Below are 104241 nucleotides of genomic sequence, written 5' to 3' on the forward strand. Positions count from 1 at the left end.
TATAGTGGTCACCAATGTGTTGGGAATATTAGCATATCACAGTCCATTACCCCTCCGTAACCAGTGAGTACTCTCTGTTTTAGGGCAACTTAAGATATGCTTTGTCTGCATAACCTCAAATTAGTGGTGGCATGTTGGTAGACCCTCAGTTAATCTTATATTATCTATGCTAGATAGCTCTGCACTGAGCAGCTTTAATTATTCATTAATCAGGGGCGATGGGTTGGGAGTAGGCCTATAATTGATTCTTTCAGACATTTGTCTCTCATGGTTGAGCCCAGAGAAAGGCTGGGACCCTCTCCAAACCCTTTACTCCTCCACCCTTGATTCATTCCTTCCTTAATTCCTTCCCATCTGCTATCTTTCTGTGCTTGCTCATTTGTTCATTTCCTGTATCCTTTAACGAACCCACCTCACAAGGCCTATTATTTTACACCCAGAAGAACATGCTGTCCTATACAAACTCCGGTTTAACTCTTGGCGTTTCTTTGAACTGCCTCCAAATGGAATCTTTTGACCATTTGAGGTGGGAGGAAGGAAGAACTAAAGGAAGGAAGGTCGGACGGAGCCTAGCCAGGACTCTCAGACACTGGTTCTGGAATTTAGCTCTCCATGTCATGTTAGCAGCAGTGGCGCCGCTCTAAAGCCATTCAGTGACATGTGATATTTATAGATCTGTGCTAACAAATATTTAATGAACATTAGCAAGCTGCTCTAACATGGCACTACTGCTCTGATGAAACTCTCATTGCCATTAAAAGGAAATTTAAATTTTTGCATCTACTGCTGCGCTTAGGAATTAGCTGCAGTTGTAAAACAGCCTAATTTTCAGCTTTATGTAGTGGAACAAATACTTGGACTTTAATTTTGTTGGTTTAGCGTCATTATTTTAGGATTTAAAATCTACTGCATAGCAAACTGATGCATGTAAAAAGAACGGAATCTAGTTTAATTTTATAGTTTATTATTTGTTCACTCACCTCAGAAGTTCTATGGATAACAGGCAAGGTGTCATACTGTACTCGACCACACGGTGGTGGTAATGCGTCAGCCGGGGCGTAACAACCAAATGCAGAATGCGTCTTACGTCACTGGCTACGTGCCCTGTAGCCCCTCCTGCAGCGTCAGCAGTCCACGCGCTGTTGTTTTGATTGACGTACCGAGCGGAGTCATGTTGCTCCAACTTTCATTTTTCTTTTTGTGGCTACAAACGAACTCTAAGTAATTGAACAACGATGTCCGAAATATTGATGAAGGAAATGGAGAAGATTTCAATCAGCCCATTGAAGCCCGAGGAGCGTCCGGACCTTGGCCGAAGCTTTCTGCTGGTGGATCAAGATGAAAACCTGCAGGTAAAGTTACGATGGCTAACGTGAGCTAACGCTAACTGCTAACAATTAAATGCTAGGCTAGGCTAAGGAAGGCAGCATGAAGAAGACCCTATAATAACCGTAGCAACCGATACTAACGGTGACACCGTTGAAACCTGAGTCTAGCCAATCTTAAAGACACCTGGCGTTAGCTCGAAGTCAGAATATATAACAAATCGGGCATGTTTGCTAATGTGACTGTTAACAGCAAGTCTTAAAGCCGTAACGCCGTGTAAATTGCTAATAGGCTAATCACGTGTTTTCGCTATCAAGGACTCATTAATCCCCAAAAACGTATAAACTAAATCTGAGCGAGGCTGAGCAGCGAATGCGTTTCCCATGGGGAAAATCCCTGGTGAGTCATGCAGCCCAGCTGATCCGCGGGGAGGAAGTCATATTGTCGTTACAGCTGTACAAACTGCAGCCGATAATGGTTTTCGTGCTCGACGGTGCAACCTCGGACATAAACACAATCATTTGTTTTGACATGACTAAAGTGGTCTTAGTGGAACTTTGTTAAGGAAGACGCGCTGACGAGGCTCATATAGGTTTCATTTTTTTTCTTTGTTTATATATCACTGTTATTATCTTGGTGTGAGAACTTAGTGGAAGGGCGAACTGAATAAATAATACAGTATTCCGTATTTCACATTTTAATCTAGTTTTCTGTTCATCCTTAAAGTTTATTTAACTTTAAATAAATAAGTTTATTTTATATTTAAAGGTTCTTACCGTGGAAAAAGGAATTACACATCATTATTAAATTTTCTTCATTCAGTGACATCAATGCGGAAGAAAATGATGTTAAGACAGTCTAGCAATTCATCTTTTTTGTACTTAATTATATATGAACTTGTTGTCCTCACTTTCTCATCAGATCCGTACCGAGTCTGAGTTTGTTGAAAGACTTGGCTGCGGGGACGTGTCAGGCGTCAAGGTTCTCTCCATCTTTGGCAACACTGGTGATGGCAAGTCCCACACCCTCAACCACATCCTCTTCAATGGTGAGACTGTTTTCTACACTTCCAAGTCCCCCAGCTCCTGTACTGTGGGTGTGTGGGCCGCCTACGACCCCAACCTTAGCTTGGTTGCTCTGGATACTGAGGGTCTTTTGGGAGCTGCTTCCAGTCAGAACCAGAGGATGCGACTGCTGCTGAAGGTAATTTTTCTGTCGACTGCTCAATTGTATTGAAATTAACTCGTTGCCGGCAGATCACACCTTTAGAGATTGAGTGGCGCCCCTTGAAATGACCTGGTTTTCTTAAAGTGGAGTGTTGTGCTCTCTGACTTACTCTAGTGTTTTTCTGGGAACACGATCTTGCTATATATTGCTATAAAGTATCTTTAGATGCCTAGTTTTTGGTCTCAGCTCAGTGTTGCTTCAGGTCCCAGTACAGTATGAACACAGAGGTTCAAGATGTGATCTTGTTTTAAATTAGTTGGTTTCTGCCACCTTCTCATTTCTTCTTTGCAGTTTGACATTCATATACATACTAGCGGTGTCTTATTTCTTTGTACACCTGCTCTTCTCTCTCCAGGTGCTGGCAGTGTCTGATATAGTAGTCTATCGCACACGAGCCGAACGCCTTCACAACGACATGTTCCACTTCCTGAGTAATGCCTCAGGGGCCTACCTGAAACATTTTACCCCAGAGCTCAGAGCGCTCTCCAGTCGCTGTGGTCTGGATGTGCCCCTGTCTTCTCTTGGGCCTGCTGTCATTGTTTTCCAAGAGACAACACACACTCAGTTGCTCGGCCAAGGTTAGGGAACAGAAATGTATTAAATGACATACTGTGTTATTAATAATAAGTACATTGTTATTGTTGTTGTTATTGTTACTATTATTTCAGTGTATATTTGTATCTAAATCTTTTCTATTGTAGACTCTAAGGTGGCTGGTCATGCGGACACATTGCTCCAGAAGCGATTTCATGACCTGAGCCTGGGTACAGAAGCCTTCAGCTCTGTGCAATATGTGGGCACCCAGACCATCACACCTCCAACTGACTACAATAGGCTGCTCGAAACTGTCAAGCATCAAGTGAAGAACACTCACACACGTTCTCCTCGCCAACCTGGGATTGTGTTTCATGCCATTGAAGTAAGAAGTGGTCTGTTAAATAAATGCCATGTTGAGATTTTTTTCTTATCTTTTAAGGTACCTAGATTTAGTTGCACTTAACCTCAACCCTAATTTTGAATCTTTTCATAACTCCAGGCCCTTAGCGAGCGTTTCTGTGGGGAACTCTCAGACGACAAAATGACCATGTACTCGTTTTTCCCTGACGAGTACTTCACATGCTCCTCTGTCTGTCTCAGCTGCAAGTAAGTCAACTGTTTTCAGCAGCTACTCACTCTTCAGCTGTTTTCCTTTCTACAAATTGAGCTGAAGCTAAACTGTTCTGTATTACTTATTTAAAGATTGTGATCTTTTTATAAAATATTCATTTTATTTAATTTCCAAATCACTTTTTATACTCTCCGAAAGGTTTTGTACCTCACTCTTAACTCGTCTCACTCCTGATGGTCAAATCTTGGCATTAATGGAGTATTTTGTATTTATGTGTTTATTTAAAACGTTTAAAAAATGTAGGAAAACAAATAATGTTGAGAGGAACATTTGTGTTATTCTGAGTCTTCATACAGCTGTTAAAGGCTTTAATTTCCAGGTGGGAACATGAAGAAATCTTTCAGACATTCCTGGCTGAATTACAATAGGAATTTATCTGGAAATGTTGTAGTTGCTCTTAGATATCAACTCTCCCCACCATTGGGACCGATAAAACCTGATGTCTTTTCCTTGTTTTTTGGATGATGAAATGAAAGTCCCCACCATTTGTATTCCTCATTTTGGAATGTTAGGACGAGAGATGTGATATAGTCCTGGATTAATAGCTATAAAACATGCCTGACTGACCTTTGTGTGTTTGTTTTGTTTTTCTGTCTAACTTCCAGCATTCGCTGTAAAAATGGAATGAACCATTTAAGAGACAGGGTCCCTCACATGGCAGATGGGCTGTGTCAGTATTCCCACCAGTTCAACAACAAAGTCCTCATCTGTAAGGTAATACTGGATTCTGATACGAGGTTCGTCGTATCATAATCTGTTCCGGTGTTTGTAGTTTATCAATTGTTAAATGCGAGGATAGTCTGCTATGAGTGATGTTTTTGCAGAGGTGCTATGAAGGAGGCAGAGAGGTGATTGTTGTACCCAAGACGTCAGCTTCCAATGACAACCCGTGGTTTGGGCTGGCCAAGTATGCTTGGTCAGGGTAGGTGAATACACACACACACACACATACACATACACACAAACACATACATTTATTTGCCTTTTAGCCACTCATCTCATGCTGGCTGACTTTTAACCTGACTTCCTACCCTGCCCTCCCTCAGTTATGTGTTGGAGTGCAATAGCTGTGGTGTAATTTACCGCAGTAGACAGTACTGGATGGGAAACCAGGACCCTGAGAGCGGCGTGGTGCGATCTGAGGTCAAGCACGTCTGGGAAGGGGTGAGTGCTCCAGACGTTTTTTATACTCGTTTTCTAACCAGCACAGTATTTACACAGACGTTTACACACTTTAAACTTCCATAGTCATTAGAGATAAATATATTCCCTGTAATAGTAGTAAAGAGTAATTTGTAATAACATTATGTCCAGACCTTCTAAACTGAGGTTCCACAAATAACTATATAATCTATATTTAACCACTTACTTTTCCAGATCGTTTCTCACCCCCTTCTTTTCTTTCAGTCGGACACATTCCTGACCACTCACCAGAACGCTGCCCAGAGGGTCTTGGATGGGATGAACTTCGTCATCCAGTCGGTGTCTGAGTACAGCACTGGCCCCACCAAAGCTGTCACTGCTTGGCTCACTGATCAGGTGGCGCCACCCTACTGGAGACCCAACACAGAGATTATTGTGAGTAGGAAGAACAGGAGCTCAGACACGCAACAAAAATAGCAAAAAGTACCATTTATTCTGCATTAATAATGTTTAATTGCATTCTTTCATCGTTGCCTCCTTGTCCGCCTCAGACCTGTCATGGCTGTCAGAAGGTTTTTGAAGAAGCGGAGAGAAAACATCACTGTAGGTCTTGTGGTGAAGGTTTCTGTCATCCGTGCTCCAGCCACAGGATGCCGGTACCAGAAAGGGGCTGGGGCAGTGGTCCTGTTAGAGTGTGTAAGGTCTGTTACCGACAGGGAGGGCCGACCGACACCAACAGCGAGGGTACGCACATGTTCCTAGTTAGTGGATCATAATCAAGCCCCTCTTCTTTTTTTATCTAAATGCTCTTTACATACTTTAGTTTAAAACTGCATCATTTTCATGCATTTTTGTTCTATAGTGTGCAAACTGGAACCTCGGGGCCTCATTGCTCGCAGAGTGACGGAGGTGGCTCAGTCTACACTGGACATGGTCACCACAGTGGTGGACTACCCTCTGTGTGAGTGCTGCTTCATTCATCCGCCATTCTGCAAATGTTAAAGTCTGGAACTTACATACCACTGTGTACAGGTTCATATACATGTTCATGTTCTGACCATTCCTTAAATTGTGTAATGTCGGTTCCCTCCAGGTTTTGTGAAGGATGTGGCACGACCGGACTACTGGGTGCCAGACCATGACATCACCCAGTGTCACGTGTGCTCCAAAACCTTCATCCCAGTCATGTCCAAACACCACTGCAGGGCCTGTGGACAGGGCGTGTGCGGCCCCTGTTCTGCACACATCAAACCTGTGCCCTCTCGAGGCTGGGACCACCCTGTTAGAGTGTGTGACAGCTGCTACGCGAGCAAAGACAGTCTGTGACTGTTCCTATCAGGAGAACTTTTGAAAAAAGTGCACTTTGTGTTCCTCAGATGATCCTCAAACATTTTGTGGATCCTGACATTGGTACTGCAGTGAAACAGGACTTAACAGCAAGAAATGGCAACCCTGGAATCGGCTTTGTGACATAACAAGCTGCTCAGATAGTGATCTCCATGTGTTGTTAAGTGGATCTGCACTCTACCTGTAAGCCTTCTATAAGCAACTGATTTTGTGTCAGCAGCCTAAGTTTAAGCTGATCAAATAGAGCAAAACAAGGGAGATTCAACAGGAACACTGAGCAGATCTAGACGCCTGGTCTCATTTTATGTAAATTTGAGTTTTGAAAGGGTTCCAGAAAATCTGAGAGCTAGTTTTATCGCCCTGGTAATGTTCCACTGATCTATCACTCGTTGACTTGGTAGAACTCAGTCTTAGCATTTCTTGATCTTTGAAGGGGAAAATAGAATCTTGTGTACATCACTCAGGGCAGAGTGTAGAAACACGAGCTACAGCAGCATGTGCCTTAATGGAAAACCTGACTCCCATTTCTGCAGCCCCTAAGCTTTGTTTATGGAGATTCATCTACAAAGAGTGAAGAGCTTTTTTGTGCCTGCTTACAGACAAATGCAATTTAGTACTATGTTATGACTTTACAGACATTCCACTGTATGGATATACCATATAATATGGATCTACCAGTGTACTGATGTAGATCCTTTCTTTCTGAGATTATCATACAAGGTGGGTACAGTTGTTAATATTATAAATACTTTTAGACTGGATATCGTTATTATATTTTAAAAGTGCTCCTAATAAATCACCTGCAGTGAAAAATGCAGATAAAAACACACTGGTAGAAACATACCTTATTTCAAAGGGAATTTGTTTGTGTAAAATTTGAGGCTGTCTAGGAATAACAAATTCCATTTAAACTATTGAAAGTTTCACACACTTTATCTTTTTCCTTTTTTTTCATTAGTTTTTAATTAAAATGCAGCTGGGATATAGCATAAACAACCTTCTCTGCTCATTCACCTCCTTAACAATGGTTTTTCTTTTTTTATATTTTCAACCTGCAGAGATACAATCAGCAGCTCTGCAATATGATAGTAGAGCATGATGGGAAATCCAATGTCATAATAAAGCTAGTGGAATGAAGAGACTTGAAATGCATCCACTCAGTCCAGACTTCCTCTCAGTGCTCTGCCACGCCCCAGCCAGCCCCACACATGAAATGTTAACTTTTAAAGCACAAGCCTAACAACAAGGTTTTTAAAATGGTAGCTTTAGGTTTATATTTACAAAAGGAAGTGAAATAAAATCTAAGAAACAGTTGCATAATATTTAAAGAAACTTAATTCTATGCATCTTGGGGTCAAACCTTCCCTAATAGGTTATTTGTGTAATCATAAACCATTTTATGATAAGTTGTTACAGGTGAGCATCTTCTCTTTCTGTCTTCTATAGTAAAACTACCGTTAGCACTACCATCTGTCTGTGGGCTTTGTCTAACAGCTCATGAGCGTGTGCAGCAGATGGTGTGTGTGTGTGTTTTTCTTATTTAACAGTCCTCTTACCTAAGAGTTGCTTCATCACACTATTACCCTGATCCGCTTGTACGCACCAACAAATTTGTCACAGTCGCCAATAATGTTGCCTTTTACTATTAATGGGTGACGGGTGCATCCTTGCAGAGGCGTTCCTTTCTTTCTCTCCAGTTGAAGGTTATCTGAAGGTCAACGTACTAATGCATTACTGACAAATTTCCATGGACGGGGGCTTGTTTCCTTCACAAACCAATTATACAACACTAACTAGATTTTAGCCTCACAGTTAAACTCTACTGTTCACATGGAGACAATAGGACTTCTACCTTAGTTCTGCCTTCTACCATGTTAATAAGCCTGTCAATAAAATGAAAATAATTTCAAACTAACCAAATTAATTTAGTGTAAAGGTTATAGAAAGAGATTTCAGCTACTTTAATGTAATAGGAAGATATTGTTCATGTTTGTGGTGCAGTGGGTCATGAATGCTTTACTTAATATTCAATAGTATAATTGAGTTGTTTGACTTTGTCTATTTTTATATTAAATCACAAAAATAAACAGCTATGTTACAAATCGTGCTGCAACTTTTAGAGCAGCTTTTAGATTATATATATATTAATTCATGCCTGAATACTAATAATTCATAGATTATGTGAAGACAGTGAATGGATATTGGTAATACTGCAACCACATGTGCAGTTTAACCCTAAATGAACCCAGAGCTGAACCACTGACTTCTACTGAACGTGAAGCAGCGCATCGTGGGTTATTAGGTTCATAGTGTGATGCTCCAGTTCTACACCGGGAGGCGCTAGATGAGCAGAAATACCACAGCTGCGCCACTGTAAATTTTACATGAGACCACCTACTGCTAAATGTCCTGGGTGAGGACTAGCTGGGGATTTTACTGACGCTGTCCTATTTTAAAGTCAGACGTCTGCATCCTCTCTAAAGAGTTTGTTTGACAACTGTTAACGACCAGGGGGTCGGAGCAGTGTGTCCAGGCCAAAACCAGTACATGAGTCATTTCTTATTGGACAGAGGTGATGGGATCTATATGTAATGGTATTTATGTTTGCGTTTTATAGGTATAATACATCATCAACATAGTGATATAGAGGTGCATCACAGTATTTGACCGTAACAGAGCAGAGCACTGAGAGCCTCGCTGTGAAGCACGATAAGAGAACACATAAATATTACAGTATTTACTCGTACTATTGCTAATCTGTCAAGCTCACGATGCCAAACCGAGAGCGCATGAATGATTAAGCTCGTGACTAAGCACCCCAATGAAAAGGCTGACTTCATTTCCAAGCCTCGTCACCTCTGTCTCCTTCACTTTTTTGTTTTATATCAAACAGTGTGGAGGAAAGCCCCCTCTGGTTCAGTGGCACAGTAAATAGATGATTTGCATCATCGCTTGGATGATTTGAGGAGCGCAAACAATGGCCGAGTGAGGACAGTTTGGCTGTGCCGTCTCTGGCACCCAGCGCTGATAAATGACAGCTGCTGGCGGGGGGTGATAGGAGCTGACACTGGGTCTGTGTGTGTGTGTGTGTGTGTGTGTGTGTGTGTGTGTGTGTGTGTGTGTGTGTGTGTGTGTGTGTGTGTGTGTGTGTGTGTGTGTGTGTGTGTGTGTGTGAGAGGACTGCAGTTGAAGGCAGAGACGGATATGTCGGCAATTACATTGATGGCAAAACACACAAGGCGTAATCAACCATCTGTCAGCTTCACCTGAACAAATATTGTATTCTTTAAACCTAAATATGTCCAACCATGTTAAATAAACATGCCGAAATCAGGCTGCAGCCGTACAGTCATACAGGGGGGACATGTCGCTGATGATGGGATTTCTAATTGTGCATCGATTCTACAGTGACATGAGGGACAGAAATGGTGCCAAATGTTTGCCTTCCAGAAATGCCAGGAGCAGCCACAGTAAAATCTGTGTGCAGATGGAGGCCTCTGTGTGTGTGTGTGTGTGTGTGTGTGTGTGTGTGTGTGTGTGTGTGTGTGTGTGTGTGTGTGTGTGTGTGTGTGTGTGTGTGTGTGCGCGCGCGCGCGCACGCTCTTGCCTTGGCATTGGAGGTTGCGTCGCACCCTGAGGACCAAGTGTTGATGCTCTACACACACACACACACACACACACACACGTGTGACAGCCATGTGGAGACTCAGCCCACGTCCTGTTTACTTGGCGCATGCATTAATACGCATCACTCCCGCACTCAGCGTCCTCCCTCACATTTATATTAGTGCCGTGACATGGGAACCAGCTGTGTGCTTAACAATAGGCACGCTGCCGCGCTAATCGATAGCAAAGACATGTAATTAATCAATGTAATTACTTCCTCTTCGCTCCAAGAACGGCAAGGTCACATTATAGCCATTGTAATTTGCAGACCAGCAGCTATATGCATGTGTGCGTGTGTATTAGAAGGAGTTATGAAAACAGGTCTGATATGATGAAAGACCGATACGGCAATGCAGCATCTAGAGTTTGTGCGTTTTAGTGATAAGGATGAATGTGTGTGTGAGTGTGTATAGCATGAATGCATTATCCGCGGCTGACAAACATCGAGGCACAGCCCATTACGCAGACACCATCACTGTGTCTGCCTTCAAACCGCTATCAGGCGCTGCCATCGCACAGACAGATGCACACGCACGCACACACACACATACACATACAATGCTGCCAAATCTTTTCTTTCCATCGCTTCTTAATTACATACACATTTACAGTACACAGCGATGCAGAGAGAGAGAGAGAGAGAGAGAGAGAGAGATCAGAATAACATGTCTATCCACACACTCAAGAATCTCTGCCTATGTCTCATAGCAGTGTCTATGTCTTTGTGTAGTACCACTGCACAATAACCATACACAACAATGAAATTCTATTGTGTGATCACAATAACTGTGCACTTCAATTTCAATCCCTAGTTATGACTTTTGTCTTTTGTATTCTACATAAACTGTTGACGAACGTGTTAAATCAGACTTGAATCCAGTTTGAATATGAACCACTGGATCATTTATATATATTTCTACTTACTGTATTATTCATTTGAATCCTGGGCCAAAGCAACCTGCAGAGGACGTTTAACAAAGGGTTTGAAAGCTGCAGACTGTGGTTTTGGAATCGGTTTACCATCAGCAATTGTGCCAAAGCAGCTGTAATGAAAAGCTGTAATCAAAAAATAAAAGCACAGATCGAGCTACATGAAATAATGACAGCAACAACTGGAGAAACAATGACGCTTCCAGCTTCACAACTGCAGTGTTGCTGCACCTCCAGGGCTCTGCTTCCCTCCTTGACTTCTCAGAAACACACACTCACTGACTCTGTTCTCAGATCAGACAAGACAATGGCTGGGTGAGAGTTACTGCTACGTGTGTGTGTGTGTGTGTGTGTGTGTGTGTGTGTGTGTGTGTGTGTGTGTGTGTGTGTGTGTGTGTGTGTGTGTGTGTGTGTGTGTGTGTGTGTCCGTGCATGCGCAAGCGCGAATTCTGCTGGTTTCTCACGGCCCCTTAAGAAGAAAAGAGGCCCTGTCTCGTTCCATTAGTGACCTGAGCTACAGCAGCGGCAGCACAGCTCAGTCTGGCTGACTGGAGAACAGCTCCGGTTGGAGACCAGTACGTCACAGAGCCGGGACAGAGTACAGCCAATAAAAGAGACCACCAAAGATAACAAATAGGTTTTTTTCAGTTTTTGACTGAATGTTACATGGTCTAGATATCGAGTAACTGAAATTATTATTATTTCATTTAACTGTTTTAAGCTTTCATTTTAATTAAGTTTCCCAGTTATGGCAAACTTAAGAGGCAAAATTGAGTCTAGTATCAAATTAAACTAATGAGCCTTCATTGTGTTTCACATACGTATGTCCCTAAAAGTCCATCAGGTTTATAAAAAGTAAAACATTAAAGAGCTTAATTTAGTCCGTTGTTAAGTGATCTCTAAACAGCTATAAAGTAAACAGCTATAAAACATGCACGTGTGTAATATTATATTACTTTATTTATCTTTTGTACAGTGTAATTACAATACAAATATGTAGGTTTAAATACAAAAATTCTGTAAATAAAGATTAAAAATAAACTCCACTGGTTTGCTTTGTTACCATCACTAAACTATGGTTTTACAATCAAGTTTATGAGGTCATTTAGTTTGCTTCAACGCAGAACACAATTAACCTACATTTATAATTTGGAGGACGTGCAAACAAGAGTCAAGCGCTAAAATATATTCCCCATAAAATAAAAGCATCAATTTCATGTGACTCAGTCTTGCGTTACAGAGAGAGAGAGCAGTTTGCATTTGTTTGGTGGGAAAGAGAGACTGATTCGTCTGGAAACAAAGGACAGAACCTCGGGTGGAACTAACGTGGTGTAAATTAGACCAGCGGCACATAAATTTAGACTCTGTGAGAAGGCAGCCTATCCGAGGCCACAGGAAGAGACCCCATAAGCTAATTAAACTGCGACGGGTTAATGAGCAGGAAACCTAATCTGCGGCAGGCTGCGTCCAAACAATTCAATTCCCATGGAACATAACAGGAGCATCTCTGCTCAGACGCAGTTTATGTAACGCACAGACGCAACCTGTGGGAAAACGTCCATTTTGCAATGTGGCATCTTTTTGGAACGGAACCTGAACAGAAAGCTCATTGACATGATGGATATAACTGTATAGGGTGTCGAGCATTAGCAGAAGAAACGGTGTTATGAGAGCGCGTGTACACGTTAAGCGACCGTTTTTAAAAATATGATCAAAAAGCTTTGAGGAGAGTTGAGGAACAGTGCTCTGTTTGTGGGCTGCGTGATGAATGCGCCTTTGTCCACTCCGTCTCCGTCTCTTTGTTATTTCAACCACATCCATCTAATTTTACTTCCAGCAGACTTCCTCCATCTTATTTCGTAAAGGTACAAGTCCGTTTTAGCCCTCGGCCTCTCACATGCAGGTTAACCTTCTCATCCAGTTCGGAATTTTTGCGTTTGCGTATCAAGCAATGTCCTTAAAACATGTGCATAATATTCTGCTATGTCATTTTCCATGCCTCAGTTCCTCTTCCCTTTTCAGCCCAAATCATTTCTCCCAACATCTGAGCAACACAACTGCAACCCACTCAGTAGTAAAATAGAGGTGATCACACAATCATACCGTATGTGATGACACTACCCTGTGTTTGAACATGTTCAATGACCAATGTTGGAATGTAGTGCAATATTCATTCTCGACCAGTTGCACAGTGCTGTAGAGTGTTTTTGTTCTTATTTCCACTGAGTTGTTGTTTGTCTGGAGAAGATGAAGACCAGCGGACTGTTGTGCAGCTGAAGATCCTGAAACGTTTTTTTTTTTCATGTCCCAGCGCCCCTGAAGTTACTGTAGGCGAGCGACGGCAACGGGCTGTAGAGGCGAAGCGAAGCCTCAGCAGCAGCACAGTGTGTGCGAGTGAGCGCCGAAGGAAGAAACAAGCCACCATGTACAGGCCCACGTCGCACTCAGCCTCACTATCGGCCCCGGTCATTTGGTTCCTGTTACGTGACAGTGCTTTCTGCATCTACTGCTGCTGCTCTCGTCCGCCTCCTCCTTATGGTTCCACAAAAATAAATACAGGGGATAAAACAAGACACTCCCGAAATACTGCTTTAAAATTCAAATTTTTAAGAATATATAATGTTAAAATAAAAAATAAAGTACAATAAATAAAATCATTTTGGCCATAAATCTCTACTATTGGTCAGTTAGTCCTTTTGGGTTGGTCGTGTTGGATCTTAAACCACTGACTCCTTTCAGGTATCCAAACCAGTGCTGTGCTTGGCTAAATACAGCATCCATCTGCTCCATCTGTGCACTTTTGGTGATGTAGCCACAGCCACAAATTCTCCAACCAGACCCCCCCAGAACCCGAACGACTAAAGACTTTAATGGGATTGGAATGCCTCTGAGTGGTGCCCCCTTTGAAAGAAAGAAACCAATGAACTGCGTCCCCCGTGGTGTTCTCACAGAGGCACAGCACAGTACATCCAGGGACTCACTGCAGGCAACATAAAGCCCGAGTGGAGGAGCGAAAGCGGGGAAGAGAGGCAGTAACGGGTGGCGTGGAAGGATTCAGTCCATCAAGTCTAAGGAGATGGAGACCTCGTCCTTTGGTGGCAGTCCAGCAATCTGCCACTTTCCTCCCGAACTCTCATGGGAGTGTAAAGAATGCAATTATAATCATTATGGTACTGGGTCTCTTGAGAGCGTTTAAAAAGCTGCTAGGCTGCCACGGGTCAGATGATAGATGGGTAGCTTTATGGAGCAGAGATGCTGGAATTAGTGGCTTCCTCGGGCTTAGCCTCAGAGTTAGCGCTACAACTTTGGGAGGAGGAGTCCGGCTTAGAGCTCAATCTCGAACGTTTTTTGCAGATTGCTGGAGAATGGATTGGCTGCTGATGCTGGCGCCTTGTTCCCAGGCTGCTGTGTTGCCGGTTTGGACTCCAGAGCCGCCCACTTAGCTTCGAAGCGGTCGTCGTCGTGGGAGATGCAGGACGGCGGAGCTGTGAGCTGGCTGCCCTCCGGCGGCCAGCAGCTGCTGCCGCCTCCGCTGCCGCCAGTGTTGGAGGTCCCATTCTGGAGAGCAGACGTGGTTCCGCTGTGGGGCGGCAGGCCGTTTATGGATGTCGATAGCGGAGGAGTGGAGGAGAACGGCGGCGTGGAGAACCCAACTGAACCAGGTGCTCCTGAATAAGTGTGGTGTGGCCCGACTGCTCCAAGTGACCCCACTTTATGTCCTCCTGTCGCTGAACCCATAGCACTCCCGGCGCCTGACGAGCCTGTGGCGGTGCAGAAGACATTGGCCACCATTTGGGATGGTGTAATGCCTACCACAGGCACGCTGGCATTGGGGTAGGTCATACTGCTGGCCAGACCTGGCATGTATGTCTGCATGGGGACAAAAGCGGGTTGGACAGGCTGGCTGGCAAACATTCCCACGGGGGCTGGTGTGGTGTCAAAAGCCAAGGGGAAGGGCTGCATGGAGCTTGGAAGGGAGCCTGGGGGCCCAGGAAGAGAGGGCTGGATCATTGGTGCTCCAGACATGCTTGGACCGGACATCGTAGGGATAGACATGGAAGGTAGAGACATAGGGGGGCCTGTCACTGGAGGGCCCGGTATTAGAGGAACCGATGACAATGGCATAGGTGGAAGGGGCACTGGGGCCTGACCTGAGAGAGCAGAGGGCCTAGAGATTAACGGTTTGGTCATGGAGATAGTGGACACTTGGGCAGCTGATATGGCTGCCTGACTGGACATTTGATGACTTGACATAGAGGGTGGCCCCGGAATGGTGGGAATGGAGGGACCGGGGGGAGGGGTCTGTTGAGCCTTGACCGCCTTGGAGACCTCCTCCAGCCATCTTTCAGCCTCAGAGGGCGTGCGCCTGTGCCCACTCTGCATCTGCATCTGCATTTGCATCTGCATCGCCACGGAAATTCCAGGAGGAGAGTGGAGCGCCGGCTCTGGCTGCACCCAGGTAGAAGTGGCTAGAGGGATACAGTGAAATGATAGGAAGTCTAATTATTTTCTTCTAGGATAAAGAAAAATCAATGTTACTGTTGATGCATTCTTTCTTACCCTGCATTGGTGCAGGCGGTGGTGGCAGTACAGGAACAGTGCAGGCTGCAGGGCCATTAGCAGCCATAGAAGCGTTAGAGAAGAGCTCGTCTGAAGGTTTGGTGAAGGAGCTGTTGATTTGGCTACAAAGAGCATTAATACTACTGTCCCCCTCGTCTGGAAAGCCCATGTCCATCTCTGGTACGAGTGAAAAGGGAAGTCACAGAGAGGAACGGAAGGGAAGCGTAGAAAATGAGTTAAATAGGATGGATGAGAGATTAAGTAGAAGGACAAACAGAGAGAGAAGGAAAAACAAACAGGACATCTGGTTAGCATCAAACACAAAGGCCCATTTTTCTGGAAACAGAAAGAAGAATTATTCTTTTGCACAGACAAAATGTGTGAGGGTCCAAACTTCTCAGTCTGGTTTGTCATTATGTATTTTTATTGGTTTTTAAACTGTAACTGATCCGACCAAGGGCTTAAGTGACATAATGTTCGGCCCTAACGGTAGATATAAATAGATGTAATTTCTAACTCCTTCTTACTTTCCCCCCGATCCATCAGATCACAAACAGGCATCTTAGAGGTGTTTATTTCCTCTCTTCATCCGTGTCTTATACGCGCATGTTCCTAAGGCTTTAATGGCTTCACTGAGGTAGCGTTAGAACATGTGGAATAAATGAATGGATGTTTACTACAGATGGGCCTATTGTCGGTCAAAGTCCAGGCCCCCTGCTGTGCCATTCAGGCCTACTCGTCTTATATGTGTCTCCCTCACATCTGGGTGCATTGTGCAGCTCCAGGCTTTGATTTATATTGCAGGGCGGAGAGGCCGCTGCAGGCATGTGTAAGGTCTCCCATTAACGATGACTCTGTGCTTTGTTCTGCAAAGACCGGCCCTGTGATCTTTCACGGCTCTTATTCTTGTCAATACCCCACAGAGTTAAGAATCCATGTGTGTGTATGTTTTTGCGTGTTTGTCTGTGCGTGTGTTTTGCTTTCAGGTCCAGGGGGCCGGTGCAGGGCTCGCTGAAGGCTGGCCAGGACAACTGATTGACCGCACAAATCAATACGCGCATTGTTCAAAGGGAGTCACAAGGGAGCAGTGGGAATTGGCTGCTACCACTTAGCGTGTGCATCCGTGTGTTTGTCCGTGAAAAAGGGGGAGAGAGAGAAAGAAAGCAGCGAGCAGATACAATTCAAAACCACCAAAACTAATAGATGAATGTACTAATATAAAGAGAGAAGTGGGAGTGAATCTGGTGCTTTCATATTCCAGTCAGCCAGTCAACTCTCTCATCACCCGTAATGACTGTAATCAGCCTAAGGCCCAAACTGTGTAGGTATGTAGGTGTGTGTGTGTGGGGGGGGGGGCATTCTGAGTTTCTTATCAGGTCTGGATCCGCTGATGCTAAGAAGCGTTACAGGTTTCAGAAGGTCCTTCATCAGCCCGTCGACGGCTCAACTCACCAGGGTTCTTGTCCTGGAAGTCGGTCTTGCGTTGCAGTGTGGATGGCAGGTCATTGAGGCGCAGCGACAGCTGCCTCTTGAAGGGCGAGTTCTTCTGGCTGAGCGCTGGGAATCCCCGGAACGAGCCCTGGCGCACCAGCTGCTCAATGGGCGCATGGCGGCGAGGGATGGCGTGAGGCCCGCCTGGTTCTGGACGCTCCATGGGGGACGCGGCGCCCTCCGGTGGGGAGGCGGTGCCGGGCGGGAGCGCCGGGATGGCAGGAGGTTGGTCTGGAGCAGGAAGCGGGGGGGGGGGGGGGGGTCAGCGCTGTGCGGGACACATCCTGCGGCTGTAGTCTGTCACGCACTCACCTTTCTTCTTGTCCGGCAGCTTGTCGTCCCGCTCGCTGCCGCTGCCCTGTTGGCTGCAGGAGGAGTTGGCCCGGAAGGAACCCTCGCGGACGAACGAGGTGCGGCTGGCGTCAAAGGAGGCCGTCACGCCACACTCCTTCTCCCGGCGCTGCTTCCTCTCCAAGCAGGCAGCGAAGGCACAGCCGACTGCGTGGCTGAGTCGTTCTCCCTGGATGAATGGGACAGGAGGTAAAACAGGCGAAATCACACCCACCCTCAACTCAGAACCCCTGAAATGAAAAACCCTGGGTTGCCGCGTGGCCTATGGCTCTGATACAATCTGTTTTAACAAATAACGTCAGCCATGACAGCTAGAGGAGAGACAGCTCAGTTCAGCACGGACATAGTGGGAATGTGTGGTGGAGACAGAGACAGACCAATGGACAGATAGCTCCACAGGCTTCTGTCTAATCCTCCCTCCTAATCCTGCAGCTCTGCGCCACACTCCCCTCCATCCACACAAGTAATCCAACCCACAGTATAAGCTGGTGAATCCACCCTGGACTTGGAGCCACAGTGCACCATGACAGCGCCGGTTGATACGGTAAATGTCTCCTCTTACGGAAGTAGAACGATTAAAAATCACTTACAAGCGCTGTTAACGGTTTATTTCTGTGCTTCTGGTTTTATCTAACTGCATTTTGATTTTTTATAAATATTTTTTACTATTAATGACTAAACATGTTTTCAGTCCATACTCATATGGCGTCGTTTACACCGCATGATCTCACAGACACCTTTATTTGCTCAGTGAAGTGAAAGCACCAGTGAAAGCACCAGTGAATCGTTGTTTAAATCTGTTGAAATTACAAATTCAAGGTTGAATTGTCAAGTCCTTTACTGGACGACGAAGCCTTCGACTATAAAAAATTCAGTTCAGTGCCAAGTGAGAGCTTTAGAGTTCCACAAGGCAGAGCAGCACAGAGCAGCCCACACGTCTGACCCCCACTGTTCATATGGAGAAAACCCCTGAACAGTAGAAGGGAGGTTAATTGCGTCCTCACCGAGTCTTTGAGAGCCATGAAGCAGTGGCACATCCAGCGCCTGGTGGTCCCGTCGCGGCAGATGTAGGAGAAGGCCTTGTCATAGTTACGATCAGGAGCGCAGAACGAAACCTTCTCTATGGTCTGGTCCACGATCAGGTCCTGAGAGGGGAGCGGATGAGAATCAGACTTAACAGCGCACACAGGACTGGACTCCATCAGATCAGGCGCTGCAGCGAGTCGCGTCTCACACGCTTTATGTGGTGTAACAGCAGCTCTACAGAAGACACAGCTGCAGCGGTGGGTTGCACCAGTTTGCAGACTGATCTAATAGCTGACACGCTGCTTTCAGCGCCAGTTAACCCCGTGAAACCTGCCTCATTACGACCTATTTAACCGCCCGCCATGGACAGAAAACGGCGACTACGGCCTAATGACATTGAACCCGCTTTTAATCCGTGGGATGTTTCCACTACTTGCCCTCTCTGCTACAAAAGGGTTATTCAGCTTCCTCCAGTGTCTATAGTCGATGTAGAGGAAACTAAGAGGGGCCCTTCTCTTTCTCCTGTGTACATTAGGGGGCCCCTGGTTCACCTCTGTGACTCACAAAGAACAGAAAGAGCAGGAAAACAAGAGGAGAGAGAGAGAGAGAGAGAGAGAGGGAGAGAGACAGAGAGAGAAAGGGAGGAAGGAAAGAGGGTTCACACACTCTACCGTGCACTTGCTTCATCTCCTCCAGTGGCGAGAAAGACAAAAGAGGGCGAGGAGAGAAAAGGAGGGAGGACGAGGGCAGGAAAGGAGAAGAGGAGAAAAGGAGGAGGGGGTGCGAGGAGAAAGAGTTGGAAGCACAGTGCATTCATTGTAGGCCAATTAGCGAATGCAGGCCGGTGCTGGTACAGAGGTGAAAGGGCCGAGCACAGTGTGTGTGTGTGTGTGTGTGTGTGTGTGTGTGTGTGTGTGTGTGTGTGTGTGTGTGTGTGTGTGTGTGTGTGTGTGTGTGTGTGTGCGTGTGTGCGTGTGTGTTCATGATGGCTACACTGCAGCTCTGGGGTTTACCAGAATATTATATATACACTTAATAATGTATGCATCGCTAGGTTCATGAGGATTTAATATTTTAATTGCTCCCATGAGGTGTTTTTGATTCAATCTGCAGGACGTGTGCGCGAAGGTGACTCCGATTGTCTGCATCCAAAGCAACAACACAGCGGCTTGTGACGCGACGTGTCATCTGTGCAGGGAAGCACAAAGAACAGCAGTGACTTAAGGTCGTGGTGAGCTGCATCACACACACTGAAGCTCATATACTGTACGGAGTGTGGGAAAGACTGTGAATAACCAGCGTGTGGGAGTCAGTGAGCATGTGTTCGCTGATTCATAGTTGGAGGCTGCAGGCTTGTGTTTTAGAAATTCTGAATTTCTTTTGCCTCTTCGCAACTTTTGCTAAAACTGGTGGATTATTACCCTGTTTCATATACATATATCAAATTAATCAGCTGTAACCTTTGTTAAACTGAGATGGGAAATGTTAAGCAGTGAGGAGAGAAGCAGGTCGCGCGTGTGGGCTCTCGACATCAAAAAGGAGCGAGTGCCCGGTCTCTGCGGATCTATTCTCTCCTGCTTTTCATTCCGTGCCGCTTTCAATGGCGTCAGAGCTAAATGTACACACTCTGTAGGAGGCCCCCAGCTGACAGACGAATCTCCTCAAGTGCCTCTTTCACTGCTTGTGTGTGCGATCACGTGGTCTTTGCCTCATTCAGGAAGCCTCCTTGAGTCACGTATGTCAGAAAACCGCACATCATATACTCATCCATATAAACGAAGACACTATGAAGAAGAGGGTCTCGTGTTTTTAACAAGCTGAAGACAAATCAATTATCTGTTTACTGGACAAACTCCCTGTGCTTGTTGCCAAGTGAGCGATGAAGTAAACAAAGAGGAGGATGGAGGAAGGTGACAGACGGGAGCTTACCTTAGTTTTGTCATCTACCACCCTGAGTCCATCGGCTGAAACCCACAGCACCGCCTTCACTGTCTTTTTCCCACTCTGTAATAGCAGACAAACGGAGCAATTAATGGAGAGCAGAGGTCGCACACTGCAGCAAACGCACCGGGCGTTTCAGCGACGCCGTTCTTCCCAGTGCAACATGTTCCTGCGCGTCAACAGGCTGTTATGACAAAAAGCCACTTTTGCAACGATCTGCGGTTACGCGAAGTGACCCACATCCTCCCAGCAAACGAGGCAGTGCGCGGCAGCGAAAGGGAGAGGTGAAAACCGTGCCAGCTGGCACCGGGAAGCGATCCTGCCGAGCAGGGCGCCGGGCGGAGCTAATAACGCTCGGCGCGTGCCAGGCTAAGAATACGCGGGCTAAAAATGCATCGGCTCCAGAGCGCGTGCGTGTTCGCGTTGTGAGAAAGAGTCGGCGTGAGGAAGGGAAACGCAGAGCCGGAGCAGCAGAAATGGCTTTGAGACCCACAGGGAAGCAATGAGGAGCCTCCGGCGGTGCATGATCCCACTGACGAGAGGAAAGGGGGGAGAGAGGGGAGGTGAAGAAAGTGAGAGAGGGAGAGACTTCAAGGCGGATGAGAAGAATGAAGTACCGCTGGAAGAAAGGCTTTGGCACAAGTGAGTAGAGAAGGAGCAGGATGCTGATGGAGAAAGGTGCTGATAAAGGGCGATTCAGCAGCGAGAAAGAACAGGAACGAAACGGCGCTGAATGAAACTGAGGGTGCGTGTTTGCGTTTGTGTTTGCGTTTGCGTTTGAGTCGTTGCACAGCGGGGCCTTGTATTCGCAGTCGACGTGCGTGAGTGACACTTACAACTTTGAGCTTCTTCACCGCCTCCTCGCACACGTGCATCCCTCTCGACTCCTCCACCTCCACCAGCCCCAGATACTGCAGAGAACGGAGGGCAGAGAATTCAACAAACACACACTGCACATCTGCACAAAGACCAGGCAGAGAGGAGCGGAGGAGTCATTTACGGCCTCACAGCCTCTCGTTCCGCCCTGAGGGGCGTCATTAAAGCTCCGGCAGGAGGACGACTTTCCGTGCGCTGTGGGGAGATTTGACCTCTTGATTTGGAAATATTGACCTCCTGAACGAGTCGCCTGCAGCCTGTTGTGAGCCAGAAGGGTGAAGAAGTTTGTACTGAACCAATGACATCACTCACATCACTCCTGAGTTACGGGACACTCAGTGGAGAATCATCACCTGTACTGTTTTCCATTAGCCTACTGTGTTCTTCCGTCTTCCTCTCTCTCCTCTTTGCGTTCTCCCCTTTTCACTTTTCAGTTCATCTCCCTCTGCTTTTCTCACGTCTCGCCTCATATTGTCCCACCGTCCCCCGTGCCCTCATCCCTCACCCTGTCACCGCCGGTGGTCTCTGTGATGTATAACGCCCCCCCCGCCCTCCCTCCCTGTCCTTCATCGCTTACAGTCTCGCCGGCGCGTCGACAAACCCCTCCGCCTCTCAATCACACGCACACATGCCGTTGACAAACGCGTGCGAAGGCATTCGATGAATCCAAATTGAGCCCGGGCTCTGCTGGAAGCTAGAATTCCCTCGCCGTGCTCACGAGGCTCATGCACTTGGTCTCTTAACGATAATCTATTTCATTTTTGCAGCTACGTACCCGCACAGGGAAGTTGCATTTGCCCTTGCGCACGGCCTCCTCGTCCGCCTGCCACTGGTGAGGTCTGCTGGCCTCGGGCACGTACGTGGGCTTCTTCCTCCTCAGGCTCTGGCGAAGCTTGTTCATCTCCGGGGTCACGTGCTCCCTGTTGCTGTGGGCACAGGCGGAGACAGCGGTTTAGTTCAGCGCCGCCTGGCACAGATACGAGCCATAAACACTGACGGCGGCACTCGTTTACTGCCAGATTAACAATGAAACCCTTAAAAACCAATCACAATAATTCCCACGACACGCAGCCGTTTAAAGCGAAGCCGCTCGAGAGCCGCTCCGCGCGACCGTGCCGGATTATGAATGGAGTGGGATGGATTTCATTGATTAGCTCGAGCTCATATGCAGTAATCGCCCCTAATAAGGCAGCCAGTGCATTAGCATCATAAACGCTTCCCACTGTGACGCTCCATTGATCCTGGGTCCAAACACGCAGCTCAAATCACAGGTAGCGTCAACACAATAACAACTGCAACATGTTTCATCTCATACAAGAAACATTGAGAATGCAGAATAAATGAATCAGCACACACACACACACACACACACACACACACACACACACACACACACACACACACACACACACACACACACACACACACACACACACACACACACTGCAGCCTAATTAGACCATTCAGCCCCCTGGCCTGCTTAGTGATGTTAATTTCCCAGCATACTCAAAACACGGCCTGCTTAAAAAATGATAATTACTGTTTTCATTGCTCCACAGTCACATCCCCCCTCAGCAGATCTGGGCTACAATGAAAACATCTCTCCTCGTGTGCATCCTCTGTATTTATGGAGGTTGACATTACCTGAGCCCTACCGTCCATCTTTTTCATATTCCGCCGTCCTAAATGTCGACAGTCTCCTCACATTCAAAGCGCTGAACGTCTTTGATGTGATGTGAGAGGTAACCTTCAAATCCTGAATCCGCAGCATTAAAGCCAGCCAGTAAGTGCACTAAGGACCTCAAAGTCCCTTCACAATCCCTGTAAACACATTAAACTCAAGCGCATGGTAAAAAAGAAAATCTTTGTCCCTGACTGTGTTTGTCCTTTTATATCTCTGCTTAATCTGAGCAAAGAGGGAATTCGTGATCGTTTTTCTTACCGTCCTGCTCCTCCATTAAACGGCCTCCTGGCTTTTACAGGGAATGAAAGACAACAAATGTCACAGCGAAGGCCGGTAACGTCCATTTATGAAGCTCTGATCTGAGTACGGTGGAGAAGAACTATCTTATCCTATCTGCTCCTCCACACACAGCTCAGGGTGAACACATAACACACACATATATTTATACACACACACACACACACACGCCCGTCACTTCTCGTAATCGCTGCCACAGTGCGGCATGCTGCCGGTAACGGGTGCCAGGGCCGGTTGGCTGAAAGCATGTGCAATAGGACGCCCTCATCTGTCCGGCTCATACCCAGACGCGTGCGCAATGCGGAGTATCCCATCGGCTCGAGTGGCCACGGACGCACGCCATCGTTCCTGAGCTGAACGATGAAGTAAGGTGACAAAACGCTGCAAATGATCCACTTCAGTCATTCAGTCTAATAAAAGAGGAAGATATGCCTGAAAGCACTAACTAACTGCAAATAGTAAAAAAAATTTATAAATGCTTCTATTACTCTACACTCAATCACCATGACATATGGTGAAATGACATAAAACTAGAAGCAGAGCTTTGAATCATGAGGAATGCAGTAGTAGAAGCTTGTTGATGGCGTCTGTGGGGAGACACTGGGGTGGAGACATCATCCAGCGTGCAACATGCGACGGCTCAGCGAAGCCGTGACCTCACTCCGCTCAACTAGAACCATGTGAACGGGGAGCGAGACCAACGAGAGGCAGACGGAGGGGGCGACGCTGCGAAAACACCACAATAAATCTATGAATCAACGATTATGAAAGTGAAATGCCACTATCGCCGTAAACCAGCGCTTCAGCGCAGACTACACAAACAGGAGGCGCGCTGCCAGAAAACACAGCGCTGCTCCCCATCTGGAATGCAGTGCTGCAAGAGAGGAAAAGGCCGCTTCACACGTGTTGATGTGCGTTTGCTCCATTTGTGGCAGCTGCTTATGCTCCTTATGCTCTTCAATTCCAGTCTTGTCCGAGAGAATCGGGCCCGGAGCGAAACGTCTGCAGCTCCGCTGAACGTAAGGAAGTAGGTTTCACAGGGAGGAATTCAGCGTGAAGCGGTCGCCTGCGTGTGCAGACTAATAAAGCGTGAGGGGGAAAATGTGTTGCTCAAGCTTGTTAAGTTGGAATTTTAACTGTTCTGGAGTCAGGACAACTATCATGAACAGTGTGTGTGCAGGTGTGTTTAGTGGGTTTTAAATGGTACATTCAAAGGTCACGTCCATGCGTGAACTCTTATGTCCAGCTGAGTCCTGTAACGTCCAGATGTGGACACACACACACACACACACACACACACACACACACACACACACACACACACACACACACACACACACACACACACACACACACACACATTGTTCCTCCCTGATCCAGATGTTCTGTGTTCAACAGTGGCTCAGGAACTTTGGCAAAATGGGACGCGCTCCTCCCTCACACACATCCTCCCATCCAGATGCTTGCAGAACACACCTCATATAAGGAGGAGACGTAGGTGGACATTAAAGCTCCGTAGGAGGACACACACACACACACACACACACACACACACACACACACACACACACACACACACACACACACACACACACACAAAAACACACACTCAGTGAGTCATTGCCACCTTGCTTTAGACCATATGTTTGGAAACCTCCAGAGAGACAAGGAGGAGACACTGAAAAGCGAAGCAGGCTAACGTGCATGTGTGTGTGTGTGTGTGTGTGTGTGTGTGTGTGTGTGTGTGTGTGTGTTGGCTTAGTCATCACTGAGCTGACCACTTTATATGGACATAGTGTACCGCGCTCTGTTCCCAGCGCTCACTTCCTTTGACTTCAGCTGGGTCTCATTGGCTAAACAACCTCAAAAGACTTGGTTACAAGTTAGTTACAATTGAAAAACTCCTCAGTGGTCAGTGTTACTACAGATACATATGAAGATAAATTTTCTTTGGAACTTCTTCTTCTTCATAAAATACTCATCTAAACAAGCTGTAGGAGATGACGATTCATGTAGTATGAATATTTATGGAGCTGAACAGACGTACTTTGTTTCCGCTTTAATTATCGCCTGACTCTGATGTTTTACCATATTTTCCTTTATTCTAACTGCAGCTTTACTGCTTTGGTTCATTCTCATTTGTGTCATTTTGGAAGCACAGTGGGCATCTGTCTGTACAGACATGCAATAACAAAACACATTCAGACACGTTGGATTCGGGCCCAGATCCAAAAACCTGTGACTGTCACCACCACACACTACTGCATATTTATTTTTTCTTGAGAAAAGTCTGTGGGCTATATTAAGAATATATAGTTATTTTTAGCATAAGGAAATCAAAAACACATTAGACACAGGCACATTATGCTGACACCACATGCATAACCACCACATGCACAAAAAACTGACCCAGTTCTTGGGCCCGGCAGACTTCAGCTGACAGAGTGACCCGAATAGAGACATCGACACTTACTACCATCCCCAACTCCCTGTCTGTCTCTCTCACATGCACAAAAAGCGACAGGTGGTCCGCGCGCGCGTGTGTGTGTGTGTGTGTGTGTGTGTGTGTGTGTGTGTGTGTGTGTGTGTGTGTGTGTGTGTGTGTGTGTGTGTGTGTGATTAAAAAAATAAAAGGACCGTGACGTAGCAGAGATAAACCAGGGCACTTGTGTTTAGACTGAAGCCTGACCCAGGACAGGATGGCCTTATTCAACGCGATGGTTTATGAGGCTGTGTCAGAGCGCGTATGAAAGCGACACAGAGCCTCAGAGGGAGCGAAGCAGACAGAGACAGAGAGCGCGCTCCGTTCTTTTGTGAGGTCAGCGCTCGTTCAAACCAGCATATGGAGCATACAGTACATTAGACAGACAGAATGAACCACGGCCGCCATGCAGACTTCTACAGTGCACATTTATCGGCTGATGCTTATTTTGCATCCTATATCAGCCCCAGCAAGAAGAGAAAGCTGTGTACTGATACAGGAACCAAACCAACCAGAACTCAACTCCACAATCCTCCCCAAAAACTTCATTATCAGTATAAAATCAACAACAACTGAGGACTGGTAACAGATGTGATGAAGAGTTAAATGCTTTCTATGCACCCGAGAGTCCGAAGCAAACACTCCGGTGCATTAGATGCCATGAGTAAATACCGGAAGCAGAACCTCTCTAGCAGCTACACGGATCTGCAGCTGTGTATAGTAAAAGGTGTGCGTGGCTTTAACGCAGGTAAGTGAGCAGGCAAACACAACCGGGCCGCTTCCGTTCTGAGTTTAGAAAGTGTTCTCTCTCTTTACTCTCATTTTTACTCCAGCTCCGCTCATGTGGCTGATGAGCTGAGTCGTTGGGACTCGGGACCAGTCTGCAGCTCTCCACTCCACACGCTCTGGATCATTATGGTTAGTCCTTGAATGATTTTCCATATCAGTAAATGCATTATTTATTACTGAACTCGGTCTGACTTCGTCCCATAAACGTCCCAGTCCTTTTGGTTGGACTGTTAATATTTTTCCCATGAAGCCAAAGTGACTCCAGACTCAGTTCCTTCACTGACGGTGCCTCGGTTTACTGGAGTAAAGAGCAGAAGGAAGTGAGACCGTGCATATACGTGTGCAAACAGGACGGAAATAAATCCTAACTTTTCATCTTCCATTCATCCCGGGCAAAGGCGAGTAGTTTATTTCATGAAATCAATGGCAACTGTGCTGAAGCAGACACACCGGTAATATGTTGGGGTGGCAGCTGACACCGGTGATTAATAGTCTCTTTTACTGCCGTTTTGCCCATGCGAGCCACCGTGATGGTCATTGATGACTGTGAATCTGAGAAGAGCAATATAGATGATTTAGACGGAAGATGAAGGATGAAGTACGTAGGTGTACAACATCAATTAGCCTGGCACGGACACACACACGGACACACACACGGACACACACTGTCCTTCCGGTGACCCTCTAATGCAATGTGATCTGCCCGGGGAGGTTGTGGGCAGGTGGAGCAGCACAGAGAGCTGTCCTAATGCAATTAGACTCAGGGTGTGTTTGTGTGAGTCTGCGTGTGGGCCCGGTGGTGGTCCTCCTGCATAATGAGATTGAATGTCTCCTCTGTGACTGTGCGCTGCAGCATGGGAATCCAGTGCATTATCACAGTAACGGGTGAACAAAGGCCCAGACAGATGTTGTCACCGTGATGCTAGCTGATAATGGGACGAAGAGGTGATCCAGGGTCCACTCTGTACAGTCACTCAGAACTAGGGCCGCTACTGTGTTTTCTTACAGCTGTGTTTCATCTGGATTTGGACTTTTCCTGATCCCAGCTATTTAAACAATGTGCGCCATGACATTACTTGCAATAAGAATTATGTTTATATAAAACCACAAACGCCAGAACCATCACACACTAAGGTCCACTGTAAACAAGTATAAAAAGGCAGATAGACGTTGGAGTATAAAGGAGACACTTGGAATGAAATTTAATGTCAACACGGTGAAGATGAACCAAAACTGGAAGCAACAACATATACAGTCCTCAGGGCTGAAGTGAGAAATATGCGCAGCCGAGCGGGAGACGTCCAACAGCAGTTGGTGGCCGGACAGTTTGGAGTCTGAGGTAGCATCCTGCAATTAAACTTTTTCTTTACTGGGGGAGCTTTGCAGATACGCAGTGTGCTGCTGCGCTCACACACTCATACACACACACATGCAGCGTCACCCCAGCGGAGACGTACGCGTTCACACGCGGCTCCCACACCTATTATCTCCTTCCTCCAGGCTTATCACGCTGCTGTGTCACTGCCCCCCCCCGCTGCTGTTTCAATTCCCACCCACTCGAGTTAAGCCTGGAGAAGATTGTCTGAGTCTGTGTGTGTGTGTGTGTGTGTGTGTGTGTGTGTGTGTGTGTGTGTGTGTGTGTGTGTGTGTGTGTGTGTGTGGCTGCAGTGGGGTTTAATTCCTCAATGCTTATAAATGCAATACATCCAGATCCATGAATGCATGCATTGCTGTGTGCATCTGTGCATGGTTGAATGTGATCATGCTGTGTGTGTGTGTGTGTGTGTGTGTGTGTGTGTGTGTGTGTGTGTGTGTGTGTGTGTGTGTGTGTGTGTGTGTGTTGTGTGTGTGTGTGTGTGTGTGTGTGTGTGTGTGTGTGTGTGTGTGTGTGTGTGTGTGTGTGTGTGTGTGTTGTGTGTCGATGGCATCCAAGCCACAAAAGAAGCAGATTAACATAACAATATCCAAATCCCCCTCTGCCCTTGAAACAGCAGGCGGCGATAGTACAGACCACGCCGGGGCTCCACGTGTGTGTCTCTGCATTCATATCTGTATGTATCTGTGTTGAAGCAGGCTCGTGCCAGTGTGTCTGTAACTGTGACACGTGTGTGTGTGTGTGTGTGTGTGTGTGTGTGTGTGTGTGTGTGTGTGTGTGTGTGTGTGTAGCAAGCTAATCTAAACACAGTGCAGCCAGGCGTGAAGTGGAGCAGTCTAGTCAATATGGTCCAGTATAAAATTGTTGTGTTGTGTATCCTAATAATAAGTCTAGACTGGAGCTCCAGGACGTCTCATCATCTGTGTGTTTACTTGATGGTGAGATGATGTGTGTGGCGCACTTTTAATCTTCAGGGCCAGAGGTGAGACCCACAGAGCAGGTAAATCATAGAATGACCTGCTCCATATTTATCAGTAAGTCACATCATCGGTCTACTTTAAAACAGAATTCACAAAACTAACGTGAGACACCACAAACTCCGTAAGGTTTGTGACATTTAGGACTGCGCCAAGTCAACTTCATTAAATTCATCTCAGCTCCATTCTTGAGCTAAAATTATACAGACTTGAAAATAGACTCTTGTGCCAGAGCAGGAAGCCAAGTGACCCACAGTCAGACAGCGGAGGATGAGGCTGTGTGTGTTCATTTGTAGTCCTGTATGCAGGTATAAAAGCAACACAATGGACATGCATCACTTAGATTGTTTTACTTGCAAACATTCCCTCATCATCTTTTCACCCCTCGTCTCCTCCTCTCTTCAGACTTTCACACCTCTCCTCTCATCCTCTCTCTCCTGTTGAGTCCCCGCGTGCTGTCCTCATTTCCCTCCACGCTTTAACACATGTGAAAGCTGCAGTGTTTAATTTCCTAAGCGTGATCTCAAACCGAGACGCGAGTGCACGAAGAACAGGGGAAGTGTTGAACTGGGAAAGGGAATTTAATCAAATCAGTCCCTCCCTTCATCACAGCCAGGCTTAGAAAAAAAAACACATTTCTGCTTTGTTAAAAGGGTGCATGTCACTGTCACACGCACAAATGCTAAATGTAATACGTGCACACACAAAAATGTGCATACGCAAATGTTATGCAAGGCAAACGTTGGGTGTTTGTATCAATTTAGCAAGTTTAATCTCTTCCATATGGTCATGCAGGCTAATGCATCTGCTAAGGCTATTAGCTGCTATGAGCCCTGCGGATTCAGCCTAGACTAGACCTATTATCAGTTTGGCAGGGACGGAGGATACCACCGTAGCCAATAAGCTGACAACAACAAATCTCACCCGCACATCAGCCACAACTGATTGTATGCTGACCTCTATAAAGCTCACGGATCCCTGCGCTGGTAAACCGGGTCAACTTCATGGACAGAAATGAGGTGAGGCTGAGGAAAAGGACCCAAGGTGCAATTTGCTACAGTGACGGTCGACCCAGTTCAAATCCAACATAAAGCATGTGCTCGCACATAGAAATGCATGGCTGCACATAAAAGGAAGATTCGTCCTTGTATCAAACGTCATCTCTCATGTCCTGAAGGGAAGCCCGAAGTTCCCACACTCCACTCTGTCCTTAACTTACCTGAGTTCGATGGCCTCCCCCATCTCACCGAGCGAGCTCATCTCCCACGGGGACGACGGCCGATGACAGGAGATGCGGAGATGACAAGCGGCGAGGAAGAACTCCCTCAGACGAGCAGCCGCGGCAATGACAACAGCATGAGCGCAGGGATGAGAGGAGGAGAGACGCGAGCGGGCGAGCGAGCATGTGATGATACTGCGCTCATAGCGAGGGACAGAGAGGAGAGAGAGTGCAGCGTGCGCGCGAGAGAGAACCACACCTCTTCTTAAGGGATTAACTTGGAAAAACCAGCCCTGACACGTTCACCAATGCGCGCACGGGGATGCACCCAAACACAATCAAACTGCCCACGGCCCAGGACGGCCGAGCATCTGGTCCACAGACACACAAACAACACACACGACACGCGCACGCGCTTACAGCTGCTCTAAAAATACTGGCAAATCCATGTTTGATGCTCCGAATTCTCTAAGTGAGAAAAGAAGGCAGTGGGAGGATGAAGGAGAGAAAGGGCGACAGAGAGGAGGAGGAGGAGGAACGGGGGGAGGAGTGAGTGAGCCAGTCATGGCGGGTGGCGACACAGTTCCCTCTGCTCTCCATCTGCTGTGGGCGCACTGGTCAAGAGTGCACTGGGGGAGAGGGCGAGAACTGGGGCTGGAGTCCGGGGACGGCCGCCGGAGCTGGAAGTGGGGAACGGGGCCAGAGCCGGAGGACGTGTTTAACATGTCGGCTGGACATGGGCCAGATGCTCCGTTTCCAGGAGGGCGTTGCTGGACCAGAGGCACACTGATGCTGCCAGGTGACGCCGGCCTTAAAAATACAGCCAGCACTGTTTAATCATCTGGTTCCAGCAAAACTCCCCAGGTATTAGTCCCACGCCTTATTTGACGTCTGCTAAAACTGGGTTTAAGGAGTGGTGAGTGATGACTGGGCTGATTTATCTCCAGGTCACTTTCTGTTGTCCCTGTGATGATCCGACGTGTTTCCGACAGGGAAGAGCTGCGGCCGTGATGCTGAGCCTGGAGGAACTCGCTGATGCGATCGCTCCCTTCTCACTTGTTCCTAACCTAACGCGATGCCAGGTTATCCCCTAAGCTGTTCATCCACCGATACAGAGCCAGAAATCAACAGCGGATGAGACTGAGCGGGATCAAAGCATCCTTGTTGTTCTCCGGCTTTGTTCGTGGCACTCTGGGTATTTACAGCTGACTGGCAACATCACCTTCTTTCATGCTTATTACCATTTGTTTTCATGTCTGTTAACAGAGGTCACAATAAATGCTGACAGGCCTGATGTCGCTGTGATTCAGCGCGCTCACATATCCCCACGGGGACCTAGCGTTCATTGTTTTAGACTTAGCCTAATTACAAAAAGCTGTATGAATAAACACGCAGCACGGACAAATAAGTGCATGATCCCATCAAACAATTACAAACTTTTACACATTCAGATGTAATCCCAAACATGTGTACGTGGCAGACACTGGGCCTGTTTAAAGCAGACTCTGCAGGGGCTAAGCTAAGGTCTAAAGCATGTTATTCTATGGTTGAACGGTGCAGAGCAGCAGCAACTATGACATTTTCAAAACCAGATCAAATCCTGCACAAATGTCATCGTGGCATTAAAGTTGTCAGGTTTATTGTTTATGAAGCTGTGGCGAGTAATCATGCAAGCATTGTGTGCATCAAAATGAAAACTTTTTGTTATAAAATCTGATTAACAAGCTGCTATAAAGTCGACCTGCGAACATTATGAGCAAAGCGGGATCCGTTCCTCTGCTTCGTTTGGAACCTCCACTTACTCCCAGCGTTGTTCTTTGTTTCATGGAGACTTTTCATCACAATTATTATTAACGCGTCCTCATCCCTCGTCCTCGCTTCTCCTTCTCTCAGCGGGAGACACACAGGACAAAAAGGAGCGGAGGACGAGGGAGAGAGGAATCTAAAAATAAGCTAGTGAGCGAGGAAGACAAACGAGGCAGGGTTCTGAAGCAGTCAGAGGACGGTGCAGCGTGGCTGCGCTTTGCATACGTGTACAGACATCTGCCTGCGCATCTGTCTGAGTGCGCGTCTCTGTCTACCGTGCACACTCCAACGTAAGCCCATTAACGCGGCTGTGTCGCTACGAAACGCGGCGGCGACGCCAGTCAGGAGGAGCAGACACACACTTTGTGCTCACACTTGTGTTAAATAAGGCCTGAGGCACACGCTTCAGCTGAGCCACCGGTTCACGCCGTGTGTGTGTGTGTGTGTGTGTGTGTGTGTGTGTGTGTGTGTGTGTGTGTGTGTGTGTGTGTGTGTGTGTGTGTGTGTGTGTGTGTGTGTAATATACGCTTGTCTTTTTACGTTGTGGTTTTACAACCGCCGAGCCTCAGTGGCTTTGGAACAGCCTGTTATTTTAACCAACGCTGTGTGAATGTAAATTAGGCCCCTGCTAAAATACACACACGAGAACACGCACGTAACCACAACTCAATAATTTGACCCTGTGTACAAATAATGATTTCCCAGTGTTCCAAGAATGCCATGTTTTATTCTTACTCTACTGTAGTTCACAGAGGGATTTTAAGCCACACCAATTTATCATCATCTTATTTTGAGAAAGCTTAATTTTAAAATAAAGAATATGTGTTGATGGGACACAAATCCACCAAAATGCTCTTTAAAATCCAGTCACACTGTGTAATACTGCACTCTCATGGACGCGCTGCCCAACAGTGAGCCATGGGAGCCAAATCCACTGACAAGCTGCCTCTGGTCAATACCACTTTCTTTCTCTCCCATCCCTCACCTGTCTGCTCTCTCCTCTGTGACTTCCATCACCATGTCTCCATCTTCCATCTTGCCAGCACAAAAACACAAAATCAGTGAAACAGTGTGTGTGTGTGTGTGTGTGTGTGTGTGTGTGTGTGTGTGTGTGTGTGTGTGTGTGTGTGTGTGTGTGTGTGTGTGTGTGTGTGTGTGTGTGTGTGTGGGTCAGGTAGTTTCCCGTTCCAGCACCTCTTAAGCTATTCCCAATCAACACTGCACCCAAACTCACGCTACAGCAGACATGAATACACGCGAGGACCATGTGAAAACCTTGGTGCTGCATGGCAACCAGATCCCATAGCAACCGCTGGTATGGGTTATTGTGGGTTGGTAGTGAAAGAGAGAGAGAGCGAGAGAGAGGGAGAGAGAAGGGGAAGGGGAGGATCAGGAAGTGACAGATATTTGGGAGAAAAGCAGTAACTCTGGAAAAGAACAAAAATAGAAGGAGAGAGGAAAGCGGAGGAAGTAGCGGCGCAGCATGAATACACAAGCACACACACGTTTCATTCTTGGTGCTGGGATCAGATGAGGGTGAGGAGAGAGGCAGAGAGTGACAACGCTCAGGGTGAAAGGAGGCCTCCATCTACAGAGATCACAACGCAGTCTCCCTGTAGAGTGGCAGGGGGACGAGAGATGGAGAAAAAGCAATAGGGATGAGATGGAAAGTGATGCTAACAGTCATTTCCGGTGATGTCTGAGATTAGAGGAGAGGAGAGGAGAGAGACAGATGTTTTCTGCCTGTGTAACGGCGCCCCTGCTGGCCTGTATGGGTACAACATGCAGTCACGGCAACAGACCAGCTGCCTGCGTGTGCCATTATCCAGGTCGCGTTCTCTGACCCCTCACCTTTGACCTCCTGTCAGGTCCGCGCAGACAGGAAGAGTCTTCCTTTTTGTCCACTCTGCTGACACGCCTGAATGTGCGCGCTGAACGTCTTAATGTGGGCACCATGTAAACTCACATTTTCTTGGACTTGAAGCGTTGACCGTCAATACACAGCTGCATGCATAATGCATGTTTATGCATGTAAAGCAGCCAGCTACACGAGCAGAAGCCGAGAATCAATAAGGCTTTTAAAGCTTTTAACATCTGCCCCAACACTCCCTGCTTGTCTCCGCTTGTCTAGTTTCTCTCTGTACATTCCTCAACTCCTGTTCAGCTCACTGTCTGCATATGTACATATATGTTTATATAAGCATCTATTATCTATCAATCTGTTGAGCCATCTGCGTGTCAATCAGTCTATTTGCCTGTGTGACACCAACCATCTGTCCCCGCGCCCTAAAATCTGTCCTCAGAGAACAACAAGCCTCCGCGCATCATCTAGTGACACAGACATTTACTGAATGAAAGAAAATACAGCACAGAGGCAGGAAGTTACACTTTGCGTTACCATCGCAAAAATCAACAACCGCAGTGGTTAGAATTTATTGGGAAATTTGGGCGCTGAGACTGAATGACCTTCACGGGGTGGTCGTGTCTCATCGATCAACTCTAAAAGCCGGGCAGAAACACAGACAGAGGAGAATGTCAGACACGCACTGCAGTGATGCTGCAACTATGTCTGACAGATGACACTGAGCAAATATTAATAATCTGTGTACAGATGTGTTTGACCTTTGACCTTTCTTATTTCATACATAATTCATTCGTTTCTAAAGAACATTGCATAAGCTGGCGAGTATGGAGTGGAAAAGTGAAGTTATAGGGACAAACAGGAAGTAATGAAAAAATTCTCGAGCCACAGTGGAAAACTAGAGGAAGTGGAAAGGGTGAAAAGGGCCGAATGGAGGAGCTCAGAAGGCAACAAGACATCCATGTTGGGACTGTCATCTCACATTCGCTTCGATAAAACACCCAGCAGTGACTCTCAGTAATGTGTTGAAGCCTTCTGTCCAGATAAAATGGAACTTAAGAGGAAGAAGCAAAGTCAGTGCTTCAAAGGTTAAGAAAAACAGACTGGGCCAAAGAGAAAGACGAGAGGCCTGGTGTTTGGGCCCGTCTCTAGAAAGCAGAGGGTCAACAACAGCCTCTTTGTCATAGGGAGGAAATACAAGAGTTCGCTAGGAAAGTAGCAGCTTCAACCGTATCGGTTGCATTGACACACACTCTCCTCTTTTCCCACAGAGGAGCAAAAATACACGCAATCAAAAGTGAAGAGAAGCCACTTCAATGGACATCATTCCTCTGGAAAAGTGTGGCGAGACAAAGGGTAGGAATTCTTTTACAAACAGAGAAGTGTGTGTGTGTGTGTGTGTGTGTGTGTGTGTGTGTGTGTGTGTGTGTGTCACTACAGATTACAGACACGCACCACAGATGGCCAGCGCGTCTCGTCTTTTCACCGCCACCGTCGGCGAGAATAATGGCGGGCGGCGGCCCCTCCTCCCCCTGCTCCGCTCCCTTTCTCTTTTGTCAGCACGTGTGTCTGTCAAATGGAAGCGTGCGTCTGGGACAATGGCAGCCAGACAAAGGGCCCGCCTACCCCCCACCAGGACACTGAATAGGGGGGCACGTGGGCCTTGTCATGGAGGGAACAATGGCGCTGGAGGAGAGGGAGAGCGAGGGTGTGGCACCCACTGCAGCCGCTCCGGCCTGGGTGGCCCCGGCTTCACATCTGAACTTGTAACGTTGATTTATTTTAATGGCGTCTGGGGCCAAATAGAGACGCATCACTAAATAGTCACATGGAAGACATCAGTAATCCACCCCACTTAATTATTAAGCCCACTTCAGGCTACGAGCGAAAAATCGCAACTTCTCTTGATGACAGACCTGTAAAGCTGCGCAGCGCAACACGCGGTTGGACGCATTCCAGCTGTAATAACTTCATCCAACTTCACATCTAGCAGCATTCGTTTACCACTAATTGCCAAATAGCTGCTAAATTAATTACACTGGCATCTAATTACAAAACGAATCAACAACAGTAGCAGCTGTTTGCGCTAATGAGAGGATTTTAGCTTGCTGACGGTTATTCTATATGTCTGTACCTTACAGGTTACATGTTGAACTATTTGATGCAATATACAGTAGGGAGCCCACGATTTGTTAAGCCATTAGTGTAGCTGTTGACTGTAGGTGGCATTCAAGATTCCGCAAGCAACACCCTTTGGGAGCCCAGACCCAGCTGGAGGATGTGCTCCAGCCTCAGGCCTCAGTTCAGTGAATACTGCCACTGACGTGACTGACTGGATTACAAGTGGACGTCTACAGATGCTCACGGGCGCGTGTGTGTGCTGAGGCAGCTCTGCTCGCGCAGAAAGGGCACGTTTTCCTAGAGGTCACGGTGCATAGTAGCGGCGAAGGCGAGTGGAAAGCGTGGAACAGCTGGGTCGGAGTCTGCGTTGGGGGGTGGGCGCACAACAGAGGGAGAGCTGGAGGAGGGGGCTGATGGGACGGGGAGAGAGAAAGAGGAGAAGGAGAGAGGCAGGGACACACGGGCGAGCTGCTGACGAGCTCTTTGGAGGCAGCAGCTGGTTGAAGTGGGGGTCTCACCAGCTGTGCCTCCATTGACCTCTCCCCAATCTTCCACAGCAAACGCCACCTCCCTTCCCCCCACTCGCCAGAAACCTCATGCGAGTAGGTAGGAATACACACACACACACACACACACACACACACACACACACACACACACACACACAACCATCTGTCAGTAGGAGGAGAGTTGTCGCTCTGATTGCTTCATAATTGTGTTGAGACAGTCTGGGTAAAACACAGCCCCACACCCCAAACAAGCCCTGGAGATATAACATTACTTTAACCTGACGATTTCCAGTAAGAACCCTCCAACTTCTGCAGCCCAGACACGTGTTCATGGATGGATCGCTTCAGCTCCAAGGCTGTGACTCACAATTATGAAGCAATGCAGAGAAGCAAAATCATCAACCACAAAAGTCGGGCATCCGTGGCATAAATATGACAAGAGCAACGCCGCTGCCTTTCATTTTGCTTTTTTTTTCTAACGAGATGCTGTTTTTCCTCAAGTGCATTTCTCAAATCGAGCCTCTTGGAAGACGGAGGCTGCCGGGATGGTTTCACCACCTCCATTCGCCGCCTCCTACATGGTGATCTCCATCCAGGCTGACAACTCGACTCAAAAAAACAGGGAAACGAGTCCTCGCCCGATTCAGCCAGCATCACTTCAGAAGTGCTTATTCACGGCGCCACCAAATCGAGCACATCCATGGACTAATTGATTCAAGCTCCGCTCTTGTTTTTTGCACTTCTTCGCGTGTAGCTGCCGTGCTGGTGGAGAGCAGCGCAGAAGGACAGAATGTGGAGAGATGAGACAGAGATCCAAGGCCAAAGCACTGATAAAAAATGCATATCAGGCAGAGGAACGAAACATTGGCAAAGTCAGGAAAGTCGCTTCAGAGCTGCAGTAAATCTCCCCTGACTAGTTATTTAGCGATTTTAATTTAAAATGGGTCCACTTGCATTAATCCAACTGGGTTTGGATTAATACAGACGACAACTTCATTTACATTCTCACTAAGAGATAAGAAATGACAGGACAAACGTACGGTGGATGGAGGGATAGAGTGTGAGGGATACAGTCGCTGTCCAAGGATGACAGAGGAGCTAACAGCTAACAGCTAACTCCTCTCTGCTCGTCAAGTGTTAACAGTGTGAATATTAAATAGGAACAGATTGCATTACATAACACAGGCCTACATAGAACCATGCGCAGATTCACCCAATGGAGCAGACTTTTACATTGTCTAAAGTATAAACATAAACCCAAAATTTATAATTGATTTGAATGTGGTTGTGTTCTAATGTCTTCATGGGTTTAAGGAGGATACATTATATCACCATAACACTAATTGAACCCTGTGTCGCTTTTCGTCATCGTTTCCATAATAACGCACATTTTCCTGTTTACCGTCTTGTAGGACACACGCGTTCTGCAATATTCAGATGCACGTGTGAGGGCGGGGCCCACACACACACACTGGGGGGTCTGACCAAATCTTTCCAACTTTGCTTTGTAAAGCTGGAGCCTCAGGCAAACAGTTACATTAGACGATGTTTTTGTGCGAACTAGGCAAGATTAAAACTTGTAGATATCCACTGGGGGATTTATGGATAAAATTGAGGGTGAGAGAAATGAGGATAGAGTGATGCATAATTCAGCATGAATGGGATATGAACGTGCATGCATATTGTATGAATATGATAATTTCTTTAATGTGGTTCATCAGAGCGCTGAACATCTTGTCAGTCACCGACGACATGAAAGCAAACACACGACACGTGAAATCGCTTCTCGCGTAGTCACATTAACGGTGAGGTGATGTGGTGATTGAGTCGTTTTGCTGTTCAGCTGGAAGTGCTCTTCGCTGTCACACTGAGGGATGAGGTTTAATATGAGGAACAGGCTCGTGTAGTAATAGGATACTGTGATATTGTGATGAATTCCCTGAGATTCATGAAGATTCATGAATTTATAAAGGTATATTTAAACTTGCTGACTCAACAAACATATGATCATCATCTTTAAACTTTTACAAGTATATATGTATATATATATGTATGTATGTATGTATATCCACGTGAGGAGAGAAGCTGCACCGAGTGTGTGAGAGCGAGACACAAGGAAGCGCACTTCAAAGCTGGCCCACAGCTGAGATGAGAGTGTGTGTGTGTGTGTGTGTGTGTGTGTGTGTGTGTGTGTGTGTGTGTGTGTGTGTGTGCGTGCGTGCGTGCGTGCGTGCGTGCGCGCGCGCGCGTGCGTGCGTGCGTGCGTGTGTGTGTGTGTGTGTGTGTGTGTTTGGAGGTGGCAGTGGGGGGGGGGGGGGGGGGGTTAAGAGGGGCTGTGATCCCCCTCTATCTCTCAGGAACGTGGAGGCTGTACGTGGTCATCACAACCCGCTAAGCATCGGCCCTGCTTTTTAACCCTTGTGTTAAAGACAATGAGTGCACCATTAGAGTCAAAGCATTTCTGTGCCGGATGGGTGTCACCTACACATCGCCGCAATATTCCTCCGAGGCAGGAGGAGGCAACTAATGGGAAGACAGTCCACTGTATATACTTCCTATTGATCTCCTTATTAAGGCTTGTTGAGACCTGAGGTGCCCGGAGCCGCAACCATTAAAACGCACCTGAAGGAAAACACGATCGCACTCTGGCTTCATCCTGAGTTTAATCACGCCTGCAGAATCGTTTCTGCCGTCAAGGCTGTGAAAATGGTGTCAAAAAGAGCGACGTCGGGAGTATTCATGTAGAAGTACTTTAAGATTTGAAAGATAATAATGAAAGATAATACAAAATCAATGTGAGCGGATGTGTGTGGGTTTGTTTCGTTCGGGATGTGGTCGGGAAAGCAACTGTTCAGACATGAACTTGTTCAGACACATAAGCAGAGCGGCTGCCGGGAGGACGGAGTCGTCCTTTCATGCTTTTGCGTGTCTGTTCCCTCTCACTTGCTTCCATTAGGTTTATTTATCCAGTTAATTTGGAATGTCGCTGGGAATTCTCACAGCGGCGGGGGCGACGCCGGCTGCTGCGCTGTTATTTCAGTCAAACTAAACACACGGAGCTGGAATCTAAAAGGAATACTTGCAATTCAACCGCTCTCGTTCTTATAGGTCGAGATCAGATTTGACTCATCTTTGTCATGTTAGGCCATTTTCAGGATTTTATACAAGTCCACTGAACAAGTAAAAGCAAATACAGTCTTGCCTGAGTGACATAATGTCATGTAGCGTTGTAACTCATCTGACGGCACTGTTAGCTCCCATTCCCCCGTGTGCTGCTTTAAATTATGCATTTCACTCTTTGGACTTTGCCCAAACAAGTAGAAGGCATTCAGAATGACATCGTCTCATTTCACGTTTGGAACTCTGGCTCTCTGCCTCCGTTTCCAGCATGCGCTTCCATTCAGGCCTCCCAGTCACGGGGGCCTGAGAGCGGGAAGGCCCTGGGCTGAGTGGCTGTCTGATTTACAGGCATTCTGGATGGTTGGCTCACCATGAATTCCTACTGGGCTTGCTAAGGCTTACTGGGCGCACTGGCTACTCATCTTTCTACAGTGCGGACAGACAAAGGCAGGTCTGTTCCTCTGAGAGCGAGCGACCGGAGCCACTTCCGACGCGGGCGAGTGAGATGGATGAAGAAACTTATGCTTTAGTGGGATACGGAGAGAAAGAGCTGAAAGCAAAAGGCACCAAGCTTGATGATAAGTGAGGGGTTCAATGAAAAAGGCAGAGAATGATACGAAAGGCGAGAAAACGACGTAGCATTGATGAAATGTTGCTTCCTATTGTCCTATTCAAGAAGTATTTGATTGCACAACAGCAACGGTCTGGTCCGAATGCCAACAGCAGCGTCCATCTCTGACACGGTGTTTCAGTGGAGGAGGTATTTTACTACAGCTCGTCTGCAGAACGACACCTCGCTCGGCTCCATCTTGCCCTGATTTCATCTCGTCCGCCGCTCCATCCAACACTTACAGCGGGTCCTCGTCTCCTCTCCTCTTGGCCTCCAGCCCCGTCCATCTGGCTCCGAAGCATCTACATTTTGTGTAAATACCGAGCAGCTTCAGTGGGAACCTAGAAAGAGGCGTTTCGAGCGTCTATGGCTGCTGACATCCCAACGTGGGCTTAAAGTAAAGTCACTCTGTGGTACTTAACAGTGACCTTACTCTACCTAACAGCCTTTTTATCTCCACTGTGGATTTACAGTGTGTCTGTGGTACTTGCTGGAGGTCTGTGATGTATTCCTTTTAACTCTTTTAACGGATTTAAGCCTAATCCGTTATTTTAGTCTGACATTCCTTCGCTTCCTTGCGTTTGATATTTGTCTTGCATTTATCCTTTGTCGCATTTATTTAGAGGATTATTATGGGCTATTTTTAAGAAGGATCGCTTTCATCCCTTTCCTCCCTCTTCGTCACGATCATGATGTCAACAGCTGGGGGAGTGGACCGCATCTGGCGCACAGCTGTCTATTATGGGAATACATGCAGCCTGAATGGACTGAGAGGACAGCAGGAGGAATGAGGGGGAGTATAGTGGAGGGTGGCTCAGCAGTAAGAAATGCCATGAAGAATGTTAAAAAAAACACAAGTAAATATGGAGTGAAGGGATAGATGAGAAAAAGTAGAAGAGAGTGAGAAAAACACAATAAAATAGGCAGAAATCAGAAGCAGGGAGGACTGATGGAGGCAGAGAGATGAAGGGATAGTCATGTGGAGTCAGATGCTCCTAATCAGCTGTGATGCTGTCAGAGCTCCTCGCCATAGCAACCATGAGTCATAGCACCGGTAAATAGAGGAAAGCGAAAGCCTCGCTCACACGTTCGCCGTGGCATCGCTCCGCGTCTTACAAGCGTAGCGGGAGGTGAGCCACAATCTGGCCTGTGAGCAAACAACGCCTTCTTCCTGAGTCCACCCGTTTTCTGTGGCGCTATTACCGGGTTTACCGCGGTTCACTAAATTAGGAATAAAAACACAGTATTACATAAGCATTTCGCAAACGACTGTGGATGAAAGAATCCTGCAAGAAGCTGCAAGTGAGTCCAGCTAAAAATAACTAGTGATTATTCTATTTATAAAACTGTAGTAACACACTGATGCAAAATTATACATATAAAGACTACGCAAACAATACAATGGCTTGATTGTGTAACAAGGGGAATGAAAATAAAAACAGTCTTTTCAGATGCCGGAATAAGCTTCTCTGGTGCATTTTCTACTCATTTGATGAGGTTCCCGTAAATTTGATTATTGCAGATTGTAACAAACTTGTTGAAGCAAATCTGGCACAACCTCCACTCCCTACTTTGACCCCCAGTGTAAATGTTCAGTTTCTTCCAACAATCATGTACCTGACATCATGTACCTCGTGTTCCTCCTGTCACACACGCACATCAACAACTAAGCCCTCCACCGTTTCCTACGTCAGCCTTCCAGCATCAGAAGCCTGAAATCAGCTGTCGTCCATTCGCCACCGCGTCTCTGATTGCCTCAGACAGCTCCATGCAACGCTCAGCGCACAGACGCACGCCGTCAAGCGTAACAAACGCCCGCCCGCTCTTATATTCCGGCCCCTGCCTCGCCCGCTGCCACCTCTGCACACAGCACAGTGAATAGGCGCCTCTGTGCTGGAAGGTTTAACTTGGGGTCTCGCTAACAACCTTCTCCTCCTCGGTGTCAGTCTGAAATAGGGCGGCGTAAGAGCCGTCGACGTATTTAACGCTGGGCTGAAAGCAAAGCTGAGCTGGGCGCACAATGAAGCAGAGCAGTGTGAGAAGACTGTCACCAAAAGTGGGCTGTAGCAGCAAATAATGAAAGATTAGACACTAAAAAAATGCCAGCGCTGACCATCACGGCTCGCTTGCTTCACGTACTCTGGATTTTCTTTTTGAACATTGAGCAGCGTAAAGAAGAGGGGGATGATTAATTACGCTTCTTGGAAGTACTGTGATCCTGATTCTACCCGAAGCCTCTGCATCACTGGTACAAAAACCACCAATACTGACCACTGTGGCCACACTGCAAATGGAGAAATGGGTTAAAAGCGCTCTGTATCGGACACTCACAGTAGGCGCTAGATGCAATTTGGGACAAACTGCGCGGATGCGATCGACGTGCACAAAGCAAAGCAGCTGTTAAAAGCTTGGAGGAGGATAAAGATCAGATCGGGCCCCGGGGGCGAGCGGTGGCGTTCCAGCGGCCTGTTTTGGGGCTTTCCAGATGTGCGTCCGTCGCCGAGCTGTTATGAGCCCCGAACAGGCTGAAACATCGCCAAGTAAATAAGTCAAAACTCCAGTGAGACAAAAATAAACGCAGGCCTTGACAGTTATTAGTTGTGCTGAGCGCCCCACTTTGAGTTGCGGCTGCTGAAAAACACCAATTTCTACTTTCCTTGTTATCTGCAACGAAAAACGCCAGTGAAGCAAAGAAATAAACTGCTGATCGCCAGAGAAACAGGCACACGCACACACACACACACACACACACACACACACTTGATCAAACACAGAGGAAAGCGCGCATCAACGAATTCACACGAGTGTCCACTAGCAGTCAAATCCACCGCTCTGATCATTCATCAATCTGCCTAAACATAACAGCGAAGAATACAGCAGCACCAAACGCAGAGGCTGCATTCAACTGGCCTGGAGAAATCAAAAGGCTCCTCGCAATCAGACAGTAGTGTGACAGTGTATCTTCTGTGTACACTGACATAATCATATCCAATGGATGGTTTCAGTCTCAAATTAAAGGCAGCATCCAGTTGTCAAATGTGGGCCATAAGTCTTGTTACTATTTGAGACTGTCCATTTTTATTCATTAACACCCACCAAAATACAGCATTTTATTAACTATCTGTCAATGTGATATCATATCATACCCCAGAGCAGTACCTAAACCAATGTTATAATTTCAGTCTCTACTTTTCTGCAGCAGCTGTTCACAAACCTATAAATTCATAAAGTCATAAATGAGTAAAGGAAATTCCTTAAACTGGAGAAGCTGATGACCTTTAACCCAATATAGTGTTCAGACGCCCGGTGCCCGGCTTTGAGGAAGCACAACGTGGCTACCGGCAGTAGCAGGTCCGGCGCTGGAAGTGGAGTCGCTTGTTTAGCAGACCCACCCTGATCAGCACAAAGGGGGGGGCAACGCCCTCCTCCGTCAACAGCCAACCCAGACAGCACCCTGATTGGCCAGCTGGTTGACCTTTGATCCCCCATGCATTGTGGTCTCAGCCGACAGCCCTTCCCCCTGTGTGTGTGTGTGTGCGTGTGTGTGTGTGTGTGTGTGTGTGTGTGTGTGTGTGTGTGTGTGTGTGTGTGTGTGTGTGTGTGTGTGTGTGTGTGTGTGTGCGTGTGTGTGTAATAACAAAAGACAAGTACTAATGCACAAATCACTGTGGTGGACAATGGTCTAAGAGGAAACTGAGACATTCCGTCTGCATGTGTGTGTATACGTCAGATGAATTCATGTGTGCAGTGCTGTGTGGAGGCTGGCGTAGTGATGACTAAGTTGCAATCGTTTAGGTACTGTAGCTTTTTTAATCCAGCACAGTTTTATTACTAACACTAGAGCAAATAGTCTTCCTTAAGGCCAAGCATTAGACTAAACCTAAGCTTTTGCCTTAGAGTTCCTGTGAAATCAACTACTGACCAAAACTAACTTCATAGCAAACCTGGACTCTCTAGTTTAGAAGAAGTGATCAATCTCACAGTCTCATAAACCCATAGCACTGAAGTAACCACAGTCATTCTTCGACCCTAAATCTGGCCTTCCTATATGACCTGCCAGGCACCAGATCTTAACACCCTTAACGGCCTTCACCCAATTCCAGACCAACGATCAGCTCCAACTCCACGCATCCCGTGATCCAAACCCAAAACTATCCCTCCACCTGACCCAGTAGTTGTCATAGCGCCGGTGTGGACTCAGCAGGCGGAGAGGCTCTGCCCCTACTTTCTTAATGGACCCTAATGGACCCCCCCCTCTCTCTCTCTCTCTCTGAGGCACTGGGTCAGGGTAGACCACCCCCTAACAGCATGAGCGGCTGTCTGAGGAATGCCATGTCATGCAACAGATGGAGCTGCACGGACAATAGAGCCGCATGCGTTTACCAGACCCATATATGAAGGCATGTGCCAAGTGCGTGTGTGCGTAATGATGCCACCCCTTCCCTCAAGAAAGAACGAGCCCCGAAGACGGAAGAAGACACGTCCAGACACACGGACGCGGAGACGCGCTTATTTATGGTCTCACATTAGCCTGTTTAAACTCAAGGCGCGTGTGCGGGGGCCACGCTGTCCTGGAGCAAATACCTAGAAAGAGCGCCACCAAAGCAAACGTAAAGTAATTATTGGCCCATAATCAATGGGACTTTTCAGCGCTTCGTTGATACCTGATCAATTCCAAGCGGATGGAGATGTAATTAACTCTAATTCCTCGCCGAATCGTTACAATACGTCCAGACAATTTGCCGCAGGCTACTTCAGTAAGTTACATCTATTTATTACACGTTGGTTCAGTTGGGTTCAGCATCTACACGATGGGGACCTCTGCGCCGGTAGTTTGGTGTAAGAGGCATCAGAGGGATATTTACAAGAATATAGTTTTTGTTTGTGGGTTGGAAATGAGCTAAACCGGTGTCATCAGAGCTCTGGGCACATTTCATTCATTTCACACGCACGGGCCCACGGCGAGTCAAAAGCGTTGCAGGTGGATCCATTCCCCGCTAAACTCTCGATTCAGGACTTTATAATGGTCACGAGTAGGTCCTCGCTTCTTAACAAGGCATTCTTAAATTACAGGGACGTGGTCGGGTCTTCGTATGAGCCCGTAAGTGTCGGTAAATAGGCATGCCGAATGGGACGGAAATCCAGGGAACTCACCCAAGAGGACGACGGATGATCGGCTCCGCGCTGCTCCTCTGTGTAAATCCAGGACCCCGGGCAGAAATAGAGGAGACCGAGGAGGAATAATTTCTAGCCCGAGTCGTAATTTCACCAAATCTTCTTCATCCGCACGGGGAAGGCGATGCGTGGAGGCGATGTGGAGCCGCGGATCAGCCCGGTCGGTGCGCACACGCATACACACGGATAGAAAAGACGCACAACAGCAATCCAAGATCACTCTTTGGCGAAGAAAAACAAAAAAGCCCCGACGCCGCGTTTCGAGGGGGGATTTCGTCCAGGCTGGTGCGTGTCCGTAGTATTCTCGGATGCTTTAGTTGTTGACTGTGCACTTAATGGGCTGCTGCTTCCCCCGACTCCACCCGCTAACCCAGCCTTCCCAGTGCGCCCATTGGCACACACGGCCGGACATGCAAATTCCCTCTTCCCATTGATGTTTTCCAGCAAAGAAGGGGGGAAAGCGTGGCGCTCCGTTGCTGGCGCTCCACTGCGCCATCGCGTGGTGCTGCGCTGTGACGGCGCAAATTACGCGCATCATCCCGACAGAGTTTGAGCCCAGGTCCAAAACTAGAGCGTTTTCGTCCAGTGAATTGAAGTCGGCTGCTTCGTACGTGCTAAAACAACTCCACAATGCGTGAAACTGCATGAAGCAGTGCTTCTCCTTCACTGTACATTTGCTGCAAACTGTGGTTTTTCATGCACCGCATCAGAGCTCACTGCAGTTGTGCTGTGAGACGGGCTCAATAAAAGGAGGCTAAAAGCAAGTACTAATGGAGACACAGTAAAAGGCATCCTTCTCCATCGGGTTTTTATGATGTTAGTGAAAGCCTTCAATCCCAGTGCCTGTGCTGTGAATAATAATGGTTTGCGAGCATCCTGTAGCATCAGTGGTGCTTTAATGGACTGAATAAAGACAAAAAACGAAAAAAAGAGCATTGCTTTGAAATATAAATAGATGCTGACAGTGCAGACCAAATCAATGCCACCATAAGCTTATGCCGTCATATTTTTGGAGCCCAAAGTAACGTGACGCTCAAAAGGTCAGTGCAAGCACAAAGTAGGAGAACGACCTCAAGTCAATGCCATTTCTAAAAGGTCTAAAATGAAAATGGAAAGATCAATACAGGATGGAGGAAATCCTTGGCTTCCAGCTCGACACCTGCCAGTAAAGTTAAATGTGTGATGCTTTCACATTTACATTTACAAAAACAGCACACATTACCGTCCTCAGATGTGTTTAAAATATGATAAGGATGGGCAATATTTTACAATATGTAGCTTTCTATTTAATATACTGTATAATGCAGAGCCGTTTCTCATCAGGCTCCCTTAGACCGTGGACTTTAATACCTCTCCTGATCTTACCCGTCTAGTCTGCCAGCCATCACTTTTAGGAGAAATCTTTATTCGTCAATTCATCAGGATGCACACAAAGACCTTTGAACGAGACAGAGCACTTGGCAGCATCTGCTTTGCGATGCAGCACCCTTATCTCCCCTAGATCGTACGTTATAAAAATATATGGTGAACACTGAAGCCAAATGAGGAGGAGAATCAAATCATCTTCACTATTAAAAACATTAAGGACCACGTTGTTTGCTGAGGAACTGTAGGCTCGTGTTTGTGTGTTTGTTATGGCAACAGCATCATGCACATATAATAACATAACAACCTAAACAAATTCAATTATCGTGTCGACTAAATCCACAGATGTAATAGAAAATTAAACCATTTAACACATAGTTGTTACATGAGAATACACGTGTCTTTCACAGCATTTCAATTCTTTCGATTCGATTTCAATTCGATACGGTCATAGATAAATCTGCTGATTCTGCTGAAGACCTTGTTTTCTCTGTGTCTTCACTTTGGTGCCCACTCTGAAACAGTCTATGTCATACATATATACACGCACACAGTAACATACTGTAGCTGCTGGACTTCTAAGCACTGGCCCGCGCCACCTGCTCGCCCTGCCTCCTCCGATTGTAAGCATCGTACACGTCCATGAACATGTCCCTGCAGGATATGCGAGCCTTCAATTTGGAGCAGATGAGGAAGGAGCCGGCCATTTTGCGGTGGAGGGAGTACGTCTCCTCGGGTGGAGGGGTAAGGCGGTGGCGCAGCATGACGGGGATGAGGCTCTGAATGCGCTGGGTGGTGCTCTGGGTGCCGAAGTCAAACGGCTCAGAGGACGCAAAGGCTTCACCGAGAATCATAACTGCCTCCACATGGGCATCCTCAAAGGCCTGATGAGAAGCAAGAAGAGACATTAAACTGACAGTATTTAGGTCTTTCACTGTGCATCACAATCAGCTGGATTAAAAAGTTCAATTGTAAGAGCAAGTATTAGAACTAAAAAGAATATGGAAGCCGACAGTGGTACAAACTGGCTGTGCCACAAGTCGGTTTTGCAATCTAGAAAGTCTTTTTTTTTACCTCTTTTAACAAAGACAAGAAACAGAAATAAGAACAGAGGAGGAGGTGGAGTCATGCACTTTAACTGAAGGGAAAGGGTAGTGAGAGATACAAATAAATCAAAACATAAGAGACCAAGCAGGATAAACCAAATCAAAAATAGATGAGCCCAGCAACAAAGACAAAAATACCTCACCTTGGCCTCGAAGCCAGTCAGAAACTTCAGGTCCTTCGATTTGCGAAGTACAGTGGCTCTATCGCCCACAGAAGCCGCATGCACCACCTTAGTACGAAAGCACAGATGAAAATGTTGTCATAATCAAATGCATTTTACAAAGACCCACTTACACTTAAGTATACAATAATCATGATCATGTTGGAGTATTTACTGGCTGCTTTATCATACCTGTATGTACTCGTCTGTGAATGACTCTGGGTAGCTTCTGCAGGCCCCAAAGTCCAACAGAATCACCTAAAAAAATAGAGTTTTAAGCTTGCAATTACGCATAAATAGTTATGACAAACTCTTCAGACATGGACTTCTTGTCCTTACCTTATTTGTGTCTGAGTTGTAGAAGAAATTTGCCCAGTTTGGATCCGTTTGCATGAACCTGAACTCAAACAGCTCTCTGAGACACAGCTGGAGGATGTTGAAACAAATCTGAGAGGACAAGGCAGGTTTGCATTTACTGACATATTCTTCTTATTAATGATAATTTCATTCTGTATCTCCTAAATCAAGGACATAAAGCAGGAGATATGTGGCCTATAGATCACATATCGTGCCATCCATTCGTCTCTCATTGTCTGGTACCATGTACTCCTGCAAGCTCTCACAACCTAAAGACGTCGTCTCACTGTTTCGCATACAACTGCATAATCTGCAACGGTTGTAACACATAATTACTGTGACAGTAATTCTCATTGTCCCTTTTACATCTATGTTTAAGATCCTGCTGTGTAATTTTCCTGCACACACGTCTCCTCAGTACTGGCCATATCATTTTATGGCACATGTTGAGCTATAATAAAAGTGATTTAAATTATAATTCTGATTACCAAAAAGGAGTGACTGTCCTACATTTGCGCTATACTTTAATTTAATCTTAAAGAAATGATGACACGACCAATGAAACAAAGTAACGCAATACATGGAACACATTTTAAAACCAGAGCTACTTCATCTAGTCCTGGTTCTGTGTGAACAACATTAGCCGCCTACCAACTGTTATTCCTTTCTGATGGAATATGTTGTAGCTGTAGCTTAGTGAAGAGAAAGGACAGCTGGACATTACCACATAATGTAATAAAACAGCAATTAAAATGTCACCTGAAAAGAAAATTGTGTAAAGATATATTAATGAAAACATCTGTAAAGTCCTCTGCAATACTTAAAATGGCCAGAGAACCTTCAAAGTCTATTTACTATCGACAATGAGGAAATTCCAGATGGCTGTTATAACCTATACTGTACCTGGTTTCTGGTCTCTTGTGGCAGGTCTACACAGCGGTCCAGTGGGACGCCTTGTACAAGCTCCATGGCCAGCACTCTCTTTCCTGACAGCTCATCAATCACCTCAGGGACTTGGAAAAACTCATCTGCCTCCAGCAGGGAACTGGGATCACATGTAAAAAAAAATTAAAAACAGGCACACATTTCATATTAGGGGCTTATATATTTGCATATTATACGCTCAGTAATAAACACAGGAGACTTCTCACCTTTATGACAGCTTCAACTTGACAACCAAGAAGTTATAACCTTGTAAAAAATGTTCTGGCAGGGTTCCTTTATTGGTTTGAATTATACTGTACAGGTGGTCCTAGTAAAGTGGCCAGTGAGTCTATAAAGAATATGTATTTGGAAGGAAAGCCACCAGGCCTCAGAGGAGAGTTCTGCTACATGCACTGCAACATGTGCAGTCTGTAGAAGTAGCAACCATTTAGTGAAACCTAATTACAGAGTAACCATGCTTAAACTTGAAATTCTGTGTGGTTTCTAGTCTGAAGTTATTGGGCTTCAGTGGGAGGCTTTATAGTTCATCACACGACATAAACCTACCTGAACTTCTTGGCACACTCTGCTTCGCGTTTATAGTCGCATTCCCATGCCAGCTCCTTCTGAAGAACCTCTAAGCTGCTGTCTGCAAATAAACCTATGGGGAAAATACGCAAATCTCAACATAAGAAGCCAAAAACACATGACTGTTAGATTCAACTATATCTCTTAAAAAATTCAACGTGTGGCAATCAAATCACTAGCGCACGGCCATAACACCCAGGGAGCTGGATGTACTCTCTCTTATACAAAACTAATCAGGTCTGCCAGCTTCTGATGCATCCATCATCAGTTCTTACCTTCTGGTAGAACAACACTCATTTTTAGTACAGACATAAGATTGTTTATGTCACTGTGGATGCTTTCTGCCACTCCAGGATACTGAGGAGATATATGGAAAGAACAGTCAAGCAAAGGATTAAGAAAAAGGAGACATAAGTTACAAGTATATTGCCATCCTACCTGGACCTTCATTGCTATTTCTCTGCCATCTTTTAGAACCCCATGATGAACTTGGCCAATGGAAGCTGCTGCAAATGGTTTATCTTCAAAGGACATTAACTTCTCTTGCCAGTGTGGACCCAGTTCTTCCTCTAGAACTTTCTGCAAAAATCAGACACACATAGTCAAGAATTTTAAAAATGTACAATAAACCTATCATTTGTGTCATGTCATATCACCAGAACAAAAACATTGCATAACTGCATCTTTACCTTCATTTGCCATGTAGGCATGAAGTCTGCACTCTGTCGGACCCGCTCAAAGATCTTCTGCAGCTGGGGATTGATGAAAGAGTTGTCTGACAGAATGGATTGAGAAAACATTAGATAGCAACTGTGACTAGCCAACAATATTCATTGATGCTGTTGCTATACGCCATACCTTGAATGCTGAGCATCTGTCCTATCTTGAGTGCAGCTCCGCGTACTTTACACAGTGTGTCGACTATTCTCTCAGCATTAGCCTCAGACAGAAGACGAGAATCTAGCAAGGCACTCGTTTCTAGTACAACAGCATAAACAGGTAATTTGTCTAAGGAGTAATGTTCGTTTAAACTGACAAAACTGTAGCTATGGCACATCATTAAAATACCTGTTTTTTGTTTGCCTCCTAGTGACTGTTTTGCCACTTCTGCAATGGCTCCGATCCCCAGTCCTACTGCGAGTCCTGCAGAGACAAATTACTTTAAATAAACTGCACCTTATAAGTTGTTGATGAGAATATAAGTTAACAAAATAAATATAAATATCAAAAATTAAATTGTCAACACTTTTCCCAATAGAAATGATTTAAATCAGTACTATATTTACAGTGCATCAGAAACTAAATGTGACATGTTCTTCCACTCCACTTTTCTCCTTGTGTCTTTAGAGCCAAGAAAGCATGTCTTGATAAATATTGTCAATTCAAAATGAATAACTAATAAAAACACATGTTGTACGTACCACCAAAATTTACCAGCCTGCTGATTCTTGAAGCAGGAACTTTCCTTTCTTTGGCACGATCACTCAGCTGAAAGGAGACATATCATCACGAAAGCAGTCAACACAAATGATATCTGAAATGATATATAAAATTATATCTAGAACTGATGAACTCAACTTGAGAAACAAAGGACAGAACTCTTACATAAAACATAAGATACATAAAGTGTCTACACAAAATTTGGTTAAACTCCTCATCTGTGTGCATGAACCAATAATGTCATCGATATGAAAGTATATTTATTAGAATTTTTTGTTTACAACTGAAATAAATTAATTCATCATAAAGGAAGACAAAACATTTGACTACATTACTCTGAGGTAAGTAAGATTTGTTTAGAATAAAATATAGGTATTCCTAGTGTGCTTCAGAACTATTACAAATGTTATAAATGTATACTGTTCACAATATAAAACAACAAACCTTCTGCCTGGTGGGTTTTACTAGGGCCTGCTTTGTTTCCCTAGCCTTCTTAATGTCCTCTGGAGTAAGTCTGGCAACCACAGTGTCATGGAGAGACCTGGTCTGATAATAGCACTGGTGGCGGGCAGCAGTAGTGTGGAGAAGGCGAGTATTCTGCCCCACCCAGCCAGTCCCCCCTCCTGCTGATCCAGGGGGAGCAGACAAAAACAGTGATAACCTGAATATGTTGAAACTATAGTGTGACTTCCTATGATCTTACTGTGTTTTGTACATTTTAAATAAGTAATATAAATAATACCTTTGGGGATCTCTGTTGCAGTTTCACCTTCTATGTGGCTTTGGTCCACTGTATGAGTGGCAAACTCAGACCCCATGGACCACTTTGCTACTTCATCTGGATCCATGTTCTCCCAACCCTCAGCATCGGGAAATACATCCTCTTTTATTGGTTGCTTCTACAAACACAAAAGGGTTGAACAATAACATAAATGGAAATGATCTAGACTGCATTTAATCACTTTAAATGTCACTTACAGTTATCCTCACCTCATTGCTGCTGCCCATAACGGCGCTAACCATTCCTTCCACCACATTCTGGGCAGCTTTGACTACTGGTGCCAAGGATGAGTTGCAGGTGATTAAACTGAGCTGTTCTCCCTGGGTGGCGATCAGAGCAGAACCCACTTTACTGGCCCCTCGAAGCACCTGCAGGACTTCTGACAGCATCACTAAAAAAGGAGGTGAAATGGCAGAAGATACATTAGACGTAAAATGAGTGACAATAAAGTAGAACGACGGAATTCACAAAATATCAGACACACCTAAAACCCTATGTTTGTTAATTAACGTATTTGAACATTTAATTGGACATAACAGTGTTTAGGGAGAGAAATTGTATGTAGCTGTCTAGTACATTATTTAACCTTGAATGTGATTAGCAGTCCATGTTTCCATATGTGCTAACCTCAACTAAAACGTGTTGCCCATTGTAACAATGTAAAGTATGTAATGAAGTAATTCATGATATATCTACAGAATTAAAGAAACACGGTTATATAGTCTTTACTCTTTTCCAGTAGCTAGCTCCTACATCAGCAACTGCTAACTGGCCATTTAAATAACAAGCTATGTCACATCAAAAACATTATTTTTAACGTGTGCAATGTACTTGCAGAATTAACGATTCTGTTAATAATATATGAATTAACCAACTTTTATTAGAGGTGTGTTATCCACGTTTTCCTCTGCGTCCGTCCTTTTCCACGAGTATCTTGCTGTACGGTCTGTTTTGCAACGACTCGACACCAGGAAGTTTGCAGTTAATTGGCTTGACTGGGATCCAATCATGAGTCCAAATGGTAAAAAGTAGGCGGAAGCCAGCGAGGAAAAGTTCTGTCTTTAACCAATGGCATTGCGAAGCAGCAGAAGATTGACGCGTACAAAGCAATGGTTGGTCCAATTGAAATAGACTTGAGGCGGACCTAAAGGATCCATATCAGTGAGACCGGAGGGGGTAATAAAGAGGACGTACAAAAGCCGTGATTTAACCCCATGCCCCTAACAAGTGCAGTATTGTAATATAATGTAGGATAACACTGTGCAAAAATTTGAGTTGTCGAAAATAAATAGATATTATGTTATCATTTGAATTATCTCAACTAATTACAGCCAACAATTATTACACAATACCTCCTTAATATTGATAGGAAAGACATTCTTGATAAAAAATTCTAAAAGTATAAAGCAAAGAAATATTCCACCTCAACTCAAATACAAGAATTTGGGCAGAACAGTAGAACAATTTGTGTATAATAACACAATTCCAGGCACGGGCCAAATATATAATTAAGAAACTGTCTATCCTGCCCTGTAGAATGAAACAGAAAATCAACACTATAAATACCTGGGACGTGAGATGACTTATCAGTTATACACATTTGCTTAATGATTATAATTTCGGCAGGGGGAGGGAGCTGTGCGGACGCCATATATGGGCACACCACCGACTCTGTATCGCTATTGGCTGTGGGCCTTATGCAGCTGCTTGTCAACAAGATGGCCTTCCTGCTCCTGTCGTTTTGACACTGATTATTTTGGTATCCCCGAGAACATACCGTAAAAGCTTGTGTCACTTCTAAATAGACAGTGGGAGAGCGACTGCCGGGAGTCCCATCAAGGCGTGTAGTCAGCTAGACTGTGTTCAGACAGCTGACAGGCACACTAGTCTCGACAGCAGCCACCACTAGTCAAGGTTGGTAATAGAAAGTAGCTGCTGGCTAATGTCGACGCTAGCTTAGCTACGTGGACACGGATAGTTAAACTGGTTTGGTCAGAGCGAAATCCATCGAGGAAACAATTGTCAGCTACCGTTTACACGTCACCAGCGCTGTCACTCAAGTCTGCCCAGGTAAGTTGGTTACCAAAATATATCCTCGAGCATTTTTACTGTGTTAGCTTGCTAGCAAACGCTGTAATGTTATTAGGCAGGTAACTTGTGCTATCCAGTAGCAAGCTCGTTAGCTAATGACGGGTTTGGATAATCTGTAACTACCAATTAATTAAGCGGATAACGTATTTCTGCCTTGAAGCCTTGTTAATGTGGCTGTATTTGACTGCAGTTGTTAAAAACGGGATCACATAATAGCTACATGGCCATTAAAGTGCAGAACATTTTAGTAGTTGCGACGCTACGTATGCTAGCTGTTGGCTAGTTCAGTTAACCAGCTAGTGGCTGATCAAGAACCTTGAGTCAGGCGTTCAATGGCGATTGCTGCAATTAAAATCAACGATCCGAAGAATATGGTCGATGTTATTTATGCTGTTTATGAGACGCAAGGCTTGGTGTTGCAATGCAATTTAGAATTATTTCCCATACTGTTAACCTTTCATTCGGGACCAGGCAAAATAATAGAACGCTGGTACTGTGGGGATTTAAATAGAAGAGATGAATTACAAATGTTCTGATCTCCAGTGACGTTTGCTGTAATGTTACAGTATAGGTCGTTTGTGTGGAATATGAGAATCAACAAGAAACAAAACTGGTTGTATGACAAAGCTTTGTAGGTGTAAAAGGAAATACAGGTTAAACAGAAGATGAATGCTATTTTAGACAGAGCTCATACATAGTTACTGTTATAGGGTTTTATAATGATGAGCTTTTCTCTGTACAGTATAATAATTAACTATGTCGACACAGTGCTTTTAGTGCAGTATGCATGCTTAACTTATGAAGATGCTCTCTCAGACACACCGGCAGACCTGCATGCCAGTCAGAGAGCCTTCCTAGGTGTCCTGACAGAAAGGCTGCTCTTGATGTAATGTTCCTGGGCAAATTGTTAAAGTGATACACTCAGCTCTATTGTTCTGGTGACAGTTTGCAGCATAACTGGTCGGGCTTCTGTTGTATTGTCTTCAGGCGTGCATGCAGAGAGGGAGATTGAGTTTTTGACATGTGTTGTTTTATCATTTGTCAGCTTTTGGCCATCCAAATGTTGTGAAAATGAGTGTGGTAGATACTGTGAGGTGGCTGAGGAGGACTGTTTTGTGTTAATCTACAGACTTTTTTTGCAAGAGTAGCTCAAGCTTGACAGACCCATCGGTCAATAGGAAGTTGATTTTAGGTTTTTGGGGGAGAAACAAAATTTAGGCCACAACATTTGTGAAGTGCATACACGTACAGTAGTAAAAACCAATAATTATGCTGCACAACTTGTATGGGGAAATCATTTGTTCATCAGAGTTTACTGAAAGAAACATGTCAGTCTCTTAGTAGCCAAGCACAAAGCTATATTGATATTTGAAAAATATAATTCAAATTGGAATGAACTGTTGTTGTTGTTCATTTTTTTGACACACATTTTAGACAAAATGGGTACCTAAAGATGGAGGCTTTGACACTGTATCCTTGCCATGGACTGGATTTGAAGGATTAGATTGATGCAGAAAGCTTGAATCCGACCCCAAGCATTCATTTACAGGGACTTTTTCAAATGAAGATAGCTCCGTACTAGCTTAAAGAAATTGGGCACTGAAGTAATAAACACAGAATAAGTGACAACTCCTTTAACTGGAAGTGAGATACTGAATATAACAATAAATCTTTGACTGCAGAAACCATAACCTTGTGGGTGGACTGGATTGTTACCTAGACAAAATATTTCTTTTTAAGTGCTTTTTTTTGATTGTACATTAAATGGTGATGATCTAAAATCACTTGAGGTATTGACATTTATGTCCACTTAAAACTTGCTTCAGATATTTCTCAGAAGAAGCAGAAATAGATTGTCACTTAAGCTGCATTAAAGAAAACTAATGAAGTGATTGTGTAGAACTGGAGATGACAGAATAGAGTTTAAAGCTGCAGATATTAGCAGGAGTAACATACCATTAGTGTCCACTGTTGAATTGTGGACAATAGAAGGCAAAGAAGAGCTTTTTTTTAACTTGCATTATGGCTGAAGAACAGTCCAGAAATTTGACAGAAAAGGGAAGAATGTTTTTTTTAAGCAATTTAGGAGTTTAAAATGACACAATCTTAGTGTGGTGTGTATGTACAGTATGCATGCATGTGTAGATGTCACTACAGACTAGAGCTCCTCAGTGTGTCCTTATTCTGGTCTCTCCTCTTAAACCGTCCAGTCTGTTGAGAGTGATGAATTGCGTGGTGCAGTGAGAGGAAGGGGCGAAGAGGAGTTGATAAATGTGGGTAAAGAGATGGACAATCAGATTGTGGAGAGAGCAATAAAAAGGTTCACTAGCTTTTTTTCCCCCCATGATGGTATAATCTGCCTGCTCTTAGCTGAGTTGTTACTGGGTGATTATAGAGAATACATTTGAATTGGTTCACCACACTGTGTGGGTGGTGTTTGCTTTTTGCACCTCTCTGAGCCATTCCATTAGTCCAAATGTACAAAGCACCACCCATTCAGCATGTCAGAGAAGCATAACAATGACCCGTTTTTAAGTCTGTGGATTGAGAGTCCAGTGACTGAAAGAGAAAGCAAGCGATTGTCTCCAATCTTTTAACCATAAAAAAATCCATAATTAAAATACTATATTATTTGCAATATTATATGCAATATTAACCCATGGATTAAAGATGAGCTATGCCTGATAATGATGCATGAGACTGACTATATAACACAATAAAACATTTAGTAGACAATATAAAACAATGTTTTTTTTATAAGAAAAATTAAGATGTTCTACCAAAAAGACTGACTGAAATAAAGATATTATGGTACATAAACATCTTACCTAGGTTTGTGAACATTTGTTGTATGAACTAAACAAATTGATGGCAAAAAATATGTTACAGCACACACAAGTCACAAGAAAGCTGGATACTGATGTAAATATGCACATAATAAACCCATATCAGATTAAAGCTAGGATTGACTAGAAGACTCAGTCAGAATGCTTATACCCATTGACAAAGGACAGATACACAACACATGTAAGCATGCCCACATGATCATTTCCCGCTACATGACATGCTCTCGCATCCATAGTAGGACTTTTGAGCGTCTGGTCAGTTCTGATGTATCTGTCTGTGGTTATAAAAGATATGATGGGGAGCAAGTTTTTTCTTGTATAGGAATTTTAACTGTTTAGATTTTAAAAGTTACAAGTTAAATCAATGCAGGTTTAATTTGTCATGTATAAAGGCTAATAGGAGCAGCTCAACAAAGATTGACACATGAAGTGTAATTGTGGGTTCAAGATCAGCAGTCACCCCCACGTGTTGCTCCACTGCCGCTTGTTCTTCTTAAGCATGCCGGCACGTTCCTGGCAGGCCCTACAGCTGGCATAGCTGCAGAAGCAAAGCACATTGGATGGACTAAAGGCTTTTCCCTCCTAGCCCGTGGCATAGGCTCTTTGGCAGGGAGAAAGGGGTTAGGACAACGGCTATAGCAGTTTCAGGACTACCCCACCCCCTCCTGCTGTTTCCTAAAAATAGATCCAACATATGCCTGCATGCTCCTCCTTGTGTTGCCTCCCATTAAGCAAGTCCTCTTTGAAGCACTGAGATGCAGGACAGGAGAGCGGGAGAAAAAAGGGGGTCCATTTGGTGCTTTTGTGTTCCATCTTTCATCCCTTTCATCTGCTGGCCACAGACACCAATCCTGAAATGGAATCCCTTTTAATATGATTTAGAGTCTCTGAGGCCAAGGAGCTGATCTTGGTACACTGAGGCAGACGTAATTGCTTATTGAGTTTGGCCAAAGTACAGGGTAGGCCTGTTGTAATAAGTTAGTTGTATTATGATAATTCTACTATTTCATTGTAATGGCTGGGCTACTGTTTTGCAGTGCTAATTTTGCCTGAATTGTGCCTCAAGGTAACAATATAATACAGCCTTAGCTTGGTCATTGATTATCTAAATTGCATGTGGTACTGAATAGTATTGTTTCTCTAGTCATAATGTATTACTCTAATGTCACTGACCTTTGTTTTTTTCTCTTTCCTACTTTCTTTTCTTTCACCCTTCCTGCCTGTACTCCACCTTGTGGTCTTGCCTTTCCTTTCCTGTAACTCTAGGTTGTATGTCCAGCTTGGTGGCAGGTAGTGCCACTTGGTTTGGCACTGGTCAAGGGAGCCCACAATGAGAGGTCTGGCTCTGGGTGCTTGCTGGCCAGTATAGGTGCAGATATGCCCCGGTGGTCTGCGTCCTGATGGACCGAGACACCTTCTCCCACATCCGTCTCTGGTGCCCACGTCCCTTTGGAACCTACTCCCAAAACAAAGCAAGGAGCCCAGGCTCAGGGGGCAGTGGTGGAGGTGGTAGTGGGGCAGGTTCCCCCTCCCTCTGCAAGGCCGAGCCGTCTCCAGGTGCCAGGAGGACAGTGGATGGAGGTGAAGATGGGGGTATGATAGTCGGGGTGCAGGAAGACAATGGAAGAGAAGAAGATGTGGGCTCTGAGAACACACCACCTGAACAGGAGCTTGATTCTAGCTCTATGACACAAGCCCAGGCTCTTCCAGCATCTTCGACCCCTCCCTCACCGCCCTCTTCCGGGCCCCAGGCAGAGGATGGCCGCGTGTTGTTAGACACCTGGTATGTCATTAAGCCCGGCAACACGAAGGAGAAGATTGCCTTTTTTGTTGCACACCAGTTCAGTGGAGCAGGTCAGCCTAGACCCAGCGCCATGAAGGTGAGGAATTAAAACACAGACAGCACATTGAATGTGAAAATTTAGTTTGGTTCTAAAAATAAATGTTTTTCACAGGTTAAGGGTAACTGGGCAACTGACTGCAGTAAAGCCAAAAGAAGACGGCGATGTTCCTCTTATGACCCTCCAACACGTTCCCAAGTGTTGCAGCCACACCTGAGCCAAGACTCCTCCTTTGTACCGTCTAGCACTGATGAGCCACCACTAGGAGGGGTTAATGAAACAGACCTTTTGTCTGTTGCGGAAATGGTTGCCTTGGTTGAGCAGAGGACCGCCATGGCCCTCCAAGGCATTGTGGCTGTTCATGGGAACCAACACCACCACCACCAGCCCCACACAACCACTCCTAGTCAGGTCCTTGCCCCTCACCAGCACACTTTGCTCCGAGGCACAGTGTCAGACCCTGCAAGTATGGCGTTTGTGTCAGACAGTTCAAATAGCCAACCCTCTAAAGAAGCGCAGGAATCATCATCTCCAATACAGACAGACCAGGAATTGGAGGAGCAGCAGGAGTCTTGCAGAGTAGCCCAGGCCATTGCACACTTTGAGTCCCAGAATCTGGAAAATCGGCTTCATCTTGGTTCGAGAACAGATTCATCCAGTCGAGATAGAGAAAAGGAGTGTAGAAGAGGGGAGCCTGGCATCGTTACCCCTCCTCCACCCCCGAGTCACAGTCATGGTGAGGTTAGGATAGCTTTCAGAGTGTCAAATCTCGACCCACGGTCTCAACTGGAGCCAGCTGGTAGGTCCCGCTGTATGTTTATGAGCTGTGGTGGTGGAGGTAACCAGGCAGCAGCCAGGGCCAAAGAGAAAATAACCTGTGACCTGTATCAGCTCGTCAGCCCCTCATCAAGGGACCCCAGTAGTCTGCTGCTTGCTGCCACAACTGCTGCTCCCAAACCAGATGGAGACCACCACCACCCAGACAGACCGGCCTGTGGCAGCCCAGACCCAACCCATGAGCTTTCCTCAGGGGAGAAGAAATCTGTGGGTGTAGGGAGGGAGCGAGTGACTGGCTTCCATGTGGAGGTAGTGGTGACCGGTGCTGTGGATCAGTGTGTGTTTTATGGCAAGGACAGTACAGAGAATGTTCAGGAGGAGACCGTGTGCTTTGCAATGCCCAGTGGGGGAGGTGGTGGTGTGAGTGTAGGCAGCTCCAAAGACCCTTCATCAGATGATCCTCCTCCTGGACAGCTCTTCTTTCTTCAGCCCCCTCGGGGTCCAGAGGAAGATGTAAAGGCAACAGGCCCTGGCAGTGGGTCAGGAATGTGCTCTTTGGACTGTGCCAACAATAATGGCCCTGGGCCGGGGGTGGCAGTGGGTTCAGGAGAGCGAGCAATTCGACCCGACTCTCCTGGTGTCGGGGAAGACTGTTCAGACCCTTCTCTGTGTCGCCTCTACCGTCACGTGTCCCATGACTTCCTGGAGATCCGGTTTCAGATTCAACGGCTCCTGGAACCCCGTCAGTACATGCTGCTGCTGCCGGACCACATCATGGTCAACATCTTCAGCTATCTGCCAACACGCTCACTGGCAGCGCTCAAGTGTACCTGCCACTACTTCAAGGCGTTGATCGAAACCTACGGGGTGCGGGCGGTAGATTCACGCTGGAACCAAGACCCGCTCTACAGGGATGACCCATGCAAACAGTGTAAGCGGCAGTATGAGCGCGGGGACGTTTCTTTGTGCCGTTGGCACCCCAAACCTTACCACCATGACCTGCCTTATGGACGTTCCTACTGGATGTGCTGCCGGCGTACAGACAAAGACACACCAGGCTGTCGTGTTGGGCTCCATGACAACAACTGGGTCCAACAACCAGCTGATGGCTCTCAGCCTATCCGCACCAAGAGGGAGGACAGGAGGGAGGAGGCCAGGTAGAGAGGAAATGGTACACCTCACACATACCAACTCATCTCCTCCTGTGTATCTCCTTTCTCCCTCTTACTTCTGTTCAAGGGACAAACAGGAGAAAAGTATAGATCAAGGAGAAAGCACTCCTGTTTTGTTTTTTTTTGTTTGTTTCTTTCCTCCAGCACTCCTTTCTCACACTTGCCCTCAGTGGAGGGAGGTTGAGAGGTAAAGAAGGAAGAGAGGTGTGTCGCTCTCCTTGCCTTTTGATCAAGTCCTCTGAAATCCCTCTCTCCCTGCACTGTGTTCCAGAGTGGCACCTTTTAAAGTTTGCATACCAGGGTTGGGGTCCCCTCCTGCTGCTGTCAGCCCTCTTTCTGCCTCTTAATCATTTGGGTTCATGTCTAACTCTAAACATGGTTGTTGGTAAATTCATGTGAGAGCTTTGCAGTGTGTTCGATTGAGATTAGCATTCATACAGAGAAGCATAGAAATGTAATACCCTAGCGCCTGCTTGGTGTTTTCCAGTACTATGTTCTGTGTTGTATCACAAACTTCTAGTTACGCTGTAATATGGTGCTTCAAGGAATGAGATGTACAGAGTCAGATGTATAGCTTTCTAGTGGTGGAATGTTGAGCATTGCTTTAGAAATGTGATTGTATGAAGCAAACTTGATTTTCCTTTGTACAAGATTGACATTTGTACCTGTCCTGCACCACAGTTTGTAATTCTCTGAATGTGATGTAACGTACTATATTGATCAGTCCCCTGATAATGCTGCTGAAATCATTGCCTGTTTCTGATGTTAATTCTGAAATAGCCATACCTTTGGTTAATGACAGGCACAGTCTCTGAATAAGCCAGTCTCACTGGCTGCTGAGACCTGTTCTTGTCATTGTTTTAGAGTGGACCCTAACCTTGCTGACCAGCCATAAAAAGGAGCCACTGAGTACTTCCTGGTTTACAGAGAATTATGGGAGCTGGACTTTATAAGAGCAGTGGGATTTAATGGGATTAAAAGAGAAATTTGATGTCACTTTGGAAAGGCCTGATGTCACTTTGTATGGTTTGATTGACTTGTTTGCCATTTTGTTTGTTTGTTTGTTTGTTTTTTTGACAGATTTTATTGGGGTGTGTGTTAGAGAATGTTTGCTGTTTTTGCTTTTATTCTTGAGGACTGTGTTCTCCTTGCATCAGTCTGTCACCCTACTCTACCTGCAAAGATGTATTTTTTAAATACTCCATCTGTATTTTTACTCCTAGCTCTCTTCCTGTCTTCTTTTCCCCATCTTTCCGTCCTCCGATTTGGCAGAGAGCAGTATTTGCCAAAGCATCATTCATGCTGCGAAGCAGGTGAAACGTACCACCGACCGCAGAAACTCTACACCAGCTTCCAGCCTTAAAAGCCCCTACCTCCTACCCACCCTGCAGGAGCCTGAGGCCCCAGATACCTCTAAGAGCGTTGGGAGTTGCACATGATCCTGTAAGCTAGGTTTGAGATACTTGTTAGACTCTGTCCAGCTCTTCTGGAAGAAGAGCCAACAACTGTAAGATGAACAGTCAGACTCTTCGTACTTGGGGAAACGAATCCTCTCTCTCCTTCACCCTTTGCCTTGCTTTTACTCTCTGCCCCCCATCCCCCCGCCTCCCTTCTGCAAGCTGACAGACTGGACGTTAAAGAACTGATGACATGAATGATTCTAAAACTGCATGGAGGTGGAAAGATGATTGAGTAGTCATGGGAGAACTCTGTAGGTTCCAGACATGTACAATGCTAATGGGAAATATCTACTTAAATAAAAAGAAGTGATGATTTAAACTGGAAAACACTGCTTTGTGTGTGCACGCGTGTGCGTACTTGTACTTGCATCGAAGTGAGGATACTTTGGCTGGTCCTCACAACTTTGAAGGCCTGGTTGTGATGTGAATTTAAGTTAGGTTAGGTCTGCCTTAAGTTGTGACGTTAGTTAGGTTAAGGGACTAGGGAAGGCATTATGTTAATGGAAGTCCTCACTTAGACGTAAGTACAAGGATGTGTGTATGTATGTGTGATGATTAAATACCAGGTTTCAAATATGCTTATGGTTCATGATTTCATTTGTCCAAAACACTGACATTACTTGATTACCACAGCTACATTAGCAATTTCCCCGCTGTGGGACTAATAAAGGCATTCTCATTCATTCAGCATAAGAAGTAATCTCCGTAAGGGATATTTATAATTGCATGAAACATTATACTTCACTGATCACAATGTAACTACTGTGTGTATATATAATATAACATCTGACCAAAGAGCATTTACTTCTTGAACTAAGCTTTAATCCAAACCTAATGCAATATATTCTATTAGGTTTTACCTGTTTTTCAAATGTGTAATTTTGTCTTCTCACTTCTATTATTTCAGTGATGGAAGCAAACGAAGATTGACTTGTAACCGTATACATTAATGGTTTCTGTAATATGATAAAACATTTCAGGATCTGCACTACTCTGCTCGTTAGAAGAGATGCAGTGCTGGATCACAATCTCCTGCACCTTTTAAAACAAAGACCTTGTCGGTAGTAGATTTGCATGACTATTTTGAATATTTTGTAAAGTAAAAACAGGTTATTTGCACTGTAGTGGCGTCTTATGACCAATAAAAAGGAACCGAATTGTTAGAAAGGTGAAGACATCCATTTCCATGTACCCCGGACTTTTAGGCGTAGTAACCCCACATAAAAACTGCTACGGTCATCATGACCAGAGCATTAACATTAACAGCATACTTCCACACTGGGTGCTCACTAATGTCAGGCATTTTGTCCATCGCTTCAGGTTCGTCTTGCTCAGTGTCTTGCGAGCTGCTGGTACCTCCACACAAACGGCCAAGCAGGTGGCAGATACCAGACTTTTCTTCCACTTCTGTTTCTGTTTCTGAAAGGGACTGGGAGTTAGCACCTTGTATACAGTTGCTTCATTTGTGGCCATTCTCATACCTGCATCGTCATCCTGCCTCCTCTTTTCCTCAGCCTCTCTTTGGGCTCTTCTTCCTTTCTCGCCTTGCTCCCAGTCCAAATCCTTCCTTTCCTCTCTAGAATGACGCAGACTGAAGACCAGACGATGGAGCTAAAAATTAATGACAGCTCAGTGTAGTCACTATGGAAAAACTGCATTAAACCAGTCACGCCCTGCTGGTTGTTTGTTGCTGTTCTGTTTATTTGTTAGACAAAGTTATCTTTGGTCTGGTGTGGAATGAAGAAGTGACTTACATGCACATCCTCAATGGGATCAGTGCAGTAGCTGACTAGCAGCACCAGTGCTGACGTGCAGAAGAAGAGGATGATTCCAAAGTGAAGGTAATGGATCCCACACACCAAGAAGGGGCAGTTAGAAGGGAAAATACAGCTGCCGGTGCCAAACCAGAACTCGGGCAACAACCGACACAGACCCATCGCTAGACCACCTATCAGGCCCCAGAATGCACCCTGACAGACAGGAAATGAAATATTCCATGGTGAGCGCAGTGAATGCACATGTTGCAGCGTGATCATGTGTTGCCACGCGATACCATTTCATTGACCCTCTTCACGAACACAGCCAGCAGGAAGACAGCGGCGATGGGCGGAGCCAGGTAGCTGGAGACTGACTGGATGTAATCGAAGAGCTGACCGCTCTGAGCCGCCTGGACGACTGGGATCCAACAGATGCTGATGGCTACGATGCAAAGCACCCAGACTCTGAGGAGCAGTGAGAAGAAGATGGTGAGTGGAGGCTTATTGGATCCCTGTAACAAAGCTAAAGAGTGACTGTCTATGATTTACCTGCCAACAATAATGAGTTCTCGCTCTGTGGCCAGGGGTCGGAAGCGAGTCCAGATGTCCATGGTGAACAGCGTGCTGCTGCTGTTAAAGATGGAGGCCAACGAAGACATGAGGGCCGCTAGCATCACAGCCAGCATGAGGCCTCGCAGCCCTGCCAAGAGCAAGAGCAGCAGTGAAAATGGATGAGGGGTTGTGGTGACAGTATGACGGTATGAAGTGGTGAAACCTGATGGATAAAGCTCATATTTACCATTGGGCATGACTGACACCACCAGTTTGGGATAAGCAATGTTGGAGCAGCCCACCTCAGTCCCACACACCTGCTTACACACCTCAGGCACCACGCAGCCGACCTCGTCTGCAGGTGGATACAAACCAGCAAACGCACATTTGCTCCTCGGCTTTTATTCATGACATTAAATAAAACCGCATATCTGGCTGCAGACCTGGGTAGAGGACCCTGCTGATCATGCCGGGGAACACCATGAGGAACATGGGCAGCAGTTTGAGGTAGCCGCACATGATGCAGCCAGCCTTCACGTGGGTGAGACTGCGAGCGGCGAGGCACCGCTGCACAATCACCTACAGACGCACCGGCAGGATGAAGAAGTGGAGGCCAGGTTGGGTTACGTGTAGGACAGCACATAATAAAGACCACGACTGAGGGGAATTTCACCTGGTCTGTGCACCAGTACCAGCCTCCCACTATAGCGATACCAAACAACACCCCCGGCCAGGGCAGGTCCCCGGTTGTGGCGTCCCGCAGCAGGTTGAAGGCGTCTGGCCTGGGCCTGTAGCAGTGCTCAGAGATGTTGTAGCGCTGGGGCTCCATGGAGGACACGTTGTGTGGAACGGCAGAGCTGTACCTCTGCAGCAGAGACTCGTAGCCTCCCACTTCAACGAAGGCTAGAGATGGAGAGGAGAGTGGGTAAAGACGTCTAAAGGACCAATTAAAGTGAATTATTAGTCCCTGCTGGCCTTTTAAGTAGTTTTAGTCCCTGTATGGAGCCTCAGCCCATGTTTGTTCTGTCTGCGTCGGTTCAATAGTCCAGTGTTCTCTTGTTGTCTGATACTGTTCTAACCGAAGATATGAGTCAGCTGCTGAGTCTGCAGTCTTAATCCCATCACTGCTTGACAATAGGACATGCCTGTCCTTCCTCTTCCACTGGGTAAGTCCTGCTTTTATCTAGTCTGCTTCCTACTCTGACTTTACACACAAATGAAAATCTGATACACATTGAATTTCTATAAAATAAATAATTCACATAGTTGCAGAGGGCAGTTGGTGTCTGACTAGAGGTGGCTCTGCAACATCAACACTGCTGCTGTGAAATTAATGATTGGTGACGTTAGTTAATGTCTCCTGTTGTCACACTGTTGTGCGAGGGGATAAAAATGTTCTTTCATAAGCCAAACATGTGTATTAGCAGAATAAACATGATTAAATTTTCACTTACAGAAGCCGGTGAGGACAAAGGCTCCAGCAATGATGACAAAAGTCTGAAATGTGTCAGTGTACATCAGCGCAGCCAGGCCACCTGGTAACACACACACACACCAAAGATCTCACCTTGAAGCCTTAAGGATCCCTCGACTGAGGACTGCATTTCCAAACACACACACACACACACACACACACACACACACACACACACACACACACACACACACACACACACACACACCTGTGACTGTATACAAGGCTGTAATGAACAGAAGTGCGATGACGGCAACGTAGATGTTCCACCCCAGAGCCTGCTGGATGAACACGGCTCCTGAGAACATGTCCACCTGAACAGAGACCAGCAGTGGAGGAGTGAGGGAGGAAAGACGCTCAGTGCCCCGGGTCCGCGCGGATGCGACGACTCACAGAGATCTTGGTGAAAATGTAGAGGAACAGAGAGATAACGGAGAGGTAGAGGCTGATCCTGGATCCTCCAAACCTCTTCTTCAAGTACTGGGGCATGGTGATGACCTAACACAACACATTCCAGTCAGGGTGGAACCATACAGTCATCACATCAGGGTGATCAGGGGTCCTTTATCATAGAGCCAGAGGTACTCACCCCAGCTGTGAGATAAACGGGTACGAACAGCCAGCCCAGCAGCAGCACAATGAACAGAGCCTGACGCATTGTTAGACAATCAAACCACAACATGTAACACGTTAGACACCGGCTCTGTCACATACAGCACGTGGCAATTCAACATTTATAGCGGTGATGGATGTTATCTGTGTACAGTCAACGCGGCCGGGGCATTCAGTGAGCTGTTAATGCGCGTAGTGCCTCACATTCCACTCAAACCCCCCCACAGCGATGCCGCTGGCTGCTCCGGTGCCTGCCAGGCCCACAAAGTGGCCACTGCCGATGTTGCTGGCAAACAAAGACGCACCGACCTTTGAAAAGAGCACACACATGCACAGATGGGACATTAAACCCTGGCACGATGTCCACTGGAGCGTCAGTGTGTAGAACATGTGTAGAGGAGGATTTGGGGGAGTTTTCTTTTTTTGTTTGCTTCCGCAGAATGACTTGTAATTTTTATTTAATATGTACACTCACACAGAGAGGCTTTCATTTAGCCCCCTCTAGTGGACAGACTATAAAATGTTAATATTAAGTTCTCGTTTAAATCTTAAAAAGAACAACAACACATGATCCTTTAAAGTTATTTTGGACTCACTGGCCACCAGGTCATGGTCCGTCCTGCCAGGAAATATCCTCCAACCGTCCCACGATTGATCCGAAACATTGACTATAACATAAGACAGACTTTGTAGTGTTCCACTGTTCCTGTTCAAACACAGGCCACATATTAAAATTGTGTATAGATGCACTTACCCAAATTCCAACACCGATGACCATGATGAAATATCCAACAATAATGATGATGTCAGCTGGGTTGTTGACCATCGCTTTGTCTGCAGGACTCTCCATTGTTCAAGTTATAAATTGTGACTTAGAAACAAGAATCTCATATCAAAAATGCCTAAACTACCTGTATGCTGGTACCAATAAGGCCAACGAATGTAAAGGCTGTGGTGGCCAGTCTAAGTCAGAACTTTGGCCACTAGTGACACAAGCAGATTCAGCAGTTTTATTAATTGTAGTAATTATTAACACCAAACCGGGGCTGAAGTATCTTTTTGTGCTCTTACAAATGCTGTGTCCACAAATTAAACAATAATTGGTAAAAGTGAAACATTTGTTATGATTTTTAAAAATAGAATATTTTCAATATTCTCTAAATTGAGTGTGTTGTTTCATATTGTACAGTTTGAACAAATAAAATCACGTTAGCAATTGTTGAAAAAAAATGACCTCCAGATCTTTACAGGTTTATGAAGTAAGTAAAGCAGACTGGCCCTTTTATGTTAATATTTTCAATATTCTCGGCTGTAATGGAAATTTCTACTTTGTGAAGGTATTTTCTATTAGATACATATATACTGTAATCCAGTAAGCAGTGTTATGTGTTATTAAACATTGCATTAAACATAAAGTGATCAAATTAATCAACATCTCGCTTCGTTAGCAACAGCAGTTATTTAAAGAAGGCACAAAGGTAGAGATTTTGTGCTGTCTCTGTGTCCTTCTCGCCTCTTGATTGATTCATTGGGTCCCAACATTTTTTGCCTGTACAGTGGCTTTTATCAAAACATCCATTCACCTTTCAGCTCCCAAACTTCATTACATTGTACAAATAAGGCAGATTTTAAGGCAGAGACACAGCACATGGGTGCGTGGGTGTGGATGTGTGTGAAGAGCTGAAGAGTCAGTTCTCAGCATAAAGAGGCTGAAGCGCACACAGTCGTTTGTCACATCATACAAGCTTTAAGTGACACGGGAAAAGTAAATTCAACTGATCTATGTAAATCTGTTGTTGATCTTTGTTTAACCATAGGGGGAAACAGAGCCTCTCAACCTAAACCTGCAGGGCATTGTATTGTGGAATATATATTAATGGAGTTTATTGTGTGCTGTAAAAATACTTTAAGGAAACTCTAAATCTTACCAAATAAACTAATAACTGAACATTTTGAGGCTAACTGCGAATAATCTTTCTGGTGTGTATAACATCTGCTGTTGGCTGGAAAATACGGGAATTTCCACAGATTTGTTCGGAAAGATGAATCACCGTAAATGATGAAATTGTTCTAATTCTTTTAGTTGGCTGATTCAGGGGGAAGTGAGTTTTAGCACTGTAGTGTATGTCTTTTTTTAAGCAAGATATGTGTACGCCTTCTACAAAAAAACTACATCAATGTTAACTAACATGAGGCCAAAAATAATTATCTGATGTGGAGTTAAATATGAAAAATAAGATAGGAAACACCAAAAATAACTTCACTGCATTTCATAATTTGAAACCCACTTACTTTAATGTCATAGACATTATCTTCAGATTCAGACACAGCTGGCAGTGCGTGGCAGTACACACAGATCTCCTCCGTTTGACAACTTGTATAAATTAAAGAAATAAAGGTAAAGAAAACAGCGTTGTACAACTACACTACCGTTCCAGGATTGGGAATTAAACCTTCAGTCGCATGTGATGTCTGTAGTAGAGGCTCAGGCTTCTTACTTTGCTGTCAGAGCAAATAATACCAACAACAAAATCTTTGAAAATACATTTCAATAAATAATATGCACTGCTCATGTGTTCAGACACATAGTGTAACCTCCATGCCAAGCACATTCAGGTCCACTGGCTGGAGCCATAAAAAAAGAAGACGTGCCTGCTGAATCAGAGTAAAACCAACGCTTCACCTGGCACGAAGGTTTAGAAAAGTTGCTGAACAGAGCCATAATCCAGACACAAAAATAAATCATGGCTAATGGCTGCACGCCACCAGTTCATATACACCAGCTATGTCCATTATTGTACACCAAGTATTCAAGGATGTACAATCAGGTTATTAGAGATCAGTTTTCACTAGAGCCGACTTCTAGTTGCGATTCCTGCTTTTAGTCACTCTGCAAAACAGTGTCATGATGATCTAACAAATCGCTGACCGTCACTTTCCATTGCTATAACACTATATTGCTATATATTGACATAGGAAGGCATCCTGGCTGATGTTTTGGTTTTTCCTTCTTTAATGCTATGTTCCACTTCTTTGACTGACTCCAGTATTATTTTGTGCTTAAAAAGTCATATTCTGCAGCAGGGTGGGGTCTGAATAAGTTAATTTAAGATGAACATAACTCTCAGTCTCAGATACAAAAAAAAAATAACTCCAGATCTTTACAGGTTTATGAAGTAAGTAAAGCAGACTGGCCATTTATGTTCAATTATGATTTAACGTAAAAAATACATGTTTTAATTTTATCACAGTTGAATAAAAATGGCCAAACTTTAAGCAGTTTAGTTAAAACAATGTTGTGATGCATTTCCTCAGGGTTCAGTCTTTGTTGTTTGGCCCCTAATTGCACTGGTAACTTTAGCATGGTTTAAAACCAGCAGCACGAAAGGCAAAGAAAATGTGGACTAACAGCGGGTCAAATAAAAGCCCATTCTGCTCAAAATAATTTACTGATTATTTCTGATGAAATGTCTCAAAAAAAAAAAATAAAAAACACCAAAAGAAAGAAAAGAGGGGAATCGGAAAATCAGCAGAGCAATGTTGTTAGACGGCATTAGAAAAAGTAGGTGACAGTTTCAGATAGCGCCGTGCGAGTTTCTGTTGTAGCCAAAGCACAATGGTGCACTGCAAAACCCGTTTCCTGAGAATTAACAGGACAGAATTTAGATCGTTTACAGGAACAGCTAAAATTAACAAGTTGCAACATGTTACTAAAGGCAACACTGTTTCCTGAATGCAACCCAGGTGTGCTGCAAACAAGAAGAATGGAAATCTTAAATGTCTTTGTTTCAGTCTTTAATAGAAGTTTCAAGTTCAGGCAAATCAGTGGAACATAGCATTGTCAGACATGTATGAGCATCCTTGTGTCTAAACTAAACTAAACAAAAAAGAAAATAAAACTTCACAGCATTAAAATACTTTCCAAACAGCCTTACAAGTATTACCCCAGTAAAAAAGCTGACAATACACTTAGATAAAACAAATAAAAGGCCCTTTCTTCTCTAAGTCCTGACAACTACTGGAGTAAGTTACATTCAGGTGCTTGTTGCATCTTTTTATCCAGTTTTTTAGCTCCACTTGTTCTTTGCCTGTACATTTGACAATGCATAATAGATCTCATCAGATGTTATAGGCCTGCTCTGTGCCCCATCTCAAATTGTATAAAAAGGCATTCTTCTGAATCAAGCTAATTCCGCCTGAAGCTCATCCCTCCCTCTCATTAACGGCTACTGTCGTACTATTCCCCATCAACGGTCCTACTTGCAGTTTTCTTTGGCTAGTCTCAGTCTGGACAGGATGTGTTTCTTAGGGAATTTTAGAGTGGTACACCCAAACTGGCTCACCCCTCCAGTGTCTCCGGGGAGTTTTTCACGTCTCTGGACCCAGCTGCGCCAGCCAGGCTTCCAACAATATACGCTGTCGTAGAACCGTGAGCCGTTTTCCCCACCCAGAACATAAATCCGCCTCTTCCACCTGGCCACGCCCCCAGAGGCGATCCGTCGCGGCAGGCCAGGAAAGACCACAGGACTCGGGGCTCGGTCACTTCCACCACCTGCGCCGCCCCTCTGCTCTGCCGTAACCAGCACCCCTCCCCCAGTCACCTCCCGCTCTAACCCAGACCCTCTTCCCTCTCTGAAAAACAGCACACGTCCTGTGGCGTCCAAAGTCTCTAGATTGGTGTAGTTTCCATCCAGGAACTTGGTGGTGTCCCTCATGTATCCCCCTATTGCACAGACTCCGCCTCGCACTGCTACTCCTCCAGCAAGGCAGGTAGCACCAGAGTCCAGTGCCACACGCGTCCAGCAGTCTGTCAGAGTGTGATAAATAAGCACGCCCGAGTGGACCACGGCTCGGTTCTGTTCGAGCGTGGTGCCACCCAGAAGGTAAAGTCGTCCGCGTAGAGCTGCGCAGGCAAAGGCGCGCAGAGGGAGCGGCAGTCGAGGTCCGGGAGTCCACTGTAGTGTAGTGAGCTCCAGAGTCTCGCTGGAGTCCAACAGGGCTGAGCGGTTACAGCCACCTAAGGCATAGAGTGACTCTCCACAGCCCAACAGACCTAGCATAGCCCTGGACTGGACCATTGAAGGCCGCTCTATCCAGCGGTCCAGCACTGCATCATATTCATGGACGGTTGCAGACACAGACCCTGTTCGCAGGATCCCTCCAGCTACAAACAGCCTGTCGCCTACAGCCGTGCAGCCAGGACTGACAAGTGAACTCAGTGCTGCTAACTTTTCCCACTTTCCTGTCCGAGGGTCAAAACAATCCACTGTATTTTCTCTTGCCGCTAAGTTTTCATCTTCCCGAGGTGTCAGGTCCACACAGACGATCTTCTTCTCAAACATGCCCTCCCGTGGCCGGAGGGGCCCCCCGAGCCCCTCACCTGCTGCAGCTGGCCCCAGCTCCTGGCTCAGTCTTCGGCTCTCTTCTTGTGACAGAAGCCCTGGACGCAGGTGGTGAAGCAATGCAGGCATGTGAGCGTAGCGATCTAGGGGCTGGTGCTCTGCCCAGCGGCGAGCTGCATCATAAACCTCTGCCTCTGAGTCCACCCCTAGCCGGTCTGAGCTCAGGAGGCTGCCTAAGGTACCGTGATCCAGCAGGAGGAAATCTTTCTGTCGGGCCACTCGGGGGAAGTGCTGGGCTACCAGTCGTAGGGAGGCGCGCAGCAGCAGCTGGTCGTGATGAGAACGAGCCAGAGAGTACATCCCCAGACAGTTATCCACCGAAAGGTGCTCAAACAGAAACCTGGGGACGTTAGAGAAAGACAGGGGTGTTAAAGTAAAAATAAAAACAATGCTCTGCAAAACAATTTGACCTCATACAGCAGGTTTACCTGGAGCACAGGTCTTGAAGAGGCATGACTTGAAGCCGGTTGGCAGCCACAAACAGATCCTCAGCCGTGTCCAGGGAGAGCCCTGCCTCACCAGTGTACACAAACTGTATGACGGTCTCCATGACGGATGGCGTCACTTCCTCCAGGCGGATTTCAGTGAGGCGGGACTCCACCAGAGGGCTGGTGAACATGGCCCGGAAGTAGGGGCTCACAGCTGCTAAGAGAACCCTGATGGAAGACAAGGTACAAATGTGAAATAATAATCTTCTTTAACATCAAAAAAACGTTTTTAACATATCTTTATTTTCATATCACAGCAAATTTGTTTAAAATGAACAATTCCTATTTGCTTCCCATCTTCTTTTAGATTCTTTCCACTATATATTCAGGAAAGTGTTAAATGTGTGTAGATTGACCGTATATTGTCTTAGACTATGTCAGACTTACGGTACCTGTGACACATGAACTTCTTTCCTTCAACTAGGAGAGTAACATCACACAACTGCTGAGCATCCAGGAGCTGCTTCAGTCCTACAATCACGTCAGAAACACGAGACATGAGAAGGATCAGAAGTTCAGACGACCCGAAAAAGGGAGAAATATAAAGAGAGGAAAACCAGCATTTCTGTCTCACCATGTGTGATGTAGTCTCCCAGCGGGGTGGTGCTGTCATCAGGGAAGTCCTCCTCCTCTGAGTCGCTGTCGGACAGAGGCTCCCCTCCTCCTCCGTCCCCATCCTGCCATGGCTGGGGACGCCAAGTGACTGTGCCCCCACGCACAGCATTCATCTAAAATACAATGCACACACACACACACACACACACACACACACACACACACTGCTGATGATGCATTTCTGATCAGTCTGTAATCAGCTCACAGATACTACACAACATGTCAACAAACGTGCTGTAGATAAAGGCCTGACACATTTGACCCAGACAACACATCTCACTGCGAAATAACAACAAGGCTGTTGGTACCATCATTTTAGTGTATTTTTTTACTGGCCACGTGATTATCCCACCCCATTGTTAGAGCACGTCTGCCTAAATATTTTACCAAAAGCAAAACAAAAACATCTGCATATACAGCGGACTGTAACAACAACAACAGTTGTAGCGTCGGTGTCCACATTACCTTTGCTCTTCTTCTCGTTTCCACCGTGAAAGCTGTTCTGGTCTCACTTTTCGCAGGAATTGGTGGTGCAGTTTGCAGCAGGCTAACCGTGTCCAGGTAGCGGTTAATACCGGAGGCTTGCAGGCGCTTTCCTGCCTTCCATGTGGCTCCCTCAGACCTCTGGGCTTTGCTGCAGGACTGGTCCCGGCCTGCGGTGAAGACGCGTCAGGCTACTCGTTGCTCATCCAGCCCCTCGTACAACATCACCACACACTGTCGAACCAAAACTAGCTCACAAAGGAACAGTTCCCCTCCTCCGCAGAGGCTTCACGTCGTAGCACAAAGCACTCCGGCATGGTAGCCAGCACAGGGCTCCGGCTCGGTGGCGAAACAGTGCACAGTGTGCTTTTTGAAACCTTATGAGCCCAAATTTCGGACTGAGTTCAGCTTCCGTCGGCCGCACTTGTCATGTCTGAACCGGATTAAGGCAACGTTAAACTTCCGCCCTTCCCATTGGATGACCTTTGGCCGGTGACGCTTTCTGGGGATTTTTCTTGGTAAATTTGTTATATTTTTTGCTCGTTTATTCTTTCCACTGTTTTGACGAAATTTAATTGAAATTCTTGCTGGCAAAAATAAAATGAATAATTTATAAAATCTTATTTTTATTCTTGTATCAGAGTACTAATTTCCGCATCGTGGTGCATTCACGGTATATATATACAAAGGGCTTACTAGTTACAAAATGTAGATACAATTAGCTGAGTACCTTATTGTGAGTAAAAGTATAATTTATAATTATTAAATCGTTTAGAAGATATACTTTAAAATGTTTTTACTGAAGTATAAACTCTAGATATATTGCTGTATAACATAATATATCTTTGCAAATATAAGTCACGTACTTTTTAAGACTAATAATTGAAAAAATTAATAAAGTCTGACACACTAATCCTAATATAGCATTTATGTATTATTCTGAAGATAAGAAGTCTGCATACTGAATCCATGAAATCATCTTTCCGGAGTTGAAAATCTATTTTTTTTAGTGAGCGTGTTTGCAACAATAAAAAACATGTTACACTTTGATCTAAATGGTGACATACATAATCTAAAATGCACATGTTGAGCACATAAAAACCAGGAGACCTCCCAGACAATAATCCTGATTATTCCGTAACCCCGTGAATGCACCAGCGGCCAATGGGCAAACATGGCGTCCTGCATCAGCATGGTTGCCAGAGCTGGAGGAGCTGTACTGACGGGGTTATCGCCGGTCGCTGGACAGTGTTTAAGGCAAACGACCAGTGGTTTTATTCCACGACGTCTGTCGCACGGAGTCCGGAGCAGTTTGTACGAGCACGTCCGCGCAGGTTACAGTGACAAGCCCGATCTGGATATCAGAGCAGTGTGTGAGGAGACCGACAATGTCATCGCTAACGTGGAGAACAGGAAGGGCGACCTGCGCGCGGACGATGTCAGGAAAATAGTAAGTTTGCCAGCTTCACACGAGTGACAGGGACTTGTCCAGAAAACAATGAGTGGGAGGGGAAGAGGCACAGTGGAACACAGGCTCCAAGAAGGTGGGCGGTGGTTACACAGAAGGTATACATATAAAACAATATGACTTTTACATTGTTACTGTTAGGGAAATTGTTAGTTGCCTTTGTAAATCTGAAATAAAGCAGACACAATCAGTTTGGACCTTCTTCAGGATTTTATTTGCTAGGAGTGAGCAGCTCACAGCTAAGACAACTTCCTCTGACTGTAGAGAAGACAAGAATTCAGCTCAAAATATGTATTTCATTCTGGGAGGTGCATAGTTACACAGTACGTGGGAAATATTTCCTGCACAAAGCAAGCATTGCGCACATCATATAAGGATGCTGCACACCAGTACTCCCTATTTCTTGCAGAGCAGAAGGGAGGAAACTTCAAGGCCATAGAACAGCTAACGAGGCTTCAGCAAAATATGTTCCAATGATTAAATGCAGTATTTTTCCAACATTTACTTTCATCCTTTTATTAATTACAGATACAGTCATTGTGTTCACTGTTAGATATCAACATGAAAAGAAAAGGGAAGCCAAAGTCCAGTTCCTTTATATTGCGTTGCATTATAAGAGATATTTTTCAAAGTAATAATATTTGTCGTGATATGTTATATCATTTTAATCCAATTAACTTTAATGTTCTCGCATATAATTAAATGAACAGAATGCAGATGGTTAAGAGTTAAATGATGATGATGTTGAATTTCAGTCCCATTGACTTACTGGCTGCTTGTTGCTGTAGGTGTGTGTGTGGAAGGAGCTCCAGGCAGTGAGGGCAGAAATGTCTGAGCTGGAGAAGGAGAAACGACAGATCAGTGAAACGGTCAAGGCGTTAGTGGTGAGTAAGGTTATTACAATGATTTTCCCTGGTACCAGTTTATCTTGATAGTTTTGTATAAATACAAAGTAAAGCTGGGAAATCAACACGCCTAATATTTTCAAACTGTCCTCGCAGACCAAATATGGAAAAGAAGGTCTCACCAATGTAAGTTTGGTTTCATATCTTAATCTTTATTTTTATTATGTTGCTCCGGACTAAGGAATGACCATTTGCACTGTGGGTAATTTCTGCGTTTTTGTGGACCCCCTGCAGCTTCCAGAATACTCCCAGAGTCTGCAGAGAGGTCGAGATGTTCGCATCAGGCTGAACCAGCTGCTGCACCAAGAGACGGAACTGGATCAGAAGTTCTACATACGAGCTCTCAGACTGCCCAACACCACACATCCTGATGTGGTGAGAGAACACACACACACACACACACACACACACACACACACACACACACACACACACACAGACCATTTGTTGTAATGAAATCCTGCTGATTCATGTCTGTCTTTTGCTTCTCAGCCAGTTGGAGATGAGAGCCAGGCGAGGGTGGTGGAGGTGGTTGGAGAGAAGCCAGGTGACTGGGGGTCTGCTTTCTAATGTTACTGGTCAAATGGTGATCAAGAACTGTAAATAAACTGTCTCTCTGTTATAGAATTTGACTTTAAGCCTAGAGGTCATGTGGAGCTGGGGCAAATGTTGGGTCTCATCAGGCAGAGGTGAGGATGAGTCTGTTGTTCCACTTCACGAATTAGAGCTGCTATGTTGCATAATTGTCTTAGCTTTACGACAGGAGCACTAACCACTGCACCACCAAGCTGGGTGTGATTAGCATTTTGTCAATATTTAGTTGTCCTGTGCTCCCCTACAGGCATTTATCTCACATCTCAGGCCACAGGTGCTACTATCTGAGGGGAGCAGGGGCCAGACTTCAGTCGGCACTACAAAACTTTGCTCTTGACACACTACAGCGACGGGTATGCCTGTGCTCTGGCATTGTAGTCATGATGGCTGCCAAATTAATTATGTGTTATTGTTTCATTGCTATATAAAAGAGAAAAACTTTCATTTTCTTTTTGAGTCCTTCAGGGCTTCATTCCCATGGTTGTGCCTGACATGTTGAGGGGCGCAGTGTTTGTAAGTAACAGTGGAACCTATTAAATATTTTGTATTATCATTGTATTACGTTCCTACGGAAGGAAACTTACTCATGGTCACTTTGAAACCCACAACTCTTTGTGATTATTCACCTTTTTCCCTCTCTTTCATCATCCAGGAGGGTTGTGGGATGCAACCCAATGCCCATCGCTCTCAGGTCTACTCACTGGACCCGGCACGTTTTCCCGACCTGAACCTGGCTGGGACAGGAGAGGTCGGCATAGCAGGTGAAATTCATTTCCTTACTGGAGTTTACTGTATCTATAATGACACAATAAATGACACAAAAACAAATACAGAGTTACCACTTTTCTTGAGAAGCGATAAGCAGAGATTCTCTCATTGAGAAGAGAATAAATAATTATCTGGTTTATATCTCAGGTTATTTCATGGATCATGCGGTGAACTGGAAAGACCTGCCTGTCAGGTCAGCAGCACCCTCTCAGTCTCCTCAGGGTGGGTTACGCTGTCGTAGTTTAATTACATCTGATCTGAGCTGTCGCCTCTCACTGCAGGAACGTTTGCAGCAGCACCTGCTACAGAGCAGAGACAGACACCGGCAGAGAGACGTGGGGCCTGTACAGGGTTCATCACTTCAACAAGGTTAGACAGACACAGATGGATATGTGTAGGATCATCAGGTCACTGATCCAGGACCTGCTTGTTGTAATCCTGTGTGCCGCAGGTAGAGATGTTCGGAGTGACAGCTGATGAAACGGGAGCAGAAAGCGCTCAGCTCCTGGAGGAGTTTGTCTCTTTGCAGAAAGAGATGTTCTCTGCACTTGAACTACACTACAGGTCAGCACATAGTCATTAAATACAGAGCTTCTTGTCTTTTACACACTGCTGTGCAGAGATTCTGGTCCGAGTGTGTGACTTGTCAGTGCCATCAGGGGAGGCATCTAATCAGCCTTAAGCTTTCCCTTCAGCTTCACACTGATTCCAAACATTTGGCAACAACAACATGGACTCTCCACTGGCCTGGTGTCTGATGTTGATCTGGACCTTCATTGTTTAACTCTTAGTTGTTTAAAACTACTCATAATATTTTGAAAGGATTATGAATGTACTTGTACATTTTATTTCTTTCCCTCAGAGTCCTGGAAATGCCAACTCAGGAACTGGGTCCTCCCGCTTACAGAAAGTACGACATTGAAGCCTGGATGCCGGGGAGGAACAGCTATGGAGAGGTCGAATTTATTGTCTCACTGACATCTACTTATCTACTTGCCTTATTTCCACTCAAAGGCAGATGAGTAGGATTTTACTGAATGTCAGCTGACATATTCTGATTATGACTCATGTGAAGATCAGGTGTCATAATTAGCAAGCAGTTGTTTTAACCCCAATATTTATTTCAACACATTAATTCGTACATTATCAATTGCAAATAGACTCTGGAGGTTAATTTTCAACATGTTTTTTTCCCCCTCCATATATTAGATTTCCAGTGGGTCCAACTGTACCGACTACCAGAGCAGACGCCTCAACATCCTGTATGAGAGAGAGGATGGCAGCCTGCAGTACGCCCACACAGTAAGACTGCAGATGAGGCAGCACTGCTGTACAGCCTGCTGGTCAAGCTTTTACGAAAATATACCAGCTCCATAATATCTGCGTGTGTGTGTGTCGCTAGGTGAATGCGACAGCTTGTGCCATCCCTCGAACCATCATTGCTATCTTGGAGACTCACCAGACCAAAGTAAGACATCGATAAAGTATATAAAACGTCATAAGCCTTTTTGTGAATACAGATTATAACAAGGATGATTTTATCACTGTTTATTGGTTGTCTTTTAAGATGAATAGAAACCTAATAATTTCATGCTAGAGTTGTTGCTGTCTCTTCCTTCTTCATCCCTTCTCTCCATCTCCTCAGGAGGGGACGGTGCGTGTCCCCACAGCCCTGCAGCCTTATTTGGGTCTAGAATTGATTGAGAAGCCACAGTACACTCCTGTGAAATACATCGGACCAAACCAGCCCATCCGGCCCCTGAGGCCTGGTGCTCAGACCAGATGATGGCAATACGAGTGTTTGACGCTGGCCATCGCACAGACACCTGAGGCAGGATTCAGTTCATGTTCGTATTCGGCACCAGGAAGCCAAACAGGAAGTAAATGTGGAAGTACCACTTCATACTGTTACTGATGCACATTCACTGCTTTCTCTGATCTCCAGAGTAAATTGAGTGAGTTTAAAAGCGATGCATCAGACATTGAGAAAGCTGTTTACAGTGATCCAGGTGATATAATAAATTTCCCAATTGTTGCTTTTTTCTTGTTGACATCTCTCTGAATGACACCGTGACCTTCAGCTGAACAGAATAATTAATGGCTAGTAGAGATTATATAAAGGATAGGCCTGTTACGTTACCAGCTGTTACAACATATCAATAATTGATGCACAGCATTAATTAACCAGCAGCCTGAGGGAGAGACAATGTTTGCGTGGACCCTGCAAACAGAGCGTCTGCTGCTTTAACACTATCACTGAGTGTATGTAGTGATGCAGCATGAGGTGATTTGAGAAGTTTGTGTTTAATTTAGATTAGAGTAACACGTTTTGTCCGCCCGTGCAGCGCCTGTGTAGGCTGCTTACGCCCAAGTATTGGCCGCTGTGGACGCTTAAACGTTTTAACACCACGTACCACCTGACTCCCTGGAGCCTCACCAGGGTTTGGGTTTTGATCCGGTCTCAGTCACCTGACACACGCACGCACACACGCGCGCGCGGCTGTGCTCCGAGGCTCAGCTCCAGCTCGCTCGGCGGTGGTGCGAAGACGCTCCAGTCCGTCATTTCAAGGTTATCTCCCGGAGCAGCGTCGCTTCTCGGCTCCGATGGGGATCCTGGTCGCCGCAGTCTTTCTTTCGGTGGCAGTCGGAGGTAAGCGATCATCACATTAGTGGAGCCGCTGCGGTGTTTTGTGTATGTGGGGCGCTCCGTGGGTTGACTGAACGAAACGCGATGCTGCGCCTTTCACACTGTGCCACAGCTGTCGGCCTATTAATTACTATTATTTATTTTTACCGGCAGGAAACTCGCCATTTAGTGAAACAGTCGACGCACTGGGTTCCAGTACTTAGTGAAGCAGACTGGAGGTGTACTGAATGCTAACCCGGTGGAGAAGCCTCTGGGCTTTAGACTAATAGGCTAAACAATAGCGTAGTTACATAATTTCTAGAGCGCCCACCTTTTCTGTTTGTCTACTGGTACCCGGTGGGATGTAATAATATTCATAAACGCGCGTTTTCGACTATAACCTGCTTGAAAACGGTCCCAGCATTTGACGCAGATTAGCGCTCGGCGCAGGTGAGCGGGACGGCGCACATGTGCGCCCGCTGCGTAGTAACACGCACCAGCTGCTGTGGAAAACACTGGTCGCTGAAACAAAGTGCGGCTGCTCGCTGCGGGCTGAGGCGGTGGGAGTCTGGCTCCCACGCAGGCGTGCGTGTGGAGACGGGGCTCGCATTTGGGCGCAGCGCTGTGCGGCAGCACGGGCGATAACCTACATAGAGATGAATAAAGGATTAAAGTTCGATTTACCCAAAGAATTCAGATGGAGGCAGAACTCGTCCACCTGTACGTAACACGGCAGAACCGGTGCCACTAAATGCCACCAAGGCATAACGTGAGAGAGAGACGGCGCCTATAGTCTTCAATTAAAGCTTCATATTAGAGTTCGGCGCCAGTCACGTGACCTGGTCAGACGCCGCACTTGAGATGTTTCGACTTTTAAGATGGAGTCTGGTGGAGCGCTGAGAGCAGGACAAGCCAATAAAGCCAGAGCCAGCATTAATTGTGAGACTGGGATGGCCCAGCTTATGGGCGCGTGCGCGACAAACGCACGCACGCACGCGCACAAGCACACGCACTCTCTCTCGCTCCATCACATGGTGCTGTAGAGCATTACTGGGCCAAACTGGGCCACTCACGTGTTCGTATGGGGGTTCATCACTGGCTGCAGGTGTCCTTTGGTCCTGCTGCTCCTGACCTTTTAAACTTGTGTTTACACTTATTGCCATAAACATAGCGTGGAACTGAAGCCATTAAAGTTCATTTGACGTTTTCCGGTCTGCTGCGATGGGCTGACATTTAGATCGATGGCAGCATGAAGGCGCAGGAGGTTGACTGTGCTTTAGTGCTCCGGGCAGTTGTTGGATGCGGTGCATAACAATAAAAGAAAAGGTCACAGGCTGCAGACTGAACGTGGATTGTGATCTATACTGACCTTTAGATTCTCGTTAGAACGTATCTCCATGAGAACACGCGCTGCTAGGACTGCTTAGTGTCCCTTTAATGATGTCGAGGCAGGCGGGGATTGGAGACTGATTTAGGCCTGGCGGGAAACAACCCGTGAGCTAAAGCCTTTGGGAATATCTGCATCCTGTAGAGGAGGGGGGTGCAGGTTAAGCTTCTTTGCTGTGTCACTTCACCAAGGTAACTGCTCTCACATTAACAGGGAGCTCCACCCACGCCCGCACAGGACAAACAACTCAATAAAAGTCATTGCTGGTAGTTTTGTGTTCATCGCTGTATTAAAATCCATTTCTAATTAATTCTCTCTTTATTCCCCACTTTGTTTGTGCGTCAGTGGGAAGCCGACCGGTAACATCACCTTTTACTGATGCCAAGGTCAGATATGTTCCCTTTCACTCTGCACAAGTGTGTTTAAATGTGTAACTAACCCAGTTTTTGTTGTTTCGCACCAGGTTGAATGTATAATTCAGGAGACACTGAATGAGGACGGGGCGCAACATGACTGTGACCCACAATTAGCAGGTGACCTAACCTAAATAATATTACACAGTGTGTAGGGTTAGTTGTTAGTTTAAAAATGAATGTACAATTTGACAATGTGTGCAAATATTAATATTAAGATAAAACAAGACCAATACTGACAGGCATTTACTAAACATGAAATAACTTCCAGTTTGAACCTCCTTTATGCTTCCTTTGCTATAACAGGTAGAATTTATTGAATATATCATAGATATTTAGACAGATACACCATGAAGTGTTTGCATTTGTCATATCTGGCAGAGGAGCTTGAGGACGTCCAGCGGCATCGGGGTTTGCTCCGGGAGCTGCAGAACTTGGCTGATGATGGTAAGAACTCACACGTCACAGACACAAATATGTCCCAAACTGCTTTTTGAAATTTTATTAACGTAAATTAAAGTGATTTTATGTTTTTATGTGACAGAAGACACGTCTAGGTTTCTAAACTATGGAATATTGTTGTGTAACCTTTGCAGAGAGAGAAAGGGAGGATGAGGACGAGCAGGAGAAGGAGCGTTATGAATACTTGGCTAACAACGAGAGTGACTTCAAGCAGAGTGACACAGAGGAGGATGAGGAGAGCGATGACACCGATCGTATGAAAAACAGAGACAAGACAGAGGAGGATGACACCAAAGACAAGATGATGGAGGAGCCACGGATTGAAGACAGGGAAACAGACGATGAAGAGGAGAGAGCCAAGGAGCTGGAGGAGCTGCTGGCTGAAGAGATCACCAACAAAGGGAACAATGAGAGGAATGATGAAGAGCTGAAGGAACTGTTGAAAGAGCTGAAAAAGAAGAGGTATGAGGCCGTGAAGGAGAGGGAGAATCTGAAAACCTCCGGAGTGGAACAGAAGCAGGATGTAGAAGATACGAAAGAAAAGAAAGAGAATGAAGGAGAAACAGAGGAGGACTTAGAGAAGCAGAAGGTTGAGGAAAGGAGGAAGAAAGAGTTGGAGCTAATGGTGGAGAAGGAGAAGGTGGAGAAGGAGCTCAAAGAGCTGCTGAAGGAGCAGGACAGCAACAGCAAGCCAGAGCAGGAGAGGGAGAGGAAGGAGAAGCAGGAGGAGCTGGATGAACTGGTGCGGAAGATGAAGCAGGTGCAGGAGGAGGAGCAGGAGGCGCAGGATGGGAGGGGGAAGGACGCGACGGAGGAGGGACAGAGCGAGGCGCGGGCGGGCGACGGAGGCACGGAGACGGCGGAGGCCGCGGGCGTGAAGGAGCCGCAGCAGAAGAGAGTGATGGAGAAGGCGAGCGACGAGGCCACGCAGCAGTTTGAGCGGGAGAGGATCAAGGAGCAGGAGGAGGAGGAGGAGGAGGAGGAAGATGAGGACGAATATGTCAGAGAGGATGGAGAGGGGCGAGAGGAGGAAGATGAGGAGGAGGAGGGTGACGATGAAGATGAGGGAGAGGTAGGTTGATGGAGCTAATATTCACAGTTAGGTGCAGTTACTTATTATAAGTAAGACTAATTCAATAAATATGTAATTATATCTATACAGGAGCTGCTGGAGATTGAAGCAGAGCTGCGCAAAGTTGCTGCCGAGCTGAGAGAGCTTCGCAGAGGATAAGAGCCACGCTGTCGGACCGTCAGACCCCCTTTGTTGCGCTCACAATCACACATTTCCCACGTAACAGCCTTCCAATCCCCACAGCACTCGGAGACGCGGCGCCAGACGCGACCCTGCTGCGCTTTAGCGGTAGAAAACTGTACATAGCTGTTTTTTCCCCCTCAGCGTCTCGGCCGCCCGGAGAGCGAGGCAAACGGAGGCGCCGCGCGTCCGTCCCTCGCGCTTGCGTGTCGGTAGCCGGATGCGCGGGTGATCTGACTTCAGCCGCAGATCACCTTGATTCAAATGTAAATTTCGACAGCCGATCGCTAAACACAACATCGCGCCATCGCCATGGAAACGTAAGTCATGAATACAGGCAATCAGTGCTCCGTGATCTTAGATTGTGTGTTTGGTGGGAAAAGCCGATTCCCCACTAAAACGTAATTATATGTATTTGAGCATATATTTTGTGCAATAACGAATAACTTAGGTGTATGCTGTTCCGACTGTTAACGATATTCCTGATATTTGTACGTAGGAGTAGATCTGAAGTAGAATCAAGGATTGTGTTTCATTTGGCTCATGCACTGTTAAAAACCTGACTGTTTGCGATGACCCGGGGTGACACGAACACAACACGGAGGCGGTTTCCTGTAATTCAGCACAGATCCAGATGTGGAGTTTGTCTGGATCCTGTACAAGGTCTAAACGTGTCACTTCAGGTTCTCAGCCCGCTTTGCACTCTTATCTTAACAAGCCAAGGACGAGTCACAGGAAGAGGGAGACACTAAAGCCATCCTGTTGTCTTTCATTGACAGTGACGAGCACGTTGTGAATTATTCAGTTGTGTTACATCAGTTTTCACGACTGTCGTACCGTTTGTGTAAATAGCGAATATTACGGTCTGTAGGCCAAGGTGCAAGGTACATGTGATGCAACGGCGCCCCCGCGAGGACATTGGGTAGAAGTGCACTTTGTGCAGGATTCACAGGGTTATCACTGGAGGTCCACTTAGTTGCAATAACACAATGTAGACTACTGCAAATTTGAATGCAATAATAAGCCAAATAATGGATAATTTTATGTATATTATTATGTAATCAATGTGCATCATGTAGTAGGAAATATAACCACTCTTTTTATCTGATACATCCAGGATTTACAGTACATTTGCTGTATGTAAACAAACATTGACAAAGTACCTGATCGATATTTAAAAAGAGAATTATAGTTAATACTGATGAGGCCATTATTGTCTGCTCCAAAGAGGAAACGTTTGCTCACTCAGATGAAAAATGAATGTACTGCTAGTGTCTTTTTTTGTATGGGAGCAAATCGTTTTTTGTGTTTAACAAAAACCAGCAAGAAAGATGCAGTGGGAGAAACACTGAGCACAGAGGGCGTCTTAATCGGCAGTGGAGACAGAGACACCATTTGTTATTGTACCGGCCAGTCAGAGTGCTGTCGTTCGTGCCTGCTGTGTTTTCTTCTATGCTACCTGTCAATCAATAAACTGGAAGTGTATTAAACCATCGTGCGTGCTGGTGAATTTATCAACTGGGACCGAGAAAGAGAGTTGTCGCCTCCTGATTCACATGTTATTAAATAATAAGGAGACAATCGCTTTACTTCCTGATCGCTGCCATCCAATAATAAGCCAGAGCGGCAGGTCGCGTCGTGGAGCCGCGGCTCCGACCCAGCGACAAATGAAAGAGAAACTAAAGGTCTGTCAGGGAAGTGGCTCCATTATCCCGCAGATCGCACCGTAGCAGCTCGGACAATGCTCGCTCCTCAAACGTGAGCGCGTGAAGCAGCGGCACCGTCGAGTCTTCCGTCAGAAACCAACACGAGAAAAGTGCGCCCGAAGTTCGCCCGAGGTCACGACGGGGCGACCATGTCGCGCGGCTCGAACGCGGGTTTCGACCGACACATCACCATATTTTCGCCGGAGGGCCGCCTCTACCAAGTCGGTGAGAAACGCAGCATGCTGCATTATTATGCCTTATTACAGCCACCCTTTAAAACAGAACACCGGCCCGACCTGTTGGCGCGAGCCCAAAAGTTGTGCTGCGTTTTGGCCCGTCACGAAGTGTGACTTCGGCTGCTAAGCTAAGCTAAAGCTACAGCTGCCCCGTCCTCGTTATTTTCCTTCTCTCCCGCTCATCGACACCGTGGCCGTTGACAGCATTCTCCTTCTCCCTTTGCAGAATATGCCTTCAAAGCCATCTCCCAGAACGGCCTGACCACCGTGGGGGTCCGCGGGTGCGACAGCGTGGTGGTGGTCACGCAGAAGAAAGTGCCCGTAAGACGCCCCGCAGTCTCTGCCGAGCCCGCGGTCCAGTGACCGAACGCGACGCTGGCGTGTTATCGCCCGCGCTCCTGTTACCAAGCCACGCTTCCACCGCGCGGTAATGAGCGTCCGTCACGTGACGTCACGCTTTGCCTTTTCTCCCCTGCAGGACAAGCTGCTGGACTCGTCCACCGTCACCAACATGTTCAAACTGACCCCTCGCATCGGCTGCGCGATGACCGGACACAACGGTACGTAACCGCCCCGGACCCCCTGCTGTGGTCGCATTCATCCCCGTTGCGTCCCCTCTCACCGTGCACCGTGTGCGCCCCCCCCTCTTCCCGCAGCCGACAGCCGTTCCCAGGTCCACCGGGCGCGGGTGGAGGCCGGCGAGTGGAAGTACAAGTTTGGCTATGACATCACGGCCGACGTGCTGTGTCGCAGGCTGGCGGACATCTCCCAGGTTTACACTCAGAACGCTGAAATGAGACCTCTGGGCTGCTGTGAGTGGGGTTTATTCTAATGCACGTCTCAAACACGCGGTCGGCCTTTTCTCCCGTCACGCTCCCTCCGCCGCCTCCTCTGGTCCAGGTATGATCATGGTGGCTGTGGACCCCACGCAGGGCCCGGTCCTGTATAAGTGTGACCCGGCGGGCTACTACTGTGGCTTCAGAGCCACCGCAGTCGGGGCCAAGCAGACGGAGGCTAACAGCTACCTGGAGAAGAAACTGAAGAAGAAGCCGGAGCTGAGCCACGACAAGGCAGTACAGGTGGAGTGAACCCATGTGTAAAGCTACGATGTGCCAAAGCCTCAGTATCAATTCTCCATACACTTAAAACACAGGGGCTCAACTGGAGCCAGAGGTTTCATGTCTCACCTTTACTAAAGATTACATTTATTATGTTTATTATTATGTGTGTGTCCACCTCTGCTTCCAGTTGGCCATTTCCTGTTTGTCCTCTGTCCTGTCCTTGGATTTCAAGTCCAGCGAGCTGGAGATCGGCGTGGTGACCAAAGACAAGCCAAAGTTCAGGTAATTTACTCAGACTCAGACAGATAGACTTAAATCTAATAGTTTTGCCTTCGTATTGTGTTTTAAACCCAGTAGAACTTACCTTGGACCAAACATTTCATTCACTTGTTGCATCAATAAGAAAAATGATCCATAGTTTTATCTTCTATATTTTTCCCACCTCTGTTTATTGACACCTTCTTTCGTCTGTGCTGTTTTTCCTCCAGGACATTGTCCGAGGCAGAGATAGAAGTCCACCTCGTTGCTATTGCTGAACGGGAGTAGAGGTGCAGTCGCCCGTGAGCCTCTGATGCTTCGTGGCGTTCCGTTTTCAGCGCGTTAGAAACAGTCTAAACTCCAGATGGTCACTGGATTTCGCTTGCGTCCATAAAACTTAGCCAAGCACAATCAGAATCAGAGAACATGACAGAACATCACAACCTATGAAGGCTTAGCACAGGCCCAACACACCATCCTTATACTGAAACATATTTCTAGAGTCAAAGAGTTGTTTCCCTGCTTATTCTTCTTGTTCAGATGTGAGTATTTGTCATACAGCTTATTTATACTGTATCTTAACACCACTGTTTTCATCTACACGTGTAAAATGAAAATAAAATTTCACATCTTTCTCATCTTTGGCCACTTCAAAACTACTGTCATTAAAAATCAATCAATTAAAACTTTGCCCTGTGTTAAGTTAATAATTTGAAACTCAATAGGTGCAGAAAGAAAGTTCTGAATACCAATTATTGTGTTAGATTATTATATTAAACAGTGAAACCTAATGTAACTAGTTAAAGAGTTATTTATATATAAGAAAGTTCATAAATACTTGAAACACTCAAGACCAAGCACGTCTCCTAACAGACGCTCAACAACGTCCTGCGGTGCTTCATGTGACCACTAGATGGCGCTGTCGCGTCTGATCACTTTGAGTGTTTCATAACGGACCCAAGCGTTTCTCTCTGTACTTTTCTATTTAGAGAAACCTATTTTGACTCTTGAACATTTACGTTACATGACGGACAGCTGATCCTGACATGACATCGTGTTATGCTGGCCTCACCGTGCGTGTGTACTGTCAATAACTGTACAGTCAGTCCCATCACAGAAGCCCGACTCTAGCCCATGTTAAAGTCTGAACCATGGAGCCGGTCTCATGCTTTCAGAGGAAGAGTTTTCGTTTACTCCACCTCCTTTTGCAGGATGCTGCCACTGACCAGCTTTGAATCAGACCAGAAACTGTTTTCCTGCAATGGCCTCCATCAAACCACATCATGAAGGCCTGATCAGACACACTCTCTCTCTTTAGCAGGTCCCCTGAAACTCTATAAGTGATCACTGATATTTTTTTGCTCAGTTTTCTTATGTTTCACAATTATTTTGCTGTTTTTGCTCTTCAAACTGGCTTCTTCGGACATTTGTTATGTCATATGTGTTTACAGGTGTCAGTACAGTCAGTTCAGGTCGTAGCAGCTGCAAGTTCTACACCCCCCAATAAAGAAAAAAATAAAGCCATGTTTTTCATTTTGGATTGTTTTAATCAGCTAGTAAACTTAAAAACAGTTTCATCATCATTTTTATATTATTCATCGTCATGTGCAAAAGGGAATGTTTTGTTTTTAGTGGATTTAGAAAAAAGATAGGGTAACATATTATTAATACTTACAGCATTTGATTAATAAAGCTGACTACATAAACTTACATTGAACTACAATCTTTACATTCAAAATCTATGGAATGAATGTAAACAAAATCACTAGAAGTTTTCAACACAAACACATACATTCATTCTTACCTGTTATACAGTGGATGTGTGCGTTAGACCCTTTACAGCTTTTTATACACACAATACTTTAAAGATTTGAGTGAAATCAGAAATTGTATGTTAATGATCCGACTGCGCACACTTTACAGACGGACAGGAGAGGTTGTTAAAATCAATCTTGATTTAGACTGAGAGGCTGCTCAGTCAGCGATATGCCTTTATTATACATGTTAGAATAATGTATGGATGGATTCAAACACATTATCAAACATTGTTATTGGTTCCAGGTTTATTCCAAGACCAGACGCATGTTGGTATCTCCACTGAATTCACCAGACGACCTGTAAGAACACAGAACAAAAGGGGAAAACGTTGGCTTTAAGTCGATCAGATTGATGACGGCCTGATCAGTTATCACGTCCAGCGTGTTCTTCCTGTTCAAACCATGGCTGTGGTTTTCCAGCTCTGCCTCGCTGCCGTCTTACTTCACGTCTTCCACCCTGTGCTCTGACCTCAGCCACCACCTTGTTACCCCCCCCCCACCCTCCCTGTGAAATGTGGACCCTGTGGCTGGTGTCTCCTGGTACAGGGACTGCCTGCCAGGCTGAATGGGTGCAGGGCACTGGCTGGGGAGCGTGTGTGCATGTGTGTGTGTTGGGTCACGGAGTGGGGGATTAGGTGTGTGTGAGTGATTGAGGGTGACAGCGGCCCTAGCATTAGGGGCCCTGTGGCAGATTTCCTAGGCCTGTTTTAGACACACTAAGCTGGATTTACCAGCAGCAGTGTGTCAGCAGTGATGTAGCCTGGACCTCCTACAGAACACACACACACACACACACACCGGCACACACACGTAGACCATGGTCACTGGTAACCCTGCCTCTCTGACTGTCCCACCTGTCTGTCTGTCTGCTCTCCGTCCCTTAGCTGAGACTGCGGAAGCGGCATTGATGAAGGAAAATGTGCCCTGGTTTGTTTCCACCTTTTCACGCAAACATATGACTTCTCTTCTATCGTAGCGCACACACACACTCAGCATCACCCACATGTGACCCCAAAACAAACATTAGTGCTCAGCCACATTGAAATCGAGTTCATTTGAAGGCAGTCACCGCCACAACAGAACAGAACAGCAGAACAAGTTCATCTCCTTTTATTTGAGGTGATTTTATGTCATTACCTGTGTCTGATCAGCAAAGTGGCAGCAGGTGCATTTTAGCACTGATTATGCCTCTCTCAACACATGGGTGCCTATGATTATAAAGTGTCCAATTAGCATACAGCATTTAGCATCCGTCCATTGCCGGCCTTCTTTTTGCATGCTGGCAGTGCAGCTGATGTGTGGTCAGTGCATTGACCCAACATGGGGGGGGGCACCGCGGCCACATACAGATGCACTGATGCTCGCCAGCGTGCTTCTTTGTGACTTGTACAACTGCACAGGTTCTGTGCACACCCCGCGTCCACGTGTGAGTGTGTGTGTGGCTGCCCCCAAATCTCTGTTACAGCCTGACCATTGTGAAGGCGAGTGTTGAGCAAGATCCTGACCCACCGGCGGGGACTAATCAGACGCATTCCTCGGGATTAAACGGCCAATTAACAATAAGAGAACCATTGTGGCCCCGTCTCTTTGTGCGTCACAGTTAAAGGGTTTGTGTGTGTGTGTGTGCGTGTGTGTGTGTGTGTGTGTGTGTGTGTGTGTGTGTGTGTGTGTGTGTGTGTGTTTGTACAACTCAATTTGTGAGTGCGAGAATGTGTGCAAGGTGTATTTGTCGCTTTAATTTTCCAGTACCATGTTGCACTTCTGAGATTTTGATTTGAATATCTTCATACAAGAGATTACTGATTTATATTAGGTGCAATCTGAAACTAATTCATGATGGGACTTTAAAGGTCTTGCATGACATGGAGTCGCTTCTATTCACATGATTGTGTGTGTTTTTACTTGTTAATCCTAGTTTGTTCTGGGTTTGCTTCTATAAAGTTATTTACTTAAGTAAACAATATAGTTAAAATTCAATAAGTATATCTTGTATCCAGTCGTCTATGTGTGTGTGTGTGTGTGTGTGTGTATATGTGTGTGTGTGTGTGTGCGGGTGGGTGGGTGGTGGGTGGTGGGTGTATGCATCAGTGTGGCACGTGTCGGAGTGTGGCTGAGGATTAGTGAGGCTCAGGGGCTGGTGCTCCACTTCCATGATTACTACGGCTGTCTACTGCCATATGGGCTGGTGGGGGTGCAGGTGGGGGGGTTGCTGGTGGGTGGGTGGGATGCACAAGCTACTGTACCACTCCTACACACACACACACACACACACACACACACACACACACACACACACACACACACACACACACACAACTTTGTCCATCCTTCTCCACCCGCCCCAGTAACCACACCAGTAAACACACACATGCTGCTGCAACACATGCCCAGAGGGGGTCTACACATGTAGACCAGTGTCTAAACACTCTCACAATCACCACCACTAAAACTAACCTGTTTTAATGTTAACATTAACATGATTGTTACAGCTCTCAAATATTCAAACCACAAAAAACTAAATAACTCACATCACCATAAGATGTTTGGTAGAAATGCATTTCACAAAGCCCACTAATAATGATAATAGTAATAGAAACATTAAAATGTTTCTGCAGTACATATTCAGGCATTTAGGTTTTACAGAATGTGTTAAATTTGATTTCTGTTCAGTCCCAAATGTTTAGAAAAGAAATGCAAACCATGCATTATTTTTTATTGACTTCAGATACTGTACGTAACACGTGTTTGTGTATCTATTAGAGAGACATGCACATAAAATGTGTATTCAATTATGAGAACTTTTCTTAATTGGATTTATACAATTTCATAACTGTACAGTCAAATGTGCCTTAAATTGCTGAGCTGATCTTAGTGTATGAGTATGAGGCCATGAACAGGTGTTAACATGCTAAAGCCCCAGACAGTGATGAAGGAGGGGGCTGAACGGACACAGTAGGTACAGACCCCACCTGCTGCTGTCTGCAGTGGATTAGAGGTCTGTCTCCCCACAGAAGACAGCAGGACACGCATGCACACAGCAGGGGGTCTGCAGTTTGTGAAATTGATCGAGATGCTGGCCAGGCATTATTTACAGATGAGTTCACAGTCACACTGATGCACGATCATCTGGCGCAAAATGGCTTTTTAGAGGATTGCCAGCAACTCCTGCTTAAACCATTTTAACCCAGTATAATGCATTTCATACATACATTTATACATTTGTTATTAAATTCTATCAACTAAGAAAGAAAAAAATAACAAGGCCTGGACAAACTCACCACCTCTCCCCATCCTAAAGCTGCAACTGACACTATAATAGATTCAGTTGTCAGCTGACTCACGCATTAACCTCATTCTCAGCCTAAAATCCCAGCGGATATCAACATTTTTTACAATAATAATGCTAAATTACATCCTAAACGGACCCTTCATGTACAGAATGCATGCACTGCATTGAGGCGTGATGGCTGCAGGGTCGTTTACCGCGGCCTGCGTGTCAACCTCACTTCCTATGGACTATCGAGATGGACAGTGCTGTGCAGAGAGACACATGGTCTGGCTCAGACTCACGCAGCGTAATCCTCACATCACTTTAATGAAGAATTAACACACACTGACCTCGATATCCACACACACACACACACACACACACACACACACACACACACACACACACACACACACACACACACACACACACAGCACTTATATTGTTTATAAATAAATGAATAACACACAATATCATACTAATACGTACATGAAAATATGAATAAAATCTGCTGCTAAGTGACAGTTCATGAACCAGTCACTTTAAAACCTGAAACAGGAAAAACAACACATCACCAGCGACAAGACCCACAAACCACTCAGACTCTCCTGATGCCCCTCCCATAGCCCCCGGCCCATCTGCCTCTCAGTCTCCCTTCTTCTACTATTTCCTTCATAATGATGCTCCTCTGCTCTTCTTTCCTTCCAGCCCGTCCCATCTGTAACTTTCTGTCCAGTTTCCTCCACTAACAATTTCAATCTCCACCAGTCACTAAGAATAAGTACTGCATGCTCTCCACCTGACGTAGAACACACACACAGAAACACACACACACACACACACACACACACACACACACACACACGCACACACACATACAAATGTCTTTCCTCCATTACCTTATCAATAGCGATCGATCCAGTCCCAGAGCTGAAGGTCCTGCTCTCTGTCCCTGTGCAGCGAGTGCTCGGTTCTCTCCATCCACCCTTCCTCTGTCAATCTGGCCACAAACCCCTCTTTCCTCCCTTTATCCCGAGGTAAGATACTTACTTTTCAGATAAAGCATATTATGATAAATCGGCTGAACTCTGTGCGTGTGGGACTGTCACACACATACACACACACACACATCCACTATAAGTAGACAGTGTGCACATACAAAAATACACTGTGTGTATGAAACATGATGTCAGAGGTGCCTGACAGTTGGAAACAGTGTGTAGGTTTTGATTGAGTGTATAAAACATGGCTGTATCATATGTTTTGGGTTACTCCATAATTCATTCATGAACTATTAGTAATTATTGCTTTTAATAGGCTTTTCTTATGAAATCAAAGCAGAGCACACAAACGAATCCATTGCTGCATTGTTTTGTCTCAGGTGAAAACAAAAAAAATGTTTTGTCTGAAAAACTTTGATTTGAAGCTACCACTGAATCAGACTTTATACTGGAGTGGTTTGTGATTGATTCATTAAATATTCACCTATCTCGCCTAAATGTGTACACACACTGAACAAATGTCAGAGGCTGTTTTTTATTTTACTGTAGCCGTCTGCAGTGACTCACTCTGCTCTTTGTTCACTGAGGGACACGTGGATGCACGTTTTCTAATGAAATGGGATGAGAGAAATACTGGAGCATATGGGCAAATGTTCTCCAACAAAGAGGAATAGAAGTTAAGGTCACAAAAGGGGAATGAAAGAGTTTGGAGAAAATGAAAACTAAATGAAAATACAATGGCCGTGTTTACCCGTGGGATGTGTACGCTTGTTTCAAAATGGGATGTTTGTGAAATGCTTTGTGTGTGTGTGTGTGTGTGTGTGTGTGTGTGTGTGTGTGTGTGTGTGTGTGTGTGTGTGTGTGTGTGTGTGTGTGTGTGGCAGTAGTATAGATTAGATGTTCTAAGCCTCTTATGTGCTGGTTGTCCTTAATTTACTTCTTCTCTGGGTCCTAGTGCGTCCAAACTGCCGGCAGTCCTTCATCAAGGAGCAATTTCCACATAAACAACCCAGAAATCATGTCATGCAAAACAATAAAATGCACTGCCCTGTTAGTAAAGCGTATTATTACAGGACTTACCCTATAGGTCACTTACATGATATTATGTTTGATATCCTTGATTGATAGTCTTAAACTTTTGTGGAATTCATAAATAATCAGTCCACTGACTGAAAATGTTTTTAGGCTGAAATGAACATAAATAAATATGAAATCTCAGTTGCTGGTAAGTGTGTTTTGCACAGTATTAAAATTACAAATCATCCCAAAATATGTTAACAGTAAAGGAATTATTCATAAATAATATTCATGTCCAGTTCAGTCCCACAATTACATGCGTTAAAAGTATTAGGATTTTATGACTTTACTTTTCATGACGTTAGTTAAAACTGATAATTACCAATATGGTTAATCAAATATGTTTACCATTGAACACTATTATAATTTAGGTATTTTGTTTAGCTATAAAGAGGCTGCTCTTAAAAGTACTGATCAACGCTTAAAGTAAACATGAACATATTGATGAAAAGTTTTTATAATTTTCCTTTTCATAGATTTAAAGCACCTCGCGAAATGTATCGACGTATCCGCGAGTCTAAACAACCGTCCATAAATTACGACCGAAGACGAAGGAAGGAGGCGCGTTAAGTTTGCGCGTGCACAACTGGGTCGTGCGCGCTCCTAAGCAAAACCTCGGTATTTCGCTATTCTCGCCTGGAGACACTGTCGACTGCCTACATGGGTTCCTTCACAACAACCTGCTAGAGCAGAACAACACAAACAAACCAACAACCGGCGTACCTGAACAGGTGAGGCGTCCACTGGACACAGGGAGTATCCGACACAGGGAGTATCCCCCCCCCCCCCACACACACACACACACACATGCAGAGGCCTAAAGACTGAAGGAGCGCCACGCACACTCACCTGAGCAGGTGAACGCACTTCGATTTGACATTTAGAAACGTTCAAACACGCCGGTAAAGTCTCTCTGTCGCCCTGTGTGTGTCTTTATATCTCCGCTTTGGCTTTACAGAGCCAGATAAACCCCTTATAGTTTGGGCTGTACATGGCTCTGTGTGTGTGTGTGTGTGTGTGTGTGTGTGTGTGTGTGTGTGTGTGTGTGTGTGTGTGAGTGAGTGTGTGTTGTGTGGATTTTAAACTATAAGAAATCCGATTCAATTAACAAGCGCAGAGAATCGGCTTTGAACACTGTGAAATTGTCTCGCTGCAGAGGATGGCACAGGCAAAACCAGCGCAGCGAGGACACACAGCTCAGTGTGTGAACGCAGAGTTTGACCAAAGGCCGAGGCCTCTGCGGGAAAATGTAGCCAAACAACTACGAACCTAATGCTCATAAAACAGTACAGGGCACAATTATAAAGAATACCCAGTGACACACAGAACGTGTAAATTATCCTAATAAATAAATCATGTAAATACTTTTTTCTTATTATTTTCTGTTTTATCCATTTCATCTTATAATACGTATATAGTATATAACACACCATTAGCTCTTATTATTATTATTATTATTATTATTATTATTATTATTATTATTATTATTATTATTATTATTATTATTATTATTATTATAGTGAATGAATGGGAGAATGGTCCGAAAGGAGCATGTTGGGGATCAGAAAGGGATTTAATAACAGAACAGCGCGGTCTTTGTGTTGCTTTTAATCCGGCCTGCACCCCCTCTCCGCCTTTTAGTTGCTCCAACTATGCGTCCACACTCAGACGGAGCAGGCTCATTATTTGTGGAGGCCAATTTATAGAATAAATTGTAACAAGAGAGAGCCTACACTCACAAAGGTTTGTCCAGACAACACATTTCCAGTCCGTGAAATTCATGTCTCATCCTTTAGAATACGAAGATAGCTTGACAAGCACGTTTCTAAAGGGGAGAAACCTTTGAGATTTTGTTTTTGATTAATTTTTAGTTTGTGGAAGTTTTACTTAAGCGAAGTGACGAATCGTTGGATGAATTTTTTTTAAACATTTTAAAGAATTCAAATATAAAAAGGATTTACTAAAGCAGTGGTCCGACATCAAACCCATTTTATTAAACGTGTTTCTTTGCGCTAACAACCGTTTTTGCGCGTAAACTTCGGTGAGCGCGCCCGGGAGAGGAACAGAGAGAGAGAGAGAGAGAGAGGGAGAGAGAAAAAGAGAGAGAGGGAGGGAGGGCTCTGGGTGTCTACTTGGGTAAGAAGTTACTTCTAATTAGCCAGTCTCTTCTTGCTCGCCTCATTTGTCCGCATCCTCTCCTCAGGGACCAGAGACCAGAGGCCCCTAAACCTTTTAACAGGCATCAGATCTAAGAAGCTCGTTTTTTGCCGCTGGCATTCTTTTGGTGCGCCCAGCTTTTACGCACCACCTGAACGGACTCAGCACCGTAGCGCGACTCGAGTTTTGTTGATTTTTCTGGTATTTAGTGTTTTAAATTCTAGTCCTGTGCTGTTGTTTTTTTTTTGTTATGATCGTTGTTATTATCTGCGCATAGAGAGCACAAAATACGGAGGCCGATCCACATACTTGTTTTACGCGTCAGGTGTGAGCAGGTGTAAAGGTCTACTCGCTTCAACAGGTGCCTGGCTCTGTAGGACTAAGTTAGAGTCGGCTGCGAAGGTAAGAATAGGGCCAACGAGGGAAATCAATAACAACAACTAAGTGACAAACAACACAGGGCAAAAGAAAAACAGAGGGAGGGAGTGTCAGATAAAACGAGAGAGAGAGAGAGAGAGAGAGAGAGAGAGAGAGGGAGAGACACCCCCCTAGACTAACTAGGAGACCCAGCCCCCGGTCCGAGAGAAGGAGAGAGAGAGTGAGGGAGTGAGGGAGTGTTTTAAAGCCGGCAGGAGGCATGATGTCCTACATTAAGCAACCCCATTACGCCGTGAACGGGTTAACGCTGTCCGGCCCGGGCATGGATCTGCTCCACACAGCCGCCGTTGGATACCCCAGTAAGTAAAAGGCTGCGATTTCCAGTCATGCGTTTGGAATGTATTTACCGCTCGTCTTAAACGAAAATGTTTGTTTCAAGGATTTGAAACTGAAGTAATTCGCCCAGATGTCGTTACATTGCATGCGTCCGTGAGTAGGTGTAACGGGCCTTGAGCATGAATAGACGTCTTTGATTCTGCAGGCATCACAACATGTGTTCACTTGACCTATAAGTTCGGCGGATTACAGAGTCAAAAACAATAAAAACGTGTGTGAAATGAGACGCAGCGTGTTCTCACACAGACTTAACAGCAATCTGTTGCTTTTATCGTGTAACCTATTTAACACATGATGCTCATTGTGTTTACTTTGCGCCATAAGCTCACTTCATGAATAGACATTTCTGGTTAGTTGTTTTGTTTGTATGTGACATGACCTGATCGGCATCTGTCGTGTTTGGGGTCTGAATAAAGTGCAGCCGATCTTTGGCACTGGCGATGGCCTTCATGGTGTGGAACGAAGTTTAAAAATTTTAAAGTTTCAAGTTACAAACAAAAATAATTTATATTGTAGAAGTAAATTTCGTGTCTTCGTTGTATTTTACAATTTCTGTTAACTGTCACGACAACATCGTAAACGTTTTTTTTGATCGAATAAAATTTTCGAGAGATTTGACATTACTCCACATTGTTTTACTGCCAAGACTTGAATAATCATTAACGTAACATTTTACCGGTTAATTATTAATAATTCTAAATAATTATTTTTTGTGTAAAATGTGTTTTATGATTAAATACAAAACAAAATTTGCTTTTTAACTTTTTATTTATCAGCATCGTGTCTGGGGCCTCTCTAAATGTTCTTAGCGTCATAGCGTTTTTTTTTTAAATCCGATAATAAAAAACATTAAAAAGCATGTTTTTTTCTTGTAGGCACGCCACGCAAACAGCGTCGGGAGCGCACCACCTTCACTCGCGCGCAGCTGGACATCCTGGAGGCGTTGTTTGCCAAAACCCGCTACCCAGACATATTCATGAGGGAGGAGGTGGCCCTCAAGATCAACCTGCCTGAGTCCAGAGTCCAGGTAGCACATTCAATGCTGGTCATTTTATCAGTGCATTAAACCAATGCATTCTGTTGGTTAGGCACCTGTTTGTATGACATTTCAAGCCAGGGGGTGGGGGAGGGTTGAAGTTAGTGGTTTAGTTGTGATGGGCAGGGTGAGGGGTCGTCTCCTCTCTGAGGCCGACACTGATGTGTGGGTCCCTCTGCCGTCCTGCAGGTTTGGTTCAAGAACCGTCGTGCCAAGTGCCGCCAGCAGCAGCAGCAGAGCACAGGCCAGTCCAAACCACGGCCTCCCAAGAAGAAGGCCTCCCCCGCTCGCGAAGCCAACACCGAGGCCAGTGCCAACCCCGCCAACGGACCCTACAGCCCTCCACCCCCGCCCCCGGGCACCGCCATCACCCCCAGCTCCAGCTCAGCCAGCGCCACGGTGTCCATCTGGAGCCCGGCCTCCATCTCTCCGCTGCCAGACCCTCTGTCCGCCTCCACCACCCCCTGCATGCAGCGCACCACCACCTACCCCATGACCTACACTCAGGCCCCCGCCTACAGCCAGAGCTACGCCAGCTCCTCCTCCTACTTCACTGGCCTGGACTGTAGCTCCTACCTGTCCCCCATGCACCCGCAGCTGTCGGGCACCGGAGGGGCCCTGAGCCCCATCACGGCCTCCTCTATGGGCGGGCCCCTGAGCCAGTCCCCCGCCTCGCTCTCCTCACAGGGCTACACGGCTGCCTCGCTGGGCTTTGGAGCTGTCGACTGTCTAGATTACAAGGACCAAGCTGCCTGGAAGCTCAATTTCAATGCCACTGACTGTCTGGACTACAAAGACCAGAACTCCTGGAAGTTCCAGGTTTTGTAAATAACAGGAAGTGCAATGGGGAGGGAAGGGGAAGAAGTGAGAAATCAAACAAAATCCAGATTACCTTTGGTGTGTTTTAGAAGAAGAAGGACTTGGGACACAATAATCAATAAATCATATCGGTTGAAGAACTAATCAGCTGAAATCAGTTCTTTATTCTTGTTGTAGAAACATGTTTTGGATGTTAACTGCCCTGTTTCTGCTTGATTGTAATGAAGAGATGATAGTGCTACTAAACAACACAGAGGTCCTCCCTGCAATGAAGGAATGGCCATTTATTGGAAGTATCTGACCAATTAATTAGCAAGAAAGCAGCTTTAATTGTCTTCTCTGGTGCAAATGGTTGTAATTAATACAGTAAAACTATAATTATTGAGAAGAAACGTTGTGACCTTGTTTTAATGGCCCCAACAGTTTCAGCGTGATATTTATTGTGTAGACAACTCTGCAGGTTAACAATGAGGCCCCAAGCGTGTTCATTCCTTCTTTTTAGACTTTGTCTTTTTCTGCGACATATTTTCTCTCATGAAGCTGCTTTTCAAGCCCCAGCTGGCGTCTACAGGGCGGCCATCGTCGAAACGGCGTCGCCGCCGACTCCCGGTAGCCTTGTGCGACACCGACCCTCGCGCAGAGGGAGTAGAGTTGGTCCCTCGGGGGCCGCAGTACAAACCCGTTGCCTTTGAGCATGGTCGTAGTCGTTAGCGTGGCTCATAGTTTTAATAGGATCACCTCCACATAATATGGCCAACAATGGCCGCACTGTGCCCCCCCCCTTCACTCCACCTCAGCGTTTGCATGTGGTCAGCAGATTGTTGCAGCAGTTTCTCGGTCTCCAAATGACTTTATCGTACACTTCATTAGTTGGAAACTGCTCCCGCGAGGATTTGGATCGGCGAGAAGGTTGCACCAGAGAAAGGGAAGGGACCGGCCCCTTTGCACAGAGAGCTCGGTGACTCCCTCAGCCTCAGCCTGGAACAACGCGATGGCTACCACTTTATGTGTTTGATGTGTTGTCTGATTTTTCTTTTGTATTAGACTTAAACAATATTACGTTTCTTTTAAAAAAAATTGTGAATTTGTTCAAGTAAAAAGTGTGTAAAAGTTCATGTTGTTATCATTGGTATTATTGCTGTCATCGTGTCGTCAGCTGACACGGACGTTGCAAATACACTTGTTGTTCCTCTGTAAATATTAAAACTTGAAAATGCAATCGCGTCTGGTTTCAGCTCCACAGACGTCCAACCCAACAGAATCTCTCTCTGTCTTCATTTCTAGAGAACTGCCAACTTTTTATTATCATTTCTGTGGGTATTTTTCTGGTTTCTGCTTCTTTTCTTTTTTTTTTCAAACTCAGGGGTTTATCCAATAAAGGTAGCAGTAATAGGATACCATGCTGTTTATGCTTCTGAAGAATTTGCTGTACTTTTATCTTTGTATCTATCTATCTTCTCTGCTTATTCTGAATAATTTTGTATATTTCATTTGTCTCCTGTGTTTGCCCAGATTCACCATTAGATAGCTAAAATGTTTCTGAGACATTAAACTAATTCATTAAACTTTTTGGGGTCATAGCATTTTTTATATTGTTGATTGGGTTTTACCTGTGATGTGTGTTGTTCTTTAGTGCTGTAACAGGAAAAAGGGAATGTGGGACATATACAGGGGGGATATTAGGAATCAGTTTCTGGGAGCGTTCCACTAATCCATACAAGGGGTTGAGTGGGTATAAGGCAGAGATGAGAGAGAGCAGGGCAGAGGGAACAGAAAACAGATTAGAACTGGCCATAATGCTGCATCGCACCGCTCCACCGGGGCCCAAACAGAAGTTCGAGAGATGGGCAGATTATTTTGGATTGCTGGGTGCTTTCCTGTCGGGCCACGGGGTCAGCTCCACGCGGGTTGTGAGGAGTTCAGAGGATGAAAGCTTTCAGGCGCGCTATTAGCTAATGGTGCGTTAAGATGCACGGAATCTTAAATTCAGCAGAATGACACAAGCCTCAGGTGAAGAGGAGCCCAGGGGTTACTGGGTCTACTGACCCACACATTATGAGGGGCCTAGAGCTTCTGCTCTTGTTGCAGCACTATCTAGAACAGAGGCTACTTGTTGCATCTTCCTCCTCAAGGTGCCTGGTAACAGTGAGACTGCATTCTTTCTGGATTGAGCCCACACCAGTGGATTCAGCCTCACTGTGACACAGCGCAACACTGGGCAGTGTAAAATCCCATTAACAAAGGCCAGCAGATGCTTTAAGATGGATGGATGGATGGATGGATGGATGGATGGATGGATGGATGGATGGATGGATGGATGGATGGATGGATGGATGGATGGATGGATGGATGGACGGATGGATGGATGGATGGATGGATGGATAGATGGATGGATGGATAGATGGATGGATGGATGGACGGATGGATGGACGAATGGACGAATAGATAGATGGATGCTCTGCAGGTGGTGTGCTCCTGTAATCCCCCAGCAGCAGCATATGGACTGCGAGGCACAGAGACACAGACACAGATACACTCAGGACTTAGGAAATATGATTCATTTCTTTCCTCTCTCTAATCCCCTCCAAACAAGCTGGTGGCCGACCTGCTCTAGAAGCACACTGTAATCATGCCACAGGCTGCTGCAGTCAGAGCTGACCAGCCGCCCCGCCACCCATCCCCCGCCGCCCGCCCGCAGTCCAATTTCCTCTTAATCGATTCCTAATCCCAGCGCCGCCAAGCACACACGCGCCAAGCACACGTCCGCGCGCACACACACAAGAACACATGTGCAATCATCAAACATGCATTTAAGGACGCGGGCGTGCACATTCAACCAGAAGGTCCCAGCTACAAACAAAAGGCAACTGCACACCAAGTCAGAGTATCCCAACAAATATAAATAGGAATAGGAACTGATAAATAGGCATAAATCATTGATGGAGATTCAGAGGGATGAAAAGAAAACACAGCGAGGGATGTTTTACATTGTTGTATTGGAATAAGACTAAGCATTAGAACAGTCGACACAAATATCCCAACAAGTCACCAAAGATTCTCAGTTATCAGTTTATTTCAGGTTTGTAGTTCCAATTTTGTTTAATTAATTAATTAAATCTGATAACTGCCTACTTAATAATAATAATTTTAAATGAACTAGGGATAATGTTGATTTATATTATTCCAATCACTTGGTTCCGTACATAAATATAACATCTACTTTTATTATTTCTAATATTTCTAATATATATTTATTTAAATATTATTTAAACGTGATTTGCTTTTGACTCACATCTTCATTTTTTCCATTTTCTTAAAACAGACTGAACCAGGATAAGAAATGACTTTGTCTGTACTAGTTCTACATTGACGTGAATAGTGAATATGAAGAGGAATTTTAAAGTAAGGTGCTATTAAAAATACAGTTATCTAATTCTAATAGTCTTTTGCTTACTGTAAGTCATTAAATACGATTTGTAAAGGAGCAGTAATGCTGCTAAATCACAGGGTGGTGTAGTGTAAGTAGGTGTGGGTGATCTGGATGGATGGCAGTGGTAACAGGATCAGTATTACAGTATGAATGGATCAACCAGCCACTGTCAACCTCAGGATACACTTCGTAAGGGCTTTACGGCAGATTACAACTTAACACCTAGTTAATATCACTAATAGTAAAAGTCAGAGTTTAGAGCCACAGATTAATCATATGTTGGTCAGAAACAGTCGGCGGGATTATGGGAGCTCTCGGTGCTGCAGCACAGACAAATGTCATGCATGTGGCTGAAGACACTGGGGGAATTTCTTGTGGCAACAGGTGGCAGTTCTTCGGCATCTGCATCAGCGGCTTCGTCTTCCCTGACTGGCTGCGCCGTCTGATCTCACTCAACGTCTCTGCTGCTAATTAAAAACCACTGGGCCAATGAATTATTGGTCACTTTCCCAGCTGATGTTTCGCTGGCTCCTGTCTCTCCATTCGCACCCTGCTCCCCCATCCCCACCCCCCATCTCCCAGTGTGCTTCCTTGGGTCCTCCACTCCACCTCTCCTTGCAGTTTGTTATTTGTGCTGATCTAATTTAGAGAATGTTCCAAATCCTCTTAGTGTCCTGCTCCCCTCAGTAAACGCTAAGTGAATTAGACAGGATTACTGTCTCCCTCTTCCTCCTCCTTCACGTCTTCCTCTTCCTCCTCTTCTTCTTCTCCTTCTCCGTGCTGTTGCTCTCCCCTCATCATCGCTCCACTTCTATGCCCATCTTTCTCTGGACATTTCTCTCTTCATTGCTGGGATTAAAGCCTCCTCCCTCTCCAGATGACAAATTGGTTCCAATGTTCCCCCTGGTGACAGATGCTCTTGCAGGCCCAGGGCACCATGGGACATAAAGTATCGTTAATTAAACTTTGCCCTCTTGGAAATAAAAATAGAAGAATAAAGCCCTGACATAACACAGACAATGCACCAAACATTAGCATGTGTGCACAGAACGTTAAACGAGAGGCTGGAGGATCCTCAGGACCAGTAAAGGACCAGTTCAAGCTTCATGTCAGTGTGGTGTAGTCTAATCTGCAGTTTGACTCTCGCAGGTTGGACGTCCGTGCTTTCCGTGTTTATCACGGAAATAAGTGACGTAATGTAATTCATCATCTTCATTCACTCTGGCTTTTCACAAACATACAGCACAGGAAATTGTGTGCGAGTAGAAACAAGTCAGTACAGGACACAAACGTAATGAAAGAGTTTGTTATTGCATACAGAGAGGAGGCTGTGAGTTCCTTCACCTGTTGCACATTTACTCGTGTTCAGTAATATAATAATCTCTCAAATACACTAGAAAATGCATTTCAGCTTTCAATTGACCTAGTACAGTACATGCTTGAACGGAGTGGATGGAAGTTAGGCTCATCTAGTCCTACACTTTGACCTCACCTATCACTCATAATCAATGAACCATAACTATTTACCCAATTATGGAGCCATATTTGCACTTGCTTTTTGTTTTCTTAACTTTTATTTTGCTTTTGGACTGACAGGAATTTTTTCATGGTTTCATGGATTATGATCACTGAGTGTCTCACGGATATTAACATTCTGGTTCTCTTGTCGTGTATGTTTGGGATTATGTGTGTTGGAATTTCAACTGCTTTTACATGTTTAAAATAATATATATATTTTTTTTTAAATGGTCTAATCTTGTTATATAGAACAAATGTAATAAATGAACTTTGACTTTTCTAATTGAATTTCCAAGGTATGTGTGAAAACACAAACTAAGCAAATAACCTAAACTAAAACAACACCCACTCCTCAATAGCACAAATAAAAGCATTGTTTCACTCTAAAAAATATCAGTTAAGAAATTCAGAACTTAATGAGTCACCATCCACAATTGGAATTTGTTTTCCTTTCATTTCCCGATCTGCCTGCAAATCTTTGTCAAATCACTCACTACCTCTCATCTTCTCTTCTGTCTTTTGTTTCTTCACACTGTAAATGGTTATCTGACAGCTGTACAGCTTCAGGCTCTGCAGGCAGAGAGACTATAAAACACACACACACACACACTTCTCTTCCTTTACTTTCAGTAATTCCAGCATTGCCTCTCTCACTCGCTACCGTAGCTCGCCCTAATCCAGCTCTGACCTCAATCCCGTGATGTAACGGATCATGTGATGTGTGGAAAAAAAGAGAAAGAGAGAGAGAGAGAGAGAGAGAGAGAGAGAGAGAGAGACAGAGAGACAGAGAGACAGAGAGACAGAGAGAGAAGCAGGGGACGTAAAGTTGGGAAACATGG

At 45.5% G+C, this 104241-nt stretch overlaps 10 protein-coding genes and 1 long non-coding RNA gene across 14 annotated transcripts; 7 read left to right on the forward strand and 4 right to left on the reverse strand.

The window, feature by feature from the left end:
- The first annotated feature begins 1105 nt into the window (after positions 1–1105).
- On the forward strand, positions 1106–7348 carry si:ch211-11n16.2 (zinc finger FYVE domain-containing protein 1). The gene is made up of 12 exons (XM_029170864.3): positions 1106–1352; positions 2248–2529; positions 2909–3131; positions 3255–3472; positions 3590–3696; positions 4327–4435; positions 4546–4643; positions 4768–4885; positions 5129–5299; positions 5416–5608; positions 5727–5825; positions 5958–7348. The coding sequence occupies exons 1-12, from the start codon at positions 1236–1238 to the stop codon at positions 6188–6190; spliced, it is 1968 nt and encodes a 655-aa protein (XP_029026697.1). The 5' UTR covers positions 1106–1235; the 3' UTR covers positions 6191–7348.
- A 4401-nt stretch (positions 7349–11749) lies between these two features.
- numbl (NUMB like endocytic adaptor protein) lies at positions 11750–45470 on the reverse strand. Of its 3 annotated transcripts, none has more exons than XM_029170814.3 (9): positions 45057–45470; positions 21828–21978; positions 21013–21087; positions 20165–20239; positions 18214–18354; positions 17171–17378; positions 16820–17089; positions 15368–15544; positions 11750–15276 (listed from the first exon to the last, which is right to left on the reverse strand). In XM_029170814.3, exons 2-9 carry the CDS (start codon positions 21951–21953, stop codon positions 14132–14134), a joined length of 2217 nt encoding a protein of 738 aa, XP_029026647.1. In that variant the 5' UTR covers positions 21954–21978; positions 45057–45470; the 3' UTR covers positions 11750–14131. The 3 variants fall into 3 exon arrangements, with proteins under 3 accessions (XP_029026647.1, XP_029026646.1, XP_055370315.1); XM_029170813.2 differs by lacking the exon at positions 45057–45470 and adding an exon at positions 29876–30373; XM_055514340.1 differs by lacking the exon at positions 45057–45470 and adding an exon at positions 22995–24305.
- Positions 30373–32198, forward strand: LOC129605088 (uncharacterized). Its single transcript, XR_008696593.1, has 2 exons — positions 30373–30739; positions 30823–32198. It is a non-coding gene; the product is annotated as an uncharacterized LOC129605088 (long non-coding RNA).
- A 991-nt stretch (positions 45471–46461) lies between the features above and the next one.
- coq8b (coenzyme Q8B) lies at positions 46462–52838 on the reverse strand. 2 transcript variants are annotated; one of them, XM_029170817.3, is made up of 16 exons: positions 52675–52838; positions 52009–52190; positions 51761–51917; positions 51463–51641; positions 51000–51066; positions 50647–50721; positions 50437–50556; positions 50268–50353; positions 50017–50157; positions 49854–49935; positions 49558–49651; positions 48970–49111; positions 48049–48156; positions 47902–47967; positions 47692–47778; positions 46462–47326 (listed from the first exon to the last, which is right to left on the reverse strand). In XM_029170817.3, coding segments are annotated over exons 1-16 (1893 nt in total). In that variant the 5' UTR covers positions 52676–52838; the 3' UTR covers positions 46462–47020. The 2 variants fall into 2 exon arrangements, with proteins under 2 accessions (XP_029026650.1, XP_029026649.1); XM_029170816.3 differs by having other exon boundaries at positions 51463–51644; positions 52675–52829.
- A 645-nt stretch (positions 52839–53483) lies between these two features.
- fbxo46 (F-box protein 46) lies at positions 53484–62564 on the forward strand. Its single transcript, XM_029171532.3, has 3 exons — positions 53484–53869; positions 58003–58616; positions 58692–62564. Exons 2-3 carry the CDS (start codon positions 58137–58139, stop codon positions 60513–60515), a joined length of 2304 nt encoding a protein of 767 aa, XP_029027365.1. The 5' UTR covers positions 53484–53869; positions 58003–58136; the 3' UTR covers positions 60516–62564.
- A 123-nt stretch (positions 62565–62687) lies between these two features.
- Positions 62688–67274, reverse strand: slc5a2 (solute carrier family 5 member 2). Its single transcript, XM_029171533.3, has 15 exons — positions 67136–67274; positions 66978–67049; positions 66586–66690; positions 66359–66418; positions 66163–66267; positions 65978–66083; positions 65750–65830; positions 64969–65198; positions 64739–64874; positions 64543–64650; positions 64293–64443; positions 64040–64208; positions 63741–63956; positions 63468–63597; positions 62688–63405 (listed from the first exon to the last, which is right to left on the reverse strand). Exons 1-15 carry the CDS (start codon positions 67229–67231, stop codon positions 63188–63190), a joined length of 1983 nt encoding a protein of 660 aa, XP_029027366.1. The 5' UTR covers positions 67232–67274; the 3' UTR covers positions 62688–63187.
- Positions 67275–70159: 2885 nt separating this feature from the next.
- On the reverse strand, positions 70160–73837 carry si:dkey-260j18.2 (uncharacterized protein LOC325231 homolog). The gene is made up of 5 exons (XM_029172153.3): positions 73352–73837; positions 72846–72999; positions 72664–72742; positions 72212–72439; positions 70160–72123 (listed from the first exon to the last, which is right to left on the reverse strand). The coding sequence occupies exons 2-5, from the start codon at positions 72997–72999 to the stop codon at positions 70638–70640; spliced, it is 1947 nt and encodes a 648-aa protein (XP_029027986.1). The 5' UTR covers positions 73352–73837; the 3' UTR covers positions 70160–70637.
- Positions 73838–74510: 673 nt separating this feature from the next.
- sars2 (seryl-tRNA synthetase 2, mitochondrial) lies at positions 74511–79139 on the forward strand. Its single transcript, XM_029171514.1, has 16 exons — positions 74511–74819; positions 75626–75721; positions 75839–75868; positions 75977–76117; positions 76235–76289; positions 76368–76431; positions 76584–76689; positions 76802–76849; positions 76989–77097; positions 77252–77297; positions 77386–77473; positions 77556–77668; positions 77967–78060; positions 78314–78406; positions 78507–78572; positions 78750–79139. The coding sequence occupies exons 1-16, from the start codon at positions 74544–74546 to the stop codon at positions 78888–78890; spliced, it is 1566 nt and encodes a 521-aa protein (XP_029027347.1). The 5' UTR covers positions 74511–74543; the 3' UTR covers positions 78891–79139.
- A 147-nt stretch (positions 79140–79286) lies between these two features.
- Positions 79287–84734, forward strand: LOC114868132 (cilia- and flagella-associated protein 251-like). The gene is made up of 6 exons (XM_029171515.3): positions 79287–79754; positions 81463–81503; positions 81581–81650; positions 81912–81977; positions 82127–83064; positions 83155–84734. Exons 1-6 carry the CDS (start codon positions 79709–79711, stop codon positions 83221–83223), a joined length of 1230 nt encoding a protein of 409 aa, XP_029027348.1. The 5' UTR covers positions 79287–79708; the 3' UTR covers positions 83224–84734.
- A 155-nt stretch (positions 84735–84889) lies between these two features.
- On the forward strand, positions 84890–87195 carry psma6l (proteasome 20S subunit alpha 6, like). The gene is made up of 7 exons (XM_029171516.3): positions 84890–85175; positions 85413–85507; positions 85665–85746; positions 85843–85998; positions 86087–86265; positions 86435–86529; positions 86736–87195. The coding sequence occupies exons 1-7, from the start codon at positions 85100–85102 to the stop codon at positions 86791–86793; spliced, it is 741 nt and encodes a 246-aa protein (XP_029027349.1). The 5' UTR covers positions 84890–85099; the 3' UTR covers positions 86794–87195.
- Positions 87196–95796: 8601 nt separating this feature from the next.
- Positions 95797–100019, forward strand: LOC114868719 (homeobox protein otx5-like). Its single transcript, XM_029172537.3, has 3 exons — positions 95797–96562; positions 97475–97626; positions 97825–100019. Exons 1-3 carry the CDS (start codon positions 96463–96465, stop codon positions 98461–98463), a joined length of 891 nt encoding a protein of 296 aa, XP_029028370.1. The 5' UTR covers positions 95797–96462; the 3' UTR covers positions 98464–100019.
- The last annotated feature ends 4222 nt before the right edge of the window (positions 100020–104241 follow it).

This window comes from Betta splendens, chromosome 13 (assembly GCF_900634795.4).
Source record: "Betta splendens chromosome 13, fBetSpl5.4, whole genome shotgun sequence".
Classification (NCBI taxonomy): Eukaryota; Metazoa; Chordata; class Actinopteri; order Anabantiformes; family Osphronemidae; genus Betta; species Betta splendens.

Excerpts from the sequence above, each read along its gene's own strand:
- sars2 (XM_029171514.1), top strand. The coding sequence starts at position 74,544 with ATGGCGTCCTGCATCAGCATGGTTGCCAGAGCTGGAGGAGCTGTACTG. Across the intron at positions 76,290-76,367 it reads GGTGGTTGGAGAGAAGCCAG|AATTTGACTTTAAGCCTAGA; the intron begins GTGACTGGGGGT and ends TCTCTGTTATAG. Across the intron at positions 78,573-78,749 it reads TGGAGACTCACCAGACCAAA|GAGGGGACGGTGCGTGTCCC; the intron begins GTAAGACATCGA and ends CCATCTCCTCAG.
- numbl (XM_055514340.1), bottom strand. The coding sequence starts at position 23,080 with ATGGACGTTACCGGCCTTCGCTGTGACATTTGTTGTCTTTCATTCCCT. Across the intron at positions 21,088-21,827 it reads AATGCAACTTCCCTGTGCGG|TATCTGGGGCTGGTGGAGGT; the intron begins GTACGTAGCTGC and ends CGTTCTCTGCAG. Across the intron at positions 17,379-18,213 it reads TCATGGCTCTCAAAGACTCG|GGAGAACGACTCAGCCACGC; the intron begins GTGAGGACGCAA and ends CCATTCATCCAG.
- LOC114868132 (XM_029171515.3), top strand. The coding sequence starts at position 79,709 with ATGGGGATCCTGGTCGCCGCAGTCTTTCTTTCGGTGGCAGTCGGAG. Across the intron at positions 81,651-81,911 it reads CTGTGACCCACAATTAGCAG|AGGAGCTTGAGGACGTCCAG; the intron begins GTGACCTAACCT and ends CATATCTGGCAG. Across the intron at positions 81,978-82,126 it reads GCAGAACTTGGCTGATGATG|AGAGAGAAAGGGAGGATGAG; the intron begins GTAAGAACTCAC and ends TAACCTTTGCAG.
- si:dkey-260j18.2 (XM_029172153.3), bottom strand. The coding sequence starts at position 72,999 with ATGAATGCTGTGCGTGGGGGCACAGTCACTTGGCGTCCCCAGCCATGG. Across the intron at positions 72,743-72,845 it reads GGGAGACTACATCACACATG|GACTGAAGCAGCTCCTGGAT; the intron begins GTGAGACAGAAA and ends ACGTGATTGTAG. Across the intron at positions 72,124-72,211 it reads CTTCAAGACCTGTGCTCCAG|GTTTCTGTTTGAGCACCTTT; the intron begins GTAAACCTGCTG and ends TAACGTCCCCAG.
- psma6l (XM_029171516.3), top strand. The coding sequence starts at position 85,100 with ATGTCGCGCGGCTCGAACGCGGGTTTCGACCGACACATCACCATATTT. Across the intron at positions 85,999-86,086 it reads AATGAGACCTCTGGGCTGCT|GTATGATCATGGTGGCTGTG; the intron begins GTGAGTGGGGTT and ends CCTCTGGTCCAG. Across the intron at positions 86,266-86,434 it reads GCCACGACAAGGCAGTACAG|TTGGCCATTTCCTGTTTGTC; the intron begins GTGGAGTGAACC and ends CTCTGCTTCCAG.
- fbxo46 (XM_029171532.3), top strand. The coding sequence starts at position 58,137 with ATGGACCGAGACACCTTCTCCCACATCCGTCTCTGGTGCCCACGTCCC. Across the intron at positions 58,617-58,691 it reads CTAGACCCAGCGCCATGAAG|GTTAAGGGTAACTGGGCAAC; the intron begins GTGAGGAATTAA and ends TGTTTTTCACAG.
- LOC114868719 (XM_029172537.3), top strand. The coding sequence starts at position 96,463 with ATGATGTCCTACATTAAGCAACCCCATTACGCCGTGAACGGGTTAACG. Across the intron at positions 96,563-97,474 it reads AGCCGCCGTTGGATACCCCA|GCACGCCACGCAAACAGCGT; the intron begins GTAAGTAAAAGG and ends TTTTTCTTGTAG. Across the intron at positions 97,627-97,824 it reads TGCCTGAGTCCAGAGTCCAG|GTTTGGTTCAAGAACCGTCG; the intron begins GTAGCACATTCA and ends GCCGTCCTGCAG.
- si:ch211-11n16.2 (XM_029170864.3), top strand. The coding sequence starts at position 1,236 with ATGTCCGAAATATTGATGAAGGAAATGGAGAAGATTTCAATCAGCCCA. Across the intron at positions 3,697-4,326 it reads TCTGTCTGTCTCAGCTGCAA|CATTCGCTGTAAAAATGGAA; the intron begins GTAAGTCAACTG and ends TCTAACTTCCAG. Across the intron at positions 5,300-5,415 it reads GACCCAACACAGAGATTATT|ACCTGTCATGGCTGTCAGAA; the intron begins GTGAGTAGGAAG and ends TGTCCGCCTCAG.
- coq8b (XM_029170816.3), bottom strand. Across the intron at positions 51,918-52,008 it reads TTATGGGCAGCAGCAATGAG|AAGCAACCAATAAAAGAGGA; the intron begins GTGAGGATAACT and ends TTGTGTTTGTAG. Across the intron at positions 51,067-51,462 it reads TAAAACCCACCAGGCAGAAG|CTGAGTGATCGTGCCAAAGA; the intron begins GTTTGTTGTTTT and ends GTCTCCTTTCAG.
- slc5a2 (XM_029171533.3), bottom strand. The coding sequence starts at position 67,231 with ATGGAGAGTCCTGCAGACAAAGCGATGGTCAACAACCCAGCTGACATC. Across the intron at positions 66,268-66,358 it reads CCGTTTATCTCACAGCTGGG|GTCATCACCATGCCCCAGTA; the intron begins GTGAGTACCTCT and ends GTGTTGTGTTAG. Across the intron at positions 66,084-66,162 it reads ACATTTTCACCAAGATCTCT|GTGGACATGTTCTCAGGAGC; the intron begins GTGAGTCGTCGC and ends GTCTCTGTTCAG.